General features: G+C 40.1%; 1 protein-coding gene across 8 annotated transcripts; it reads left to right on the forward strand.

The window, feature by feature from the left end:
- Positions 1 to 47,830: 47,830 nt before the first annotated feature.
- MARK3 (microtubule affinity regulating kinase 3) lies at positions 47,831 to 121,606 on the forward strand. Of its 8 annotated transcripts, XM_078383812.1 has the most exons (20): positions 47,831 to 48,853; positions 59,513 to 59,551; positions 65,861 to 66,052; positions 73,151 to 73,204; positions 76,876 to 76,924; positions 81,662 to 81,727; positions 85,361 to 85,431; positions 87,754 to 87,810; positions 89,449 to 89,685; positions 89,806 to 89,925; positions 92,821 to 92,920; positions 93,591 to 93,703; positions 96,534 to 96,687; positions 99,567 to 99,784; positions 102,926 to 103,029; positions 108,454 to 108,618; positions 109,341 to 109,595; positions 112,971 to 112,997; positions 117,494 to 117,538; positions 121,006 to 121,606. In XM_078383812.1, the coding sequence occupies exons 1-20, from the start codon at positions 48,797 to 48,799 to the stop codon at positions 121,349 to 121,351; spliced, it is 2,469 nt and encodes an 822-aa protein (XP_078239938.1). In that variant the 5' UTR covers positions 47,831 to 48,796; the 3' UTR covers positions 121,352 to 121,606. The 8 variants fall into 8 exon arrangements, with proteins under 8 accessions (XP_078239938.1, XP_020664622.1, XP_020664625.1 ...); XM_020808963.3 differs by lacking the exon at positions 108,454 to 108,618; XM_020808966.3 differs by lacking the exons at positions 108,454 to 108,618; positions 117,494 to 117,538.
- Positions 121,607 to 131,422: the final 9,816 nt, after the last annotated feature.

Raw genomic sequence — 131,422 nt, forward strand, 5'->3', positions numbered from 1 at the left:
ACTGGTGGCTACCCTATAAACAAGCCATCTCCAGAATGTCATGTCCTCAACAGCCCTGCTCAGCTCTTATAAACTGAAGCCTGTGGCTTCCTTTAAGGGGTCAAATGATCTTGTATTTATTTGTGGATTTATTTGCATTTCACTTGTGACTCTGTGGAGTCTGATTGTTCAGATTATCTATTGCCTTGACTCTCTCCCTTTGTTTTCTTTATATATCCTTATGAGCCATCAGTTAAAGACTGCCAGCAAGCATCAACAGGGGGACAACATCAAGATCACGGGAAGTGATAGTACCGCTCAATAAAGAGGCCGCACTTGGAGTGCTGTGTCCAGATCTGGTCAACACAAAACAAAAAAAGATGCTGAGATCCTGGAAGGGGTGCAGAGAAGAGCAACAAAGATGATAAGGGGACTGGGGGCTAAATCCTATAAAGCATGACTTAAAGAACTAGGCATGTTTAGCTTAACGAAGAGAAGACTGAGGGGAGACATGATAGCAGTCTTCCAAATCTGAAGGGTCACCACAGGGAAGAGGGCATCAAATTATTCTCCACTGCGCCTGAGGGTAGGACAAGAACCCATGGGTGGAAACTCATCAGAGGGAGATCCAACCTGGAAATGAGGGATTCCCTAAGGACTATTAAGCAGTGGAACAGCGTGCCACCCGATGCTGTTTGGAATTGTCTTGTGCCAGGAGGAGGGGAGCAGCAGGGTGTGGTAACCATAAATACTAATACTGTACAGTGGTGCCTCGCTTAACGATTACGTCATTAAACGATGAAACCGCTTGACGATGCAGTTTTGTCTTGAATGGGCAGTTAAGAGACAGTCACTCTACAAAAGACTTGCTCTTCACTTGTTGATATCCACTGTCCCAGCTGCCTACATGTTTAGGTTTTCTTTATTGGGCAGGATAGGTGGTGCCTATGTATATTGTTATGATGAGCGCCCGCACTTCCCAATTTACCATTACACCACTGATCAAGGGACACAGTAATACCACTCTATTTTGCCTTAGTCTTTATTCACCTGGATTACCATGTCCAGTCTTAGTATCTTAACCACCACCGAGATCATGAAAGCAAGTCCTAACAGGAAAAGCTGAAGATGCTGGGCAGGTTAGTCTGCAGAAGATATTCTGATATGTGTTCAAACATCCATAGGGAGAGAAAACAAGACCAAGCAAGCTTATTTCCTGCTGCTCTAAAAGGTAGGACTTGAATCAGTTGATTCAGAAGATTAGACAAGAGATCCCAAAGTAACATAAGGAAGAACATCCTAGCAATCATCATAATCAAGGGACCCTATGGATCATCAAGTCCAGTTCCTGTCAAGGAGGCACAAGTGGGGAATCAAACTCCCAACCACTGAATTTTCTAGCAGTTCTAAGAGCTGCAACAATGGAATAGATTTTCTTGAAGAGTGGTGGGCTCTCCTTCATCTGTGGGCTTGAATTAAAGATTGGATGGCCATCTATCAGGTACACCTTTCCTGGGGTTTACAAGGATGGGCAATATGACCCTTGAGGACACTTCCAGTTCTATAATTCTACTGTATATGTCATCATACACACGCAGATATAGGTATGGAATGAAATTAACCCTAAAATCAACAAGTATAAATCAGCATGTACAGTTTATGATACCGATTAAATTTACTTACAAAGACTGGCCAGCTCCACTGCTGATTCTCATTGAGAAAATATTGATTTTCCCATCAAAACATAGTAAGCTAATCCAGAACTGCTGGATAGTCAGTGGTTTTAGGTATCTGACTAGGGATCCAAAGGATGAGAGTTTGATCTCCCACTGTGCATCCTTTACAGGGGCTGGACTCAAGTGGTGCAGAATGCGGCGGCCAGACTCCTTACTGGACTGAGAAAATACCAACAGATCTCTCCTACTCTGGCCATGTTGCACTGGCTGCCCATCCGTTTCCGCATTGACTTCAAAGTGTTAATGCTTACATATAAAGCCCTAAACGGTTTAGGACCTCGATACCTGGCGGAACGCTTACTCCCAACTAGTTCTACCTGTGTCACCCACGCGAGCCAGGAGGTGAGGCTGAGGAGCCTGACGCTGAGGGAGGCCCGGAAAGAAAGAACTGGAAACCGGGCTTTCTCGGCGGTGGCTTCTCGTCTCTGGAATAACCTACCTCCGGAGATTCACGCTGTACCCTCGCCTGGGTACTTTTAAGAACCACCTAAAAACACGGATATATAGGCAGGCCTTCCCTTCCAGTTAATTCCTGTCCTCTTTCCTTTTTTCTCTCTTTATTTGATTTATTTTTATTTTTCCCATCTTATAGAATCATTTAATTAATTGTTATAAATTTTTTAAGAACTTGTTATCCTTATGTTGTAAGCCACCTAGAGTGGTCAAAATGATTAGATAGGCGGGGTATAAATACAATAAATAAATAAATAAAATAAAAAATCTGTAGCTTCTCTTCCAGCTCTGCAGCTCTAAGATTTATAATTGTTGTTGTTGTTCAAAAACACCGGGCAGTCAATCAAAATTACAAAAACATTGACTGGTATCATAGAACCGATACAAGTTTTAACTAAAAACCTAAGTATCTGTTAAATATTGGCTCGTATTTTATTCCTAATATTGCCATTTTTGTAGCTATGATGGTGTGATTTCTGAGATCTGAAACTGCTTATAGTACTATGTGAAGTTTCTTGATATTGTTCCCAAAGCCCCAGTGACTATGGGGACCACTGGTCTGTGTTTCTTCCAGAGAGGAGATGTTGAAATTGCCAGGTCTCTGTACTTTGTAGTTTTTCCAATTCTTTATTTTCAACGCTGACATCCCCTGGAATTGCAATGTCAATGATTCAGACATTTCTTTGTTCTATTACTATGGACTATGTCTGGTGTGTTATGTTCAAGATGTCTATCAGTTTGGATCCAGAAATCCAACAAGATCTTGACTTCCTCATTTTCTGACACCTTCTCTACCTGATGTTCGCATGGGTTTTTGGAGGCTGGGAAGTTATATTTTTTGCATAATGACCAGTGCACTAATTTTGCCACTCTATCATGTCTAACTTTGTAATCTGTTTTGTGCAATCTTTGGACATTCGCAGATGATGTGTGACACAGTTTCATCTCTTTCTTGGTAGAGTCAACATTTGCTGTTAGCACTAATTCCTTGGGTCTTAGCTTTTATCACATTGGTTTGGAGTGCTTGTTCTTGTGCATCAAAGATCAAGCCTTCAGTTTCTTCCTTAAGGGTCTCGTTTTAGCCATGCCTATGTTGAATTATGATAATGTTTTCCATCAATATTTATCAGGTGTTGTCCATGGAGTGGTTTATTTTGTCCAACTGTTTAATTTATTTTCAAATTGTTGTTTCTTATACTGAGCCTTTGTTTCTGTTGTTTTCAAAATATTCTCTATTTCCACTGCCTTAAGTGAAATTGTACTGTGCTTGTACTGACATTTAGGCTTCTTTTTTTTTCTCCTCTGCGACCTGCTGTATTTGCAGTAATCCATGGCCTCCGATTTTTCATGGTAAATATAATCTGTCCACACATAATTTTTTGGATATAGTGTGTGATACATGTTCATTAGTTTCCATGTTTTTCTATCTTATTCTTCTAATTTGTTTTGAGTCCAATCTATTATTCCAGCTGGGTATCTAATCATTGGAACTGCCCATGTGTTTATGGCTTTGATTGTATTTCCACAGTTTAATTTTGATTTTAAGATTTTCCGCAGTCTTTTGCTATATTCCCTTTCTGTCAATTCTTCAACTTTTGTGTGCACAATGTCATCTGCTTCCAGTATTCCAAGGTATTTATACTTTTTGTCACTTGAGAGTTATTTCATAATATTGCCATTTTTAAACTCTATTCCATCTTATTTTTGGACCTTGCCACAGTGTATAGACACAGCTGCACATTTGTCAATTCCAAATTTCATTTGGATATCTTCACTGTGTTTAGCAGTGATTCTATCTCTGTGGAACTTTTTGCATATAGTTTTAGGTAGTCCATGTATAGAAGAAGATTGATTTTTTTTTTCCTGCTTGTTCTAAAATATGGTAGCCAACTCGTTTTATTTAAAGTATTGATGTGGGGATTCGTGAGATGTTAAACAGCAGTGGTGACAAAGAATCCCCCTGAAATATTCTTCTTTTGATGCTAACTTCCCCAATTTCTTCACCATGGGCTATTAAGATAGTTTTCCATTTTTCTCTTTTTCTAGGAACTTCTGAATGTTTTTACTAATTCCAAAAAAATTTAGGCAGGTGAATCCCATTTTTTTTAGGCAGTTAGATCCAGTTGATTAGCACTCCTTGAAGTACTGTTACAGGAAAAGGAGCCCTTCTGCCATCTGTTTAGGCTAGCAGCAAATGTTGACTACCACCAAGAAATTGCCCACTACTGAACTGGACTATAATTGCAAAAGTTTAAAAGTATCGTGCATTTCCTATCTAGATGACATTGCAGTTTAGCTCTTGTTATTAATAGAGGTCAGTTCTGCAGTATACAATTGAACAGGAAGCAGAGAAAACTGAAATATGATGCCTTAATAGTGCCAAGGTTCAGCGCTTCCTCTCCAAACCGGCTCAGGGTATTACTCATGTTTGAACTGAATGCATTTTATGTGTCAATAATTCTGGAAGATCTGTGAGTAGTCTGCTTCTTGGAAAGCTTGTCTGTCATTGATCAGAGGTTTTCCTGATTTACCGCTACCTGGAAAAAGTGCAAGTTTTTCTTTCTCTCTCCTTTTCTCTCTTAAATTAACGTGTACATGTCTTCACGTGACCAGGGCTGTCATTTACAAACCAGCCACTTTGTGGCTGTAACAAAAGGGTCTTCTCTCTTGTTCCAGCAGCTTTCTAAACAATTTCAACATGCAACTACGTAGATTGGAATAATGGATGCCCTTCTAGAGCCAGGATTGACACCTGTGGTTGTCTGTACTGTCCCCACACAGGATGCTTTTCACAGCTAGAGTGGCCACTTGCCACCATAAAGGAGGGCACACATCCTCGAACCTGAGAACAAAAGAGCATGAAATTCCATGTGTCACTCTATAAGTGCTGATGCAAATTTAGAAATGATGTTTATCATAACATCTCACTAAAGTGGGGAAGACAGTGACCAAGTGATCCATGTTCCTGATGAGTCTGCTGCCCAGGCATTGGTAAGTCTAGATGAGCAATTTCATGCAGTGCATAGGGTGATGGAAGCTTACTGGAGGTAAAACTACTCAAATACCTTACTTACCTTGAAAGCCCTATTAGTGTCACTCTACGTTGGGTCCAACTTGATGGCACATAACACAAAGTCAACTTGCATATTCAACAGCAGCTAATTGGCACTAGGCAATGAGTCATCGTTTGCAATAGTAGGCATGTGTCTCATACTGCAGCTGGCGCCTCATTTGTGAGCAACCATTCACCGCAGTGAGTGCTGCAATTAAACTAAAACATGTGTGTATTTTTCCTATTCTTTTCTTTCATTTCATTATGTTTTCTTGTGGCTTAGTATTCCGAACCATACCAGGTAGCTGAATCAAACCAGCCTTTTAAATCCCTCCAACCTCACATTATTCTGGGACATGATGGGAAATGTTGCTTTCTGGGACCCTGTGGTTGTTTTGGATGACTCCGGGAACTGTAATTCAGAAAAATAACATTTTCCAGCTTTGATCACCTCCAATATCAAAGGCAGTGTGTCTCTGCATATCGGTTGGTGAAGAACAAGAGAGGAAGGGTGCTGTTGCATTTATGTCCAGCAGACAGGCTCCCCATCAACCACTAATTGGCTATTGCATGATCAGAATAACGGATCAGATAAGCCTCTGGTTTGGGCCAGCAGGGCTTGTTTTATGTCCTTAATAGATGGTTCTTCTATCAGCTTACAAAGAGAGAGAGAGAGGAGGAAATAATAATAATCAAAGTATAAGCATTAAATACTGAGAGCCACTGAGTTTAAAAACAACCCACCAAGGAAAGTGAAAATAAAAATTGATGAAAGTCGCAGATCTAGACACCCAAAGGCTCCCCTTGATTTTCTGTTATTTTCTTTCATATCCTTCTGATTTCTTGTGGCTTAGTATTCTGAGCTGTATCAAGTGGCTGAATCAAACCAGCCACTTGGTACATTTTATTTCAAAATTCCGCCATCATTCTGGGGCATTATGGAAAAATGTTAAAAGGTGGTTCGATTGAGTTGATTGGCACTCTTTCAAGTACTGTTAGAGGAAAAGGTGCCCTTCCTCCATCCCCCCACCGTCACTACAGAGAAAAGGAGTTTTTGCCCCACGGCCATCTGCAACATAGAACCAGCCCTTAGAGGTACTAAGCCTGTTAGCATGAGCCAATCACCGTACCTGTCTGTAAGGCAAGACAGAGAGCCAGGAAAATTTCTACTAACAAGGCCTTTGAAAAAGCCTAAGCGCCGCCATATTCACTCTCATAATGATCCATGTGTACGTGGAGTGCAAAATGGCTCCTATGACTATTAGCAGATAAGATAATCATGAGGGCTATTAGTTATGATGTGGATAAATTATTTATTTACTTAAACCATTTCTTTCTTTTCCCATCACAAGAAAACCAAGGACATCATGGACAATCTCCAAAAGAAGATGCAGCTAAGCATCTTATCTTGGGGGTCTATCCCCAGATGCCACAGCGCCAGTTTTGCTATCCTTATTGGTGCCCTGTGTCCTACCAGGCTTCAGGTCCTCCTAAATTGACAGTCGGCGCTACATACCCCCATCTACAGCTGGCTCTTACACTTCCAAAACTCTCTGCTCTAAGTTTTGTCAGCCCACGATCACGAAGTGACCAGACCAAGAGACCAAGCATCCTTTTTGGCTTTGTCCCACCAAGGTCTCTGCTGAGTCTGTTCGCACTCTCACACCATTTCTATCCCGGTGGCAAGAAATAACATCAGAGAAGTGGGTACTCTCTATCGTGCAGGATCGCTACACCACAGAGTCCCATTCTCCCCCTCCTCTGGGAGTCTTCAGGTACACTCCCTCCTCCCATATCCTCCACCGAGAGTTCCTCGACCTCCTAAAAAAGTCTGCCATAGAACTAGATCCTCCATCCCAAATGAGTCACGGTTTCTTCTTCCGGTACTTTGCAGTTCAGAGGATGGGGTGACCTCCATCACATCGACAGCTACATCATGACCACCAAGTTCTGTATGATCACCCTAGAACTACCCCTCCCCCTTCTGCAACAGGGAAACTGGCTCACCATCACCAACCTGAAGGATGCCTACTTTCATGTCAGTAGCCACCGAGACCATAGACGCTTCCTTTCCTTTGCCTTTAGCTCCCATGCCTTATATCCTACAATCTCAGGGTGGAGTACAACAATAAAACAATGTAAAACAATTCTATATTTTAAAACCATTGCAAAACATTAAAAGCTACACAAACATTTAAACCACCATCAACAAAAAGCCTTCACAACTTGCTAAAGTCATGATCTTTAATCCTCAAAGACCTTGGTGAACAACCACAGACTTGTCCACACAGGTATATAAAACGCTGTTTGGATTGCTGTTGGTGCACTTTGGTGTGAACCAAATTACAGCATCCAGACATGTTTCTACTTAGATTGATCCATTCTGCTCTTTAAAAGTTGTCCCATTCCTTTCTGGCGCAGCAGTGGGGCTTCTGGTTTTTTTATATATATATATGATTCAGCACATTCCTAACTATTCTGTTGTGTAACCCATATGGAGGACTTGTTCTCACCAAATGGAGTTGTGGCCAATGTTGACTGAAGATAGAACCCTGTGATGTATTAGGTGGGTTGTGACATTAAAAGGGAGAACACAGAAATTCCCTCCTCTATTTTTGCCTTTTTTTAAAAAAAATCCCTAACTGACACAGAAAGATTTTAATACCATGCTAGGTTGATTCATTGCTATTTCAATATGGCACTTACTTTATTTAACAACAACAAAAAGAGGAAAGTCATCATGGTGCAATGAATGATGGCTTCTGGAAAAGGCAGGAAAGGGGACTAGTCGACTCCATAGGCTCCCCATCACAAGGCAACACAACCCCCTGACAGAGCCCTGGCTGAGGAGAAAGGCAGGACATGGGGGGGGGGTTACCTCCCTTCCACTTCCCGAACCTCTACCCTGACATTTTCCCTTTGTGCTGCTGCTGCTGCTTCCTTACTTGTGAGTAAACCAGGTAAACGTACACACAACTACCTCTGCTCTTGAGTAAACCAGTGATCCAAAGACCTTTATGGCCTCTTATCATGGGAGAATAAACATCTCTAATGTGAACAGAAGGATCACTCAAGTGAGACATAATACAGATCATACTGAAGGTCAGAACTTCTGAAGCGTGAACCAGACCACTCTAAATCCCCCCCGTCTAAACAGGACCCATGATTTAACATGATGCCAAAGATTAGTGATGGCACCAATTGAGCTTCTAATAGGAGGGCATTCCATATATGAGATGAAACAGTTGAGAAAGCTATCCCAGTTATCTCCACATAGTGGATCCATCTCCATGGCAGGACACAGAGGAGCTACTCACCTCCCAAGTAGATATTAATGATTGAGCAGGACATATATATGGAGAAGCATTCCCTCAACTACAAGCCATCCATCCATCCATCCATCCATCCATCCATCCATCCATCCATCCATCCATCCATCCATCCATCCATTTCACTTGCACACTGCACCAATTAGTGGTAAACACTACTCTGGCCTGTTTACAACCAAAATGAAACAGACATAAAATAAAATAAAATATATATTAAATAATATACAGTACTAAGGCTAGCACTACATAAACAAGACAACCAACCCACAACTAATAAATCAGATAAACTGATTTAGTCATCATTTAGATCTTCCTCAACACATTGTTAGAAAAAATGAACAGAAGGTACTAAAGTATATTGCTTCTTAGCTTCTATCTGTCAGTCAGTCTCTATTGCATAACAGCCAATATGGCCAATGATCAGAGAGAATGGGTTTTGTTGTCCAGTAGAGTTCTGAGATCAAGATTTGCTTTTTCTCATTCATTTTCCCTCGAACATATACTTTGGCAATGGGTAAGAATGACTCACTAGAGTTATTCATAGCAAAGAATTCCTTCACCACGGAAGGACATACTTTCTTACTGCAAAATAGATGGTCATATTTTGCTCAGCCCTGATTCTTTCGCTTTCTCCTCCTTCTCCTCTCCCTCCCAGGAATAAATTCCGTGCTCCTTCAGGTGCAATTAAACTTTCTAGGTCACCCAAACCATGGATCAATGATTTATCTAGTCTGGAAACAGGCCTTAAATCACAGATGGTTTCCAATTTCATTGCAGAAAATGAATTTCTTGGCAGGGGTGGCGACGGAGAATTGAAGTGGATTCTTGGGAAATGGTCTTACTTCAAAAAAGGGAACTTCTGAAGTTCTGAAACAAGTCTGACTAACTTTTTCAATAGCTGCATCTCTTCTCTCAGTGCATGCACTCCCCCTTTTTTTCACCCAAGGGAATAATGACTGTGATTTACTTCTGCATTTGAAAGGAGGGATTTTAACATTTTCTAAGTCCGGAATAATTGCAGCAAACTAATTATTATACCCTTTAACTCTGTTCAGCAGCCTTGCAAACAGACTGAATAAGTGATGCCTGCAGCAAAATGTTACAGTGGAGCCTCATTTTGAGTGCTTCTGTTCAATATTCCAGCCATGGCCTCCTTTGGTGTACAGTACTGGGATTAAACTGTAGGAATCTCACTCAAGGCATTAAACTCACTACAGGTTTGTTTATTTTTTTGTAATTGTTTATTTTTTTAATTGTCCCCTACCTCAATCTCCAATAGCCCTGTTGGCATAGATTGAACTCCGTCCTCATTCACATTTTCATGTGTATTATATGTGTACGCACACATGCGCACACACACACGCACACACACACATTTTTGCAAGCTTTGATGTTTCCTGGAGCCTGCTGATACCTGCCTCTTGTTTTGCCTTGTTTTGGTTCTTCATTTCTAGGCCACTTTTTGCAACTGATGCAATGAGGAAAAGAAGCCTAGCACAAGAAAAGGGAAATGTTCCTATTCCCTTCCTACGAAAACTTTCCTGTATAAATCAAGGTGTTATGGACAATTAACTCTTCATTCATTCATACATATTGTTTAATTGTTTATTTTTGCATATTTTTATTTTTTGTTTTATGTATTTGTGTCTGTATTTTTATCTGTCTGGAAGCCGCCTAGATAGGTGGGGTACAAATAGAATGAATGAATGAATGAATGAATGAATGAATGAATGAATGAATGAATGAATGAATGAATAAATAAATAAATAAATAAATAAATAAATAAATAAATAAATAAATTTTCTCTCCTGTTGACTTTCTCCAAATAATGGGGACACAAAGTGGCTTTCAGTAGAATTCTGTATGTAACATAACAACTATCTTATGCATAATTTAAGCATAATATGAACATAAGCACAAAAGATCTAAAACCTTATATTTTAAATAAATGTGTATGAGAAAATATAACATGTGCCCAGTTCAAAGCCTGGTCTGCAGTATGCATGGGTTTGTTGCCAAAAGCCTTCTGCATAATGTTTCCATCTGCCTTCTCCCTCCCTCCCCTCTGGCTTTTCTTAACTACAGCTTTAACATTGCCTTTGTCTCTTAACTCACAAGTTCTTAGGCTACTTTAGACATTTTAAACTCCTTCCTTCCTTCCTTCCTTCCTTCCTTCCTTCCTTCCTTCCTTCCTTCCTTCCTTCCTTCCTTCCTTCCTTCCTTCCTTCCTTCTATACTTGAAAAGCCCCCTGAGAAAATAAGAAAGGCCATTGAATCTAATCCCCTGTTCAGTGAAGGAACCCAAGTCAAAGCAGATCTGACAGGTAGTTCTCCAATTTGCTCTTGAATACCTCCAGCATAGGAGCAGTCTTCACCTCTCAAGGTCATTGGATCCATTGTCATACTGCTCTGACATTTCAGAAAGTTTGTCTACATAGGGAAGCTGTACCAGGCTGGATAATGATCTTTCCATTCATCCCAGAAACCAACTTTTTTGTTCACATATATTGTGATTGTGGCACAAGGTCCACAATCAAATGAATGGTTATTGTAAATTAAAATGAAACATTCCCACTCACACCAAAAGGGGGGGAAACTGAAAGGAAAAAGAAAAAAAGCAACTCTTGTCAATGTACCAATGGAGTTCAGAAGAGGGCACTTTGGTTCAGGATTAGCTTGGTTGTCACGCGATTGCTTAAAATTAGATCAAACTTTACCATGCTGTCAGCTGAACAAACTGGGGGATTAAATCACGGCGTAACCACCCCCTAATTCAAGCAGGCCCATTTGAATCAATGAGCTCACAGAAGAGTTGACTCATCAACTCCCCATTGATTCAATTACCTTATAGAATAATGTAAAGGGTCTCGTAGGCCATCTAGTCTCATACCAGCCATGGTAAGGAAACAGTGCAAAATATCAAAGATGGTTCCTCTGACTACCTGCTCTCATTGTGAAATATTTCCTAGTACACTCCCACTTTTCTAGTTCCTTTATAAAAAAACCAGCAACTGTCTTGGGCTGCTCCAGGTCGATTCAGAGTACAGAAAGGCCAGAGGAAAGGAGAGAAGCCAGAAAATATAATTCACTAGGGATAATATTTTCTGCTTTTGAACAACACTGGTGGACGTGCTCCTATCCAGCTATCCTTTCTTGCTTCTGTGTGGGTCTTGGGGTATAACACCCCTAATGCTACAGCCAAAAGATTCTCCAGGGTTTTGAGACTTTTCCATCATCACACATGTGTTTTCACACTTCATAAGACCCAGAAATGTGTGGCTTTTCTCTTTAAAAAGGTTTGGAGGACAGAATTACCTCTTCTGGCATCTTTCCGCCATCCACACACTATTCTCATCACCAGTGATAGATAGCTTTTCTGCTGTTTTGTATTAAGGTTGTTCACACAGCACAGAGTCACATCCACCCCTACCATAGTGAAGAAAGACAGATATACTGCAAGTGACAAATATAAACTGCTCTTCTTATTCCTGCAGAGTCATCCTGCAGCTCCATTCCGAGACAGCAAAATATCCTGGTAAACCTGTGGTCCATGCAAATGCTTCGCACATGGGGATCATGAAAGTCTTTTCCAAACATTGGTAACATATCACTATTTCTAACCGTGATTCAGTTGTGTATATCAAACGCCACATACAACCACAACATATTTTGCTGCCTGAGGCCAGATAAAAATGGACCAGCTATCAAATCTTACCTTGAACCTGGCAACTTGGTAGGGTCACCTGCTAAATTTAAGGGCAGTATGATGATTTATAGGGTGCACACTAGAGATGGGATGGTTTTTGGGGAGATGAATACGAATATCATCACCGCAGGTGGCCAAGTCGATTGTATCCTCCTCTCAGAACTGGGCCATGCACTTACTACTTGTAGCATGGCACACACAGACATAGTTGTACATGGCACACCAGTCATGGAAGTAGATTCCCTGGGGCTTCCCTACCTCCGTCCGCTGCTGACCATTCAGCAGCTGAGCAGAGAAACTTGTCATCCCGCCTCCCTTCTGGATTGGTCAGCAGCACAGGGAGGCAGAGAAGCCTCAGCTAGGCTATTTTCATGCTTTGTTCAGTGCAAATATCAACAGCCATGTGGGCAGCGCCACAAGTGATAAGTGGATGGCCTGGTTCTGGGAGGAGGGTTCAATCAGCCCAGCCACCTGTGGTGGTGATATTCTTATTTGTCTCTGCTGGAGAATATGAATACGAATATCCCCGTCCCAAGTGCACCTAATGCAGGTCCAGCCCTCAGAACCAGCCTGTTCACTCATGTGCTGCCACGCCGCCAGCCTCCCGCTCTTCTTGCCCACTGTAGAAATAGCTCCACCATCTCATGGCTCAGATGGTCACTCCAGGCGAGGGGCAGGAGGACAAGTCACCCTGCATGGATGCTGAAGGGCCAGAAGAGCATAGGTAGCGCGTTCCATAAGAAGGTGGCCACCATTGAGAAGACCTCCCTCAGGATGGTTACGCGCAGCATCTCTGCTTGGGAGATGCAGGTGGTATGGGTGGTAAGTCTCATGGAGAGGCACTCCAACAAGGTCCCAAAACATGAAGATGCGCAACTCTTTAGCCTAGAGGTCTCTCGAGGCAGCTTTTACAGTATCTCAGGGTGAGAGAACTGAGCCGCTGAGCTGAGGAGAAAAAACAGCCGTCACTCAGTATGGCTCAATATCAATAGAAATAAATAAATATCTAAAGCTGGTTTGCATAGATATTGGTGCTACCAGAGTTTATTTAAGGATCACTCGTGCTGTAAAGTTCCCTTGTTGGCTCTCTCCCACAGTGACATTTGCGCGCGCGCACACACACACACACACACACACACACACACACACACAAAATGTAATTATACAGTTTTAAGTGAAAGCTTCGGCTCCTGCTGCCAGAAATAGCATTCTCTCCTTTCTGAGGGACAAACTGTTTACAGCTCTGAAGTTGCCCTCATGTGGTTCTAATTAACAGTGTGTCCTGATAGCAGCTGGTGCTGCACAGCTCATGGCAAACTTAGCACCCTCATAGTATTCAATCGTTAAGCGTTGGCCAACATTTGGGGGGGGGGGGAAGGCAAGGAAATTCACCTGCCCCTTGTGGCTCAGTGACAAGGTTGGTTTCAAAGCTGGCCTCGTTTGTGCCTGGCGCATATGAAACCAAATTTAAGAAGGGAAAGGCCTCCTCTCAGGAGCTTCCAACGATGGCTTTTTTAAAAAAGCAGTCCCCCCCCCCCATTGCTTATGTCTAGGAAGGATCGCTTTGCTTTGATTTGTTCCCATGTTTAACAAGCAATTAATTGCATTACTTTCCCATTATATATATATAGATATAAAGAACACCATTACGACTGATAAGAGAGGAGGCTAAAATTCCCAAGCTTCCTGCCAAAATGCTCAAGAGGACACTGGCCTTTATCCTTTTCTACAAGCCAGTAGTGTTTCTCCTCATATAAATTCGTGGGCAACAGGATCACACTCCATTTCTCGTCCTCTGCAGTTACAATGTGTTTTAAAGTGAGTTTAACATGCAGAACTCCAAAGGCCCATATTATTTCCTTTTCACTTGATAGCAAGAGATTTCTTTTTCCATCGCTTGCTCTCTTGTCCTTTTTAGCAAAGGACAGAGATGTGAAAACTGGACAGCGAAGAAAGCTGACGGGGGGGGGGGGACTGATATTGTTTGAAATATGAGGCTGGAGAAGAATCTTGTGGATACCCCGGACGACTAGAAAGATGAACAAGAGAGTCCTCAAACAAATAAAGTCCAAACACTCCCTGGAGGCAAAAAAATGATGAAACTGAGGCTGTCCTAGTTTGGGAACATCACAAGAAGGCAAGACTCTCTGGAAAAGACAATACTGCTGGGAAAAACTGAAGGGAGCAGGGGGAAAAGGAAGACCAAATATGAAATGGGTTCATTCCATAAAAGAGGCCACAGTGAAGAATTGAGCAGGTCTGCTATTTATAGGACATTTTGGAGGTCACACATTCATAGAGTTGCCATAACTCAAAGGTAACTTGATGGCACGTAGCAACAAGAATACATATAGGGAAAATTACTTTTATGGTCTACAGCTTCTAGAATAACCCAATTAACATCTAGCTCACTGATAGATAGATAGGTGCTGGGTGGAAAGCTCCCCCCCTCCCCCAATATCCTGAGGGAAGACTAGGAATGCTTCTTGTCTCATCCTCTGGAGAACCACTCAGTGTCAACACAGATAGTACACTACGTTGATCTGGTCTGATACTTTATATTTCTTCAGAGCTTGAAGGAAAAAAAACCTTTCTAGACTAAATCATCCAGAATCCCTTGGCTACGCCAGCTGATTCTGGGATTCATAGTCTGAAAAGTAAATCCTCTCAGCTTTAAGTTTCCAATAACATCCCAAGACACCTTTGCATCAGGAGCATGATGGAAAAGCAAAATGGCAGCTCCAGTTAAGAATGTTAAACTTATCAAAAGGATTCACCAGAAGCTGTATTGCTGAAGGTGCAAGGGGGTGCTGATAAGTATTGAGCCTTTCCCAGAAAAAATTGAGCTAGGAAGCTATAAATCGCAGGGTTTATTGGCCAATTTGTCTGTATTCAATGGTGCAAAAAATCAACTACCTATGATTTTAACTTATCTTTCACGTTCAGGTCCAAAGTGAACAGGGCAGCACCTCCAGAAAAGTTCAATATGGAAGAGCATAGGACCATAATCAAGTTCCTGTTTCTCCAAGGGAAAGGTGCAAAGCAGATCCATGATGAAATATCACAAACTATGGGTGACATTGGCCCTTCATATGCAACAGTTAAACATTGGGTTGTCAATTTTAAAACAGCCATTTTGGTGTTGAAAGTGAGAAATCCAGTGGAAGGCCTGTTTCTGTCTCTGTGCCTGCAAATGTGAAAGCCATCCATGACATGATCATGGAGGACCGCCGGATATCAGCCAAAAGTATTGCTATATATCTGAAAATATCTCGTGAGAGCGTTGGTGCCATTATCCAGAAAGACTTGGAAATGAGAAAGCTGGCAGCAAAGTGGATCCCCAAACTTTTGACAACCGAACAAAAGAGGAAACGTGTGGAGTCATCGGTAGCTGTTTTGGAACATTTTGCAAGAAATGAGTCAGATTTTCTGGGCAAACTGGTAACTGATGATGAGACATGGATCTACTGTTATGATCCTGAGACAAAGGAATAGTCTAAGGAATGGAGGCACAGTGGTTCCCCCAGGCCAAAGAAATTCCGAGTATAAAGGTCCGTGCAGAAGCAAATGGCAACAGTTTTTGGGGTAAGAAGGGAGTTCTGCTGGTGGACTACCTCCAACAGGGTTCAACCATCAATGCAAAATATTACTGTGCTTTGTTGACAAAGTTGAGGCAAAACATCAAGGAAAAACATAGAGGAAAGCTCTCCAAAGGTGTCATCCTGTTGCATGAAAACACCTTGTTACACACTGCAGGTGAAACAATGACAAAACCGACCTCCTTAGGCTTTCAAGGGATGCCCCATCCACCCTATTCTCCAGACCCGGCTCCTTCTGACTATTATCTGTTCTCCAAACTAAAAAAAACACCTAAAGGGACAACGATTTGGGAGTGCTGTGGAGGCAACTAATGCTGCAATTGAGTGGTTACATCAAGCAGTCAGAAGAATTTTATTTGCAGGGACTTAAGAAGCTGCAGGACAGACGTCACAAGTGCATTGACTTCCTGGGGGAATATGTAGAATAGTCTGGCCGTTACAGCTTCCTAGCTCAATTTTTTCTGGGAAAGGCTCAATATTTATCAGCACCCCCTTCTATTGTGATGTACGGTTATATTTAAAGGTATTGTCAATATTGTTTGGTATGTGATGGTAGGAGGTCAGTGAGGAGCATGGCATATTGTTAAGAAAGATTCAATTGACTGGGAGAGAAACTAGATGAGGAGGGAGAAAGTGTGTGTTACATAAGTCTGGAGTTTGATAGCCTGGGCTAGAGAGATCACCAAGAGGGTGTTTTTTTTTTCAGTGTGGGTTTTGAGAAAGGAGGAGAGAGGAGTCTACAGGTAGACTGAGCAGAAGGGGAGAGAGAGAGAAGGACTGCATTGAATGAATTTAAAGCCTAGGAATAAACAACATTCTTTAAATACTGTTTTTTTTTTTTAAAATAGAACCTTGTTCTGTGATCATGGTATCTCCCCTGCCAGGTAAGTATGGTGGAAAGCAAAAGTCCCATAATAAAGGAAGTAAAAAGAATAGTATGGGATAGGATCTCACCAGAAAAATTATACCAATAAATAAGATTGCTTGTAGGTTAACCTTATACTTTACATTTAGACTTTAAAGATACATGATGTTATATTTATATGTTTTTAAGTTTTATGTCAGAAAATAAATATATTAATTTAAAAAATAAACCTTTTTCTGTTCAATCAGAGTGGTGTTGAGTTCAATATCTGGGGGCTGGCTATGTGAATGGTGCTATAAGGGCCTGAGTAAGGGGACAAATACCCACAGGAAGACAGCTAAAGGTTGGTCGCCATGAAAGAGGAAGAGAGGAAATAAAATTTATTGATTGATTGATTGATTTGATTTCTATACCACCCATCTAGCTACCAAGGCCTCTCTGGGTGGTTCACAACCGGAAGTAGGAGAATAATCAACATCAATAAATTAAAATAAAATAACGTCCAATAATATAGAGGAGGAATAGACATGCACTAAACATTACAAATCAATTATAAGCATTGTGATCTTTAAAATAACCCACAAAAACAACAATTAATAAAAATGGTTAAGATGGTGGGATCACTGACGTAAGGGCTGGTAGATGTTCTGGCCTCTCTTGGTGGTATATTCTCAAAGGTAAAGGTGAAGGTTCCCCTGGACAATTTTTGTCCAGTCGTGTTTGACTCTAGGGGGCGGTGTTCATCCCCGTTTCCAAGCCATAGAGCCAGTGTTTTGTCCAAGACAATCTTCCGTGGTCACATGGCCAGTGCGACTTAGACACGGAACACTGTTACCTTCCCACCGAGGTGGTCCCTATTTATCTACTCGCATTTGCATGCTTTCGAACCGCTAGGTTGGCGGGAGCTGGGACAAATGACGGGAGCTCACTCCGTCGCGTGGATTCGATCTTACGACTGCTGGTCTTCTGACCCTGCAGCACAGGCTTCTGCGGTTTAGCCTACAGCGCCACCACGTCCCTTCTATTCTCAAAGGCCTGTCTAAATAACCAGGTTCTCAATGATCTCTTAAAAATTGCCAGCGAAGGGGCCAAGCGAATATCAGGTAGGAGTTGATTCCACAAACATGGTGCAACTGTCGAGAAGGCCCAGTTTCTGGTCTTTTCCTTCCAAGCCTTTCTTGGGGTCTTGGGGTTAGGTTCCTCAACTGCCCCACCTGGGATGAACATGTAGGGTAGGCAGAACTCATTGGAAGAAGGTGTTTTGCCAGGTATTGAGGCCTCAAACCATTTAGGACCTTGTACTGTATGTTAGTGTCGTCATCACCTTGATGCTGGCACAGAAATGAACATGTAGCCAGTGTAAGGCAGCCAGAGTAGGGGATATATGCTGGTATCTATTTAATCCACTCTTAATTATGGCTCAATAAGAAGCTGACGACACATACCAAGATCCAGGTCTATACAGCCTTGTCCTGAGCACACTCCTGTACTGCAGTGAGTCCTGGACCCTTTGTGCACGGCAGGAGAGGAAGCTGAACACCTTCCATATGCGTTGCCTCCGACGGATATTTGGCATCACCTGGCAGGACAAAGTTCCAAACAGAGTAGTCCTAGAACAAGCTGGAATATCCAGCATGTATACATTACTGAAACAGCGACGTCTACGTTGGCTTGGGCACATTGTGAGAACGGCTGATGGTCGGATTCCAAAAGATCTCCTGTATGGAGAATTAGTGCAGGGAAATCACCCCAGAGCGAGACCACAGCTGCGTTACAAGGATATCTGCAAGTAGGATCTGAAGGCCTTAGGAATAGACCTCAACAGATGGGAAACCCTGACATCTGAGCGTTCAGCCTGGAGGCAGGCAGTGCATCACAGCTTCTCCCAATTTGAAGAGACCCTTGTCCAGCAGGCAAAGAGGAAGTCACAAAAGCAGCAAAACCAGGGAGCTGGACAGGGGACAGATTGTATTTGTCTTCTGTGTGGAAGAGATTGTCACTCCCAAATTGGCCTCTTCAGCCACACTAGATGCTGTTCCAAGTCCTCCATACAGAGCACGTCACCATAGTCTTTTGAGACTGAAGGATGCCTAATTCTAAAAATTATGACAGAATGCATGTTTATTCCTATGGTGATTTAAAGAGACCATTGCCTAATTAGTTAAAGGTTTAGCTGCAGTGCTAGAAAGAAGGGGTGTGATGATAGGCATCCTACAACCCTGAGCTTCTATATAAGCATCTTTCATGAGAAGTCCTCAAAATTCCATTGATTCCTAAATACACTGAGCCAGAAGGAGTCCTGATTGTGGAATGTAATCCACAACCAAAGTCCTTGACAGCACATGGTGACACCTGCCCACCTAACCCCTGAAGTTATTCTGGTGCTGTGAACAGCTGTGTGTGGATACCAAACAATCCCCAGGATCTCATAGAAAACACACACACACACCAAGTGCAGTTGCTTGTTGTTGCAGGCCACCTATTTAAGCTTAAATAGACAGATTAAACTGTTGGTGCTAAACAGATCCAAACCTAAAACGTCAGCACACTCCAACAGAGAAATACAACAAAACTTGCATCTTCTTTTAATGCAGATTAGGATAGCCCAGCCTCATGGAATTTTCACACTCAAACCAGGAAAAAAAATGTTTTGAACTACAACTGGCAATGGTGCGGCTAAAAAAATATTGTAAATAAATAAATATATAAAATAAACTTCCCTGAGGAGTCTCTAAATCCTGTAATTTGAAAAAACAACAACACAACTTTTTCAAATTCTGAGAAGGCAATCACAAAAGATGCAACATTGGCATTTCATATAAAGTGAAGACAGCTTACCTATTACTTTAAATGATCTTGTACACCGTATTTTACTCTGGTCATTAAAAATGTATTTATAGCCCGCTTTTGCGCTTACAGTAACATTCTTTAGGAAATCCTGTGTTATGGATTTTTAAAAAAACAACAGAAGTGAGTGGAGTCCCCAATTGTAGTATATATTAGCAGATATATGAATTACAAGCTGTTGCTTAAAACAAAACAGAAAATTCCGAAGACTAAAAATACTTATGCCAGTTGTACTAATATCCACTCATCCCTCGTTCCTTGTAGGCACCTGTTGAACTAATGCCCTAAATTAAGATTAGCAGCACAGTAGAGAGGTGGTGACACAGTAGGGAGGGGCTGACTCTGAAGGCACTTAAAACTGTCTGCAAGACAATAGCTGAAATTCTGCTGTGCAGTTACATAAATGGCATAACTTTTGGAAGCTAACTGCCCTAAGTTAAGAAATCTCTGTAGACACAAGCTGTTGCATATTGAGTCGTGCAACCTGGTGTAAAAGAGATAAGGGCTACACAGATTTCTTAACTTTCTGTCTGTCTGTCTGACCATCCGTCCGCCCGCCCATCCATCCTGCCCATCTAGTGGCAGGCCACTACTCTGGCTGGCTTACAACTGAATGTATATATAAACTAAAATCATCAAAAAAGAAAAGAAATGCCCTATAACCCACGAATGTCATAAACATACAAAACCCCACATTCCAACAGTCCACCTGTAAAAGTTACACCACGTGTGTAATGGTGCAAGAGAATTTCAGTGAATCTGTGTTGGGCCAAGCATTCAGCAATTCAGAAGACTGACCTGGTCATCTCGAGAAAACAACCTAAGCATACAGGCCAGGATGAGCAACTGCAGAGAAGTTCTTGCAGCTCCATGTGGGCTGGTGGGTAACACAAATCCCACCCTGATATAACCTCTATTGCACTCCAATTCGGTCAGAAAACAGGGTATGCAGTCTGGACAAACTCCTCGGCATCTAAATTGAACATAAATGAAATAGTGGTTGGAACCTTGGAGGGGCCTGAAAACAAGGTCATTTAGGTAGAATGAGGCAGGTGGATTGTGATAAGGAAGCAGCAAACATGGTGAAACATCCCATCCATTTTTCCTGAGCTCCCTGGTTATTTTCCTTTGTTGAAAAACAAAACTGTGAATAATTCACAGCCTTGCTTGCAAGATTTAGTAAAAGAGACATTCTTGCCAACAGTTGAAGTAAGGTTCAAGTAGCGATTGCTGAGAGTCACATTTAAATTTGTTTTTGATTTAAAAAATTTACCAACATGTACACTTCTTCTCTCATTCAGGATTGAAAGAGTTAAAAAAAAAGCTGAATCACAAGAGAAACCAAAACTGACGGATTTATCTATCCAGTACCAGAGCTTTGAGTTCTTAGCTACTGAAAGACTGGAGTTGAGTTCTTTTACATTCATTCATAGTAAGACTAAACTAAATCTTCCGTCTCATTTTTTTAATGACAGGTTCTCCATCTTTAACCCTTTAATCCTGCTCAGTCTTATCTAAGGAGGTAAGGTGTGGTCCTCTCTGCATTGAGAAGAGCTCATTCTGATTGACTTTGGTCATAGTTAGAGGTGGGCCCAAACCAGCAGTTCAAGGTGGCCGATTTATCAGCTGAACCGGTGTTCAGTGCTTTGCAGCCCCACCTCCTCTGATGGGTGCCCACTTGGAGGCAGTGCTTGGAGAATGCAGGGCAGGAAAGCCAGGGCCCTACCTCGGAGTGGGGTGCCCAGCAGAGGAGGTGGGGCTGCAGAGTGCTGAACACTTGCTCAGCTAATAAACTGCCATGAATTACTGAACCACCATGCCCATCTCTAGCCATGGGAGATGGAGGAGAATCTTGTTTTAGGTCATTGTGGAAGAATCTATCAAAATATACAAACTTCATCCTATTCAGGGGTGTTTTTATCAGCTTCTGCACTGTCGCCCATTTGTCTGTGGTTGCAAAATATTTTGTACTATCTGGGCACTGAAAGCAGAGTTGCTGGTTCTCCATATAGCGCTAACCTCTTCAGCTTTAGCCTTGGAGAGGGTGAGCAAAACTGGGCCACAGTACAAGCAGGAATTAATGTGATGTGTTCTGATTGGTGCTTTATCCTGTTAGTTGCTAGGGAAGCTGCCAGGATACAACACTATGATTGATAGAGAGGTTGTGCAATCATTGAGGTTACTGCAATACTTGATGATGTGTAACAGTTCATAACATTCATGCTTTCGGAGCATGCTGAAGCACAACGGTGGCTGTTCAAGCCAGACCGTAGACTCGAGATGCCCATCGTTTTCCATAATTTAAATAAATTGTGCCTCTTAAGAACAAAGAGATTATTCTTGCAGCGAATTTGAATCTATTCATCTTCCTTTCAAATGTGTCCCTGTGAAAGAGATAATGCTGTCTAGGTGGAATTTAGAATACCCTCTTAAATAATTTGCAGTCTGGATAACAATCCTGGCACCTTCAAGTAAACCAAGTATTATTATTTTTTTCAGTACAGCAAGTTGACAAGCAGACTTGCAACCTTCGGCTGTGAATAAACTGGAAAGTTTCCCAGATCTGATTTAAAACAATAGTGTGGAAAAGAAAGCGTAAGTATTATATCCTATGGCAGTGTAAGAGTGCAACTACACTGTCAAATTAAATCAGAAGCTGGTTCAGGTGTTTTAGAAATTGATATAACATCATGTACTGTAGTTTTGTGTTGGTGTGGGCAGCCTCACGGAAGCTGGCCTTGAAAGTCCTCCTGCACACACACACCCCTGCCATGTCTTGCCTCTGTGTTGCTTGTCACTCTTTCCCAACCTTTTTTGAGTTGCAGCCCCCTTTTATAATAGCAAACAACAACAACAACAACAACAACAAACAAACAAACCCTCTCGCGCACCCCCCACCACATTTGTATAAAAAGCCATTTTTATTGAGGTAAATTATTGTGAGAAGACAAACTTTGAGATTGATTGACTCAATGGAGAAACCACAACCTTTATTTTAGAAGAATGGGGCAGGGTTTTTGACTATAAGGAATGAAGTATTTGAGGTTGGGGGAGCCATTAATTCATACCCCCTCCCAAAATGGCAGCAATTTGGCAGCACATAACACTTCCACCAAACATCTACTGCCTCATTTAGAGGTTCTCTTTCCTCTACTTAGCTGGGTTCTGCCTGATACCACTCTGCCCCCAACCTTTTCCTAGCCGTCCCTCCGGCTGAGCTAGGACAGATTCACCAACATCACCCCAGGTGCAGTTGGGAAAGGAATATCCAGATCTCAGAAGGGACAGGAAGCCTTTAGGGAAGGAGAAAATGTGCTTTTCTCTGGAGGAAAAAAAAGAGAGAGCCAAGAAGAGACTTTTTTTGATTGCACACCCCATTCCATCCACCCCCAGCTCCCTTCCTGTCATGAGTGCAGCTGAAGACCTGGAACCAGAAGGGTTAACTGAAGCTGAGGAGAATGCTGAGCAATCAGAAACACCTGAATCGCCTCCAGATTCTCCTTCCCCAGCAGACAAGCTTTGGGTCAGGCTTCGGGGAAGACTTATGGCAAAAAGGTCAGAGGATCACTCGAAGGCTGTCCACAGAAATATCCCTTCAACTAGCCCTGAGTACTGCCAGGTTGGAAAGGTTTCCAGCAGCTCAAGGGGCTGTTTTACTATAAAAACAGCTCCTAGTCAGCTAGAATTTTGTGGAAGCAATAAGTCAAAACCTCTGGCTTGCATCCACGCTCCCACAACCTTGAACCGCGTTTTCCTGAACTCCTGACTCTGGACTCGGACTTTGGACTACGTTCTGTGAGTTGGTTTGGTAATTGGATATCGGCTTTGCATTCCTAGTATTCCTGACTATTGGACTGGCTTATCCGACCTCGACTGTTGTAACCCCCAGGAATGTGACACTTCCCCTCTAGGAACCCAACTCAGTGCCTTTAACCCCTGCTAAGAAAACAAAGCAACCATTTATTTATTTATGTTTTTATTTATTTATTTAGCTAGTTATTAGTAAGTAAGTAAGTAAGTAAGTAAGTAAGTAAGTAAGTAAGTAAGTAAGTAAGTAAGTAAGTAAGTAAGTAAGTAAGTAAGTAAGTAAGTAAGTAAGTAAGTAAGTAAGTAAGTATACTGCCCATCTGGCTGCAAAAGCCACTCTGGGCGGTTCAAAACAAAATAAGACAGTAACAATAGTATTAAATAATAGCAGCATAAGCATCACTATAATATAAAAATAGACAATAGATATATATTAATCATTAAACTTTAAAAAATGCAACATAAAAGACATATAATAAAAGCATTCAAGGTGGCAGGAAAGTAACTTAGGACCTGGAGGAAACCCTGCATTCTGTTGATGGAATATTTTGAAAGGCCTGTCTGAATAACCAGGTTTTTCAAGAGTCTCTTGGAAGTCACCAGTGAAGGGAAGGGGCCAGGTGAATATCGGGTAGGAGTTGATTCCACAGTTGTAGTGCAACTGCTGAGATGGTCAAATTCCTGGTCTTCTCTTTCTGGGCATCTCTCAGTGTCAGTGTCTTTAACCGTCCAGCCTGGGATGAACAAGTAGGGTGGGCAGATCTCACTAGAAGAAAGTGTTCTGCCAGGTATTGAGATCTTAAAGTAACCCATTAGCTTCATTACAGGCAGACCGATACAGTGGGGGCTTGACTTGAGAACTTAATCCGTATTGGAAGGCGGTTCTTAAGTCAAAAAGTTCTCAGGTCAAATCTGCATTTCCCATAGGAATGCATTGAAAACCATTTGATCCGTATCTGCTCTTTTCCGTCCATAGAAACTAATGGGAAGCTGCTATTCGACCACTAGAGGGGATATTTTGTTTCTTTTTTTCTTAGGTCAAGAAAGGTTCAGGGAAGGCAGGGAAAATACAGTCCAGGCAGTCCAGTACCAGGCAGTCCGAAGACTGTCTCCCAATCCACTCTCTAAACGCTGGGAGGAGTGAGGAAGCAGACAGGCACCCTTTTCACTGGCCAACAGTTAACTGAAAGTTCACATTTTGCACTTTCCCTGCCTCCCACATGGGTTTTTTTCAGTTCTTAACTCAAATCTAAGTACTTAAGTCAAGTCAATATTTTCCTATGAGAGCGGTTCTTAAGTCAAAATGTTCTTAACTCGAGCCGTTCTTAAGTCAAGACCCCACTGTACAAACTCATGGTTTGTTTAAGCCTGCAAAGCCCCAGGAAACACTTTGTGATCCCCTTGGGGGTTACAACCCCCAGTTCGGGAACTGTGTCGTATGTAGATGGAGAGGGGGAGTATCTCCCAGTCTTCCATTAGGTGAAGGGTTTTCTTAGGCTGGGCAGAGGGTGGGTAGGTAGTGGCAACTCCTCGTCACTCTGAAGACCAACCATCCCACTTTATCCAACTGCCAGGAGCTTTGAGGAGCTGAGAGGGCGGGTTCAGTCCCACATTCAGGTGAAGGGAAGCTTCCAGGAAGTGGCCATATTGGATTGCTCCAGGGCGGGGAGGAGAGCAGGTTCCTGGCAAGACAAGAAGCCACCCATGCTCCAGGGCTCCCTTTGGCAGTCAGTGCACTGGAGGAGGTCGGGAAGCAAGAATCACAAGTATCATCACAACTGCAGGGGAAGCAATGTCGGCAGCAACAGCTTGTCCCCAGTCTCCTTGCATCTTTAAATATAAGTTTTGAACTGGCACATCCATAGATGGATACAGCTCTAAAATAGAAATGGATAGGGAGAGAAGGAAGAGTTGTCCTTGATACCCCAAACTCAGCAAACCTCACAGACACTATTTACTCCAACATATGCCAAAATGAGTTTTTAAAAAGAGAGACTAGAATCAATTTAAAATAAATAATATTCATGTGGGTATTCTTTTAAAAAAAAACTTACTTCTCAGCTGAAAAAAACGTCCATTTGGTGGTGGCTCCTCGCCTCTGGAACAACCTACCTCCGGAGATTCGCGCAGCTCCCTCGCTGGGTATCTTTAAAAATCTATTTAAAACGTGGATGTTTCAGCAGGCCTTCCCTCCAGTTAATTCCTGATGTTTCCTCTCCTTCTTCCCCCATTGTTTGAATGTGCTCATTATGTAATAATCTTTTTATATTTACTGTGTATTTTTATGTTGTAAGCCGCCTAGAGTGGTCGTAACTGACCAGATAGGCGGGATAATAATAATAATAATAATAATAATAATAATAATAATAATAATAATAATAATAATAATAATAATAATAATAATAATAATAATAATAATAATAATAATAATAATAATAATAATAATACGTTATGTATTTGTAGATTTTTAAATCACTTTTAAGTGTGCTATACAATGTGTAGTCAATCCCTAACATGAAAAAAGGAAAGTTTGATGTGGTAGGATCCTTCTTGGCACTGGTAGAATGCCAAATCTCTCCAGCTCACTAGGGTAGAAACTCATGCTTGCACAAGTAAAGCCAAGGTACCTGCTTAGAAAAGCCACTTTATTATTGTGCTAGATACCTCCTTGTGCAAGGAGTGGCTTTACTCCTCTAGGATCATGGCTATGATGATTTCCGAAAGGCAATCCAAGAATAGGGGCATGCGTGATCCAATAAAATGCAACACAGGTGTAAAGATGGTGGAGTGTGATCTCATGTTCTTGTGGTGCTCTAGATTACTTAAGAGAAATAAGAGCTAAAATAAGATATGTTTGATGTTTATTGGTGACACTGAGACTTCTTGATATGAAGCATATATAACATTGCAGGAGGTTAAGTAATAATGAGAAAGCTGGGCATGTTTAGCCTTGAGAAAAGAAGAATGAGGGGAGATATGATAGCGCTTTTCAAATACTTGAACGATAGTCATGCAGAAGAGGGACAGGATTGATCATCCCAGAGTTCAGGACGAGTAATAATGGGTTCCAGCTACAGGAAGCCAGATTTCAGCTGTACATCAGGAAAGACTTCTTAACTGTCAGAGCAGTATGACAATGGAACCAATTACCTTGGGAAGTGGTGAATGCTCCAATACTGGTGACATTCAAAAGAAAATTGGACGACCATCTAGTCAGTTCTGCTTTGATTTGGGGTTCCTGCATTTGTTCCACCACATTCCCAAGATCGTTTGGTGAGGACACACGACAGGGTCTTCTCAGTGGCTACCCCCAGACTTGGGCATGCACTGCTCTGAGAAGCCAGATGGGCCCCCTCCCTCTTGTTCTTCCATTGTCAGTCAAAAGACTTTCCTCTTCAGCCAGCCTTTTAAGCAGTAAGTTATCTCAGGAATGCTGGTTTTGAACTTCTAACTTTTTAAGTGTTTTTGAAATGTTTTTAAATCTTGGTTTTTAATAATCATTATCTTAGAACTGCAGAGCTAGAAGGGACCCTATGGATCATCAAGTCCAGCGCCTGTCAAGGAGGCCCCGTGGGGAACAGAAAACTCCCAACCTCTGGCTCCCCAGCCAGATGCCTAAACCACTAAACTAATCTTAATATAGGTAAAGGTAAAGGTTCCCCTTGACAATTTTTGTCCAGTCATGTTCGACTCTAGGGGGCGGTGCTCATCCCTTTTTCCAAGCCATAGAGCCAGCGTTTTGTCCGAAGACAATCTTCCGTGGTCACATGGCCAGTGCGACTTAGACACAGAACACTGTTACCTTCCCACCGAGGTGGTCCCTATTTATCTACTTGCATTTGCATGCTTTCGAACCGCTAGGTTGGCGGGAGCTGGGACAAGCGACGAGCACTCACTCCCTCGCGTGGATTCAATCTTAGAGCTGAAGATCTACACACCTTACAGCACAGAGCCTTCTGCAGTTTAACCCGCAGCACCACCACGTCCCTCTAACCTTAATATAGGTTGGATTATTTTTAATATGATATTTATATAGTATTTAAAATTGTGTTTGCTTTATAGTTTTCTGTGTTGTGATTTATATTGGAGATATATCTCTCTATGGAGAGAACGGCAGCAGATAGATAGATAGATAGATAGATAGATAGATAGATAGATAGATAGATAGATAGATAGATAGATAGATAGATAGATAGATAGGTCAGCTTGAAAATTGTTGCCTCTGCTCTGTGCCATCAAGTCAGAATAGCCTTATAGTGACCCTAATAGGGCTTTCAAGGTAAGTGTGAGATTTAAGGCGTGGTTTTACCAGTTTGACTCCCCCAGTGAGTTTTCATGGCTGAACATTTACTCAAGCCCTAGTCTCCAGAGTCCTAGTCCTTCACTTGATTCACGACAACACACTGGGAATCTTCTTCAAGTTTACCTATTTTTACATTTTTAATCAGTTTGGCTGTTGACATTTGCAGCTTCGCCATTTCTATTTCCATTAGAACCTTTTGCCCTTTACTTCACTTCCCTTTTCCTTTGAATATGGTTACTCTGAATTACACACAAAAACATCTATAAAGAAAATGTTTCCATAAGTCCCATTTGAAGTATCCCCTTTGTGTTTTCTTCGCCAATGGGATACACAAAAGATTGCTCTATTTTCAAGGTGGAAAATTAATGAATCACCCAAATCAGCAATCGCATAGCAAGGTTGCATTTATAAACCATTGGGGGACGTTCCCATCCCTGAGGATGCTCTACTAATGACTTTAAGGTGATCATTTTTTAACAAAGGAACTTCAAAGGCAAATTTCAACACAAAATTGCTGAAGTATCAGTTCATCGAGAGATTCAACTCTCCTCTGGAGCTTGAGCAAAGACATTTTTTAAAAAAAATCATGTGCTCCATCTGTTAATCAGTTCACCACTGCAAGGATTTCATGCCCAGCAATTAACTAGAGAAGGAAATAGTTAATAACCAAGTCAATAATCAAGCAATTGTCAATAGCTAGAAGACATGGTTCATGCAGCTGGATGCACAGTAACACGGGTGCCCCAAGGCACTTTAACTGGAACCATCATCCTACTGGACCAGAGCTTTTCCATTTCTTAAACTACAACTGCCAGCATCCTGTAGACATGGCCATAAACTTTTTATTGTCACCAACTTTGCTGTCTCTTGTGCCCCGCCATTTGTCCTAGAGGTATGCCATTCATTGTCAGTGGGGCTTATTTACCTGTATTTGTTTGTTTTAGAGCCTAATGTTCAAGATTTGGATTTTTTCAGGAAAAAAAACCCTCACGAAGCTTTTCTGAATCTCACAAGGCTTCCACAAGGTTGCATGAGACCCAGCCAAACCTGTGCCATACTCCTGGAAGTTGTGGTTAAGCCCCATGTAATTGAATACGTCCATATACTACACAATGACAGCAGGTTGGTGCCACCTTGCCCATCGTAGTAACATCATGCAAAATCCTGGGATATGTAGTTCAGTGGAGAGCTTGGAATTCTGTGCCAGAGATGTCTAGTGCAGGTTGCTGAACTACTGAAAAAAAAATCTAAGCACGTCACCAAACTATAAGCCCCAGGATTGTACAGGGCAGGGTTGTGCAGTTTCAAATGGAATATGCTGTATATTACAATGCGGTAATATATTCGTAAAGATGCCCTGGACAACTTCTTAAGGCAAGATTTAAGCACCTACCCATGTGAGTAGTTATAATCTAAGGGCTAATTCCCCATCTTGTATGCTAACATTTAAAAATAGAATAGATTGTGTCTTTTCCTCTGTCTTGCTGAACCGAGCATGTTGTTGATGGCAACTCCCAATATCCATAGCCATTATAGTCAATTGGGCAGCATGCTGGGAGTTGCAGTCCAGCAAACATCTGGAGGACTACACTGCCCTTCCCTGAAGTATAGGACACAGTGGGCGCTCCACCAGCATGAAAGTGCTGTTCCTCCTCTCTAGTATATTCGGTGTTTAATTGGAATTGTTCTGTAGAACTCTATAAAACTGTATTATTCTGCTTGGCATCATCATCATCATCATGTACCATCAAATCAATTCCTACTTATGGCGACCCTTTTTAGGGTTTTCTAGGTAGAGAATACACAGAAGTGGTTTTCCATTCCCTTCTCCTGGGGATGCCCTGGGGTCGCGCAGCTTGCCCAAGGCTACACAGGTGCAATGGGGAATTGAACCCCTAAACTGTGGCTCCACAGCCAGATACCAAAGCCACTGATCTCCATAGCCAGATACCTAAACCACTGATACCTAAACCACTGCCATAGCCTTTGACACATATGTATGTGTATAAGTAAAAATAAAAAATGTGTATAGCTATAGAATTCTACTGGTACCAATGATGTTTTGCTGCCGTTATTTTTATTGTCTAGTCTGCTCTTTGTTGTTCGGGTGGTAGGTGTTTTATATTTTTAACCTACAAACTCCCTTGAGCTTGCTCTTAGCATAGGAGAGCAGGATTTCAGTGCTCCAGCAAGGAACTCCTCCTTTGACACAAAGATTAAATTCTTATCACTAGAAAGTGGTTTTGCAGAAATGAGATGGTTGGGATTCAAGGCTGAGAGAAGCAGAAATACATTATTTATCCACTTTTTTTTCAATAACTGCTTAACGGAGAGTTGGGAATACATTTTGAGACATGTCCTTCCTGTTTGTTTTAAGAATTTCTGAAGCACCATACATCAATACAAAGAGATGGTGATCCCAAACCCTTCTTTTCCTGTCCAGAATATTTAGTCTGTATCGTGGATGATCTTTGCATTTATCCCATGCACATCTGACTCTGTTACATGAACCAAATTAAGGATAGTTTTCTCATCAGTTTCTTTTTCCTGGCCTCCTCCCCTGTCCTAAGGTTACCTTCTCTCGTCAGGACTTCTGTGCCCTGCCAGCAGAAATATATGCTAAATAATTATATTAATTGCATAAGAACGCTTTACCTTTGTGACTCATCTGCCTTGTCACTGCATGCTGTTCTTGCAGTGATTGTGGAACTTGGTAAAGAAAATACATAAAATTAGAGTTAAGTGAATCAACATAGAGGTATCTATTTTCAACCCAGGGGAAGAAAATAATTTTCTTTTATAGCCAGAGGTCCTGAAACAAAGGAGAAAGAATGAGAAGCACTCCAGAGTATAAGGGAAATATCCAATATTGTGTTTTACGTAATAGTTAAAATATGTGAGTACACAGTTGCCAAAAACAAAGACTGTGTAATATAGTGATTAACTACTATAAACAAGCTTTGGAAGCATAACTAGGAAAGAAGATTTTCAGAGCTTTGAAAAACCTTCCCCAAGAATTAATTCAAAGATTTCAATTTCACCAAGTCATTCCTGTTACTCATTACAGTGTTTGAAATTGTGATTTATTGTCATAGCTCATCGCACCACCTATTCCTTTTTAGTCCCATTTCATTCCTTCTTGTGTCTGAATAAATACTTCAGGATTGATAAAGGAATGGCATGAATCCATTTCTTGGAATATTTATTTAAAATATTTTAAACTCCCCTTTCTCCTTAAAAAGGACTCGAGGCAGCTTACAAGAATTAAAAGACAGTATACGTTAGTAACAATGAATATAAAATACTAAAAGGATCATTGAATACGGTACCAAAAAAATGAGCAACACAAAAACACAGTCAATGCAGCAAAATAAAATTCATTTTTTTAAAAACCCACTCAGCAGCCATTCACTGAGGGAAAGGTTGCCTGAAGAGAAAAGTCTTTGCCTGCTTGCAGAAGGACAGTAAAGAAGGGGCCATCGTTTTTTAAAGAAATAACTAAATATTTTTAAAAATACCTAGAAATAACTAAACATCAGACCAGTAAAGTAACTGCATTCCTTCTAGTTATGTTACACTGAAATGTAAATTCATGATGTTTTCATTAAAAACTCATCCCCCAAGAGCAGCGAGGGGCAGAAACGAAGGAAATAGAAGGAAGAATACGAAAGCTAACTGTTGAAGGGACTCAGGGAAAAACGGCGGGAATAGAACCGAAGAAGAGGGTGGAGATAGAGGCAGGGACAGCAGATCTAAAGAGGGGAGAGGAACAATTGCCGCCATGTTGGGAGTGGGTCTGGATGGAGGATCCCTGGACCAGAGCATGGGAGAGGCTGAGAGTACCTAAGGAGCAGGCAGACTATAGGAAGAAAAAGGGAGAGCCCCCCCCCCCCCGAGACCATCATATTGGGGACAGGCAGAAGCTAAAGAGTGGAGGAGAAAGCCGAGAGAAGAAAAGGAGAGAGTGGAGAGAGAAAGAAGGGAGAGGCTGGAATGGAGGGCGAACAAAACAAGGAGGAAGGAATACAGGGAGAGTCCTGGAAAACCCCCACACCCCTTGGATGTCCCATGTGGGCGGATGGCTGGGGACGACGACACTATGCCCCTGCTGGAAGATGAAGTGGGACAGACAGTGAACCCAAATTTGTCAATGGATTGGCCAGGTCCATGGAACTCTGGTGAAAGGGACCTGTTCCTAGACGAAGAATAGAAGCCCCTGGCTGACCCGTTGTCAGAAGGAGAACAACGTTTGAACTGTGTTGTTGATACTGGTTGTTTGTTGAATACCTCAATAAACATCACGCCTGCTTCTGTGTAGGCATCCTTCAGTCTCGAGAGACTATGGTAACGTGCTCTGTATGAAGGTCTTGGAACAGTGTCTTGTGTGGCTGAGAAGGCCAATTCGAGAGTGACAATCCCTTCCACACTGAAGACAAATACAATCTGTCCCCTGTCCAGCTCCCTGGTTTGGCTGGTTTCTCGACTGCCTCTTTGCCTTGGCCTGCTGTACAAGGGTCTCTTCAAATTGGGAGAGGCCATGATGCACCGCCTGCCTCCAGGCTGAACACTCAGACATCAAGGTTTCCCATCTGTTGAGGTCACCTGCTTCTAAACTACAAAAATCTCCTGATTTCTTTGCACAAAGAGAGGAACCAAAAATTGAACCCTCACACCTACCAACTTCAGATTTAATTTGGACTCTCAGCTACTATGCTTATTTATCACTAGATTTATGTTGTGGTTGTTTAGTCATTTAGTTGTGTCCAACTTTTTGTGACCCCATGGACCAAAGCATGCCAGGCCCTCCTGTCTTCCACTGCCTCCCGGAGTTGGGTCAGATGCATGTTGGTAGCTTCAATGACACTGTCCAACCATCTCATCCTCTGTCGTCCCCTTCTCCTCTTGCCTTCACTCTTTCCCAACATCAGGGTCTTTTTCCAAACAGCAGTACAACCACATGAACAATGGTGTCTTCCAGCCTACTTGTGCAAGATTTTGGGGACGTTTGATCAACAGTAAGCAATTAAGAGCCATTCACTTTACCAAAGACCTACCACGTCTCTGTTGGATATAGACCAGTCTATCTGCCTGCATTTCAGATTGCCCTTGTGGGAAGGAGAGGCTGACATTGCATTTGACAATATTTATAGAAATACACTGTCAAATAATGCATCCATGTGAAACTTAAACATTCTATTCACAATTGTTTACAAATGCCTTTAACGTATGTGGAGTTCATTACTATAAATTTTAATTACTAGTTACCATAGTGATCACCCTAAAGTAATAAGTTACTTGTAGTTTGTTACTTTGAGTAATTACTTTCAAGTTCTGCTTGGAACCATGGGGCAGGCCATATGGTACACACATCTCTTTTAGCTGTGGATTTTCTGTTTTAGCAGAGGGTCAGATTGATGACTGTTTAGGATTCTTCCAGCACTACAGCCTTATGATCCCCCAGCATATCACTGCTACTCCTGAAGCAGTTGCCTCAGTGCATCTGATGACCAGCCTCACAAAACAATAGAGCTCTATTTATTTGCTAATGAAATGCTGCTAGCAGGAATGCCTAAATCTTGCCTATGAACAGGAACTTCATAGTACAGTGGTGCCTCGCTTAACGAGCGCACCGTTTAACAATGAAACTGCATAGCAACACGTTTTTTGGGATCGCTAATCTGTTGTCTTTGTCCTGTATGAATCTAAGCACAGAGCCATGGGGGAGCGTGGTCTGCCAGCACTCGAGGCCAGGCAAGTATTGCACTTCCTCGAGGTGGCAGGAGAGAGGCCTCTGTACTAGCAGAGCCCCCCCTCCGCCCCCTCCACGTGGCCCACCTGCCCATTTTGTTTACAACGGAGCAGGGAGACCAGGCTGCTGTGAGCTGCCTTTCCTCCTCCGGGGTGTCCTCGCCAAGGATGCGGGTCCTCTCCGACTCGCCAAGCCCTGACACCCCTGCCAGGTGCCAAGAGGGGGAAATGGAGCAAACGAAGCAGCCGTAGCTGGAAGAGGGGAGGGAAGTCTCATGCACTTTCTCACCTGCTGTGCGCTCTGCCATGCCCAATGGCTTGGCAGCGGCAGGACTGAAGTTTTGCACACACACCCCAAGGAATTTTGTGTCCAGAGCAACCGCCCCTGTGGCCCTGCCCACACAATATCACTGGCACAGAGTGAGTGCAAAAGGCCAGAATGATTCCTCAGAAAAACCCAAACAAGCCATTCACGTGTTTCTACTTTTAATAAGCGATACAATATGGCACCAGTTGTTACAATTCTTCACTTTGCACGTTTACAGAAATGCACAAAAACCAGCCTTGCAGAGGCCCAGCCCCTCCCCTTAATTTCATCATCTTCTGGTGAAGTTGCATTGATTTTTTTTTGTTTTTCTTTGATTTTGCTTTCTCCAACTGTAAAAAAAGAAAACCAGGCCAGGATGTATATGTTTGGTGTGTGTAAGCATGTCCCATGACAGCTGTGTCCCAGAGCACACACTAACAGAGACCGTTTTCTTTATCAACGGATCCTTGTGTAGTCCGAATAGCACCATCCATGCCAAGAGAAGGTATGAGCAGGTTTTGGGGAGGTTTGCACATGTACAAAATATACATAGGAAAAGAAAATCTGCAGGGGGGAAGCACCATAACAAAACAGCTCCTTAGATTGACTATACAGTGGTGCGTCGCTAGACGATGATAATCCGTTCCACTGAAATCGCTGTTTAGCGAAATCATTGTCTAGCAAAAAGTATTTCCCCACTGGAATGCATTGAAAGCTGTTTAATGCGTTCCAATGGGGAAGAATCGTTGTTGTCTAGCGAAGATCGGCCATAGGAAAGCTGCTTTGCGAACTGCCAATCAGCTGTTTAAATTGCTGTCTTGCGAAGCTTAGGTCCCGAAAACACCTGTTTTGCAAGCGCAGAGGGAGCTGTCAAAACTGTCGTCTAGTGAGAATCGGTTTGCAAAGCAGGAACCAAACATTGTCCAGTGAAATTCCCCCATAGGAATCACTGTTTTGCAAATCACTGTAGCGATCACAAAAAGTCAATGTCTAGGGAAAAAACTGTCACGCAGTGTAACTGTCTAGTGAGGCACCACTGTACGTAGTTAGTACAGAATGTTAACTTCTGAAAGCAAAACTGAATGCCAGTAGTGGTAATGAAAAGCGATATCCTTGAAAACAGTATGGCTGGGTGGATCCTTCAACACTATGACATATTGATTCATACTCTGCTAATTTTCCCATAGAAATCTAAGACAGCCAGTGAAAACTGGTTTAGAGACTATCTATAGAAGCCCACTCGATTTTTATTTTTTACAGCGATGACAAACCTAGACAGCATCTTAAAAAACAGAGCCATCACCTTGCCGACAAAGGTCCGCATAGTCAAAGCTATGGTTTTTCCAGTATCGATGTATGGAAGTGAGAGCTGGACCATAAAGAAGGCTGACCACCAAAGAATGGACACTTTTGAATTGTGGTGCTGGAGGAGGCTCTTGAGGGTCCCCTGGACTGCAAAGAGAAGAAACCTATCAATTTTGAAAGAAAACAACCCTGAGTGCTCACTGGAAGGACAGATCCTGAAGCTGAGGCTCCAATACTTTGGCCATCTCATGAGAAGACTCCCTGGAAAAGACCCTGAGGTTGGGAAAGTGTGAAGGCAAGAGTAGAAGGGGACAACAGAGGATGAGATGGCTGGACAGTGTCATCGAAGTGACCAACATGAATTTGGCCCAGCTCCGGGAGGCAGTGGAAGACAGGAGGGCCTGGCATGCTCTGGTCCATGGGGTCACAAAGAGTCAGACACATCTTAATGACTAAACAACAGTTATCTGTATCTATTGGGCCAAATTCATATTTTTCCTTTCACCTCATTCCTTGAGCAGCAAGAAGATCCTGGGGTGGAGTTCTTCCCACAACTTAGCTTCCACTGGAAAAAGGGATGGCTGGAGGTTGAAGACTATTTGGAAGCATGTGAGTTTTATTTTCCAGTGCACAGACCGAGTATAGGTGGATCACTGCTTAATGCTGTGAAGAATACACACACATCCAAACACAGAATTTCAAACACAGCCCATGATGTCCCATTGGGCTGCTCTTCAAGGAACTGGGAGGGGGTGCATTCAAAAGTCCCACCATGGTAGCTGTCTGTGCTGTGTCCTTGTGGCTTAAATCTGAAACTGTATGATCAAAACAACTAACCTTCAAGATGACAAACCTTGACAGCATCTTAAAAAGCAGGGACATCACCTTGCCAACAAAAGTCCGAATAGTCAAAGCTATGGTTTTTCCTGTTGTGATGTATGGATGTGAGAGCTGGACCATAAAGAAAGCAGACCGCCGAATAATTGATGCCTTTGAATTGTGGTGCTGGAGGAGGCTCTTGAGAGTCCCCTGGACTGCAAGGAGAACAAACCTATCAGTTCTAAAGGAAATCAACCCTGAGTGCTCACTGGAAGGACAGATCCTGAAGCTGAGGCTCCAGTACTTTGGCCATCTGATGAGAAGAGAAGACTCCTTGGAAAAGACCTTGATGTTAGGAAAGTGTGATGGCAAAAGGAGAAGGGGACAACAGAGGATGAGATGGCTGGACAGTGTCTGCGAAGCAACCAACATGAAATTGACAGACCTCCGGGAGGCAGTGGAAGATAGGAGGGCCTGGCGTGCTCTGGTCCATGGGGTCACGAAGAGTCGGACACGACTAAACGACTAAACAACAACAACAACCTTCAAGAGGTCTTCAAGTGATAGTGTTTTGTGTTTTGTATATCTTAGTTCAATTATCAGTCAAAATGGAGACTGCAGCCAAGATATCAGCTATGAAGGAATTAGGGGGGGGGAAATCCTTGAGTGTTTTAGAGCCTATCTATAGATGTATCACTGGAAACGAAAGTGAAGATCATCTAAGCCAGTAGTGTCTTCACCACTAGCTGTACTAGAGGTTTCTGGGAGTTACAGTCCATGGACACCTGGGTTACCCAAGGTTGGGATCCCCCGATTTGTACTATGGTATGCCCAGTTACTATGTACAGATATGAAAGCTGGACTGTGAAGAAAGCCAATGGGAAAATAATTGATTCATTTGAAATGTGGTTGTGGAGTAGAGCTTCATGGCTACCATGGGCTGCCAGAAAGATGCTGGGTTAATTCAGGCCTAGAATTCTTAGCAAAAATGACTAAACTGAGACTCAGTGGAAAAGACAATAATGCCAGGAAAATTTGAAGGCAGGAGAAACGAGGAAGATCTAACTTGAGAGGAGTTGACTCACAAGAAACCACAGCCTTGAGTTTTGCAACAGCTGAGCAGGAGTGCTGACGACAGGATCATTTGGAGGCCACAATTTGATAAGGTTGCCTTAAGTCAGAAGCTACTTGACAACACATCGCAACAACTTTTTATTTTTTTAAAAATCTCAGTAGTATTGGCTAGAATTATTGTCACGTAAGTAGCTACGGTATTCTGCTCTTGCACTGGGGATGCCTGTTCCTCTCCACACCCCACCGCCACAACTTGAAATCCACTGAGGAGACCTGAAGATTGATGCACTGAAAGTCTACAGGGTGGGAGTGAGATTCCATTAGCTCACAATACGTATTCCACAGGTAGAAGGACACAAGTCAATACAAACTTTTTAGCATTTGATAACTGTTCTCCTCCACCACCTACTTAGCTAGTAGACAAGCTTAGCCCGCGTCTCTTTTGTGGCCACAGAATAGGTTCCTTCCTGCTAATGTTCAGGGCCATCAATTATTAATCTGCACTTGAAAACATTACATAGACGAGAGTCATATATTTTGTTTTCCATCTCCGTGAATGGAGCCTTTGATTCAATATCAACTGCACAGGAAGTACAGTGTGGCTGGAACGCTTACATGCCTGACTCAGAAGGCCAAGCATCCGAAAAGGAGATGAATCTCCACAGGAAACATGCTGGGATATGAATAGAAGGTGTCTATAAAAGAAGTTTGCTGGCTTGAAAATGTTGGGCAACATTAATTATTGGCATCGTTTCGTGGGCTTCAAAGGGAGAACTCCAGGAAAGGTTGACCTGCTGCCCTTAAGAAACCACAAGCAATCACACAGATTTATAACATGCTGAAACATTAGGTATGTTAAACTGACACCCCAATCCTAAATACCTTTCATTGGAAGGAGGATCCATTAGCAGCTTTGGTCTTACTATATAGTAAACAAAGTTAGCATTGTCATTCGGAATGATTGTTGGTAAAACATGTTGCAGAGTTTTGAATGTAAAAAAATCCTTCACACTTTGTCTTCAAAGGAAAATCCTTTACTGTGGGTTGCATAGGGCATTTCTTGCACAATCCTAATGTTCTAGGGGATTCAAACAAAAAATGGTGAGTTCCGGAATCCAAAAATGACCTTGGGGGCCATATGCAGCCCACAGGCTGCTTGACTCCAGTCATTCTTTGAACCCAATATAATACAGTGTCTGTACAATGTTCCAGAAGCAGTCTTCTTACTGTTTTCTGCATTAACTGCAGCTTCCATGTTGTCTTCCAGGGCAGCCCCATGTAGAGCATGTTGCGGTTATCTAGATGGAAAGTTTCCAGTGTGTAAACTACGACTGCTTTTTGTGTAGGTAGCAATCTACACTATATATCCAAAAAATCAATATGAAGCTGTTGGGAGAAGTCATACAGAAATTTTGAGTTTGTGTCATGGATATGTGGATGACACACAGCTCCCTCTTCCTCCTTTTCATCATCTGTGGGTGATGCAGTAGATGTTCGGTTCAGACTGGACAAAGGCCAATAAACTGAAACTGAATCCAGTTAAAATGGAGATTCTGCTGTTGGGAGGATAATTGGACCCGTTAGAGGTTGATGGGGTCACACTCCCCCAAAATGATCAGATTTGCAACCTGGGGTTACTCTTGGAAGCAGCTTTTTCAATGGAAATACAAATACAGTATTTGTTTTGGCCAAGAGTGCCATTCATCAGCTTTGGTAGATTGTCCAGCTGTGCCTCTATCTTGAAAAGTAGTTAATGTATTGATGATCTCTAAAATAGACTACTGTACAATGGTGCCTTGACTTACAAACGTCCCGACTTACGACCATTTCGAGTTATGACCAGCTCCAGCCGCAAAATTTGCTTTGACTTGCGGCCAGAGCTTTGAGTTACAACCAATAAAGTGTAGGGAAAAGGCGGAGAATTCAAATTGCTAACCGTTGGTAGATGAAGAGGCTGCTTCTTTGTAGCTCTTTCGCCCCAACGGTTAGAGTGAGTGCGATCGGAGGAGGCTTCGGACTACCTGGTGAGGTAAGGTCAGGGCCGGACTGGCCATCTGGCACTTCTGGCAAATGCCAGAAGGGCCGATGGTCAGAACGGGCCGGTTCCTGCCTCAGGCATACATCCCTCTATGATGCGGGTGGAGAGGACTGGGGGGCAGGGAGGGAGGGAGGGAAGAGGGGAAAAGGGAAGCCCAAGGACTACAGAGCCAACCACCTCAGGACGGCCACCGCCGCCGCCGCCACCGAGCGCTGCCCGCTTCTCTGTTCCCTGGGAAATCCCGCCCCTCCGCTGCCCCGCGGAGACCTCCCGCGCCGCGATTGGGAGCGGCCGACGCCGCTCCAACTCGGGCGCCAATCAGCGGCCGGCACTGGCTGGCCGCCGACACCACGATTGGGTGCCAGCACCCAGGAAGGGGATGCTAAAAAGGAGGGTTGTGGGGGAAAAGAGAGGGAGAAGGAGGGGCAAGGCTGCGAGGAGCCAAAATGTCCATATGAGAAGCGGCACCCCACCCTTGCGGTGCGCTTACTGGCCGGCGGGCTCGAGGAACCGGCTCGCCTTTGGCCCAAGGACTTGCCCGTCTCCCCAAGAGGGGAGGAGAGGGAAAAGCCCCGCCTACCGCCTACCCTTTCCAGGCCCCGCCCCGCACGGTGGCCCAGAGGCCCCGCCCCTTCTCTGGGGAGCCCTTTTGTGGAATGTTTACATCGGCGCTGGCCCCGGGCCGGGATCCGCAGGAAGGGCGGCCGTCCGCGGGGGGGTGGAAATCGGAGGGCGGCAGGGACCTCAGACCCTTGCATGCAACAGGCTGCAGGGGAGCCCAATTGGGGCTCCCTCCTGTTGCAAAGCCAAGGTAGTGGGTGGGGTGGGGAAACAAATTCACTCCCAGACACCCTGCAGTTCCTTAGTTTCTGCAAAGTAACTCATCGTCTCCTCGTTCCCGGAAGAGGGAGGGGGGGAGCGTGAACCAGAAGCGGCATTGCAGTGCAGGAAATAAAGAAAATGCATGCGCGGGGCTGGAGAGGCAACAGGTTTTTAAGGAGGGTGTGCAATCGCCAAGGCAAAATTCGTGCAAAAAAATAAAATAAAAATACATTCTTAGCAAACTAGCAAACAGATCCTTCCAACCCCGGGAGAAATCTCTGCCAAAAGCATCGTACTTTTAATCACCGGAACCGCCACTATATGCAATAGGATTTACTCCTAGGTAAGTACTGCCTGTGGTGGGCGCTGTGGAAAGGTCCAGCCACGTGGCTTCTTTATTTAGGCTCCGATCCCATACATGCACGCTTAAGGAGTAAGCCCTACTATATACAGTAGTATTGACTTTTTAAGGCTAACCCCTGCCAGTCAAGGTTCACAGGACGGTCGTGGAAACGCAAACTTGAGGCGGTGGAGCCTCTGAATTCTTTTTCCATTAAGATCGGTAACAAGAAACACCAGAACACACCGAAATCTTAAATATTCAGGCCACACCAAACACTAGCATTCTGCAGAAAATCACTTAAAACCATGCAACCGCTTTTTTAAACGAAAATGATGCAAAGCGAAGACACCCCCCCCAAGCCCACTTTTAAGCACAGCATGCCTAGACCCTAGGAACTTTTCAAACATAAGAGAACAAGGGCTTCATATATCTACAATGGAAGATTTAAGTAAAGTCTTGATCAAATTTAATGAGAATGCCACAGCTGAAAATTTGCGGTGTGAATTAACTAGTCTAGCTTTGCATTGGGACAAATTGAAGACATCAGCACTAGAAGAATACACTGTAAGGGTGTCAAGAGAAACGCCCATGGAAGATCTAAGTCAACAATTTGATGAAATGGAGCTGTTAAATAAGCCATGTGCAACATGTAAGAACTGTGCCATTTGTTGCTATCAAATTCTACGGCGCTACAATTTATTAACAGATGCCTATAATGTGATAGGTCTAGCCTACAAATTCCTGCTGACTCTATCGTTTACTCAAGTTGCTTGTGAGAGAAGCTTCTCCACCTTGAGATTCATCAAGAATCGACTGAGGAATACTGTATCCCAGGACCATTTGGATTCATTCATGTTAATGGCTACAGAAAAAGAAATCCTCATGAGTCTTGATGTGGATGCCATCATCAACAGAGTTGCAGAGACTAGTGAAGCCCTGCAAAGTCTTCTTATTCCTTGATAACGTATCATTCCTAAGTCTTTCCAGTATTAGTAGGGTTCAAATTTAAAATGTTCAAATCATAAACGAGGTGGAAAGTTCTTGAGCTGAGCCTTTTGTTCCTGGTGGAAGTGTTGATGTAGGAGGATCTGCTACTTATGGCTTGTTCACATTGAACGTTTTGTTGCAGTTATGTTTAATGATCTAATGTTTCAATACATTAAAATAGCTATAAGATCTCACATTGTACTGTTGGTGTTTTTTGTTTAGAGAGCACTAGCATTGACAAATTTAAACATTAAATTTTAATTACACTTTTTGTTAAACGTGATGATTTTATAGGTTTAGATTTCCTGATGCTCCTTGTTATTTATACAACCAGGGCAATGATTGGGATAGGGAGAACTCGTAAGCATGTACCAATACCACTATACCAGCAACGCCCTTTCAGCGCGCCACAATATCGTGAATGGAGCCCACAACAGGTGGACCTGTGTCCCCACAGCCGGCGGGCCTGTGTGCTCTAAATGCCAGGGCCGATTTTTGGTCCCAGTCCGGCCCTGGGTAAGGTGCTGCTTTCTGCATTTTAAAAACTGTTCTGGATGGGTTTTGCAGCGTGGTTTGGGCTGGGCGGTGGGATTATGTTTCTATGCTGTGATGGGTCTTGCAGGTTTGTTTGTTTTGGGGGGTTTCCGATTTCTGATGGATCTTGGGGGGTTTGTTTGCTTTTTGGGTCCCCCCATTTCCAATGGTTCTTGGGGGGATTTGGTTGCTTTTTGGAGTTTTTCCCCCCATTTCTGATGGGTCTTGGAGGGGTTGTTTGTTTTTTTGGGGTTTTCCCCCGTTTCTGATGGGTCTTGGGGGGGTTCTTTGCTTTTTGGGTTTTTCCCCCCATTTCCGATGTGTCTTGCAGGGTTTGGTTGCTTTTTGCTTTGCTTTGCTTGCATTTCCGATGGGTCTTGCACGCTTCACTCGCTTTCTGCTTTACTTTTCTTGCATTTCTGATGGGTCTTGAACGCTTTGCTTTCTTTCTGCTTTGCTTTTTTTGCATTTCTGATGAGTCTTGCATGCTTTGCTTGCTTTCTGCTTTGCTTTTTTGCATTTCCAATGGGTCTTGCACACTTTACTTGCCTTTTGCTTTGCTTCTTTCTGCATTTCCGATGGGTCTTGCATGCTTCCCTTGCTTTTTGCTTTGGTTTTTCTGCATTTCCAATGAGTCTTGCATGCTTTGCTTGCTTTCTGCTTTGCTTTTTTTGCATTTACGATGGGTCTTGCACACTTTGCTTGCTTTTCTCTCTCCCCCACCCCTTTCAGCCGGAATGGATTAATCATGTTTCCGATGGGTCTTGCAGTGCTTTTTTTTGGTGAATTTTTTCTTTGTCCAGAATGGATCAATTGCATTTCAATGCAATTCTACGGGAAATGGTGCTTCGACTTACAACCATTTTGAGTTACGACCGGAGTTCCGGAACCAATTAAGTTTGTAAGTCGAGGCACCACTGTACTACAATGCTCTCTACATAGGGCTGCCCTTGAAGTCAGTATGGAAACCTCCACAGATCTAATCACACTTACCAACAGATATGAACACATATCTCCAGTCTTGGTATGCTTTAATGGCTCCCCATTAGTTTCCATGACAAATTCAAGATACTGGCCATGACCTATAAAGCCCTTGATGGTTTAGAAGCTCAATATTTGTTGGACCATCTCTCCCACCAAACAGCTACCCATGCACCTGCTCCTCACAATCCATGATGTCAAAAATTGTGACAACAAAAGAAGCCAAAACAATTTACACCAAGAACAGTGCTTTTTCAGTCATGGCGCCTTCCCTTTGTAACAAGCTTCTAAAAGAGGCATGTCAGGTGTCTTCTCTCAGTTTTTAAGAAATTAGTAAAAATAGTGTTATATAAAGCCACCTTTTATCAATGCTTTTATTACCTGAGATGATCTAATCTGCTTTAATTTGTTTAATTTTATTTAAAGATAGGTTTCAGCTAGTGGCAGGGTTTTATCCATTTTATGGTATTTTCGTGTTGTATTTTGTACTATTCATTATATGTTATTTTAATAAGTTGTGAAGTGCCCAGAGAGTGCATGCACTATGGACTCGTGTAAAAGTTGAAATAATAAATAAAATGGCACGAGGGAAGTTCAGCTGAATGGTGTTTTTAGTGCCATGTGAAAGCACAGATACTTAGTCGAGAAGATTTTTATGAGAACAAATTGGATAGACATTATTAAGAACTTTGCATAATAAAAGATGCATTTTCGATGTGTAAAAGCAATGTGACTGGTTCTGTATATTTGGGTCTCATTGTCAGGAAAACAAGGCAAATGGAAACAATCCCTCTTAACTTCCATTTGTATTTCATTCCCTACCGTGGTTACCCAGAAGCCAATTAATATCCCAGATTTTGAGTACACCGGAAAACTACAGTAGATGATAATGACATGATGTGCAAGTTTTCCAGGTTTTTCTGGAACAAAAGTCACCTGCCCTACCTGTTGGTTATCTAGACTTCCAGATCCAAATCTTTAAAATAACAAGCAACTGACATATTTAATATTGGAACAAAACCAAGAGAAGTCAGTTGTCTGAGCTGACAGGAGGAACTGTCCAAGATTAGACCAAATGGCCATCTAGTCAAGCATCCTTATCAAGGCCACAAGCAGGAACTAAAGTCAATTGATTCCCTTCCTATCACCAACATCTAATATTAAGAGGTATATGGCACCTGAATTGGTAGACTATATATTTTTTTAAAAGGCAGTGTGCTTCTTATATGCTGCCCCATAGCGCTTAAAGTACTCTTTGGGCAGTTTACAATTTTTTAATTATACAGTACAGGCTACACATTGTGACCCCAGCGAGCTGGGTATTCATTTTAACAACCTCGGAGGGTTGGAAGGCTGTGTCTGCTTCAAGCTGTCTGTCAGAATCCGTTGGTATCAAACACTGACTGTGAGCAGAGTTTTGGCCTCAATACTAGTTTAACCACTGTGCCACAACCCTCAGTAAAGCTAGAGACTGAGCCTTGTCCTCCACATGCTGGGATGAAAATCATGGTTCATCAAGATTTTTATGGGTATAGGTTCCATACTCCTGCCTTGTATGGTTGGCATGAAATCCATGTTAAAAGCCGTCGTGATGCAAGTATTGCTGCACTGTGTGTAGAAATTCTTGCTTTTATCTCTCCTGAATGCACCTCCACTCAGTTTTATTACATAACTCCTAGTTCTAGTGTTGTAAGGAGGGGATCTCTCTCCATTCTCTTCATATTATGTTCCCAACTCTCCAATGTTCAGCTACCTTTTTGAGTCATCTTTCTTTAAAGGAAAAGTGCTACTGCTTTAACTCTTCCTTGGAATGCTTTTCCTAGGGAGGCTCACCTGTCACCCATGTTGATATATTTTTGGCATTACACAAAGAGCATTCTATTTGGCATTAGACAAAGAGCAACCCTATATCCCAATTACATCCAAGTTGGAAAAACAATAAAAAGTCTAGTGATACCGTAGATGACTAAGGCAAAAATCCTCCTAACAAAAACTGCACATGCAAAGGCAACAGTGGTGAAGTTTTCCTCCTCTGGTGCAGTACAATCAGTTGCATGCCTAGTTCACTACCAGTATGTAACTGGCTGCATAAAGGAGAGCCTGTTGAGAAAAATGATGTCATGATTGCCTTTTCACACTCCCTCAAGCAAACTAGACTCTGATCTGCAAGTCTACATGAGTAATACTGTACCCTGTTTCCCAAAAAATAAGACCTACACAGAAAATAAGCCCTAGTATGATTATTCAAGATGCTCGTAATATAAGCCCTACCCCAAAAATAAACTCTAGTTAAGTGAAACCCCGCTCTCCGCCATTGTGCAGCACTGTGCAGCAACCAAACATTGATGACATGACTGTATTTGAATAAATGTAAATATATATATTTGTTATGTTTTTACGTTGTAAGAGTGGTCAAAATGACCAGATACTGTAGGTGGGGTATTAAATAAATAAATAAAATAAAATAAAGATGCTAAAGATGCAAAAACATGGGAAGTACAAAGGTTGCCAAAGTAGAATGGAACATTTCCCTATTCTTTCTTTTCTTTTTTGGTATCAGAGTGTTGCACAATTTAAAATTATGGATGTACGAGAAATATAGGTAAAAATTTAAAACAAATTAAAATGTTAAAATAGAATATTTTTGACCAGATGCCAGCTTCTTCAGTATCTTATCTCAACCATCTACTATATATTCTTTGGTATGTGTGGTGGGGCATACATTGCATGCATATAAATGCTGCATTGGTTGAATTTCTCCACAGTAGCAGAAAATTTATCTTGTATCCAAGTAGCCCCGTTTTACTTGACTATTGTTTGATCTTCCTACTTCACTTTGAAGTCTATTAAGTGACCTCCAAATGGTCCAGACAGAGTCTTGTCCTATGGCAGACATGGTGCTGGAAACATGGATCCCTGCACATCAACCCTAGGAAGCTAGTAAGGCACAAAATTTTAGAGATATTTAAAGTGCCCTTAAAGTGGCCACAAAAGAGACCAATTTCTTCAGCTATACATAGAGTCATAGAATCACAGAGTTGGAGAGGCCTATAAGGCCATCAAGTCCACTCCCTTGCTCAATGCAGGAATCCAGATCAAAGCAGATCTGACAGATGGTTGCCCAGTTTTCTCTTGAATGCCTCTAGCGTCATGCATTAGGACAATCAAGTGCTGAGGGGCACTCATTTATTTCAAAACAACCCATAGTTTCTCATGAGCTACACAGTCAAAGGCTTTGCTCTAATCTATATAGACTGATATTCTTCTGAAATTTCTTGGTGAACTCCAGTAGGCCAGTGGATATTTAGAATATGATACAACAGGTATATACATATACAGCAGGAATGAGCATATACAACAGGAATTGAAATATCATTTATATTCCCCATATCCCCTAGAAGTAAGAAGTTCAGGGAAGGCCTTTTGTTTAGTTTTTATGAGGCAAAAGCACCTGAGAATTACAACTGTAATTGTTTTATTTTTCATTTGGAAAACTACAAACGGAGGCCCAAGGAATAAGCAAGCTTCCAGAGAAACAGTGTTAATCCTTTGAATCACCAAAGCATAGCATTGAAGCTCCATCACTAGGTTGCCGTCTTCTTCATTCATAGGCATCCTTCAGTCTCGAGAGACTATGGTATCATGCTCTGCATGGAGGACTTGGAACAGCGTCTAGTGTGGCTGAGAAGGCCAATTCGAGAGTGACCATCCCTTCCACACTGAGGATAAATACAATCTGTACCCCGTCTAGCTCCCTGATTTTAGGGAGCTGCAAACTGCATTGTATTTCACCTCTGTCTCCAGTCACACATTCAAATGTATATTTCAGCTGCAGCCCCAGCAAGAAAGATGTCTAGTAGGTAGCATCAAAGGATATGGGTACTTATGAAACAAGCATCTTCATCTAGCGAACTACAGTATACAGAAATCTGAGAATCATTCTGAAAACTAGAACAGGCTACTTGCTAACATGGGGGCACATTTACACTGTGCCCATACAAATCGGCACTAAAGTTATCATTGTTGCATGAGGTATGTGTGAAAAGGGGAAGTGAAAGAGTATTCATATTCTCTAAGGTCCAATTCATGTCACACTTTACCAGGAACTTCAAATACTAGAATCACCCACATATTTGCATAGTGCACACTTTGGTCATTAAAAAAAACCCCAGTAAAACAACATTTTAATGTGAAAGGCACTCTGATATCAAAAGGTGCCAAACCTAGTAACAAAGGAAAGCACACAAAATCAGTGGTATCATTGCTTGACTGCACTTTGAAAGCAAAGAACCTTAACAAATATGTGGTGATGAACCGAGTTCTGTGCAAATCCTTGAACTAGAATTTATCGCAAAGTTTTATTCTATTTGTTCAGGACCCAGATAAAGATCTTCTCTTTTCCCCTTCCGATGTCTGATTAAAACAGCTGAGCTAGAACAATTATGTCATTGCCTGTTACTACTTTTTCCAGTGCTTCTCTCTAAAGACAGTTGTGTTTTATGTTGAAATGTCACTGACATTGTATTTAATTGCCATTCTGCTTCTGATGTTTAGATTTTTTTCCCCTCCTTCAGTATACTGTACTAGGGATCATCAGGTCCAGTTTTGATCTGTCAAGGCCACCATCTGGAGATAACACAACACTTTAAAAAGCATCTTCTGTCGTGTCCTAGGAACCCACGAAGGCTTTCTGGGCCTGAAATTGGAACTGAAATTGGAAGAAATTGAAATTACTAATGAAAGTAAAGGGGTGTTGCCCCCCCACCCCGGGAATAATCCTACATTTATTCAGGACTCCTACTGCAAAGGCGTTCATGCGCTGCATGTGTGACCGTGATTAATCGCTAATAGCCCTCGCCAGTTTCCACCCTCTAAGCGAGCATAAGCTATTGACCCTCTCATACTGTACTCGTTTCCCTCACGGCTACCACAACGAATTATAATCAGGAAAAGAAAAAGGGGCCCAAACCGCGACTCCTCCCCTCACCCCTGCCAGAGCACCTTAGCAACAAGGGGAGGGAGGGAGGAGGGGAGGGAGCCGGAGCACGCGCGGCCGCGCCTGCGCGCTCTTCTTTCCCTCCCACCGCAGCCCCCGCAGCAGTTCGCCTCAGTGCAGGAGGTGGTCCCTTCCGGTTCATGTCGGAGCAGAGGAAGCCGGGCGGCCATCTTGGATCATCCGGGAGCGGCGGCAGCGGCGGCGGCGCTCTTCTTGCCGCTGGCTGAGGGAGCCCGCTTGCTGGCGGCGGCCTGTTCCAACACGGACACAGAGCGGGGGGGGGAGGGCTCTGTCCGACCTGTGTGGAAGAAGAGAGGGAGGGCTTTGCCCGGCCTGAGCCTGCCTTTTTGGGGGGGCGGAGGGGGTTAGAAGGGAGGCGGCGGCGGCGGCGGCGGCGGCAGGAATTGGGACTTCTGCTGGAGAAGAAGAGGAAGGAAGGAAGGAAGGAAGAAGAAGAGGAGGGGGGCGCGAGTAAAAACATGAGAGCCGCGGCCCGGTGAAGCTGGACTGGGGTTTGGGGAGAGCGGGGAAGAGAGGCGGAGACGCTTTATAGTTGGCCCATTGTTGCTTCCTCAGCGGAGTGCCCGAAAGAGGACGGTGGAGGCACCGAAATAGGGTGTTGTTTGGAGGGGGGCATTTCCTCCCTCAGTGGCCGCTTGGACTCTGTTGCTGCGCCCCTCCTTGCCTGCAACGCTCTCCGTCTTGGAAACGGCTGCTTAATTACCCCCCCTCCCCAATTTCCCTAATCCTAGCCCTGTTCTCTCTCACATACACACTTCTGTCCGCACCCCCCCAAGGTTTTTTTTTTTTGCACTCCATGAGAATACCTCTCTTCTTTAATCCGTCGCTGCCATCTTCTAAGGATTCTAATCTGTCTGTAGGATGATCCCTCAAGACTCTCAGAGGGATACAATGCTCCTTTATCAGACTGTAATATAGATGAGAAAGAGGGGTGGTGGTGGAGGAAATATCCTACATTTCACTCCCCACCCTCCCTTTTTCTTGATGGTGGCACTCCATAACCACTATCATGCAGTAAAATCACTCTTTTTTTGTAAATATATATATAAGTATTCAGGGGGAGGAGGGTGTTAGGTTTTTTTTTTAATTTTTATATAATATATAGTTGGATTTTGCCATCACAAACTGTGCTTCAGCACAAGTGAATGAAAATGTCCACTAGAACTCCATTGCCCACCGTGAATGAACGCGACACTGAAAATGTGAGTGCACTTCAGAATTGTTCATTGATACAATGTATGATTTTTCAGTAATTGAATGCTTTTTAAAATAACGGGTATTACAGTAAATTGTGGGTCTGCAGTGTAGTGCACTTTGTTTCCATTTACACGGTTTGTGTGCATGATAACACGGATTATTAGAGAGATGGTGGAGGATGTCTTGTGGTCTTTTTTCAGAAAATTTTGCCATTCTGTAAAAATGAACATTTGTATCTTGGGTGAAAGTAATCACATGCGAGCAAAGTTTGACAATTAAAAAATTAAAAATAGCTTGAGAATGCCTAGGATATGCTCAACCCTGATGTTCTTATTGTATGGCACCTGAATATCTCACAGGCTTTGTATGTTGGTAAAGAAGGTTATCAGCACAGAACTTCTTACTTTTGGTCTGCCTATAATATTCTTCTATTCCTATTTGCACTTAAGAAATCTCTCTCTCCCTATAAGCTCCTCACAGTTTGGTGATATATCTGTAGACCACAAGGGATAAGTGAACAACCAGCAGATGTTTTTGAATCTAAAATGTGTAAGTTATTAAGGATAGATCAAGTGTTAACATAGGAAAGAATGCATTTTTTTCTTTGACAAAGAATGAATTGATGACCTAGATAACATATATTTCAAGTTTGATTTGTATGTCTTTAATGCAGGCTCTGTGAAGGCAGGTGATTTGAATGTGCACCTTGGTTTTCTAGAAAGACGGGCCTTATTCCTTTTGAGATAATGTTTGCATGCTGGTTGCATTGATGTAGAGGATTATTGTCTTCTATTTGGGAAAGTGCCTGTTTGCTTTTTAGTACTCCAAAGCAGATTTGTCACATTAATAGGTGGGCATTACTTATTTCTGTGCAACTTGAATAGGAACTACTGAAATTCAAAGAACAGTTGGTTTGTTCTCAACGTCTCTTTGTATGGAACGACTGCTGCAGGACTTTTTCTGTCAAACAAATTGTTTAGAAAAGATATGTTTATTGACATTGAATTTAAGATACACTTCTTTTTGTATTGTTGATTTGACTACAGAGTATACAGTAACAGGCCCAGCAAGGAAGATAGACTTGAAGTCTTTGAATGAAATAAAAATAAACTAAACTGATTATTGTATATTTGTGGTCATTGTGATTCACTAAAGATGCTGGAGACAAGATTACACACAGAGGCATAGGTCACTCTTCTGATAGTATTTTAGCAAAATGCTGTTGGCTTTCTATTTTGGCAATTAGTTTGGCTGTGGCTGCTGTACTGACAATTGAATTTGAGGGCAACAGTCATGCTGATTGCATTTTTTTGCAAAATGTGACCGGAATGTCATTTTGACAGTTAGGATTTGGACTTGTCAGTGATTTGGCAAGTGAAGTACTGTAAAGTGAAGTAAAGAAGTGAGAGTAACCCTGTTCATCTGCCAAAATGTCGTTTTATGAAAGGACTACTTAATGAATTAGAATGCCAGAGGAAGACCTGCAGAAGTGGAAATATGACAGTGGAACAATTGTCTATGCTTTGTATTTATTGAAACGTGATATCAAATTTCTCTATTCTTTTTCTTAGCTCTTGATACAACTTATAAAACTATAGGTTATATATTGTCAGTGTGCAATTCAGTTGTAGGTACTTCAATAATAGAATCTGTGTGGATTCTGGACTTCCAGAATTATGTTTTAGAGAAAATATCCAAACTTGAACACTTCATTGTAAGTCACTGTCAGTTCTGAAGTTAATCAGTACAGTAGTTTAATCATGTGGCCACACATCAGATTTAGTGTCACTTGTATCAGCAAGCTCATAGAAATTAAGTATTTGGAGACTGCCCAGTTACAATTGTCCATGATCATTTGCAGTCTAAAGTGATGGAAGGTTAGTGGTTCTAGTTAAAAATGAAGCAAAATAGATATCTGTCATAGATAGGACACATGCATGTTAAGAAATTTGCCCAGCTTTGTTGTAAAAATATAAAATAAAATTAAAATAGTTTTAGATTAATTTTAGATTAATCATATAGATGGGTTTTTTGTTTGCTTTTATGTGTTGTTTTTTCTGGTTTGGTCATGTATGAATTTTCAAATTAAGCAGTACTAGATTGGTTAGTCACAGATTATGCACCCTGACAATGTTAGTGATAGTGTGAAGTATAATTTGGATTGTCAATTGCTCTTGACCATAAAAGAGCAAGATTGCAGGAGGAACTTTAACACAAAATTTACACATGTAACTAGATCTCTATAGAATTACATAAATACAGTATTTTTATTTTCTCTTTTATACTTCAGTTGAAATGATTCTTCCATTATAACTATGGTTAGTCTTGAAAGAGCAGAAAGAGGCATAAAGTGAAAAGAACCTTCATTGTTTCTGCATGTAGTGGTCATGGGAATACTTTAATTACATTTTAGGCTTAGAATCTTCTGATTTTTGATACCAGAAAAGAGAAACAATTGAGCAAGTGCTGAATTTCCAAGGTAGCATTCAGCACAATCTATTTGCAATAGCAGTGTTTGTCATAGTTTCATATAGGTTTCTTCAGAAATGTTGCATGAGCCTAATTCTTGTCTGTGCTTGAAGCTGAAACACATTAAGTAACTTTAAAGGGGAGGCAAATCCTACAAGTCAGTGCAGAAACCATTTTTTAAAATTGCTAGGCAGTGATAGTTTCCAAAAACAAATTAAGGTTTACAAACTTCAGATGACCAAGGGCAATCTTGGTCCTTTAAGACAGAGCACTGGTTCTCATTTGTGAGTTTTGACTATTTATAGCTGCTTCAGTGTATTTTGTGAGCTTGAACCTCTGCTTATTCTCTAGCCCAGCTTGTGGTCTGATATGCTTTGTACTCCAACTGTAATACTTCATATATTTACACTTCTACTGTTACGTGAGAAGAACTTACAGAACAGCTCTCCTTTTGGGGGTTAATCACACTTCTTCAGTAAGCAGAACTTGTCAAATACAGGAAAAATATGTTGCATGGCCTTTACTGCATACAGAATACAGTACGAGGATATCCATGTCTTGGCAAGTGGCTCTGCATTATGTGCATTGAGTAATGTTCAGTGACTTGATCACACACACTTGTTCTAAATTGCAGGTAGAGTCTCCCACCTCATATCTCATTCTTACGATCAAATAGTCAGCATATTTTTCAAGATTGTTTAGTAGGTGTCTAATGCAATACATTTGCTGTATACAGCTTCAGTGAGTGGTGGGCTTCATAGTGAATGCCACTGATACAGCAATTAATCATTGAGACTACTGCATTGCTTTTGCCAAGAGGCCCATTTGTATGAATAATTTTTTTAGTGACAGGGGGTTGATCATGATGCATAGTGTATGTGCTGCAATACCAGGCACCATGATTCTTTTCACACTGCATTCTTGTGCATTTCTAAAATCAGAAGTAAGGTCAGTTGCATTCAGTGGGCTTTCTTCCAAGTAAGTGTGCACAGGATTGCTCTGTCAGTCATATATTCTGGATTGGAATGAGGATCCAATCAAGGTCAGTAATATCTGGTTAGAAAAAAACTCTCACTTTGCAGAATATCTGCATGTGAATGTGGTTGTTCATATTTCACAGCCCTTGGTTAAGGATGTCCTTGGTTATTTGAAGAAATAAGTAGGGTTGTATCGTATATCCCTTTAGCTTAGAGTTTGACCTTTAAAGTACTCAATTCTTGAAACTCCTATTATAAGAAGATCCTGGGGAGCTAATCTTTTGGGCAATATAGTCACTCAGTTTAAAACTGTGTTTATTTTATTATGGACTAGAAATAAAAATAAATGGTTGCCTAACATTCAAAGAATTTTGACCATTGTGTGTGTCCTTCAGGCTTCATACATAATTAGTAACAATGGCTATATGGGAATTGGACTTAGTTGGCAATTTTATTGATGATTCAGGCTTCACTATATCTTGCTCTTTAGTTGCTATATTTATACTTAAGTGCTGATGTCAGTAAGAACTTGTTTTGATCAGTGAACAAAGTCAGTGTGACTTCCACAATATAGTAAATGTCAGAGGTATTTTTTTAAAAAAATCAGTCAGTGTCTGTGAAATATGATATAATCTTAGTTATAGCTGAATAATTCTTCATACTAAAGATTACATTTCTCCCTTGTCTCTGATGGGATACACCTTTCATTCTTTATTTTGTCATAATTGACACCCCTCTTAGCTAAATATCCATGCATGTAATACAGTTTAGGTTCTTCTATATCACAGCTTAATTTTGGTATCAAAGCTAACATCCATGACTAACAGCAACAATTACAACTTTTCTTTTGCAAAATAATAGTATTACACCATAGGTATGACTCAAATAAATTATTATGATGGTTGATTTAGCAAAGCATAAGCTAAGTACAAATGTGACCATTCATTTGAGTGCTATACTAGTCTTTGGGCCTTAGAGATACTTAATATCCTTTGTCTGCCAGGGTTTAACAGTCTGTTCCCATTGCTGGCTCCTTGGCATGATGGTGGCCAGCTTTGTCACTCTTCCCCAGTCTGCAGGTTGGCTGTAGATTCGATTCTATATTTGGAATACTTGTGCTTGCCTTTGACCTACATGGTTAAACCTGTATGAGACGTATAGTTACACCAACATTATAGGAGGACAAATTCTATTCATCAGATATGTACTGATTCAGTGGACTGTGCACCTTAGTCCAAGGGTAAACGATGTATGGTCCTCCAAGTGATATTGTTGGACTGTAACACCAATCAGCCATGCCTACTGGCTTTGCTGGGTATTGCCCATATGAGTTATTGGCCAGCAGCTCACATGGGTATGTTGGGGGCATGTTCCCACCTTAGTTCTGCGGGTCAGCATTGCTGGCTTTTTTTTAACTCTCTTGGAATCTTGTTCTTTTTGTAGTATTTCAATTTCACCCCAGTTACCTCAAACTTTTAATTTGTTTGGGTGCCGCCGCCTCCTTAATGTGGAGGAAAATTAGGATATGTGTCCAGATGATGAGCTATTTGTGGTAAAGATTATACTTGCTTTGCCATTATCTTTTTAAACTGATTATTGTTTGGCAAGTATGACCTGGTTAAACAGACCAATCAGTTTAACCGTCTTAGGAGCTGCATAATTGGGTGGGAGAAGTATCTAGCCCAGAGAACATTGGGATTGTACAGTAAAATCTTTTTTTAAATTGTAGTGTGCCTTCTGGCTGACTGTTTTGGTTGTTCCATTACCTAGCCCTAATTTTTTTAAAAATTGCATTCCTTTATTTTCACATTAAAATGGACTTCTGTAACCCAAGTTGCATATCTGTCTAGAACAAGTTCCCTGGATTCTATTTTTAGAGACTGTTTTATGTACAAAGGGACACTTGTCCTCATCCCCAAGTTACAACAGCATATGAGAGAGAGCAAATAATGGAGGTTATTAGCAGAAACAGGTGGCTTAATACATATAGAAGGGCAAAGGTGCCAGTGATCTGAACTGATTACTGGCAAAGATGTAATGAGAAGGTACAAAAAGTGGATCACAGTCAAACATTAAGAAGACAAAACTATAGAAACTATATCAGTTTAGCGAGAACAGTGCACATTTTCTAGAATTTTGGTTCAATCATTAATCAAAACGGAGGCTATAACAACATATCAGAACAAAATTGAGACTTGGAAAGACAGCCATGAAAGAACTAGAAAAGATCTTTAGGAGAAAGTATGTATCACTGATGTCCAAGGAAAGATCATTTGGACTGTGGTATTCCTGATTACCATGAATAGATGTTGCAGTTGGAGAGTGAAGAAAGCTGAGAGGGAAAAAATTGATTCATTTGAAAAGAGGTATTGCAGGAGAGATTTTCATGGACCTCTGAAAAGACAAATGAACTAGTTTCAGATCAGAGCAAGTCTGAATTTTCACTAGAAGTTAAAATGATTGAATTGTAGTTATACTTTGGGCATATCATCAGAAGGCTAGACTCATTGGAAAAATTGAAGGCAGTAGGAAAGAGGAAGAGACAAATAACAGTAACATGGTCACATGATACTGGTACACTGATTTATAAAAATGGAGATCTTAGTTCAGAGATCAAAGTGACCTCAGCTTCTATAGATTAAAGAGGTTAAAAGATAGATTGAGGCCTACGTACAGTATACAGTACTTCTTCCTTCAATAACAGTGGAGTTAGGGGTGCCAGACTTCCATGCAGTTCAAAATACATGTATAACTCTTACGCACCCAGAAATGCACCTAAAGCCTCTATCAGAGGGCAGAAATGGAGGCGCGACCTCTCCTCCTCCCCCTCCTAACAGAGCAGCATTCCACTGTGCCAGGAGAAGTAGCCATCTGGACTGCCAGATCTGATGGGCTGCTGCTAACAGTGCCAACAATAGGGGTCTTGGTAAGTCCAAGTTCTGTCTTTCTCAGGACACTTCCTGGAGACAATTAGCACAGTATTTACTGAAATATTTATAAAAGCAAAGCAAAGCGTGCTGCTTATATACCGCCCCACAGCACTTCAAGCACTCTCTGGGTGGTTTACAAGTTAATTATCCAGGCTACACATTAACCCCCCAGAGAACTGGGTACTCATTTTACCGACCTCAGAAGGATAGAAGGCTGAGCCGGCTACCTGGGATTGAACCCTGGGTCGTGAGCACAGTTTTAGCTGTAGTACAGCAGTTTAACCACTGTGCCATTGAAAAAAGTGTATAAGCACGCCATGCTGCTCAAATTAGTGCAATTCAAGGGGAAGTGTGTAGATCAAAGGTCCCCAACCCCCGGTCCGCGACCTGGCAGTGGTCCGTGGCCTATCCAGGACCAGGCTGCAGACATAGATCTCCCCCCCCGGGTGCATTCCCCCCGCATGCGCGCAAGTGTTTGGCCCCTGTGTGCAAGCATCCCCTCCATGAGCGTGATATGCACATGTGTGCAAGCTCTCCCACCCGCCAGTGGACACACCACGCCCCCCCAACCGCTCTGTGGTTGGGAAAAGGTTGGGGACCACTGTGATTTACAGTAATCCATCAGTAGTATCTACTCCCAGTTCTTTAGTACTACAGTACTAACATAAAAAGTGCCTTTTCTTCTTCTTCTGTGAGATGATTAGAATCTTTGAAGTACAAAACTGTAGAAGTTTTGGTGAGAGCAGATCCAACGATAAGTAAAGCATTGAGGGAGAAATACAGTATCTCTCATCCCTTGCCCAGCCTTGGAGGAGAGATGAATACTGGCAACAGCAAGATTCTAACTTGAACTTCCAGCATTATCTTCTTAAAGTGATGCATTTTACTCATCATTAGGTTCTAGTGCTAAAACTACCCATAGCCTTTCCACCTGTTTTGAAAGGGAATCAGTTTTAGAGATTATTCTTGGATTACAGTGGACCCTCTACTTATGGAATTAAACCGTATTGGAACAGTGGCTGCAGGTCGAAAAGTCTGTAGGTCGAGTCTCCATTGACCTACAATGCATTGAAAACCGATTAATCCCGTAACCAGCCGTTTTTGTTCCATTTTTGTTCCATTTTGGTTTTTTTCTGGTCTGTAGGTCAAGTCTCTGGCTGTAATTCGAACCTAAATTTTGCAGCCAGAGAAGTCTGTAATTCGAAAAGTCTGTAAGTCGAGCCGTCTGTAAGTCGAGGGTCCACTGTATTTGTTTTATTTCTTGCCTAATCTAACACCCACCCACCCAAAAAAGGCTGCTTGAAAATACAGTATATAGTCTTGACAGATTCCAATGATCAGAACTGTGGTCACTTGTGCTCTGTCTGTTTGCAAACTCTCACTAGCCATAAGTTAAAGTGTTTCGATGTAATAGAAGCAAGGGGAGAGGTGGTGAATGATAGGAGACAGAATATGAGTCAACATGGCAAAGCTCTGAGGACAAAAGTGGCTAGAAAGAAAGAATATAGATAGTGACAAGAAAAGACAGCTGATAGAGGTTGGAAATACAGTATGTGGGATATTTTTTTATTTGTTCATTACATTTATACCCTGCCTTTCCACTAAAAAACTAACACAGAGGGTGGTTTGCAAATGTCTTAAAATAATAAAAACAGATAAAACTAATTTTAACAAGAAACAGAAATCAAGTAATCTAGCCCTATTGTAAAAACATTAAACTAACTAAATACATTAAAACCATTAAATCATAAAAACACAGCAGGTTAAAATCATGTGCCAGTCTAAAAAGATATCTTTTTATTCAGTTCTCAAAATTGACTAGAGTAAAAAGAGATTGTAACTTTGAAGAGAGTGCATTCCACTGACTACATATATGTAAATTTCCAGACAGGGAACATTAGGCATCAGATTTAAAAGGCCTAGGATTTTACCTGGCTTGATGTGTTTTTTCTAATAACTAGAAACTATTTCTTTATATCACTAGCATACAAGCTTACTGGGATATGAGGTGATGAGTAGACAGCTTGTAGTGACAAGTCTGTGTTGCCTTCTGCATCATGTCTGAAACAGTAAAGTTGGTTTCCTTCAGGATTATGCCTTGCAAGCTTTCTTCTGCAATCTGAAATTCGGAATGATAATAGAAGATGCCTCAAATCTACAAATTTTCACTGGCTATCATTGCACTTGTGATAAGTTTGGACTTCTAAAAGTTTATTCATTTTATAGTCTTTTTCTTTTTATGAAAGCTTAGAGAAGCTGTTTCATTTGCTTACTAACTTATCTATACTGGAGAGGAAAAATAAGCTGTGTAACATTTAGCTATCTTCTTTATTGAAAGTAGATGTTTTATACAGTTGAGCTACTTCCCTGTATCCAAACCATAACCCTGAATGATTAATGACCAAAACATTACTCCCATGCAAGTTGATGATGACATCATCAGAGGGCTTTTGTCACTTCTTAAAATTTTTCTGTACCATCTACCCACCCACCCACCTCACCCCCGATCCTAAAGCTTCCTTGGGATCCTTTTTGATTTAGGAATGCCTTTGGGAGTCTCAGACTATGGAGAAATCTTTAATATCCAAAAATTGGTACTGATGGTTCAGACAACAGGTTCAAGACTGTGGGCAGTGACTTTCAGGCATTAAAGGCTTCCCCCTCATAGAGTCTTGGGATATGGTGTGAATATGGAATAGAGAACTTTTAATGAATGATAAAAACCACTGACTGATGACATCATCAACATGCATGGTGTAAGATCATTTATACAAGAGAATTTTGGCCATTGTTTACTTGTCAGCATTATTGTACCCTGTTTCCCCTGAAATAAGCCGTAACCAGAAAATAAGCCCTAGTATGATTTTTCAGGATGCTCGTAATATAAGCCCTACCCCCAAAATAAGCCCCAGTTAAGTGAAACTCTGCCCTCCACCACTGTGCAGCAACCAGAATAAGATGACATGACTATATTTGAATAAACGTAGTTTGTTGTACATGAAAAAAATAAAACATCCCTTGAAAATAAGCTTTAATGTGTTTTTGGAGAAAGAATTAGTATAAATCCCTTTCTTATTTTCGAGAAAACAGGGTCGGATTGTATAAGAAAATGCTGTAACAGAATTGTAGGCTTTGAAATGAAAATAAATGTATTGTAACAAGGTAAATTAGGAAGATATCTTAAAATTAAATTTTGTTCATTCTCAAATGCTAGTCTGCAAATTGATATCTATATTTGAAAATGTAAAAAAATGCTTAAAGCAGAGTGATTGAATCTGGATAGTAGCTGAAGAAAATGAAAGAGTTAGTCAGCTTTCACACGACTGTCTGTTTTTATTTTGATTTAATGAGCCAACCACCAATTCCAATGTTTGCTCGCTTGGGCACTATTGAGAGGAAATGCTTGGGCTGCTTCCAGAAACTTCCTTTTCAGTGCTTTGTCTCCAAATGAAATGAATTAAAGCATGCTGCTTAATAGAAGTTACCCCAAAACAGAAATAATGTCTGGTGGTATTTCTGGTTAGTTCATTTTTCTGGAGATGCCACCTTTTATTGACCTATGAGGAAAACCAACGTCATGGCAGATTCCTAGTTGAACAATTGTCCTAGATGTACTACAGACATTGCGCTTGTAGTTAGTGAAACAGCGTCATTGTGGCTGTCAAATCACAGTTTAGAAGTGTGGGCTCGTTATGTCTGTCCAGAACGACCAAAGTACCGTTATATATTGCTTTTAAATATAATTATGTAGTGGAGTAAAAATCTGCTTGAGTTTTGGGATCTGGAGATGAAAGTTGTATGTTCCAGTATTGTAGATTCTCACATCTAGAGAAAGTTTAAGATAGTGTGTTGCATGTCCTGCTCAGCTTAAATATATTGGTAGCGTTTGTGAAGTGTTTCATGATACTTACATGCATTATTTTCTTGCAGAATAGAAGACAAGTTCAATAAATGTTTTTCTAAATGTGTACTGAATATCCTAATTAGGTGATTAGGATGGGTTTTTCTTTCTTCAGTGAGTATAAAATATTGTATCAGGTTTTCTGCCTTCCTATACTCCCTATATATGTAGAATAGGCGGTCATGACTCATGAGTCTTGCAAGTTGATAGATACTGTTTTTCTTAATTTGTTGCTAACCTGTTACTGCAATAACCCTGCTTACAGCAACTAAAAGCAAATGCAAGTATTTCTCTTAAGAAAATTCCAGTGCTACTTTGCTCAGGTTTTTATTTTCATTTATCTTTTCTCTTCTTCCTTTGCTCTCACCATGCTTATTAATCAAAAAGGAGGCTGGAACATCAGTAGGGGAAAGCTTTTCTGAAAAGGTGGGTTTTCAAATTCAGTTGAAGAGTAAACTTATTTCTATCTTTTGTCTTTCTGACTTTATTCCTGTTTCTTCTGGATATAAGATCATATTCCATTACTGATTAAAAAAAAAAGCTTGTAGAATCACTAACTCTTTTCATGAGAATTTTGTACATGTCAGTTTTTAAAAACTAAAATACAGTGACTTTATTACAAACTAATCCTTCTTGCTTTCTCAGGATTTCTTCTCACAATCAGAGTTTATCAGCATTTATGTTTGCTATGTTCTTCTTATAAACTGCTGACCTCTCTATGCCTGCATACTCTTGACTGAGATTCTGGATATATTTTCCAAGAGGAAGGTTTTGAGCAGACATAAACAAAAGCTTGACAGCTTCATCTTATTTATAATTTTGGCATGGGATCTTTTTTTGCCCTTTCGCCATCTTGTTCCCTAATTTTTGATCCGAGCACTGCAGAGATGGCCAAGTTATTTTGGTACTTGTAGCATAAACCCATATGGAATGCACACACTGACCTCATGAGTAACTTTCAATGCTAAATAAAACATTTAACTTTTTGGTCTCTTTTAATAGTACTCTGAAATCTCTAGTCTGAGAAGCAAAGGCAAGGCTGTGTCAGCTGCTTGGTGGCTGGAAACAAAGTGCATAAAATAAATGATGCTGGTGATGATAATGTATTTTTAAAATGAAATTGTATCTTAAAATTTTTGAATTGGATTTTTTAAATTGTGAAGATGCTTTGTTTTCTTTAAAAAATCCTCAGTGGTGACAGCTTTCATTAGTGAATGGTGGTTATAAATATTGTATTATTAAAATCTCCTTTAAAAAGGGTTTGTAAATGGGGCTGACCAGTTCCTGGATTGAGACTTTGTGAAATCCCATAGGCTCCTATATAGTGTAATTGAATAGAGCATTAATGGAGGTGGACATTATTGTAGGCCCATAGTTGCTTTGGGCAAGGGTATTGGGGCAAATATATATTGTGAAAAATAGATATTATGGTTATAACAAACAGGAGTGCACTGCTGGTGAGATTAAAAAATCACATTATTAAATCAAATCTTTCTGAGTAGTGATCATTCTAAATTGTGATTTAAATCAAATTTCACCTGGTTGAAGGCCTTGTAGTACTTGGGTAGCAAATGGTGTATTCTCTTTGTGCAATGACATGCCAGTAGTTCTTGCTTCTCTCCAATCTTGTAATCCATTTACTTCAATCTTTTCTGCTGAAAGGTGGAGAACACAGTGGTAAATTTGAACCATTGAATGAAGACTGGGGATTATATTGTCCTTTTTCAGCTGAGACTCAATTTTTGACAATAATGGATTAAAGAACTACCCATCACTAGAGATAGGAATATTTGCATTCGTATACGAATATCCCCACCACAATTGCAGATAACAAGGGTCCAGCCCCCTGGGGCCAGACTGACCACCTGTCTGCCACTGCTGTGGGCTTTGCGATCCCTTCGTATCACTCCAGAGCTTGCGATGGATTAGCCACTCCTGGCAGAAGGTGGGATGATGAGCCTCTCTGCCAGGTCGAAGAGTGGTTAATTCAACCTTTGTAGGGATACACTTGCTATATAAGGGCCCACCAGTTTGTAAAGTGATACAGTGGTGCCTCGCTTAATGAGGATAATGCGTTCCAGCGAAATCACTGTAGAGCGAAATCCTCGTTAAGCGAAAATTAAAAAACCCATTGAAATGCATTGAAAACCAGTTCAGTGCATTCCAGTGGGCTGAAAACTCACCGTCCAGCGAAGATCCTCCATAGGTGTGGCCATTTTCGGTGCCTGTATAGTGAAGGATCCGTCCAAAAACACAGCAAGGAGCCATTTTACACAGTGGGCGGCCATTTTGAAGCCGCTGATCAGCTGTTTTAAAATCATCATAATGCAAAGAATCGGTTCCCGAAGCAGGGAAACGATTGTCGCAAAGTGGATTTTGCCTATTAAAACATTGCTTTGTGACCGCAAAAGCGATTGCAAAACAGTCATCGTGTAGCAGTTTCATCGTTTAACAAAGCAATCGTTAAGCAAGGCACCACTGTATATGAAATTATGCATGAAGGGGAAGGAAACACAGGGCAGATGCAGTAGCATCTGGATACCGTTTGTACAGTAAAATCATGACTGATATCCTGTTGGTTGGTTACCTTGGTGTAAGTGCAGTGGTGTAAACCACAATGGCAAATTGTTACAAGCAATTTGTTTCCCTTATCCAGCACTAATTCATGCAGTTGAGATACAGTGAGGGATATTTTATCTAAGACAGACAGACAGACAGTGACTTGTTAACTAGCAACAGTTTACTGCTTTGTTTTTCAGCATTGCATTTCTGCTATTGTAACCAATAGGATTCTGGCCATAGAGAAGAAAGGAAAATAGAAAGGGTAGAATATGGAGAGAGATTAGAAAATAAGATCATAAAACTAGATAATGAAAGGAGCCTCATGGTGCAGTAGTTAAACTGCTGTATTGGAGCCAAAACTGTGCTCATGACCTGGGGTTCAATCCCAAGTAGCCGGCTCATGGTTGACTCAGACTTTCCCTCCTTCCAAGGTCAGCAAAATGAGCACCCAGCTCACTGGGTGGAGGGTGCAATGGGTAGCATGCATAATTAACTTGTAAACCTCCAAGAGAATGCTTTAAGCACTATGGGGCAGAATATAAGCAGCAGCATGCTTTGCCTTTTTTTTATTTTTGTATATTTTTTTTGCTAATACTGGCTGAAATCCTGTTGTGCATTCTGTAGATGCACCGCAAAACTAAGAAACCAGATCTGAAACTCATAGCATGGCAGAAATGCTGTTCACAAAGTATTTCCACATGAGTGCTATGCAGTGGTGGTGATGGGGATCATTACATATTATGCATTACATAATCCTCATTGCCTGGGTAATGCTTGGCGCCTTTACAGTGATGTAACTTTACATGATGAAGAGGATTTGTCTACAACTCCTTTGTGTGCTACTGTAGCTTAGCAAATTTTGCATTGATCCTGTCACTTCATGTCATTCAAATATGTCAGACTTGAGACAATATCTTTTTATGCACAATATAATTTATGCATGTACTCAGTGTGAAGAGCCAGTATGAGGTACAGTGGTGCCTCGCTTAACAACGATAATCCGTTCCAGGAAAATGGCTGTTAAGAGAAAACATCGTAAAGCAAAATTTAAAAACCCATTGAAACGCATTGAAACCCGTTCAATGCGTTCCAGTGGGCTGAAAACACACCGTCCAGCAAAGATCCTCTATAGGGGTGGCCATTTTCGAGTGCCTGTATAGCAAAAAATGGCTCCTAAAAACAGCGGGGGGGGGGCATTTTGTACACCCAGTGGCCATTTTGAAACCCGAGGATCAGCTGTTTTTAGATCGTCGTAATGCGAAAATCGGTTTCCGAGGCAGGGAACCGATCATCGTGAAGCAGATTTTTCCCATTTAGACCATCGTTTTGTGATCACTTTTGTGATCGCAAAAGCCTAATCATCAAGAGATTTCCTCATAAGCGAGGCAATCGTTAAGCGAGGCACCACTGTAGTAGCTAGAGTGTCAGAATGGGACTTAGGAGACCCAGAGTCAAATTTTTACTTGGCCATAGAAATGCACTGAGCACTGGGCCATTGCAATGATAAGCCCCATGTTGAACATCTCATATACGGCATCTTAGAGAATTCTTTTATAGTCTCTGTGAACCAGCTGGGTGGGGCTATGCTCTGAGGTACCGCAAAGCATTAGAGATATTGTAGTTTTCTGAGGTGCCCTGTAATGGACAGGGAGACTAATGTTTTGCAGTGTCACAGAGTTCAGCGCATTTCTCCTTAGCCCTCAGCCAATTCCTTCTTTCTCAGACAGCCTTGGATTCAGAAATCGAGAGATCTTTTATCATTTATGCAGCAGCTATAAGTTATATCAGACATCTGAGAGGGCTTTTTGTGGAGCGAACACGCTTAGAATTCTGGCCAGTACAGATAAAAATCAGTGTTTAATTTTAAAAATATAATTGCTATAAATCACTATGTAAATATTAAAATGATCAAATCTGATTTTTTTAAAATTTTAAATCATGATTTAAATCAATTTAATATAAATCAAGTCTACCCTGATTCTGGTTGAGGCAGTTCCAGCACACTTCTGGGTGCTGTAGTCCAAATATTTGCAAAATCCCATCTCGAATAAACACAATAAATTGGAACCATGTAATGTATTCTCGAAGACTTTCATGGCTGGGATCTGATGGTTGTTGTGGGTTTTTTGGGCTCTGGCCATGTTCTGAAGGTTGTTCTTCCTGACGTTTTGCCAGTCTCTGTGGCTGGCATCTTCAAAGGACCTCTGAACTTGATGAGATGTGACAATAAATTTACCTAGCAGATGCTGCTAGGTTATTTGAAATGTTACAAGGAAAATTTCAGCTTCAAGAGAAGTCTTTCCTTATCTGTGCAACAGATCTCATGCTTAGAAGAAGATAGATTACATTTCTCTCACACTCAGGGCAGTATTTTTAATAGATCTTAATTACGTTGTATTTCTAGTTGGCAATTTCAGTGGGTATTTGGGACATGATTCCTCAAGCACTCAACAGAAATTGAAACTTTTTGGTTACCTTGATAGCTGTTATTTGTTCATAATTAATACCATCACATAGTAGAAACTACTGCAAAAGATTTGGGTTGTAATCTATTTATTCCAAGCCTTAAAAGTGTCCCAGAAGGTGGCGATTTCATCGTCGCTAGCCCCGCAGGGGGCAGGGGGAGCCTCAGAAGGGTCCTGGAACGCACCCTAGGAACCTTTGGAGGCTACCCCTGCCCCCCCGTGGGGCCAGCAGGGGCAAAATTGCCATCTTGTGGGATCCTTCTGAAGCTTCCCAAGCCTCAGAAGGATCCTGGAAGCTGGTGATTTTGGCCCTGTTGGGGGGGAGCCTCTGAAGGGTCCTGGAACACACTCTTGGACCCCTTGGAGGCTTTCCCCACCCTCACCCCCGCTGGCCCAGTAGGCCAAAATTCCCAGATTAATTTTTTCCTGTTTTCTTCCCCTAAAAATTTGGTGCGTCTTATGGAGAGAAAAATACGGTAGATGTCTTTTTATAAGATAACTGCATTACAGCTGAATTCTCTAGTTACTTGAATCATAACCAATTACTTGACATAACCAATTTTTAAATCTTCCTCTTACTTGCCTTCATTCATATATGCAAAAATACATAATTTGAAAGTTCCAGCCAGTATATGTTTTGCAAAAATATAGTTTATTCTATATATTTACACCTTCCATGTTCAAACAGAGCAAGGGCACCTGATGAGCATTTCCGTTGTCTTGCATTTCTGACTTTTTATTATTACATGCTTAGAGGCATTAAACACTGTTCATCTTTAGATACACAATTTTCTGTATAGAATTTAATAGCGATAAGTGTGAAACAGGAAGAATTAAGCTTTCGTGATCATTGTAGTTTTTATAATTCCATACTTGTTTAAATTTAATCAATTTAACTTTTGATATCACTTGGTTTACAGTCTACATTATTACATTTCAGTATGATTTGGTATATATGTTATTGTATTTATTCTTTTACCTAAAACAATACTTGCAACAGTACAAAGTTATGTAGGGATAGAGAGCTGATCTGTGATTTTCTGTGCATAATACAGGAGCATTGTCATTGCTTTCATTTTATTTAAAACTGATGCCTGCATTTCATTAGTTTTGATACTTGATTTCTATTGATGTTGAAATATTCAGAAATTGTAGGAAACCTTCTCCTTCTCATAAACAGAGCTCATGTAAATGTTAGTTACATTTTAAGAAATATATTTTAAGCAGACTTGGTGAAAGGCTTACCTGAAAGAAAAACAAAGTCTTTGTGCCACTTTATTATTTCGTACACCTCTGTCAACATATGTTTTACATAGTAAAGAAAACAAGAAGGGATAGTCTTTTTCCAAGGAAACTGCAGGCTAAATTTTGGTAATTGGGGTACAGAATGGAAGAAGGAGGCAAGAATAGTATTATAAAAAGAAACAGGAAAAATGGAAATCCAAGGGCAGTGGACTGAATGTGGAGAAATGGAATTACAGATATTTGAATATGTGGAACTTCCAGAGGAATAGACTTACTAAATCTCCATTAATTCAGTGGTCCTCCTATAGGGCAACTTACTATGCTAAATAGCAGGACTTCAGACATTGTTTGAAATAATGTTTTTGCTCTGTCTCCTAATCTGCTCTCCCATTAAATTTAATTTGATACACAAGTTCTAGTTTGCTGAACAATAATCTTAAAATTGTGTGTTTCTTCGTTGCAGCACACCTCTCATGGTGAAGGTCGGCAGGAAGTTACCTCTCGAACTAACCGCTCTGGAGCCCGCTGTAGGAATTCTATAGCTTCCTGTGCAGATGAGCAACCCCATATTGGGAACTACCGACTTCTTAAAACAATTGGAAAGGGGAATTTTGCAAAAGTGAAATTGGCCAGACACATTCTTACTGGCAGAGAGGTAAAGCTGTTATATTTATATAGGAAACATAAAATGTCTTTAAATGTTTATGCATTGAATGAATAGCAGGTTACTTCTATTTTGGCAAGATGCAAACACATAGCAGAATTGGATTCTTCATCATGTAGAAATAGGCAACTTCTGTGGGTTCAGAGACCATTTTTTATTCTTTGGAATGTAAATAAGTCTTTTACTGTCTAAGGTTAGTAGGTAAAATAATGTATAAAAGCAAATTGGCTTCCAGGAGGTCACTTGGGGGCAAAGTATGCAATTTTGATGTACTTTTATCTCTAGGCATTGGTATGTAGGGAGTCCTTAGGGCAGCCCGGGAATGGTTCATGTGACTTGTAGCCATACTTGAAAGTTAATAATTTTAATTAATAGCAAATGGTAGTCTTAGCTTTTGTGAATGTGCCTCATTCCCATTTAAAGCTGAGTTAGTGGATGTCATCACATGTTGTAGTATCTAATTCCTTTATGTGACAAAGTACATGGGAATATACTTTTGTCCTAATTTTCATGTGATATATATATATATAGCCTCTTTGCATGGGCTTGTATTCTAGCAGTAAAAGAGAAAGCAAAAAGCTTCATTTAGCAGACTTTTTATAGATTGTTGTGTCCACCCTTACTTTGTTTTTTCCCTTATCTTCTCTAACAGCCTGAACATGTTGGTTTCCCCTTTCTGCATCTTTTCCAGCTATATAGTATTATATTATAAGATTAAGTAACTAAAACTGTGCAGTATTCCAGGTGGAATCACACTATAGATTTTATTTTTGGACACATTCTTAGGAGCTCTAGCATAGAATTCACCTCTTTCACAGTTGCTGCTCCGCCACACTCCCAAGATTTCATTCCTAATCAATTATTGGTGCTTGAGACTGCATCACTATACAATAGAAATTTGGATTTGTGTGTGCATAATTTTAGTTACTTACATGGAACTAGAATTTCCATTTTAATTTTCATTCTCCCAGTTTGGAGAGAGATTCTTTTGCTTTTAAAAAATTGTTTTTATCACTCTAAATAATTTGGTACCACCAAACCAGCTAACTTAATATACCAGAGGTTACCTTCAGACCTGTTGACTTGTGTGTGCTACTTCTGAGGTGACACACTGTACTGGAGGCAGTTAAGGTAAGCTTTGGTTTGTGCTGTTTAGTTATTTATAGGGAGTTAGTGCTTTTGATGTTAATTTATCTTGCAGTCGGATTGCGCTCAATATTGTATCTGACATTTCAAAAAATGATAGTGTAATAAACCAGTAGACTATTAGATGTTGAACAGGCTTAGAGTATTAAGTTCAGCTGGTAACAATGTATTTTCATGATTTTTGATGATAATATATACTTACAAGCTTCCATGTATATGTAGATAAAGCAAACATTAGCAAATAAATTTGGTGTGCTGCTACTTTTGTGTTTATTTCATTTGTAAATCTTGTTATCTTAATGGCTGACTCATGATCAGGAGCTTGTGAGAGTGCCAGTCTCTTTTGCCTTCAGGGTGTTGTATACTGAAGGAAATACTGATTGATTGATTGATTGATTGATTACATTTTTATACCAACCCATAGTGAACTAGAACTGTCTGGGTGGTGTGCAACAACCAGGATATCAGATTACAAAACAGTAACAATAATAATAAACTATCATAGTAATAAACATTCAAAACATAATATCCTCTGCTGATAATGATAGCTAAGTTAAAATTTAAACTGCCATATAACAACCTAGTCCATGTTCCTACCTGAAATAACATGGTGAATACTATGGCAAGTGCTCAAAGGTTTACAAGTGTAAGACCATTAAAAGATGTCCTAAAAAGTTCCTTTTTTAACATCTTTCTGAATGTCAGAAGAGATGGCACTTCGCAAACTGCCAATGATAACTTCTTCCAGAATAAGCATTCCCAAGGCAGTGGAAGGACAACTAGAATTCAGAATTCTAGTTGTTGATTTGCTGGTCTCCCTGGTGTTGGCATTTTAAGCAACAAATGTTGTGACAAGCAAAGGGGCAGGATAGATTGCTTCAGGGAGAGACATTCTGTTAGATATCGAGTAGAGCTTAAGTCAAAACTAGCACTTTGAATAGAGCTTGAAAGCAAACAGGTAACCAGTGTAAGTGAGCCAGAACTAGGATTAAATCTACTAGTCCCTGGACCGGCTGAAGCTTCAGTACTGTTTTCAAGGGCAACCCAATGTAGAGAGTGTTACAGTAATCTATTTTTGAGATTACCGGAGCATGTACTACTGTTTTTAGGTACTTTCTATCTTATAGGAGTGCAGCTATGCAGTCCAGTGAACTTGATAAAAGGCACTCCTCATCTAGATGACATTTCAGCATCCATTGATAAATCCGGGTCCAGGAGCAATCCTAGCTTGTGTATCTGATCTTTCAGGGAGAATGTAACCCCATCTGAACTAGGCAGAACACCCTCTAGCCAGTCTGTTGAGCCACCAAACAGGAGAACCTCCATGTTGTCAGGATTTACTTTCATTTCGTTGGCCCTTATAATCACTGCTTATAATGACAGATAAGCAGCGATTAGAATTTGAACAACTACACTTGCAGATGAAGAAAAGTTGAGAGAGAGTTGTATGTCATCAGCATACTGATAACAGTGAACTCCAAATTCTGGATGACGTCTTATGGCTTCATATAACTATAAAAGAGTTGGAGATACGATTAATTTCTATTGAAAAGAATAATTATTAAATAGTGACATTGAGTCCCACTCACAGACTTAACAGTTCATGTATTCTTAATTAATGTACGGTATTTGCTTTTCATGTTTGCATACAGGATGTATTATAGTGTTTATAACCACTGTGCAAAAAGTTACTGCAGAAGTACATAGGTGGGCCCATGCTGATGGGGTTAAGGAAGTCTTGAGGCACTTTCCAAAGAGTAGTACAGGAGATGCCATCTTTAAATCCAAGAAAAATTAATAGCCAATAATAAACATAACTTATTGCCATAAAAATTATATTAAAAATAAGTATAATTTATTGTTGGTGCTAGACTTGTGATCTTTGTTTTCGGGGCCAGAGCTATTCAAGGATTCAAAAGACATAAAAACATAATGGAATCCAGTCCAGATCATGGGCAAATGGAGTAACAATGCTTACCAGGCAAAGAAATTTTGCAAACAGGCAGCTGTCTTCTAAACTGATATTTCTGGGTTGCTTTACATTCCACTCCACCCCCAAAGAACACAGTTTTACAGTTAATCCAGTCTGGAAGTGACAAAGCTTCTGTTCATCTGGTGAGCAACAGAAGGAGGTTGCATTTAGCAATATTGTGTTGTCTTTATGAGATGAGTTGGCACTCCTATGTGTGGATACTGTCTGTGTTGTAGAAAGTTGAATCAAGGGGAAGAGGCTTAGTGTTTAAGAAGAGGTGTGTCTACTGTTTTAAAGCGGATTGATTGAGGCATACAAACAACAGTAGAAAGAGGAAATTAGGTGTTATTATAATGTACAAGTACAAAGTCCTCTGTATGCTCTTGGAAATGTTTTTAAATCTTACATTTGTTAAAACCTCCATATCTTGCTAGGATGTACTTAACAGTTGAACAGGGGAAGAACAACATAGAGTATTGTGAAACAATTCATACCATAGAGAAGATGGATAATGGGATTTTTTTTCTTCACCTCACGAAAAAGCTGTGAAGAAACAGAGCAGTCTTGAGACAAGGATGGGCCATCTTATGAATATTATTTTGTAACAAACATGAAGCAGATCAGAATTAAGCTGTGAGTTCTTGCTGTTCAGAGGTTTAAATAATGAGGTTTCAGAAGGATCTGTATCAGGACTTCTGACTTTTTCATAACTCTTCAGAATTCAGGGTGAGCAATGAGGTGGTCACGCATATTGATAGTACCCAATTTATATTGTTAAAAGGTTTTGTGTGTGTGTGTGTGTGTGTGTGTGTGTGTGTGTGTGTGTGAAGAATATGATCATGGATTAATAAAAAATTTAAATGACTTACAAAGTTTAGTGTAGACAAATGCAAAGTGATACACACAAGCAGTAGAAATTCTAAATTTATGCACGTATTGAGGGGTTAAACTTCTGGAAGAGAAATTTGCCTCGTGGTTCATTTTAAGGTGGATTTGACTGAAATCTGATTTAAATCAAATTTCAATCATGATCTAAGAAAAAAATTGATTGTTTTAGTATTTAAATTTAAAACATGAATTTCAATCATGATTTAAACTTTTTTTTAAAAAAAGAAATCAACGATTTTTATCCACTCTGGTTCATAGCCTAATGAAAATATTAACCAAATGAGTATGTGCTATCAAAAAGGTAAGCATGCTAGGGATCATAAGAAAGGAATAAAAGTGAAACTTCCAATATGATAATGCCTTTATATGAATTTATAATTTGACCAGGTTTGGAATACTGTGTACATTTTTAATGCAAAAACTTTTTTTTAAAAGCTGAAAACAAGAAATAGTTAAGGAGTTGGAGTAGCTTGCCGATGAATACCTTGGGGTGGCGGGGAGTATGAAATTGTATGATTAACCCCCATAAAACTATATGCAGTTTGGGAAGACAAAATTTTTAATAGACTGAAGCTTTTATCCCTTTCTGGTAGTACTAGAGTCCTGTACTTGTGTTATCCACTCAACTGTTGTGAGAAGCAGGAGGCTGGATTATAAACCCCTTTGGTCTGATAGAGCGGCCTGTTTTGCATTTTAGAGAGAGCAGCATTTAGTAGTTATTCTTAGATGAGCACAGATATTTGCTGAGTTCAAATGCCCTTGAGACAAATCGAGAGGTTTCAGTGAATTTCCCATTGTTTGTCTGATTTTACTATGACATTTCTTACTTGTTATGTCAATAATTTTTTTAATGTAGTGGTGCCTTCCTTAACGACGATAATCAGTTCCAGGAAAATCGCTGTTAAGCGAAAACATTGTAAAGCGAAAATAAAAACCCCATTGTAACGCATTGAAACCCGTTCAGTGCATTCCAGTGGGGTAAAAACTCACCATCCAGCGAAGATCCTACATACGGCGGCCATTTTTGCTGCCTGTATAGTGAGGAATCTGTCCCTAAGCACAGCGGGGAGCCATTTTAAGCACCTGGTGGCCATTTTGAAAACCTGACGATCAGCTGTTTTTGATCGTCGTAAAGCGAAAATTGGTCCTGAAGCAGGGAACCGATCATCGCAAAGCGAAATTCCCCCATTTAGACCATCATTTTGCAATCGCAAAAAGATCGTCGTAAGGTGGATTTGTCATAATGCAGGGCAATCGTTAAGCGTGGCACCACTGTACCTCTTTTTCTTAGTAGTTTTGGACATCTTTATGGAAAGTTGGGGTCTACGTAGGGATGCTCCAGAATATTTTGCTATCTTTCGCTAAATACAAGATGACACCTTTTTCTATAAATTTCTGAAGCAGGACAGTGTCTAACACAGTGGTTCCCAGTCTTTGGTCCCAATATATATAAATAAATAATTTATATATTTTCAATCCTGGCCAACACGGCTAGTGGTAAAGGCTTCTGGGAGGTTTTGTCCAAGAACATCTGGGGACTCAAGGTTAGAAACCACTGATCTAATACCACATCTGCAAATTCACTTGTGGTTGCTCAGGACAAGGCTTCTGGGCCTATTTTATGTTACCAGTTTCTGTCCTTCAGTGTTTGTACTTTGGCAGAGCTGTCTCAGTCTGCCTAATAAATCTCAGAAATAAATAAGCAGAAATATACCGTATTGTTTGCAAGATTTCCTGAAAATTTGAAGCCACTTTGACTCTGTTTCCCCTGATTCTTTTGTTGTTATTGTTTACTTTGCGGAAAAATTAAAACACGAACTACTTAATTTCAGCATTCCCTCTAAGGTGTGTGCAGAGCTCCATCAGGGCTGCACATGGGTAGCTGGTTTGTTTATTTCCCTTTTGAGATGAAGCCCCACCTCCCTGTACATGGCGAGGCTCCCACACGGTGGGAATGAAAATTAGAGGAAAGGTTGCTTACTTTCATTTCAAATCTAATGTTACTGTTTTGGCAACATTAAAAGCTTTATTCATAATGTGAGTAGCATATGAAATTGTACTATTTGGTGTATATATATAAAACTTTGAAATATAACTACCTTAGTTTTGTACAAATAAAATTGTAGATTAACTTGACGCAAAGGAAGAACTTCAAGTTGCAGCAAGCTGTGTATTGCAGCCAATACAAATTGAAGGCCCCAGTCTTACATGTCTGTTGCTAGGTGCAGAAATGCTTCTTGGGCTTGAAGCTTAAATATATTTACAGTATGCATGGGAATTGGTATTTGCTCATTCTGTAGACTATTGTGTATATAAATCTTCACAGTGTGTAGTTCCTATAAAATCTCATCTTAAACCTTTCACTCATTCTAAAAGTGTTTGACTCATTTAAAAAAAGTTGTCCTTAAGAAGAAAAAACAGAAAATACGTTTTTTCATCCTCTGTTTTGTTATATTTCACATTTGTGGCAGATTACACTTGTGATTAATAATAATATCCAGTGCTGATCTAGAAATGATTTCTGTTCTGACTTGTGAGAACCTAGTGACCTCTGAATTATTTTATTACCCATTTCTACACATGTTTGTGTCTGTTTTGTGTAGGCTAATTCACCTGTTTGCTTATTGATCACCAACTACTGTATTTAGAGTTCGCACTGGTACAATCCTGATGAAGTGGTGCTTGATCCACAAAAGCTCGGTTTATTGTGTGATGGTTTTTTAGTAGTCTATAAAGGTATCACCTGTTTTTGCATTTGTTTAGAGTTCTGGTGACCATCTCCATATTATGCAGTTGTGGGATGCAAGTAGTATTTATTTTGCTCTGGTTTTGAATCATGCACAATGGTTCTCTCATTAGATCCTCACAGGTCCTGATCTGCACATTTGACAAGTGAATGTTCAGTTTGTAAAAGCAATGTGAGAGATGCTTGTAGCTATGAGAGTAAAATCCATATCCTATATTTTTGTGGTTTATTTTCTCTGCAGTGCCTTTAAAATTAGGATTCTGTTAGGATTAACACTGGTATCTCTGCATTGTGACTTCGCTGTCAGCAGTGGTAACTGCTTTTTGTTTTCTTCTAGGTTGCAATAAAAATAATTGATAAAACCCAGTTGAATCCAACTAGTTTACAAAAGGTAAGTCTCCTTTGTTGTTCAACTCCAAATTGTGCTAGTTCAGTTTTCTTTATAATCTTCTCTTCTGTCAGTTCTACAGACATTACATACTCCTGACTCGGAGAACTGCACACTCAGTACTGGTTTCACTTTAATGCTGACTTTCCCTGTTGTAGGCACATTGGAAATAATTGTGCAGTCTCATCAGACGAATCCCATTTTGAACTAGAATTTGTGCAAAAGAGGCTGAAATATCAACTGTCAATCTTATTTTTGTATTCTGATACTTCCAAAATGCTGCATAAACTGAATAAGATCCCCTGCATTTTCAGCTACTTTGTGTCATTGGCAGATTTTTTTTAAAAAAAGGATAATTACAGAAAAACACCTTCTTAGGCTGGCGTAAAACATCGAATGACATCAAAATCTGGAAGCTCAGGCTGCTACTAAATAAATGAAAAGCAACAGGGTCCATAGACTTAACCCATCTTCTGCCCAGTGCATTTCTCCTTCTCAGCTGTTTTTTCTTGGAGGAAAGGGAGCTTTATGTGTAGGAGGGAATCAGTTCCAAGTAGAAATCTGAAGGAGGATTAGCACTCCATTCTGCCGGTCAGTTCTCAGCAGAAAATCGCTTGCTGCCAATTAGCTGTTTGGTGATGACCTTGGTTTGTTGCCAGACATGTATTTCCAGCTGATGAAAATATGCAACTTTAGAGCAGTGAATATTACAGTTGTCTGAATACTGACTCCCTTCAAATATTACAGTTCTCTGAATACTGACTCCCTTTTTTTGCCCTATCTTGCTGACCTAGAAATCTAGTGATAGTTTGCTATTGTAACTCTAGGGATAGTCATTGGTTTAAAATGAAACTACTTGATTGCTCTTCCTCCTTTTGCATTAGAGCAGCTTTTAGAAAACAATCAAGAAAATGCTTGGGAGAGCCAGCCATCTGTAGTCCTAAGTTACTTGAAAGGGTATAAGAGCCAAACACCGCTTTGAAGAGGATTACAAAATGCTGTTCTTCCTAGGAGAGAGACTTGGTATTCTTGGGAAGGCAGCAAAGACTGTCCCCCTCTCCCTTTATTAGCTGTGCAAAAAGTTTAATAAAAGTTCATTAATTTGTGATAGCAGAACTTAAAAAAAAGAAGGTGTAAGATGTTGTTTGGTTTTGCCACTCACTTACAATTGCCTGTGCATTTAATATTGGGGAAAATAATCTAGCAGCCTAGTAAAGTACCTGTTCCATATGTTTCAGATATATTGAGTGCTAGGTAGCTAAAGACCTCCTCATATATTTGAACTTAATGTAGAGGCATCCTTGATTTATATGATAGGGAGAGGAAATAGAAAAGCTGGCTGTAATTTGGAACAGATTTACTCCTAGGTGGGAAGACACACTGCATTTTTGTTGCATGTCTTTCTTGTTCTTTTATATAGACAGCCTGGGAATGCAGTGTACTGTGGTGCCCCGCATAGCGACAACAATCTGTTCCGGAAAAATCGTCGCTATAAGGATTCGTCGCTATGCGGAACAAAGAAGCCCATAGGAATGCATTAAAACACGTTTAATGTGTTCCTATGGGCAAAAAACTCACCGTTCTGTGAAAATCCTCCATGTGGCCGCCATTTTCGCTGCCCGGTAAGCGAGGAATCTGGGCAAAAACACAGCGGGCGGCCATTTTATTTACCCGGCAGCCATTTTGGAACCGCCGATCAGCTGTTAGAAAAAACATCGCTATGCGAAAATCGGTAAGCAAAACGCTTACCGATCATCGCAAAACGATGTTTTACCATTTGAAACATCGCAATGCGATCGCAAAAACGATTGCAAAAAACACATTGCTATGCGGATTCGTCGTTAAACGAAGCGCTCGTTATACGGGGTACCACTGTATATATGTATGCCACCTTGAACAATGTGATGGCGGAAGAGAGGCAAGATCTAAATGAAATCATCTCAAAAGTTACCAGGATTATAGTATAATTTAAAACCATAAATCAATTTAGGAGCCATTTACTGGGGATTTTTTGTTACTCTCTCAGGTTAGTATCCTACTGAGCTTCTGCTGAGTAAAAGTTCCCACCTACATAGTAATAGTGGGTTGTGTCACTTATATAAATGTAGCCATTGTGCAAGTGGAGGATGGGTTTTCTTGGAGATCACTGCTTGCACAGTAGCATCCCGCGTTCCTGTGCTGGTGAGTCTCTGTGCTCATCAGAAACTCAATAGTATTCTGATCAGAATGACTGGCTACTAGACATGGGCTATTCGTATTTGTATGCCTGTGAATACATATATGAATAGCAGCACCACAGGTGCCACGGAGGCCCATTCTCTCCCCTCAGAAATGGCTGGCCACTCACTGGTCACTACACAGTGCCAGGGTCCTTTGTCATTGTTGTTGTTTCTTTCATGGAAGGAGCACTCAGCAGACCACTCATCATCTGAGTGGGGAGACTCCCCATCCCATCTCCTTGCAGGAATGGTTGGCTGCACAGGGAGGTGGGAAAGTGCTGGTCGGGCTCCTCCCCAGTTTGGCACGACAATGATGATGAAGGAGCCCAATGCTGGGCAGTGACGGGTGAATGGACCAGCCAGTTCTGCGGGGAGAGAATGAGCCTCCATGGCACCTGTGGAGCACTGTTTGTATTCCTATCCCCGGGAATAGGAATGCAAATGCCCCATGTCTATTGGCTACTCTCTGGCAGGAGATGAGAATGTTTACTAAACATATAAGGGATTTTCCTTAAAACCAGGAATGATCAAGCTCAGAGTTCACCTGTCCCTGGGCCTTATTCTCTCTGACTCCCGTCTCTCAGTTTTCAGTACTAAAAGGTGATGTAGCAAGAAATTGTAACATCTTAAAACTTCCCAGAGAGCTGCCATGTGTTCCAAGATGCAGTACTTTCTAGGTGTCCAAGTATTGAATTCTTGCTGCTCTCCCTTAGGTTTGCTTTTTGTTTTCATTTTGATATGTATAAGTATTTTTCCGTATTTGATACACATATTTTTAAATTCATGTTTTCCTTTGAACCTGTATTACACCATCTAAACAGCAATATTGAATGAGGGAATTCTGCAATCCTAGTAGAGAATGAAAGCATATTGCTACACTTTTTTCATCTATCTTTCTAAAGTTATGCAAACATTCATTTAAATTAAAAGTGTATGGCATGGTTGCAGCCTCTGAGAATGCAGTAGACTCCCATCTTTCTCTCAATCTGCCTCAGCTTACAGCACAAAGAAATAATGCAGCAAGAAGACACCTCACTTCCTTCCTTCCTGCCATTTTTCCCCTAAATATTTCTGCTAGCTTCCTGGCAGAATTATCAATATCATTGCATAACCTTTTGAGATATACACTTGATTTTGACTCAGAACTGGACAGATTCCAGACACCTATCAGACTGTGAAATTATTATTGGAATGTTGAACTCTTGGCACTTAGAGCATTTAAGTATTTCTCAAATTCTGATTAAGAAAACCTGCAAGCTGTTTGAATGCCGTTCTGAAATCTCTTTAGCATTAACTTGTTAATGCCTTGACTACAGTGTGAGTTTATCTTACTTACATTTTTTGGGATGCACATTAATTTTCCAGGCTCCTAAAATTGTAATTATTGCTTTTAAAAATAAAAATACACTTTCTGGTCATTTTTGTCTTTAACCTTTGTGTTATCTTCTGTTCTAGTTATTCAGGGAAGTAAGGATAATGAAGATTTTAAATCATCCAAATATAGGTAAAGCAGGTCTTTATATTTCAGTGAATGCTTCTGATGTTTTTACAGAATACATTGAAGTATCTTTGGTTAGCTCCTTGTATTGTTTTGCTTCAGATAAACTTAATATTTTGCAATTGATTCGATAACCTGTGTGCATAAAATCAATGAGCATGTTTATTACTCTTTGTTCTAGTGAGTTACTGTGTGCTGCAACCCTATGAAATACTTACCTGCAATAAGTCCTGTCAGGTCTTACAAACTGAAGGCTGTGGCTTCCTTTATTAAGTCAATCTATTTCATGTTCAGTCTTCCCTTTTTGTCCTACTGCCTTCCAATTGTCGTAGCATCATTGTCTTTTCCTGTGATTTTTGTCTTCCTGTGATATGTCCAAAGCCCCAATTTAATCATTTCAGTTTCTAGTAAGACTTGAGACTTGGTAGCCTGAACTTCTTTAGTAAGACGTAAGGCTTGGTCCCCTGTAAGTACCTTTTAATCACTGAGATGTTGGTCTAAATATTTACAGAATGTGCTACTCACACACGTAGTTCCATGTATATCTGTCTGTCTGTCTATTTTGGATTCATAGTCTATGTCTGGAGATTGGCTGATATGACTGTGAATCCAATATAAGTTTCTGTGGACTTTTATATTCAAAACATGAGTGCAGCCACAGCAGGTATCTCAGTGCTCCTTTCCTTATTTTAAGAGTCATGTAGCCTGCTGGGTACTTGCTCCATCACAAGATGATCTGTCTTTTCTTGTAATTCTGCCGTCAGTAAGTGCCACTCTGTTCCACTCAATCTTGCTGTAAGACAGAATAATACATAAGCCCTAGTTAAGTGAAACCACACCCTCCACCATTGTACAGCAACCAGAAGATGACATGACTGTATTTGAAAAATGTAGATTGTTGTACATGAAAAAAATAAAACATTCCCTGAAAATAAGCCCTACTGTTTTTTTTGGAGCAAAAATTAATATAAGACCCTGTCTTATTTTCGGGGAAACAGGGTACCAACCCTCAGGTTACCATAAGTATATAAAAGCGGATGAATACGAACTTTGCTCCTAATAATTGAAATAATTGAAGCAAGTCACATTCTGCAGGAGAAGACAGTTGTTCAAGAGGTTAGAAACCAGCTTAATGTATATGAATAGATGTTATTGCTCATAAGTATATGTGAAAAACCTTTTACCAGCTCACTCCCAGATTCTGTTATGTTCTGGAGTATGATGAAGAGCATTAAATTACTGTACATTTGTGTTAAGAATAGAGGCAGGCAGCAGCATTAAGGAATCATTGGGCCAGCCAGTCAGAGGGCACACTTTATTGTTGCTCTGTAATGATAAGCTTTTATATACTTCACATTTTATATTCATTTTTACTTTCCTGGAGGAAAAGTAGGATGGAGATGATGAAAGGTTATTGTAAAGTTCTTTGTCTCCCAAAGACTTCTCCTTGCTTGTTTTTTTTAATAAAATATTTTTCACCTCTGGTGTTCTTCCCTTTGTACAGTTGGTTATACAGATGGTATACAGCTAATTTCACAATCTGTTTTTGCTTGTTGAAGTGGTGGAAATCCTGCCAGAGGGAGAAAGAGTTTACATGGGTCTGCTTACAAGGTCATGGAAGAAAACAGGATTCTAGCTTGTGCTTTGTAATTAAGAGATTTGATTGATTTCCTGACTCAGAACTTCCTAATCTCCAGACTCAATTTTAGTTTCTGTAGATAGCCTCTACATTATTCCCAATCCTTCTTTTACATTTATAAGTCAATCTAAAATAATACTTAGTGTGAAACTTAAACTTCAGTAAGAAAGCCACAGCCTTGTATTTATAAGACCTGACTGTCATTCATTCATTCATAGGTTCACCATAAGTCTGAAGCAATTTGAGGAACACAACAGCAAAAATAAGCTACAATTGGTACTATAAACCACTTTAAAGTAATTATTTCTCAAGACATTCCTATGTCTAGATTTCAGGATTCTTGATGCAAAATGTATGCCTAATGCACAGTGTAGAGAACAATGCACTTTTAAAATACGTTAGTAAAAGTGGATGCTGTTTCCCGATGGTGCACTATGCATGCTAAATTACCACTGGTAATGGTGTGGCTAAAAATACTGTAAATAAATAAATAAAATAAATAAAACACGTGCTTTTGCATTTGCAGTTGGGTTGTGCCACCTGTAACTGGCATCCAAATGTAAGCCACATCCATTCCTAATTAAAAGGGGTAGGATTCTGCGGCAAATATTTCATTGGATAGGCTTTATAGGAACTCTTGATTTTTATTCATTGGAAAGGGCAAAATACTGCAAGTTGTAACTAGACTTCAATTGCCAGAAATTAAATCTGAGCTCTAACAGTTATTGCATTCAGCTTATCATGGACTATTTAGGAGTTTAAAACAGTTTGAAAGACTTCTAGTTCTTCAAAAGCTTTCTTTGTAACAGCAGTATTTTCTTTACTCAAGATATATAATTATGGTACACATAGATACTGTCTGACAATTAGCAGTTTTAGTTGAAATAACTAATTAAGAAATCTAATTAAAAATAAAAGTAGTAGCTATTTTTGTAGTGAAACCATATTTTGCTGTTTTCAGGAATAGTGGCAAACTTATGGTTGATGAAAACTGGAAGTAATTCATTACATGGGGTTGGACTAAATGGTCCATAAATCCTTTTTGACCCTATGATGAAGCCATGGTTATTGGTGTAACTGTAACTATATCTAAGGGAAGTGACTGTAGATGCAGGACTTAAATCAACGAAAAAAATGGCTCTGTAGGTCTCTTTCAGCAGCCACATATGTCCAGCTGACTCTATAAATATCCATCACTTCAGTATCTTAAGTGCAAATCACATTATAGCATGGATAATTGAATGACGATGTGTCCATGTATTAACAAGGCAAGCAATAATTTTCTTTCTAATTTTTTTTAATATAAATTTTTGACTTGGAATATGTTTTTGGCTGGCAGCACTAAGAATCAGTACCCTAGGAAAGGGTTGAGAAAAATCAGTTACAGCTAGAAATAAATAGCACGGTTGTTCTAGATTTTTCTTTTTCCCTCTTTAAAAAATGTAGGTTTGCATGCATCTGTAGCCCTTATGGGGAAACTCTAGTTCATTTTCCTTCGCTGATGGGAGGTGCTGTCAATAGAAAAAGGAGGAACAATTTTCTTCCCTTCAGTTTGTTCTTAAAAACTCCCAGCGAGGGAGCCAGGTAGATCTCAGGGGGGAGGATGTTCTAAAGGCGAGGGACCACTGCTGAGAAGGCCTGTTTTTATCCTTCTGGACCTCTCTTGGAGTTAAGCCCCTCAGCTGCCCAGCATGGCTAGAATGAGTGACACGGGTAGAACTAGGTGGAAAAAGGCTATTTATCCCTTTTGTGTTTCTTACTAAATGAGTAACAATTGTAACTAACTTTTTTTAAAAATATAAAATTGCTCTTCACTACAATGCAGTCTTACGCTGTTTTAACTAAAAACCCAAGCACAGGGAAGAACACATTTTCCATTTGTATTGGTTTTTATTTAATTAAGCAAAGTAGGATTATGGCTAAATTGCAGCACTGTTTAAATATACCCAGTATAGTACCTCAGAAATTACACATTAACAAACAGACAACTGCTTGTTAATGTTTAATTTCTGAGGTACTATTCTTGGTATATTTAAATAGTTTTATTATTCAGGTAATAAATACTATGAACTGTACAATGGTTTGACTTATCCAGTGCATTAAAGCTCTTGTTGATGCCTGTATAATGGTGGAATGGTCTCATATGGATGTTTCTGCATTAGTCTTTGATTTGTGTTCCTAACCAATAGGGGGTGGAGCGGGGGGGGGTTGTCCATTTCCTAAAACATAATCAATTGATGCTTCCTGAAACCACTTAGAAGACCTGCCACATTTATTCTGTAAGTGGTTCAGTTGTTGCAACATTAGTCTGCATCACCAAATACATAATAAATTGTTACAGCTATGGTCGACAGAGCTCACTGTAGGTTGGGGTTCAGTCGAGTTTAGGATGCTGTTCTTTGATCATTCATTCCATGTTATAAACTGCTTTTCAGACTCCCCCAGGCTTCTAATGTGGCTTATTGAATTGTTCAGGGCTCAGAGGCAATCAGATGCTTTGTTACACTTTGGATAGCTGGCAAATGTGGCTTTGGCTTGATGGGAATCTGTAGCTTATAGCAGAGAACATTCTCAGCAATTTCAATAAAATATATTGGATAGATCAGAGGTGAGCACCTTCTGGATGTTGAGGGGTGGGCACGTTGTATATACCTTGTTTTCCAAGTGACTTGTGCTTCCAGGAGATAATGGAAAGCAAGTCTAGAAAGCAAGCCACATTGTCTCTCATCCCCCCTTTTTTTCTTTTTCCAGTAGTAATGCACTGCCAAGATGGAGAGACAAATCAGCTCAATTTTTGCCCTGACACCCATGTGTAGAGACACACAAGTAGCTTGCTAGACAATTGGCCTGATTTTGCATAATTTGCTAGCTTGTAAAGTTGATGGGCAGAGGGCATCTTGCAGTGCTTACGCATTGCTAGTGAGCACTTGTGTGCAAATATGTACTTTCTAAACATTGCCCTGCCTCCTTACAAGCTTTGAAGTAACCATTTGGAGTATCAAGTAGGAAAACATAGTCTAGTGACAGATATTACAAATATTGTGTGTGTAGATAAGACATATTGATTCTGAATTCCTAAATCAGAACTTCTCTTTTTCTTCCAGTTAAACTATTTGAAGTAATTGAAACTGAAAAAACACTCTACTTAATCATGGAGTATGCAAGTGGAGGTAAGTAGAAAAATGTTTTCAGCAGAACAGAGTTCTTTGTTAAGTGACTTTCAGAATAAAGTTATATATTAGAAATACTGAGGTTTCAAAATTACTCTGTTTTATAAATGCAAAGGTATTTAATTGATATCAGAAATCACTGACAGTTTCTGACCTTTTATGTTTTCGGGCAATAAGATAGACATTACAGGAGGTCTTTCCAAATTTTTGCTGCTTCTGCTTTCAGTGGGCTTCTCTCATTCCAGGTTTCTTTAGCATTATTTGTATTAATAGACATTGGCCAAAATCCTGTTGTGTAGATTATGGCAGTATTATGTAAGGCATATATCGCCACCACCAGCAAGATTGATGCTAATTAAAAAGTCTCTCCTTCAATCCTGGAGCTCAGAAAACATACATACATTGTGCATAGGAGATGATAGCCTGGCATTGAAACGAGAACTCTTTAATTACTGGCAAATTGTCCCTGATGGTGATACCACCTCCCTTACACTAGAATAATTTATATAACAGAATTTTGACCTGCTTATTAAAAGAGACATCTTAAATATGACCGTCATGTGGCATAATTACCACAAAAGAAGTTTAATCTTCCTGTTGTGGAGTGAAATGCAAGACTGAAAGGTGAATTGTCAGAGGACTTGTATGAGTATGATGGTATCTGCTGAGTATTTCCCTTTCTTTGGTTATCTCTCTTGGAATGAATTACGTAGTTCTTTCTGTACTCTGATTGTAGTCTGTAGCTTTTATTTTTAATTGGCCTCTTGTGACTTTCTTCATTAATTGATACAAGAGTTTTAAAGTTTGTTTGAGACTAATATATTTTTTCTGCTGTGTTCTGGTGAATTTTCTGATGGTGGAGAGGTGTTTTTTTTTTGTCAAAAAATGTTTTCAGTAAAAATATAGTTCTGCTTATCCATCATTGCCCCACACATAGAAACTGACAGACAGACACACATCTCCTTCCCATTTTATTCCTTATGTGGCCAAATAGCAGAGAAACAAACCCAGTGTGCTGAGGACAGGCAGCATAACCTGTTGAATGCACGATAGAATGCTGGCTTAACCAGCAGTTAGAAACTGAGGGCAGAAATTGGGTGGAATGTCTTTAAATGTCTTTAAAGTAAGTATGGCTGGCTGGCTGGCATCTTTAATGCAAACACACCCACACTCCATTGACAACATTTTACTGCGTAAGCCAAACTTAAGAGCTGGTAGCAGAGTTGTGGCTTGCTTTGGTTCTGACCAAGAGGCTCCAAACAGCTTTTTTTGCACTTTAAGAAACATATCTAGTTGCACCCTTTCCTTATATCAGGAAAAGGGAGATTGCTCAATCTTTCTCTCTTCCCTTTTGCAGCCACTTGTACTTTCCGAAAGTGAGGTTTAGGTTGTATGACATTATAATACGAGAGGATAATTTACTGCTAGTGAGACTGTACACCAGTGGAATGGGGCTTTTAAAGGTAAATGTGGAAGATTCTCCTCCTCCCTACATCACATTTCACATGAGTTGATTTTGTCCCCATCTTTCCTTAGACAAGGGTCTGGGGCAGACTGAACTTTTGACACTGTCAATTAGGACCCAAGTAGCTGACTGTCAAGAGGAGAACCTTATAACTCCTTCCTGCCAAGATGGGAATGTGTGCAGGGAAAGGGATTCAGTGTCTGGTTGTAAAAATATTGTAAAATAATAGAGGAAAAGTCTTTAGAAGTTCATTTGTTTATTGTTTATTATGAAATTACTGTTTGTTTTTGTTTTACGGCTGGTGATGGTCTTTCTAATGTTAGGAGAGCTTTGGTATCTTGTTACAGTTTTGAACTTTCTACCCATCTTCTCCTTTAATTAAGAAAAAAATCCAAAAATGTTATGTGCCATCAGGTAACTTCTGATGTGTAGAGACTACAGTATATGAGTTTGTGACCTCCAAAGTATTATATCATGAGCTTCTCTGCTCAGCTCTTGCAAACCAACAGCATGTTAGGTTCTTCTCTTTCTATTGCCTCTGCTTCCTAGCAATATTGTATTTTCCAGTAAGCATCTCTCAGGACTTGCAAACTAACAGCTGTGACTTCCTTTATTGAGACAATCTGTCTCATATTAGGTCTTCCTCTCTTCCTATTGCCCTTCCTTTTCCTATCAATATTGTTTTTTCTGCTCAGCTCTTTATTTTCTTTATATTTGTTTTATTTATTCATTTATTTATTATGTTTGTATCCCACCCATCTAGTGGCAAACCACTACTCTTATATATGCATGATAGAATAACTTCAGTTTATTCCTTTCTCCTCTAATGAGAGATCAGGTGGACTTGATTGAACACCCACTTTTCTGCCTTTCTGGTTGCATGTGATATCTGTAAGATTCTCCTCCCTACATCACATTTCACATGAGTTGATTTTGTCCCCATCTTTCCTTACTGTATTTCTTTCATACATTATGAATGGTTTTGAGCTTGGTTTCCCATGGTGTTGCTAACTCCCAGCTCTCCCTTTTTTATAATTTCAAAAGGCAAGGAGACGTCTTTTGGAAAACATGTGCACAACATGTCTATAGAGCTTTTGGTTCAATATAGCTTTTCTTCCTCAGGTTTCTTACCCTGAGGAAAAGGTTTGGATATTGGAACATAGCTTTATAGTCTGCATTCTGCAGAGTGGACATGGCAACATTAGTTTACCTGAGAGGTCAAAGGGTATGTTTCTCCTTTGTATGTGTTGCACCTACTCACACTGTTACTTCACCATTTCCTTAAGTCCAAAACAGTGCTTCAAAATATTTTGACACGGAGGGACTACAGCCACACCCCAGCTGTTCTTGCTTCTGTTCAGTCCCAGCAAACATAATACAGATCATGTGCTCATCTTCTGGGATGCACTAACACTGGGTAATTCTACATAGGGAAGTTTCTGTTGGAGTATGTGTGTAGTGTATATATACATACGCTTCCATTTTAAAAAGCCAGGAAATTCAGTTCTTAAAAAAAAAAGCCTCCAGTTTGTGAATGTGGGATATTGTGCTTCCTGTACCCACAATTCAGAATGCCAGGGAATGGCCCGATATTGCTGCACAATATTGTGTCTGCATTTCCAGCAGGAAAAAGGATGCCAAGCTGTACATAACAAACGGCAGTCTGAATGCTAACATCACCAATGGCAGCACTTAAGATGGTTTACAGAATACTCTCTTGTGTTCGCTACCATTCATGCTTGCCAAAAAAAAAAACCCAAAACAAAACAAAACAGCCTTGACAATTGCTTTATGTTTGGATGAGAAGTGATTAATTGATGGCAAAAAAGAGTCAGCATCAGGGATTTTCTCAAACTTGGTGTCACTTTGTGAATGGTCTATCTTGTAGACCATCTTGACTACTGCCATTGGTGTTGTCAACGTTCTTGCTGCCAATTGCTGTGTAAAACTGCTTCTTTTTGTGCAGCAATATCTGGCTATTTCCTGGCATTTCAAATCTTGGATGCAGAAGCACAATATCCCATATATTCATAAACTGGATAATTTTTAAAAAAGAATTAAATATGCCTTCTAAATTTTTCTTGTCATAAATTGTTCATGATGTTAAAATGCCATAATACAATAGACAATAACTGGTATAGTGAAAGATCCTCTTTTATTTTTTCCAGGGGAAGTATTTGACTATCTAGTTGCACATGGAAGAATGAAGGAAAAGGAGGCGAGAGCTAAATTTAGGCAGGTATGTATAGTAGACTTCCAGTTACTAAGCTGAACCAGATTTTCCTCAAAGTATTTCAGCTCTCTCTATCAGAGGGGGTGTTGATGATGGAAATTGCTGAGAGAATTGGTGTAGCCAGCATGGTTGCAGTGCAGTAATGCTTCACCTACACGTGAAAACACTGCAGCGAGTGGCTCTTGTATAATTCAGTATATACATGAGGAAAAAGCACACTTCCTGGAAGGTTCCTCCAAGTAAAAGTGGACTGAGGAACTAAACTTTATATCCCATGTTCTTTTGGAGGGTGGGAACCAATCATGTCAATCCTAATTGACCAGGATATAATGGCAAACTTTCGGTTTGCATAAAAAAGAGGCTGCTGCTGCTGCTGTAATCAGATTATGTGAGAGGGGGCATGAGCCTAATGCTAGTTCATGTAATATCAGTTGTAATTTGGGAACATCTGAGCTGAGCCATTTTTCAGAAAGGCTACATTGAGATACAGTAGTTACCAGTTGGAAATTGCTCAGAGAAAACAAGTAGAATAACTTGTCCTTGATTTAACTTACTTCTATCTCAGAATGCAAGTTTAACTTTCTGGTTCTTGTTTTTTCCCTCTTCCTGTTCTGTATTATAATTTTTGCTGTTCAGCCTGGAAACCAGTCTCTAACAAAGTGCTATTGAGGTATATAAGTAACTTCACTTTGGAATTATTTCCCAGAACATGGGAAGCAGAAATGTTTCTAGCTCTAGCTTGAAGCTGAAATCTTTTCATGGAAGAGATTTGAGACTTTTGTGAGATAGATAGTTGAGCAGCTGTCTATAAGTGTATATATATATTTGTCACTAAGTGTATTCCGAGACCTTTTTTGTATATGATTAGAGGCACTCTTATATTTGAGTTCTATAGAAGAGTCTTCATATTGAATAAAAAATGAGCAATTTTAGGCGCTGATTACAAACTGCTTATGTAACCCATGTTTTTAAAGGATTTACTGAAATTTGCTTGTAATCCATACAGTGGATTATGTGAGTGTAATTGTCAGCAATGTAATCCATACTTAATTTAATTCATAAATTCGTGGAAGGGACTACAAAATTATCCTCTGAAACAGAACATGCGTTTAGCTAGTAGTAGAGTAGAAAAGTGATATATGGGCAAAGGTATCTACTGTAGTTTGCTACTGCTGGCAGTTATAACTAGAGATGGAGGTATTCATATATGAATATCCATGCAGAGGTGGCATTGACGTTCAGCCCCATGGAGCCAGATGGCCCACTCATCGATCCGACGCGGACAGGGTGATTCTACCAATGACTCCGCAGCGCGCAATCCGCTTACCACTCTTCGACCTTACAACGAGGCTTGAATTCCCGCCTCCTGCCAGGGGGTATACGAATACCCCCATTTCTAGTTATAACCCATCTTAAGTTATGTTAAAAACTTTAATGATTATGTCACTGTCAATACTAACCATAGACTGTACTAAGATTCACCCCTAATCCAGGATTGAACCTCTTTAGAAATATGATCTCCTGAGTTAAGCGCAATGGTTAATCAGATAATATCAAGAACTTTTCAGGCATTCTCTGCTTTGAAAGGGAAAAGTACTAAACCTGCCAGCCAGTATTATTGCTTCTGTTACTCTCCATACTTGAAGAACCACACCATGAAGAATCCTGGTCTGTCTGAGGGCACAAACCTGCATAGCCAACAGGGTAGATAGTGTTGATTGTGTGACAGCTTCCATGAGTATAAGGAAATCCTTTTCAGTCCCTTGCTCTTCTTATGAATAGAGTTACAAAAGCTGTCAGAATGGAATTGGGACTAGAATGCCCCCCACATGTTTTATTATCTGTACTGAGGGCATATCTCAATAAAACTGCACATCAGAAATACACCCACCAAATTAGAGTAGGAAAATAGTTCAGTCCATTGGAGCACTGTTTGTGCTTTGACCTCACTACTACTGAAAGCTAGAGAAATTGTAAAGACACTCATAAGCATAAGTGACAATAAGGTATCTTTCTTGCAACGTACTGTCTGACTATTAAATCTTGTTTACCATACAGAGAAACCCTAACAATCGCTGTTTGAAGGCTAACAGTAGCCTAAGTAAGTAATAGGCTTGCCTTCAGTTATCACTTTGACTCTTACCTGAAATGCACTTATTTGTATCATTCTTACTGATTTCAATGAGACTTGTCCACAATTAAGTGTATTTAGATTTGCAGTTTACTTGTAATGGGAACTATATTGCTTCCTACTATTAAAATTTATAACTGCGACACACTTTATTTGATCTGTATCACTTTCTATAATTCAGCATGTTTTCTATCTAGATCGTATCTGCAGTGCAGTATTGCCACCAAAAGCATATTGTTCACAGAGATCTCAAGGTAAGAAAAGTCCCAAGAATTTCTACATGAACATTTATTAACACATCCTAGATTGCTATATTTCCCCGCTTTTAGTGGAAAAATAAATAATGTGTTTCCTTAAATATAAACTGTTGGTCAACATGTTAAGGATGAAATAATCTGCCTTATTCATTGTTATAAGTTGGCATGTTACTAAAATTCAGGATATTTGAGAAACAGATCTGAGAATAACTTGGGGAAAGTGGTTTTCAGTTATAAATGACTTATGAAATAAAGGTAGATTATACATCATCGTGAAATTTCAAAGCTGTTTGGAAACCTCTGTGGTTTAGCAATCTGGCTGCAGAGGCAGAGACTGAGAGTTAGATTTTCCAGTGTGTCTCCTCAGAGTATAGTCGGTCTGTGTGGCCTTGGGCAAGCTGCACAGTCCCAAAGGAATGGAAAACCACTTCTGAGTATTTTCTATCTTGAAAATCCTGAAAAAAAGTCAGAATGGACTTTGACTGCACATAGTTGTTACTATCACAGCACCGTTGCTGAGGCAAAATCAAGAGTAAAGTTTCTGCTCGTTTCTCACTTCTAGCTTTATAGAACTCCTTTCTGCTTCTTCCTTTTGGTATCGCTTGCTGCCTCGGGGAAGAGCTGCTCTTGTGCCCAGTGGTATCAGCAATGTCATTGATGAAACCCACTATCTGTATTAGTGGCAGCATTCCCATGGTTGCCGATCTCCTGATTACAACTCCATATTTTCTTCAATATTCAATGTCCTTTACTGGTTTTGCTGTGTTGCCACTTTTGTTTGGCCTGTCCTTCCTTTCCTCAAATATTCTTTCAAAACCTTCCTTCCTTCTTCATTTACAATTTGTTGCTGTGTCCATTATATGCTACCTTCTCCGTTTTTATCCCGTAATCCAAAACTCGCTCATTTTAGAAACAGAAAACCTACTTCTCATGATGACTAATGCAGACTGAGCTGTCTGGGCAGTGCTGCATTATTTTATTTAAGATACTTCTGCTTTCAAAGAGGAAACAAAATAGAGCTCTGTTTGCTCTTTATTGTGAGAAACTGGGTTCCTTTTTTGGCAGTAGAATTTGATATGTGCCAAACATTTGAGTCACAGAGGGAGAAAAGTATCAAAAGCTGTTTGTATATTGTCTATATAGTGATACTGCCCTATTGAGGCATTTGTTTTAAAGCAAGCAGGGTTAAATATTTGGTGGAGATAATGAACATGCATTTGAATCCTCCTTCCAGATGTCCCCGTGTATCCAGCAGTGTCACAGACCTTCATGTGGAAAGATTTGCAGAAGGTTTTTTTAACTACATTTGACTGAACTGGACTCTGCATTATGAAGCTGCCAGATTACAGGGGTGCTTCTTGGCATACCTGTGGTGCTACCACACATTTAATGCTGTGTGCAAGCAGATAAACAGTTGCATAGGGTTTTTACATTATGTGCTTAGGTTATGTCAATGGCTTTACATGTTTAGGTTAAGCAGCTATATAGTCTTGTGAGGTAAATATTAAGTCTAATTTTTTTTTCTATTGCTGTAGTTGACAGTGTAAGCTGGATCTTGGAAATTCGTCAAAACGCAGGAAGCTTCTTATTTTGGAGGACAAAATCTCATGTCTTGATACATATTTTTCTCTCTAGGCTGAAAATCTGTTGCTTGATGCGGACATGAACATTAAAATTGCCGATTTTGGTTTTAGCAACGAGTTTACAGTTGGAAATAAACTGGACACATTTTGTGGCAGCCCTCCATACGCTGCTCCAGAACTCTTCCAAGGCAAGAAGTATGATGGACCGGAAGTAGATGTTTGGAGTTTAGGTGTCATTCTTTACACACTTGTGAGTGGGTCGCTGCCTTTTGATGGGCAGAATCTAAAGGTATGTGCCTAATTTACAGTTGGAGGGCTGGGTAGGATCGAGATAATCTTGTAAACATATTTTTAATTGCTGTGCTTTTGACAACTGTTTGTTGTTTCCTATTGTTTGATTTGATTGAAGGAACTGAGAGAAAGGGTGCTGAGAGGAAAATACAGAATTCCTTTCTACATGTCAACAGACTGTGAAAACCTGCTAAAACGTTTCCTGGTGCTAAATCCAACTAAAAGGGGCACTCTTGAGGTAACTAGCTGATCTTTTCGTTTAAAAAATAATAATTTGTGAATGTTTGTGAAGTTACTTGTGCATGATCATTTTACCTTAACATAAAAGAATAATACATTTGGGCACTCACAGAAAAACCATGCCATTCTGTAATGGAACATTTTCCTACAGACATAATGAATCTCCCCTACCAGGGTCATATTACTTTCTCTGACATCACACAGAGGCACCATCCAAATTGCTAGCCTTACAGAAGAATCCACACAAATATTGACTTGTATTGTGCTACGTAAGCACACCATGCTACTAAGCAATTGAATATACCTTAGTGTAGTGTCTCCACTGGTGACCTTGATGGTTAAGGCTGTTAAGAATTTTACAGAGATTATGTGCTCCACCTAGAGGGTGTCCTTTGTCTTTATCAATTCGGAACTAAACAAGATGTCTTCATTGTGTCAATCTGGTACTGATTCACGAAGCTCCTTTTGGTGTCAGTGCAACCTAAATTAACTGCAACTTGAGTTGCACATTTAAAGACTTGTGCATGCTGCATTAGTATATTTTTAATCCTATTTAAAAACTATCTCTCTATCAAATGGCTTATTTGAAACAATGTCTCATAAACCCAGGGTCCTGTAAAGATACAACTATTTCATTTTAAGTCATGACTTATTACTGTTAGAGTACTGTATATGGCAATGTGCGATGTGTGGTTTATATTAAATGAGCCACCTTGTTACTTGTTTACTTGTTTGATTTCCCACTACTGCTTCTTTGTTAAACAATTTACATGCCAAACAGCGTCAGTGGAACATTCTTCAGTCAGCTTGGGTCCTCTACATCAGTGGTCCCTAACCTTGGGCCTCCAGATGTTCTTGGACTTCAACTCCCAGAAATCCTGGCCAGCAGAGGTGGTGGTGAAGTCTTCTGGGAGTTGTAGTCCAAGAACATCTGGAGGCCGAAGGTTGGGAACCAATGCTCTACATCATTCTTGGTCTCCATTGTCATATATTACACACAGCTGTTGTTTTTGCTTGGAGAGAAGGAAGTGGTCAGGCTAAGTCTCACTGGTTTTTACAGATAGAGGTGTTACTGTTGCTGAAACATCCAGGGCCTTGTATCATTCAAGTTAAACTTTAGTTTCTTTTCTTTTCTGAGGGGGAATGAGAAGAAAAAGTAGTTAATTTGACTGGGATTTTTTTTTCTCCATAGAGATCCTTAATTATCTCCCTCTACCGGCTTAGGTAAATAGCCCTCTTCGTAAGATCAGCATCTTGTTTCCACAGTGGCCGAACTAATGCTGTTGGAACCCCACAAGCAGTGTGTGATTGTAATAGCACCTTCATGCTCATCTCCCCCCTGCAGCTGATGTACAGAGGTGCAATGCCTGTTGGGACTGGAGATAATACACAGTTACTGGGAATAGTAGCACATAGGTAGCCTTATCCGCCATGTTAATTATATATTGCTTAAGAGTATTAAATATTGTAGTACATCAGTATAATAGGAACAGCATAGGACACCATGTTTAGAGTTTTCAGACTGCTGCACAAATTAACACTCTGGTGTGGCACTGCTTATATACCGCCCCATAGTGCTCCCTCACCCCCTCCAGCAAGCTGGGCACTCAGTTTATTGACCTCAGAAGGATGGAAGACTGAGCGGACCTTGAGGCAGCTGCCAGAATCTTCTGGGGTAGAATGCTTACTATGCAATGTTGTAAGAATTAATATCTGATAAAACATGCTTTTACATAGTTCTTCTGTCACTTCAAGACATCAATTTCTACAGCTATATTACTGTAGATATTGATGTCCCACTTGTAGACATAACTCAGTGTTTGACCTCTTCAGCTGTCATCAGCTTTCCTGTTTCTAAAACCTAATGTCTATCTCTTCTTGATGCATCATGCTGGGTGGGACACACAAAAAAAATAGCATTGGCATAGGTTTCAAAAATGCATGATATTTTTGCTTTTCTCTATAAGATGAAAGGACTTTGAGGATGAAGACACTGTAAATAAAGGAGGAAAAGGCAAGCACCAGTGCCTTGACCTTAGAATAAGGCAGATTACTTGTTTGCAGTTACTCAGATTAAAATACAGTGGTGCCTCGCTTACCGATTGCTCCGTTGAGCGATGAAATCGCTTAGCGGCTAACTTTTTGCGATCGCAAAAGCGATTGCTTTGCGATGGTCCCTATGGGTTTTTTCGCTGTGCGATGATCGCGGGGAAGCGATCATGGCCAAGCGACCCTTTTTTAACAGCTGATCAGCGGTTTCAAAATGGCCGCCAGGAAAACATAATGGCTGCCCACTGTTTTTCCTTGCTTAAGAGGCAGCGAAAATGGCGGCGCTATGGAGGATTTTCACTTTAAGGTGAGTTTTTAAGCCCATAGGAACGCATTAATCGACGTGGTGGTGCTGCGGGCTAAACCACAGAAGCCTGTGCTGCAGGGTCAGAAGACCAAGCAGTCGTAAGATCGAATCCACGCGACGGAGTGAGCGCCTGTCGCTTGTCCCAGCTCCTGCCAACCTAGTGGTTCGAAAGCATGCAAATGCAAGTAGATAAATAGGGACCACCTCGGTGGGAAGGTAACAGCGTTCCGTGTCTAAGTCGCACTGGCCATGTGACCACGGAAGATTGTCTTTGGACAAACGCTGGCTCTATGGCTTGGAAACGGGGATGAGCACCGCCCCCTAGAGTCGAACACGACTGGACAAAAATTGTTAAGGGGAACCTTTTTAAGGGGAACCTTTACCTATGGGCTTTAAAATTTTGCTTAGTGATGTTATCGCTTAGCAACTTTTTTCCGGAACGTATTAACGTCGCTAAGCGAGGCACCACTGTATGTAATAATAATCTTTACCAGCTTTTTTGTTACTGTCATGCTAATACAAAATCTCTCTCTGCAGCAAATCATGAAGGACAGGTGGATAAACGCAGGGCACGAAGATGACGAACTTAAACCTTTTGTTGAACCAGAGTTAGATATCTCAGACCAGAAGAGAATAGGTAAGCACCAAACAGGGATCACTGGCATGTATATACTTATAGTAGAAATGGTGTAGCTTATGATACAAGAATTTATTGTTTGCTAAAATGTGCATATTAAGATAGAGGAAATATCTTGGCCATGATACTGTTGCATGACAAGAAGCTAAGTTTTGTAGGGGATGTTTTAATTATCAGCCTTATTTTAATTATCAGCCTTATTTATTTATTTATTTATTTATTTATTTATTTATTTATTTATTTATTTATTTATTTATTTATTTATTTATTTATTTATTTATTTACTGGACTTATATACCGCCCCATAGCGCTACAAGCACTCTCCGGGCGGTTTACAATTTTAATTATACAGGCTACACATTGCCCCCCCAGCAAGCTGGGTACTCATTATATACCGCCCCATAGCGTTTCAAGCACTCTCCGGGCGGTTTACAATTTTAATTATACAGGCTACACATTGCCCCCCCAGCAAGCTGGGTACTCATTTTACCGACCTCGGAAGGATAGAAGGCTGAGTCAGCCTTGAGCCGGCTACCTGGGATTTGAACCCCAGGTCGTGAGCACAGTTTTAGCTGCAGTACAGCATTTTAACCACTGCGCCACGAGGCTCTTATCTGCTATACTAACAAAGTGGTGTTATTTTTTTAAAAAAACTTTCAACTTATTTTAGATATTATGGTTGGCATGGGATATTCTCAAGAAGAAATACAGGAATCTCTTAGTAAAATGAAATATGATGAAATAACTGCTACCTATTTGCTACTGGGACGGAAGTCATCAGAGGTGAGTAAAATGTTTAAATGGACTACTATAATGTTTCCTCGTATAAGATCAATCCAGGTGTCATGCCAATAAGGTTTAGAGAATACAAGAGGGTAGATCAGCAATGTTTTGGAACAGTTGATGTAAGTATAGTATGTTTATTTGGATAGAACAGCAGATCAGGGTTAAGATAAATCACAGTTTGGAAGCTTCTGATAAACAGGAGCTAATATAGAGCTGGTATATGTCGGGATAAGCCATGGGTTCTTGTGACAAAAACAAGCTGCAAACCTTAGGCTTATGTGTTTTCCCTAGCCCTCTTCTTCCATTGGTTGAAATCTTGCTCCATAAATTACACAGTGTAAGCCTGATGGGATCATCAGCTGTGGCAGTTATTCAGAAATAACAAATTTCCAATTCCTACACTCCTGGAAGATCCCAAGATTAACCTAGAATCCCATTTGTTGTGGTGAAGAGCCACTGGGGGACCATGGAATGGAGGAGAGAAATTTGCTGCAGCTTAAAATCATTCTGGCATTGGCAGTTTTCAGAAATTAAAGACTTCCCTGCCCTTCCAGTGGCCTCAGCAGCTTCCCCATGATGAATAGGATTCCATAGGAATCTTGGGATCTTCAGAGAGGGAGAACTGGAAAAACTTTATGTCCCAAAAAACATTGCAGCCTTATGATGTCATCAGCCTTGTGGCATGTCTGTATGAACAGGACTTCAGCTTTCATGTCCTGAGGAAATCAGATGTTTGTGCTTGTGTTTGTGATTAGATGCAGTTTAGCACTGCATCAGGACACTAAGATTTGTTTAGTGTTAACTGCAGTTTGTTTGAAACAAGCTAACTTTATAACTCATTATTTGGCTTTTTCCAAATGAAGTTAAGATTAATCACTGTTCTTCAAGTTCATTCAGACAACAAATTTCTGTTAATCAAAATGGAGCGACAAATTTCTGCAATCTTAGCGTGGGGGGTGGATAGTGAGGGGAGCGTATAAGCCCAATTCTTACACTTCACTGCTGCTATGATGAACCGTGGTTTATTGTGGTGTCCAAAGGGCCATAGACTGGATCTCAGAACAAGTGATGCTTTGTTTTTCATACATGTCAGTGTGTTTAAGGGGGTATGGGGGCATCCCTGCAGTCTTTCATTGTGCAACAACATGTGTATTATTTTCTCATTTCTGTTATCTTCGTTTCTGTTCTTCACTGTGAATAGAAGAACTCCCAAAGTAGAAGTTAATTTTTTTCATGTAAAGGGAGAAGGAAATGCAAGAGCCACCCACAAAATCCATGCTAAGTGGCAGACTGAAAACAGCGGTGATGGCTGTCAGAAGGAACTGTCAGGCTTCAGACATTTTCTTTTCTCACTTTCCCAACATTATGCTCTTAAGTGGTGATTCCTATGGTTTCCCAGCCAAAGAACTGACCAGATTCATCCACTTAGTTTCATTATTGCTGCAATGCCAGATGATTTGGCTATTCATTGATGTTTTGAAATATTGGAGTCCTTTAAAAAACAAAGCAGGGGGCCTGCGCTTCCATACTTTCTGATTGCCCTTCCTGTTCTCTGCTCTGAAATTACTGTTGCTGTGGCCACTAGACTTTGATGGCTTAATCAGTGACTAAGCAGCAAATACCAAGAAGGTTTGTTCCTAAAGTAAAGTTTTCTAGAGTTTTTCTCCCTGCCACCTTCTAATTGTTGTGCCTATTAGGCCCCATCTTGCAACAGTAGAGTACAGTATTTATTTATTTATCTTATTTATTTATTTAATATATTTTTAGTATACCTTTTATTCCTATTTGCAACTTTTAAAGATTTTGTTACGGGAACACAGAATGTCCGAAACTGCTCAAGTGTTCCTTAGGTCAATTGTTTTGAAATTATAAGGGAAACCCTTCTATTATTGTAGGCTTTTGCAGCTTAGATTCCCTTTAGATTCAGGCAAAGATGAGGTTGAATTAAGTTGGTTGCCTCACTTTATAATATTTCCTTGCTTGTATTTCTTGTAGACATATAGAAGAGTAGGCAAATGCATGATGCATGCTCAGAATTTGATATTTAAGTTGCTATACCTAGTTGTAGGCTGCCACACATTATTTAAGTGGATAATTTATGGACCTGGCAGTTTTTCATATTATGGCGAAGAGACTGCAGGGCAGATTGTTGCAGCTGTTTAGAAACATCTGTTATGAATTTAATTTCTTTGGGAGCAATGCAGTGCATCATCCTTTTATTGCTTTCATGCTGAAGCAACACCACAGATTTGTCTTCTTAAATGCAAGAAAAAATGTTATATTTAAGTTCAGAAAACTCTGTTTTTCTACTCCTTTGTTTTGTTTCAGTGAGTCAGCAAACTGAATAATGTCAGACAGGCTAGGTACAGAAGGCCTTCCTACTGCCTGTTCTTTCTGCAACATCTCTCCCAAGGTTTCAAAGAGAGAGATTTCCCATCCACACTTCTAAGATTGCATAACTGCAGATGGTACATTATCTTGGTGTAATTAATGCTTAGGGATCACATATCTCCTAGCAAGGTGCTGCCATTTTGTACTTTCTAACTTATTTCAGGTTTCATAAGTAAAGAATGGTCTGTTTCTTTTGAGCAGGCCTGATAAAATGTATCCAATAGCTTTATATTCTCATTGTTGCTTATCCTTTGCTGAGATCCCCTGCTCTTCCTATGGCAGGACATAATTTCCTCAGAATACTAATGCAGAGGATGAAATGTGTGCTGTCACTGAGATGCTCAATTAGATTTCTACATACTTTTAAAAATAACCTGCTATGTCTAGTACTATAATGTTAAGATGGGAACATCTATTCTGTCTGTTTCTACTATAGTTGGATGCTAGTGACTCAAGCTCCAGCAGTAATCTTTCACTTGCTAAGGCCAGGCCAAGCAGTGATCTAAACAACAGCACTGGACAATCTCCCCACCATAAAGTGCAACGAAGTATATCTTCTAGTCAGAAGCAGCGACGGTACAGTGACCATGGTGAGTGACATTATCCTTTTGTTGGAATTTTAGTTGCAGAAAAATGATTGATAATAGAGGTATTGTTAAAGTCTTGGTCACAAATGGTAGAGAATGTATTGGGTGTGACAAATTTAGGATGTACTAATCAGTGGGGGGAATGGAATTTGACAGTAAACGATAGCTAGTTGAGATAATCCTCTGGAGAAAATCAGTTTTCAAATCTTTGGTAAATCTGCGTCTTCAATTGAAACAAAAGATCCACAATGTCATATTTCATGTGTGTATGCTTTTAGAGAAATATTTGGACTAGAATTTGTTAGTTTAATTAGTATGTCCACTCATGCCCAGTCCAAATAATTATGTTACAAGTTGGAGCCAGGCCAGTTGTTACAGAGGCTTGACTTTTCATTAACACAGAAGTTAGAATTTCAGCCCTCTTCCAGCTGCTCATCTTAATCCTTCTCAACTGACTGATATGCTCTGTCTTTATAGAATTATTGATAAAGACTGAAAAAACATAAATTTATTTATTTATTTTATTTAACTTATATGACACCCACACTACCCAAAGGTCTCTGGGTGGCTTACAACAATTTGAATACAGTAAAAAGATAAAACAATTAAAATACAATTTAAAATACAGTGATCTAAAAATTGCCACCAGGACCCACAGTTGATATTATTTCAATTAAAAACCTTCTGAAACAGGAAGATTTTGACCTGGCGCCGAAGCATCATCAGCATCGGCGCCAGACGAATCTCCTTTGGGATGGTGTTCCATAGTCTGGGGGCAGCTGCCAAAAAGGCCCTTTGTCTACAAGCCATCCCTCTTACCTCCTTGAAGGATGACTCTTTCAGGAAAGCCTCCCCGGCTAGATCTTAATTGCCAGGTAGGTTCATATGGAAGGAGGTATCAACATTTTATGTGAGATTATTGCTTGTGTAGAATTTTTTGAGCTGTCCAATCTGCTGTTTCTAAAACAATTAAATATAAAAACACAGTGCACAACATAGGGGTGTTCCTGGATTTGTCTCTGTGCCGGAATCCCCAGGTTTCGGCATGGCCAGGAGTCCATTTGCACAATTAAAACTATTGTGCCAGCTGCACCCATTCCTGGAGAAGTCTGATCTGGCCATGGTGACAGATGCCTTAGTTCCCAGCTGGATTACCATAACACACTCTCTGTGTGGGACTACCGCTGTACAGTGTTCAGAAACTTCAGCAGGTCCAAAGCACAGCAGCCAGATTGCTAACTGGAGCTGGCCACAGGGATCACATAACTCCCCTGTTACAGCAGCACCATTGGCTGCTGATATGTTTCTGAGCACAATTCAGAGTGCTGATCCTAACCTATAAAGCTCTAAATGGCTTGGTTCAAAGCTATCTCAAAGATCACATCTCCCTGCATAAGCTTCCCCAGGTTTTAAGTTCATCAGGGGAGGTCTTTCTCTTGGTCCCACCATGATCATGGACTGTGGAACCCCCTCCCACTAGAGGCCAGGCTGGCCCCGTCTTTGCTGTCTTTCTGCAAGCAGACAAAGACTTTTCTTTTCAGGCAGGCTTTCCCTTAATGACTAGCTGCTCTAGTGGAATTTTTTTAAATGAGCTGTTGTGCCTTGAATGTGGTTTTGGTGTTGCTTTTGTTTACCGTTTTTTACTGTGATATTTTTTTGATCTTCTTTAGTATTTGTATACTTACTGTTGTTAGCTTTAAATATTATCTTTTAATTATGTATACTGCCTTTGCTCTTTCTTAAGGAGAAAGGTGGGTTAAAATATTTTTATTAAATAAATAAAATATATTTAAATTTGAAGGTATCCATGTAGATGATGACAGTTTTTTTTGACCAGGTATTATTCTTTCTCTGCAGTGAAATAAAAAGCTAAAGCCCTCATTTTTTGTTTGCCCACTTCAGACTTGTCAAAATGATTTTAAGAAACTGCATAAGAAAAAGCTGGCCTTCAGGTTGGGATTAAACACCACCTAATTTTTGTAGGTCATATGAGGCAAACAGCCTACTTGTTGCTGCTTTGCATAACTAGTAGATTTTGTGGAAGAGATGCTGTCCTCTTAGGAACAGAGGAAGTAAAAAAGAAATACTTGTGGACATTCAGTTCTCCAAGTTCTAATAAACACAGGTTGACCTAATAGTGTCAGAAGAAAAAAGACACACACAAACACACACATGGATTAAGAGAAGGAACTTTTGTTCTTTTTTCAAAGAAGTCTTACAAGATACTTGGTAAGCCTTCTTAAGCACAATTATGAATACCAACAAACTCCTTAGCAAAGCAAGGACACATGATTTAACTAATAAGGTAAGGTGATTCACTAATAATTAAACATGTTGCTGTACAACATATTCATTTCTGCTTAACAAGCTTTGAGCAATATGCACTGGACACCACATATCTGGGGATACTTGAATACAGTAATTTAGTTTTGGAAATCCTACCATTTCCAGTATTTTTACCTCTCAAGTTTACAAAATGCCCTTTAAATAAACTTATAAATAATTTCTGTATAAGCACAAACTGTAGGTATTTTGGTACAGAAAATGCTTTTTCCCATAGCAAGGGAGACATGCTTCTTTCTGGCCCCAATCTTGTGGCTGTCAGCGTTAAGGACAGGCTTTTAGAGGAGACTGCCATAAAATCACTTCTTGCAGGGGAATGCCTTTAGTGTGCGATTTTCTAGTGTTTACACTGTGTGTTTCTTACACATGTTGTGTTAAAGAGGTCTTCAGTTCAATTAAAAGTATTGGCTGCTATTGCAATATGTCTTCAGCAGTAAATACTGACTGAGCTTACCTTTTTAAAAAGCAAGATAATCAGATTGTCCTGAATCTTTAAGATTGTCTTGGAATGGTAATGCATACTTTGTTCTGTGTTTTAGCTGGCCCATCTATTCCTTCAGCAGTGGCATATCCGAAAAGAAGTCAGACTAGCACTACTGACAGTGACCTCAAAGAAGAAGGGATTCAGTCACGGAAATCCAGCAGCAGTGCTGCTGGTGGGCGAGGGATTGCTCCTGCGAGTCCTATGCTTGGGAATGCCAGCAATCCAAATAAGGCTGATATCCCTGAGCGTAAGAGAAGTTCTGCTACACCCAATGTAAGTATAAGGAGTTTGCATTCACACCTTTCTCTTCAGCTGACTTAAAAGGAATAACTGGGAAGAGAACACTTGTCTAATCAGAAAGAAATGTGGATCGTTCATTTGTTTCATTGTTGTAACTATTTGGTAATGTAGTTCTCTCACCTATGAATCCTGAAATTGTTTCATATTAAACTCTTATGATGTTTACCCAGAAAGATTAAGGTATAAGCAAGAATGTAAGAGCCTGTTGTTGTTGTTGTTTAATTCTGCCTTTTGTTTTACTTCAGTAATCATTATATTGTGTCATCTATCGCAACTAATTATTTGGGCTCCTTTTTATTACATTGAGTAGGAAAAAGATAGATGTATTTTGTTTGGTATGATGCCAGATTTTTTTATGCATTTCATGTGGGAAAACATGGCCAGTGGGGCTGTATGTGCCCTGTAATACCATTTTGCAGCCCACAACACTCATCCTGCTGCCCTGCAGCCACCCTTATTTTTGACCATGTTAGCAACATTCCTTCCTTCAAAACACTCTCTGTTCCCCCGCCTCATTTTCCTCTCCTAGCAGAACCTTGTTTGTTCTGCATAGTGCTCTTCCTGCTTCCCATAAAGGCATTTTTCTTACTGCTTTTATGGTAGAGAGGGATGCTCTGACACCTTCCTGCCACTGTAGAGAGTTGCAGTTGCTGTCATATTTCAGTGATATATCCCAACTCTTGGAACTGCTCTACAGCATTATTTTTGGTGATCACATCTAGACTTGCTACCATTCTTTGCATGATTTCCCAGTTCCTTTATTAGCATAAAAGTTTTTCCTTGGTGTGTCTGCCTTCTCATGTCATTGTTTATTCATTCTTGACTTGTCTTCAAAAGGAATTGTCTCAAACACAGGCTATATATGATGAAAGCAACATTGTGTTTTCAGATTTAGTTTGAATCTCCTTTTTACTTCTGTCTTTGACATTTTAGCTTTTTGAAATGTATAGAGGCTGAAATAGCGTATCTGTTTCTTGATTTCATGTGATGCTGACTCTTAGAACACCACCCAAACATGCATCTCTCTGTCTGTGTTGAATTCTGGGTCATTTCAGTAAAGAGCACTGCTTGAATAATGCTGGATGCCTAGCATGAACATACATGGAACAGCTTTATTTTGAGTCATGTTAGCGGTGCCTCTAGCCCAGTGCTAATCACTTGGACAATGGCTTTCCAGATAGTCATGTGCTGTAGACTAAATTTTCCAGATGCTGTAGACTAAATTTTGGGATCGTCTTTATGCAATATATTCCTGTCCCTGAGCTGTCCCACTCCCTACGGTCCTTTCCAAAAGAAAATACTAAGCCAGACCAGGTTTGAACTAGAGTCCCAAGCTAAATACCTGGTTGAATCTGGCCATAAGTCAAGAGCAACATCAGGATCACCTAGAGTAGTGGTCCCCAACTGTGGACCTCCAGATGTTCTTGGACTTCAACTCCCAGAAATCCTGGCCAACAGAGGTGGTGGTGAAAGCATCTGGGAGTTGTAGTTCAAGAACATCTGGAGGCCCAAGGTTGGGGACCACTGACCTAGAGGATGAATAATGACTAGAGGGAGGATTTCTGTGACATGTCACACTTTCTCTTCAACCTGACTCGAACCCACAAGCAAGTTTAAACATGTTTATGAGTAATCTGACCTTTCTCACCAGATTGCTCATAAACATGTCCAAACCCACTTATAAGTTCAAATATAGACTGCATGAAAAATACATGACATAGAAATCCTTTTCCTAATAGTAACAATTCCGACAAGGAGCCTTTTGTTCTGAATGGAGTCATTGGTCTTTGTAGCTCAACATTGTCTTCTTTGATGGACAGTATCTTTCCAAAATTTTCCAGCAGAGTTTGATTTTAGCTAGAAGTGCTAAGGACTGGATATGGGACTTCCTGCATGGAGGCGGTTCTTCTGTTGACTTTTGCCTTAAATGTACTTTGTGCAGATAAAGACATTGCCTTGTTAGTAGTTTTATCCAGTATCCCTTTTTATGCATATAACTATGTCCGTCCTTTTAAATATGTCAGATATTTGCTGTCTTTCCTATATTTGTGGTAGTAGAAAAATCTTCACTGAATTCCCACTCACTTAGATCAGTTGAAAATTATGTCCTCTCTCAATGTTCATATTCACAGTCTTTAATCAACATGTTCTTACCAACATATTTGCAAAACAAATGCTACCACATCAGTAAAATGCTTGACTGAGTACCCATTTGATTCTTCGTAGCCCAAATACCTGATTTGGTGGGTGGAGTAAGAGAAAGATTGGTTGCTTTTTTAGCTCTTAGTGAGGTTTATACTTTTCTTGACTTGCTGCACTATTCAGTAGAAGGACAGATCTTAAGGCTCTCAGTCTCTCCTTTCCAGAGACCTCAATGGGTGCATGTTTGTCCTGATCGTATGCTTTATCTACTTTCAATGCATCTAACACTTTAAAAAACTATTCTGTTATCTGTTAGCTCTTCTATCATTCCTGGAAAATTGATCCACGGCTTGGGCACATCTCCACACTCTTTCTCTGTAAAGACAGAGGCAAAGTAACTATTTAACTTTTTTTGTGCTCCTGCCCCCCCCAAACAAAATGTCATTTTTGAGTGGGCCTGTGGTTATCTTCTCCTCTGTGTGTCTCTGTGTGTGTGCCTAGTACTTGAAACAATACTGTCTCACTCTTCTGCATACACCCTTTCCTATATTTTTACTTGTTTAATTATTGTTTTCCTCATAGCTGTTATTATTTAGTGTTAAAAAGGATTTTTTAAACTTCTTAATATTTTTAGTATTATTTGTTACAGTTTTAAACCCCCCCCCCAAAAAAAACTTGGCATATAATTTCATGGGGGGGAAACGTAATTTGTGTGGTAAACTATTTCTTGTAATACATTTTCAATAGTGTTTTCAGTCCCACATGACTGTGGATTTATTCTAGTAGAAAAGATAATTTTCTTCCTGATTCAGTGGCCTCAGTACAGTTCATAATAAAGAGTAACATTGTGAATATAATCAGGCAGTTGTAAAACATGTGTTGCAAACTAAGTTGCAACCAAAATGTAAGCAAATAGAAGAACAAAGAAGAAAATATAATAAAATCTTACAAACATGGTATTTTTCTTTGCAGAACAACACTGCACCTGGAGCCATGACACGGCGAAATACGTATGTTTGTAGTGAAAGAACAACTGCGGACAGACATTCAGTCATTCAAAATGGCAAAGAAAGCAGGTAAGAGGTTTATAAAAGGACAGTTTCCCCATACTTTAAATAGTTGTCTTCTTTAGGATGCCATTGTAACATAGAAACATTTATATGTAATCCTTTTCCTGTGAAAATATTGCACTTGAAAATAAATCTGTGGCAGATAAGCTGCAATACTTTAATCTTGGAATTAATAACCTAGGTAACTCCTTACTTGTCCTCTCTGAAAATAAAAAAGCAGGGGATACCATCCCATCATCTACTGATTTCAGTGAGAAATGTAGAATTCAGTGTCTTGTCTGCTCAAGTTTGAGCTCAATGTGACTTACTCGGGATCTGTATATTTAGAATTTTGGCCCTAATTGTATGCTCAGCTGCTTTTCCATTGAAATAGATTGGGTTTCAAAGTGCTTAACTGGCTAGGTCAAGCATCAAAACATGTTACAAGATGCAAAGCCTAAAACTGAGATTGAGAGAATTGAAATTTACTACATTGTGTAATATGACAGAACACCAATTTTATAATAAAGTTCAGGACAATGATTCTGTTACTAACTCCACTTGCGAGTCCTTACATGTTTCAAGCATATCCCACTCCTTATCACAAACCTTTATTCCTTCTTTGTCTCCAGACTAAGGCGTTACTTTGTCTTTCAGGTGAGCGACAAGCATATGGGCTAAAATCCTGTTGTGCAGCTGATGACACCACCAGCAGCAAATTGCTACTGATTAAAGGCAATTTTGGGTGCACATGATTCATACCCAATGTGAGAAGGTTTCATGCACCTTGAAATTACTTAAGAATCAGCAGTAATTTGTGGGGCTGTCTAACAGGATTTTAGCCACTGCATCTCAAATAGAGATATGAAGAAAAAATTGATGTGAAAACGCGTTATTCTCTTTTTTCCTCAGGGACAGATTTTCATGTTTTGTAGCAGAGAAATCGAACACTTTGGGGAAAGTAGAAAATACTATGATAAAACAGTTCATCCTTGGATAAGTGTTGATTTGTTTGAAGATATGCATGTACAGAATTTACAGTGTTACTCAGTTTGCACAATGTGACATAACACAGCACTCAAACCAGGATACATTTCCACAACTAGGAGGGCTGCTGTTTTCATGAGAGGCGCCTCCAGGGCAGAAGGTTTTGCTGCTTCCCTCCTACTTTGAGGGAAGACAATGACATTTGAAGCAAGAAGTAGCCATGTTACTCTTTGCAACGCTTGCTGCTTATATACTGCCCCATAGTGCTGGGCAGTTTACAGTTCAGTTATGCAGCCTCCAATACTTTGGCCACCTCATGAGAAGAGAAGGCTCCCTGGAAAAGACCTTGATGTTAGGAAAGTGTAAAGGCAAGAGGAGAAGGGGACGACAGAGGATGAGATGGTTGGACAGTGTCATTGAAGCGACCAACATGAATTTGGCCCAACTCCAGGAGGCAGTGGAGGACAGGGGGGCCTGGCATGCTCTGGTCCATGGGGCCACGAAGAGTCGGACACATGACTAAATGACTAAACAACAGCAACATATTGCCCACCCCACATTGCAAAGTGGGCACTCAATTTACCAACTTCAGAGCAATGGAAGTCTGACTCAACCTTGAGATGGCTATCTGGATCCACTGGAATTGAACATCATGAGCAATACTGCTGTTTAACCACTGCACCACAAGTTTCCTCAAGCATATCCAAACAAACACAAAATACCTTAAAAATTGTACCATTTCCCTGAAAATAAGACCTAACCTGAAAATAAGCCCCAGTTAAGTGAAACCCCGCCCTCCACCATTGTGCAGCAACCAGGAGAAGACATCACTGTATTTGAATAAATGTACATTGTTGTACATGGAAAAATAAAACATCCCCTGAAAATAAGCTGTAATGCATTTTTGATCAAAAATTAATATAAGACTGTATTATTTGGGGGAAAACACAGTACAAAAGCTTATATTGAAATATGTTTATTTGTTTATTTATTTTATTAGATTTTTACCCTGCCCCCCTAGACAGCGTCTACTCGGGGCAGCTTACAAATATAAAAAATCATAAAATATAACAAAACATCACAATCATTCATTAAAACAATTAAATCAGTAATATGGTATGGTGTGTCCGAGATGGGAAATGAAAACAAAGAAATAGAATTCAAGAATTGACAGAAGGAAAGGCCTGCCTAAAGAGCCAAGTCTTTAGATGGCTCTTAAATATAAAAGCCTTTATGATTGGAGTATATTTTTGTTTTGGTTTTTGGCCTCTTTTTTTATCTGAATAGCTTAGTAGCAAGACTGTTTCTTCCAAAATAATACACTTAATTTTGTCCACTATAAAAAATATTTTGTTTCTTGGAAAAAAATGATAAAACATGCTAACAAAAAAATGAAAAGAGAAACTACAGGTCTGTGATTTATTTTCATTTTTCTCTTACTTCTCACATGGCAGAAATTAAGAAGCATATGTTTAATTAGCAGCAGCACTTGGCTTTAGACACATGCAACTGTTGCTTCATTGTAGGATATTTTTATTTTCTTTGCAAACTTCAGACGTTTCCATTTTTAAATTCCATAAATAGTTCTGATCACATAATTGTGTATGCTAAATTATTTGTGCCATTTTATTTAGTGAAAGCAGTAAAATAAATTTTAAAATGACCTGAAATTTTATGTAACATATATTTTATCACCCTCAGTTTTCTCCCTCCTTCCAAAAAGAGAACTTCCCCCCATCTTCAAATTTTCTGGAAAATTTACATTTCTAATGTGAATTTTCCATGAATTTGTGGAAATTTTTCATCTGTAATGTGAATTTCCATGAATTCACACTCCCTCCAAGTGAATTCCCATGATAATTGTTAAGACACCTCCTACAACAAGTATGTTGGATATAATACGCATTATAAGCTCTTCTTTCTCTTGAGACACACCCTAAACCTCAAGAAAACGTAGACACTTGTGTGTAAATGGATAAAAATTGTGTTGTGTACTTCATTTCTTAATAGCAGTGCAATCCAAGCTCAAATATAAGCTCACTGTAATGGCTTTAGGATGGGCAGAAACCTTTTGTGCTATCACAACTACCTCTATGCTTGCTGATTTCCACCTATTGGCACAACTGTTTTTCTGTCTTGGCACAAGAGCCAAAAAGGGTGAGTTGGGGAAGAGTTGAGTTACCCCAAATCCAGACCCATCTCATCCCAGTCACTATGCTTGCATAGATTAAGGCTGTGATCAGGATAGCTTGAAGTAATTTCCAAAATCATTTGGATGGGAGCAGTTTTGACACAGTGCAGCTTCAGCTGGTCTCATAGAAACTCAGGCAGCCCTCAGCCATCTAGGCTAGTTAAGATTGCACCCTAATTCAGAAGGCTGTCTTCATTCGTTCATTTATCCATACATTCATTCATTTGCTTGCTTTCATTCTTCCACTTTTTCCAGAGAAGGTTGCCATTTTTGCTTTTGTTAATAGCAAAACCCTCAGCTTGCGTTAGTTAATAAATTGCATGCCGTCAAGTCAATTGTGACTTATGGTGACTATTTTCAGGGTTTTCTAGGTAGAGAATATACAGAGTTTGCCGTTCCCTTCTTCTGGGGGTGCCCTGGGACTGTACTGCTTGTGCATGGCTACATGGGCTGGCTCTTCCCCTAGGAGGCACAGTGAGGATTCAAACTCCCAGGCTGTGGCTCTATAGCCAGGTACCTAAAACAATGAACTGTCCAGCCATCTCATGTGTATACTGGAAAGGAACAACTGCATGCCTCCTCCTTACAGAGTCAGGAAAGGAAGTGAGACTAATATGTGGACCTGAATCTATCAATAGATCCAGGAGAAAATAGAGGACAGAGAGTCAAAAGTCAGTGTTGATAGTTTTTATTGAAACGGATAATCCTGGCTTGTTAACCTGATTAGCACAAACTATAATCCTTGTCTAAAATGGAAACAAACCATTTCCTCTTCACCCCCCCCCCAATAAACAGTATCTTATGTTAAAAACTATCCAGTAATGATCTTATATGAAGGGAAGGCACAACCTGTGGCACCCAGTCGATGTTTTGGACTGGACCTATACACAGGTCCACTTAGTGCAGCTAGTGACTGAGGCTTATTGGCATTATCCAAAACAACAGGTAAGTTACAGGTTGTTATGTCCCTGTTCCAGTGAATAGTAAAACAGTGTACTGTCCACATATTTTGTTTTAATCTACTACCATTTTACTATTAAGTAGAACAGAAATCTGCAAACAGGTGCCTGCTGCATGTTTTGAGCAAATCCAAGAATGGTTAGACATTTGCTTCCATTTCTCTAGGGCAGTAATGGTGCCTTTATAACCTCTTGTCATGTGCTGGGGCGGCGGAAATGCAGTCTACAGAGACCTTTCACGCATCCTAAAGTGTGTGAGCAAATCATCACTGTGATCAAATCCTTACTCTCTGTACAAAGCACAGTTGTTGTTGTTGGGGAAGAAGGTACATATCCCAGTCCTACTGCCAGTATAGGCTCATTTGATGGGAAGACGAGAGAGGGCCTTCTGTGTGTGGCTGCTCGCAGGTTATGCAATGCTTTCCCTCAGGAGACTAGGTTGGCCTCCTTCCTCTTATCCCTCCACTGACAATTGAAGATCCACCTCTTCAGGCAGGCTATTAACAAGCATAACTGAGACCCTGGACACTGTTTTTTAAGTTAAATTTGTTTTTAAAGTTTTAAATGTTTTTAATCATCCAATGTGTTTGAATTGCTATTATAATTTAATTGTTTTTAATGTATAATTTATTGTGTTTTTAATTTTTTTACACTGTGGGCCACCTTGAATCCCTTATTGCAAGAAAGGTGGCCTATAAATGAGATAAATAAATAAATAAAATGTGTGGGCATGATATTCTTGTACACCTCAGTCTCCATTAGAATCTTGCTTCACCCACTCTGCCAGATACCTGTTTGGTAGGTTCTGTTGAACATAGTGTAACGGGGTGATCCATAGATACTGTTAAGTCACCACTTCTGTAAGGTCATTTGTGCAACATCATAAAACCCTGATATAATAATAGACAACCAGAGAATTATAGGACAGTAGGTCAGAGACGAAGCACATGCTTGCATACACAAGGTTCCAATTTCAATCACTGGCATCTCTTGTAAGATTCTTATATAATAAGGCTAGGGTAGATCTCTACTTGAGATCTTGGATAGCTTCTGCCCATGACAATCATGGTACCACACTGCTAGACCAACACTGTACTTCATTGTAGGGCAGCATGATATGATCATGATGGAGCAAAGAATATCTGTCCTCTGTTGTGTTTCTTGATCTCTGGGTTTGCTTCTGAAAAACGTTTTGGCCCAAATGAAAGACATTTGTGGGAGAAAAGGTCTTTACTACTTACAAATAAGTGCAAGTTTGTCACTCGTCCATCATACTATTCTTTCTGCCTCTGCCTGAACCCAACCCTCTCACAGCCTGGCTGAAGCATTCGCTAATGCAGCTAGCCCTGATACAGTTTATGCCACATCCTCAACCAGTGTTCGGCTGCGACATCAGAAGTCGATGTCCATGTCGGTCTCTATGCATGCGAAGATGATGTTACCACCAGTAAACTATGGCACAGATAACCTCAGGTCTATGTAAGAAACGCTGGCGTTGTTGTGAAACTAACTGGTACTCACTGCTGCTAAACTCTGTGCTCTGGAATTTTAGTCATAGAGAATGCTAGAAGACTGTATTACGTATGAGACGTGCATTCCCCAGTTCTTGTTCACATGTGGGTTGCAGCCGAAACTGTCTGTGATTGGATCCCACCTGACTGTTCCTTATTCCTTTAGTACTGTCAGAAATCCTTTTTCTCCCCTGCCAAATATACTATGATCTATGTTGCAATATTGTACTGCTTCATAAAATACTTGAATTGATATTTCAAATTCAAGTGCCTTTATGGAAGCTTTTTCTTCTGTAAAGATGCTTGTGTTATCAGTATGGGTAGAAGGGAAAAGAAGATGCTTATGTGCACAAGAACGATGTAAGAAGCTGTCTTTGATCTTGCTTTTCCCTTCTTGTATTGGTATTTTCATTTTTAAAAAATCCATATACAGTCTGCTTAGGCTAAGCTTTTTGCCTCCATACACAGATTTTTGAATTATCTTTTTGCTTTTAGTGCAATTGTGTTGTAAAAATGTTGAATAATTTATGTGCTGAAATGTTCCCTCTAAAATTATAATCTATAAAAGCTTTTTAGTACAGTACTCTGTTGTAGAGATATTCCATGCTCTCTGTTAATGTGTATTGTGTTCGTCCTGAAGAGAGTTGTGTTTCTGCAGAGAATTTTAACTCACCTCCAACTTTATTCTAGTGCTATTCCTGATCAAAGGACGCCAGTTGCTTCAACTCACAGCATCAGCAGTGCAACAACACCTGACCGCATCCGCTTCCCCAGAGGAACTGCCAGTCGTAGCACTTTCCATGGCCAGCTCAGAGAACGGCGCACTGCCACATACAACGGACCTCCTGCATCACCCAGTTTGTCTCATGAAGCAACGCCACTTTCACAGACACGTAGAGGCTCCACTAACTTGTTCAGTAAATTGACATCTAAGCTAACAAGAAGGTATGTATTTTTTAAAAAAAAAACACACAATACTTTGTTTAGTGCAGTCATTCTCAGTATCAAAGAACATAACCATGTTGCAGATCAATATCCATGTCTTTTTTCAGTAGGTTGAAATAATACATGACAACATAACACACACTTGTAATGTGTATCTGCTACGTCCCGTATGTGTGAAATTTTCCTTTCAGTGGGTAATAAGACAATTAATGTTAGAATAGTTCATTACAAGACTGTTCCAATAGCTGTAAAAGCGAGTAAAAACTAATTTTTAAAGGCCCCAAAATGAGGTGAAATGAGTAGCTCAGTCAGCCAGAAATTTAATATAACAACTAATAATTTGACGAATGTCATCAACAGAAGCTTTTTTCAGTGTCAGGTGAGAAGCAAACCTTTTTTCTCCCCATCTCTCTCTCACATACCTGTTGGCAGTATAAGGCCAACTGAACATATCAGGTGTCTTCGCAATTTGAAGACTAATCTAGATAGAAGCTTCTCATACTTCTGGCTCTGCAGTGTTGAAGAATAAGGTGTCAGTTCATTCTATTTTATGAAGGACAGGCTGCTATTTAAAGAATCATGATCCAAGTCGTGTTCAAAGATAAATGTTAGAATCCAGTTGGTGACTGATACTTGTGTAAGAGAAATGGCATAACTCATAATAAATTGCCACTAATTAATGAAGTGCTAGTTATTTCATTGCAAGGAATTGTCTACTCCAAAGACCCATATTACCAAAATTCATTATCTGAAGCTAATGAACAGAAGGAGCTATAGGACTGAAAGCTGAAAGACACTTGCCCAGAAACACAACTAGCAATTCATTAAGTAGTGGAAATTGCTGCTGCAACGTGTGCCATTTCAGGTGTGTAGGCATACATCACTGGTTGGATTCTGGCCTTGAATCCTAAAATGGAGTGTGATGGGACAGAGAAGCCTTAAAGTTGTTCATCTGCTGTTAGTTACTCCTAGACAAACAGACTGAGCAGCAGCCATGCCACTCAACAGTTTTGTACATTTTGGTCAGACATATTGAAGTTCTATTTAAATTACAATATTTTCTTCTAAACTCCAGTCTGTACATGTAATCTAACACATGCAAATCTGCCCTCTTACATCCCCTTTTCTGATAGTGTACTTCCTCTTCTTTGGGGCTCAGAGTCCACCCTGCTCAAGAATCACCCTGGCTAGGAGAATAGAAACTCCATAGAAAACTAGTTAATCCTTTTTTTGGGGGGGGACACCTTCTGTGATGAGCAGATCTATATTTACACACACCTTGTTAGTGTAAAGTTAAAGTTGCACTTTTTCCACAATACATCCCAAACCAGGAATCATCTCATAAGCATCCTTCTCTGCTTAGAACAGTGTTCATGACAAGGAACTGTCCACTCCAAAGGACCATATTATAGAAATTCATATGTGCAGCTAGAGAAGTGAATGAGCCCTCTAGGACTGAACTTGGCATGCAGAAAGTCCCACTTTCATTCCTAGGCATTTCTAATTAAAAGGAATCTCAAGGAGCAGGACTTGAAAACATCTCAGACTAAGTGTTTGAGTGATTACTGCATATCAACAGTGACAGAACTGGCTGTGTGAAATTCTTGAAAGTTTCCTGTTACATAGTTTTGACATGGGAGTGGAACGAGCAGGCTGCCTCTGAAACACTGAGCTCTATTTCTGTAAGCCATTTTTGGTGGACCGTTAAGATGTATTTTGCTCAGTTTGTTTCACTTCTGTCATCTTAATGTTAATATAGACATTATCTACAGTCCAAAGACTTTTTAGCTCATGCAGATCTACTGTCTGTGTTTGTGTCTGGTGAAGGAGAGTTGGAGCCTGTTTGGCACATGCCTTGCATCAGGATGGCTGAAAAGGAATTTGAGCACAGCACACATTCATGAAATTAGGGACCTGTGATTAATTTCCCTAACTATCTGGCTTCTTTAGAGGAATCTTTAGAAGGATCACCTCATTCCAAGAAATGTTATATATTTATAATGTAAGTTTCCATAATACTTTACTTACATTTGTAGTTCCCATACGTACATTTGCTTTTGCATTTTGGCGAAAATTCTAATTGATATTCCAGCTGCTGTAATTTATTGGTATTCTCTTCACAAGCTGTCCCTTTCCTTTTGAGCAGGTGGCCATATTTATAGACATTTGTTTATTATGCAATTAAAGACTGTTCCAAGTTTGAGTCATTAAATAGATGTGTAATCCAGTAGTTCTTGTGTAGGGCTTAAGAAGTAGCAAATAGCGGCTTTCCTCTTTTCTCACCAGAAGCCTTACAGTCTTGATTTGCCTGTGCATATTATTATAGTGACCGATTAATAATATCAGCAGCCATCCAAAATTCCAACTTTTTGATGGCAGAATGCTGGAATTTTGTGTATTGAATAAGCTGCACTTGTTTTAAATTATGTATTTACACTGTTTGTGTACCACCCATTAACAATGTTTTCTGAATTATTAACAGTACATATTTTAAAACATAATAATAAGATTAATGTTTGGCATGAAAGAGTGATATTTTTATCTCAGGGAGATAGAAAGTGAGAGAAGCAGTTTTAGGGTATAGACTGAATATAGATGGTCAGCATAAAGCTGTACTGTTTCTGGAAGATATGTATGTTTGACTTTGCTTTCTAGCCTTCAGACATCGGATCAGGTCCCAAAACCTACCCACAGAGGGAGGTGGATAGAACATGATCCCCCCGCCACCCCTCGTTTCCCCATCAGCCTCCAGAATTGACTGTCATGGAAAGAAGGATTTTCAGAGGACTTTGTGTGATGGGGGCTGAGAGGAGTGGGATAGTTTGCACAGAAAATCAGGCAGAAACATCATCTGTCCCACTCACAAAAGGGTTGGTTTTTGTAAGATTCCCCTTCCATTTTCACTCCTCTTTCAACATCACCCAGCTCAAAGGATGCTTGGACACTTGGAGAACCTCAAAGAGAGGTTGATGGCAAGGCAAAAATCATCTTGTGCTCACTTTCCTTTGTAGCTAGAAATGGGCTAATCGCTGTTTGTACGCACAATCTTAATAAGTTTTAATTACCAGTGTTTGAAAAGCAGAGTGATTGGAGGGGGTCCCTGTGAAGCTGGGAAGGATCAGGGTCTACTTTGAAGAGTACAGTACTAGGAATACTCTGGTGAGGAAGACATGCTGATTTTCTTTTCACATTGAAGACGTATTGAACACAGTCATTCATATAATCATTCCTTATTTCCAGAATGAACTCAAAGCGGTTGTTCTCTCATTTCACTGAGCTAGTGTTTTCATTTCTCTGTCTTGTGTTGAATGGATTTTCAATTTATTTCATACAAACACATTTTGTTAATTATTATTTTGGCTTAATTTCTTTTAGAAATATGTCATTCAGATTTATCAAAAGGTAGGATTTTACTTATATTATCAGAACCAGCTCTTGCAATTAACATTGAATTTGGCTTCATGGCCTTGGTTTTTCTTTTAAAATAAAAATTGAAACAGGACTAAACTTTCTGCTGAGAACTAAATACTTATCATGTACCAAAGATAAGGAAAAACAAATCATTCACTAATGATAATCCCTCTGGATCTCTGGCACCTGAATAATGAGATGCAAAGCATGCCTGTTCGCTCTATTTATTTTCGTAGTGCCAAAAATAATTTCGTTCTTCATACTAATACATTTAGCATGCTTATGGAGAAGAATGATATGTTTAGATATACTGATTAAAAGTGTAATATTGCTTGCTTTATTGGCCGTAATTTTAGCTTAAGAGCTTTGTCACTTTATTTACCATTGGTAATAATATATTCGAAACATAGCTCTTGGTTTTTTTATTTTCAAAATGTACAAATAATTATACATGAAATGTTGATAGTAAAAAGCTTCTTAAATTGTGCTTGAACGCATGTGGAGGCCACACATGTTGGGGGAACATGCAAGCTCATGTGGAGAGGCTACATGGATATATCAGGCTTCCCCTTTTTAGACAGTCATATTTCCACAAATGGCTGGGCTAGCATGCTCCCCAAAAAGCATGTGCATTCCATATGTTTCAAAATATGACTCAGTAACACTATAATCCATCATGGAATCTTTCTTGATACCAGCCTGTTTGAATAGGCTTTATCTAGCTCTGAAATCAAAATAAAGTGTTTCTGAACTGTTTGAAAAGGGACAGAGTGTTTTAAAAGACAGCATTGTCCGCTGTTTATTTAATGTGTGTGCATTTATATGTGCCCGTGCACACACACACACACACACACAGAGTTTGTTGAGAACTAGTTACAGTACTGAATTTCAGACTGGGTCAGATGTTTCTATGTCAGGATAATAGTAAACAATCAATTGATAGGAAATAATTGCAAGCTGTCCTTGAAGGTATATAAAGTTCTAGCTGCTAACAACATAAGAAAAATGAGATTTTCCCAGTTTCTACATAATCTTCAAGTTCTAAAATATGAATGCATACCTCAATGTGTGTATAATTTCAGTTAGTGTTGGTATGTTTGGAGTCTCTTTTGTCATTCATACAATTACTCACATTAGGGTTAAGGTGTGAGGTTTTTTTTTTTTTTTTAATCTGTTTATTAAGTGGCTGTGCTCAGTTTCCTCCAGCCAATTATGTCTGCTGTGGTTTAGGGGTGGTTTCCTGAATGGGTACTAAGACATTCTTCAGTCATTTTCATAAAGGCTTAGCTCTGCGTGATTTTTCCTTGTAATGTATATGGAGATGCCTCAACTGGATTGTGCTTTGTAACCATTTGGAGCTCTGAGCCAGAGTAATTGAGTTTAGTAGTGGTGCCTTTGCCCTAAAATCACATTGTCTTGTTACTGATCTGATATAAAAATATGATTTTCGAGAACATGGCTCAGAATGACTGCAGAATGATGAAATCTGTTGCCTTTGTTGCAAATTCCAAGTCACAATAGTTTAAAAAACTTCACTATAAGACTAACAAGCACATAGCAAGTCGGAGTCCGAAACATATCTCCTAGTAAAACTGTTATTTATATCAACTGGTGTTATATTTTGTACTATAGCAGCCAGAATCCCTGGCCATTTGCCATGATAGCTAGGATTTCTGGGAGTTATAACCCAACAATATCAGTTACACACAAAAACAAAGTATACAAAAATATATTCAAAGATTAATTCAACCATTCTATGTTAATTAATTAAAGGAACCACTGATACAGAAGCAGTTGACTGCAACAATTTCTATAATGTGAGAGTTGTCATTCACAGGTATAAAAATGTAATGAAGTAATACTGAACAAATGACATCTTCACACTATCAGTTCAACTGTGATTGCTTATAGAACTTGCATTGGGTTGGATTGTCTCATTTCCAATGCAGTTTCCCCTTCTAATGCTTTTTTGTAATGGGTATATACCGTTCACAAAAGTCTTGTGTTATGGTTTAGTGAACATTTTATCCAAACATCTTAAAAATATTAATATACATTTGACTTGTGCTATTTGACACTTTGCATTTGAAAAGTGTAACTTTAGCTGGCCAAAGCATATCACTCTTTTACAAAATATTTCTGACAGTAGTATGCTTGTCATGGACTTAAACTAATGTGTGCTTCTTTTACATGGCTAACAGATTTTGAAAACAGATAACTTGTTTCTGTCTGTTTATAATGTTTATATCCCACCTCTGTAAGCAACAGAGGAAAACTATGAACAGAGCATAAAACTTCCAATAGGAATAATGAAAGACAATCGAGATTTAGCTAAAACGTCTCACAGCCAAAAACACACATTAAAAAGAGCTCTCCCCTCCACAGAATTCCAAAACAATTAAATGGAATGCCTAACTTAAATATATAGGGCAAAATCCAAAGAAACAAAACAAACAAAACCCAAAAAAGACAAAAGCATGTAGCCCGTTAAAGACACTATTATAAATTTTGATGGATGCATCCACTTCATTATATGGAAGCAAAATGAAATGTTGGATGAAATATCAACATTTTGTTCTGTTTCCATATGTCTGATGAGGTGGACATGTCCACAAAAGCTTACTTTTAAATATAATAGTCTTTAAGGTGCCACATATTTTTGTCTTTTTTTGTTTTCGGTTCTTTGAATTTTGCCTGATATGCTTGCACAGACAAACATGGCTTCTGAAACTGAATTAAATATATTACTATAGTAGATTCCTGCATTGATGAGGATTGGGTTTGTTGATTCTTTGAGTCCCTTCCAACTCTTGTCATTCCGTGGTACTCTTCTGGAGCCATAGTTTTTTTACTCCAAAACTGCATTATATATTGCCAGCTTCAGCCATCTTCTCATACCCCCCCCACACACACACTGCTGAATTTATTGTATCTCGTTAAGCTCAAATAAAATTCAAATATATGCTTTAGACCTCATGTGTTAAGTCCATGCTATCTATAGAACTGAATACCATCTGCTCTTCTGGAGCGTCTGTGTCGATTTTTTCATTCTAACATGTAGATAGACCTTGTTGAACCACTCAGCTGATTGATCTCCTATCTTGCTGTTACTGTTCTTACTCTTTCTGAAAGGTCTAGAGCTGTCAGTTATAGATTCTCTTACAATATTCAGAAGACAGCAGTGGGCTATAGGGTAAAGGAGTTTAGTCATCTTTTCTTACTTTACTCTTGATTGTTTTACCACTATGTTTTCAGTTTCTAGAAGACAGTGCAAACACATGTAGGAAGGTCAGCCTGTACCATTGTGCTCCACTAGAGTGCAGTAGTTATAGCAGTTGTCAGTATTCTGCAGAGCTTCTACTCATTGAGAAATCCTATTAGCATAGTAACATGGGTTACTTGCACAAGTGGAGGGCAGAATCTTTTCATGGATCTGACAGGTTGCATAGGAACAACACTTACATAAACATGTTACTGCACTAACAGGTCATCCCAGTCAATACAGTTTCAGTATGATATTGGTCAGTGTTAAATGCCCATTGAATTGGCCTGTAATGTGCTATTGACATATTTCTTCTTCAGCAACATTGGACTTTAAATTCCCTTGAAGATCTGCATCACATACAAGCAGTGTTCCTGTGCAGGTTTGATACATGTGGCTGCGTAGGCAGTTTGCAAAGAAGTGCAGTACTTTCAAGTTTACTTTCTCTGTAATAGCTGAAACACATTATTCTGTGTCGTTTCTCTTTATTTTAAAAGGCATATTCTTGACAGGTAAGACACAGGGATGCTAAGTGGCTGGAATGATATAGTAATAAATTGTGTAAATATGTGGGAGATTGGGTAACATTATTACTTGATCATGGGATTAGGCCATTTATGTGTCAAAGGAAAGCCTTAAAAATCCTGAAAATAATAATGAAACTACTTATAAAAGCTAGTGTAAATTGAGTTAAACTGAATTTTGAGCACTCTGATTTATTTTTCCATCCTGCCTGACAGCTTCATCATATGAACAGCCAAATCTCTTAGTGAGCACTATTGTTGCAAAATCCTTCCTAGATTTGTGAGAATCCTCTTGAGAACCATACTTTGCTCTCTTCTTCTTAGGTATCAGTACATTCTCTTATCATGAATTAACATTTGAGGTTTCCAAATATACTTTATTTCAGAGTAGATTTGATTTAAATCAGGTTGATTTAAATCACAATTTGAATTTTTGAAAATCAATTTTTATTTAAATTGTGATTTGAATAAATTTAATTTTTAAAAAATCATTGGTTTTTATCCACCCTGCTTTATTTGGACAAAGGCATATTTGGTATCTTGCACTAATTAATCATTTCATGTTTGAAGCCCAGCACTTACTTGCAATTCAGATTGAATGCGATGTCACTGTGCTGTGTTCTGCCAACCTTATTTATACTAGTGTAAGATTTGTCTTCTCTTTCCTGCTTTCTTTGTGCTTCGGCATTGTTTTCATTGAGGCTTCCAACTGAATATGAGAGGAACGGGAGATATGAGGGCTCAAGGTGAGGGTAACTGTTTTTTGTTTCAAATGTTAACTTTAGATTGAGTTTAATTCCTTCTCTTCCTCTTCAGATAGTATAGGCAGTAGGATGTTGCTGGTGGTGGTGGTGATATCCTTAGCTTAACCGTTACTTAAAACCAAGAATGCCTCCTATCTGCAAAGCTGTGATTAAATCATTTAGATGATTCTGACTTCTCATGCACATTCAAAGATTCTCTTACATGCCTCGCAAAAGCCTAATAAAGTTTCAGTGGTTGTTCCATTGCAGACCAGGGAACCAGTAGATTTCTTGACTGCCAGAAAATGAGGCTTCCATTTAGTCCAAAACAGTTATTGAAAGAAACTTCCTTTTCTTTCAAATAGTGGAAGACATATGTATTAAATCTCAAAACTTTGGGATTTGTGGAGATAACATCTTTACTTGTGGTTAAGTACCATGCTGCAGCACAGAAGCCAGTTTCATATGACCAAGAATTAATCACAGAAATGTCTATAAGATGGCTTTGGTTTTTAATGGTAAGCTCATCTACCTACAGAGGTTCTAGGATTTCATTGACATAGATATTCAACTGGGATTATTTACTCTGTGACCTCTTAAAAGATATCAAATTTTGAGTTACTGAATTCAGTATAGCTTCTCTCTCAGATATCACTTGGAAAATATTATCTCTGAAAAAGTTCTTAAGTAGTGCAATTTGGATTTCATAGAGAAAATTTGTTTGTTTGTTTGTTTGTTTGTTTGTTTGTTTGTTTGTTTGTTTATTTATTTATTTATTTATTTATTTATTTATTTATTTATTTATTTATTTATTTATTTAACTTATATGCCGCCCACTCTACCCAAAGGTTTCTGGGCGGTTTACAACAATTTAAATTCAATTAAAATACAGTGGTGCCTCACTTAGCAATGTTAATCCGTGCAGCAAAAATCACTGTTAAGCGATAACATCGCTAAGCGATTTTTAAAAGCCCATAGAAACGCATTGAAACTTGTTTAATGTGTTCCTATGGGCTAAAAACTAACCTTAAAGTGAAGATCCTCTGTTGTGGCGGCCATTTTCGGTGCCTCTAAAGCGAGGCAACAGTGGGTGGCCATTTTGTTTTCCAGTGGCCATTTTGGAACCACCGATCAGCTGGCCGAAAATGGGGGCTTTGTGACGATCGCTTCCCCGCGATCATCGCAAAGCAAATTTTCCCCATAGGAAACATCGCAAAGCGATCGCTTTTGTGATCGCAAAAGCATCATCGCTAAGCGATTTCTTCGTTAAACGGAGCAATCGCTAAGTGAGGCACCACTGTACAATAAAAGATAAAATAATTAAAATCCAATTAAAATTGCCATCAGGACCCACAGTTGATGTTATTTCAATTAAAAGCCTTCTGGAACAGGAAGGTTTTGACCTGGTGCCAAAATGTTATCAACGTCGGCACCAGATGAATTTCATTTAGGAGGGCATTCCATAGTCTGAGGGCAGCTGCCGAAAAGGCCCTTTGTCTACAAAGCCATCCCTCTTACCTCCTTGAGGGACAGCTCTTTCGAAAGGGCCCCCTGGCTAGATCTTAACTGCCGGGCAGGCTCATATGGAATTTAATGCTTCCAGGTAATTTTTGTCCTACAGAGAGAGTACTTGGGAACTATCTATATTCAGTGAACCAACACCACTAATTCCTAGCTTGAAGTAGAAGACCATTATGAAATTCTAGAAGTTTCTGTGCCTTCTCATTTTCTCTTGGCCCTTCCAAAAAGTGAAGGAAAAATTGGAATGAGGATCTGTCTCTTTGGTGTCCTGTATTTAATATAATGTGTTTTCACCCGAGAAGGTTGAGTTCCAGAGAACTGCAAGCAGAATCCATGTGATTGTGTTTGCCCTACTCACTGGAATGCAGCCATAATGTTCAGTTGTATGTCTGTTCCAATAACTGTAGTTGAAAGTAATAGATCTTTTTGCCACTAACATCATTGAATTTTGCCATTACAAATAATTCATCAGTTTTTTAATAAATGCAGTTGTTAACAAACAGTTCTCCTGAAATTAAACGTAACTGCCAGATTTTAGCATGCACATTTGATACTTTTTTGTGTTAGACTGTTTTTAAAATCTTTCAGTTTCTGTGGAATTGAGAATCCATTCTATAGCTATGAGCAATCTTCAACAATCTCTTAACAATGGAAAAGGGGGTCCAAAGCAACCTTTCTGAAAGTGTGTTGTAGGTAGCAAGTTAGTGATGAAGTTAGTGCACTTGATGTTGGGAAGACTGAATATATGGTGGAGACATGCAGAATTCTACATTAAGAATCCCTACTAAGATAAGCCTCGTTGGGCCATTGTATATTCAGATACACTGACCATGCATCATCATTTCTAGCATCCTTTTATGCATGGAGGACAGCTCTGAAGAGGTCTTCCTCTTTAGACCATGCTTTCCATGTGTTGGGGGGCAGAACAAGAATGCTCCTATCTTCTTACCATGAATATACCTAAATGTTTGAATAGAGCAGAGTTAGGGGGACACTGCATTAGGAATTCAATGAGGGCTTGATATACTTGATTGCATTCATTTGCAATGTTTGGATAGTCAAGCATATATATTTGACACCCTGTGAGCAATAATGCACGTAGCTAATTTCAGACCTGGTTGGGCACAGTGGAGCCCTTGATGTCAAACTCAACTCCCTTCTGCACTAACCAGCATAGGCAATGGGTAGGAATGGTACAAAGTGAAGTCCAGCCTTTTGGGGTACATACCCTCCCCTCTCCAGTTTAGACCCTGGGCTTGATGGAATTGTGATGGGAGGAGTGCTTTAGACAGCCATAAGATCATTCCTGTTAAATATTGCTTCTGAATGTGTGCAATTTTGCATTTTAAGTTCCCTTAAGTCATAGCACCATAATGTCTGCCCTCTAAACGCATTTGCTTGGAAATAAGCACCATTTGTAAATAAGCATCTGCATCTAAATACATCTGCAGTGGCAAATAGAGTCACCACTGTGGGCCCAACCATACACGTGCCAGTCCATGTTTGTTGTGTGTTCCCAAGAATTCTGCTGGGGGAACTTCTGTGCTATCGAGTCTTTGGCAACCAGCCTCCGGTGCACCACTGCCTATGAGGGTCAGAAGGGACTTGCACGGGAAGATGGCAGAGAAGCATTGGTGGACTGGGGAAAAGATAGGCTCTTCTTTGCCCCCTCTTCACATTGTATCTTCTTCCAAAGCTGCTTTAGGGGAGCACGAACCTTGGAAATGAGTGATATGTATGTACTTAGAACTATTAGGTTTAGTAAGACTTTCTGTAATTCAGGTGTTGTTAGGCACTGACAGGAGCTTTTAATGACCTTGGGGATCAGTAACAGTCCTTGAGGGGACATGCTTAACAATGCATGGTGCAAAGGACTCTGGCTTTTACTAACAGTAGCTCCCAAGGACATTGTTTCACCTGATGAATACTAAAGCTTGGTTTCCTTTCAGTCGCAACGTGTCAGTTGATCAGAAGGATGACAACAAGGAAGCTAAGCCCCGTTCACTGCGATTTACTTGGAGCATGAAAACCACCAGCTCTATGGATCCTAATGATATGATGAGGGAAATTCGCAAAGTCCTGGATGCCAATAACTGTGACTATGAGCAGAGAGAGCGGTTCTTGCTGTTCTGCGTCCACGGGGATGGCCACGCAGAAAACCTCGTGCAGTGGGAGATGGAGGTGTGTAAGCTGCCAAGACTGTCACTGAACGGAGTCCGCTTTAAACGGATATCGGGAACATCCATAGCTTTCAAAAACATTGCTTCCAAAATTGCCAATGAATTAAAGCTGTAATGAGAAGAGCAATCAAGTTTGTACATTTAAAGTAGCAATTTCAAGTGTTGTTGTTTTTTTGTTTTGTTTTGTTTTTCTTCTCCTTTTTTGAGAACACCAATGGAAATGTATAGAATAATATTTAGGGCAATAACTTCTGCATCTTCTGAATCATGATATTAAAGAAACAGTTGAGAGAAGCTGCTGAGTTGGGAGGGAGAGTTGGACTTTTTTTTATAAGTGCACTACAGCATTAAAGTTGCCTACTATGTAAAATATTACTCCCTTCTGCTTTATTTCCATTGCTCTGGGTCTTGGCGAACAATCTGAAACACACAATATATACATTTGAATATTCCTCCTGTTTGTGTGGATGTGTGAATGTACAGTATGTGTGTATAATTATAATATAAAAGTATTAAATGTAAGCACTTCACTTATTGCATCAGAGCTGTACCAGTACCTCTTTGGAGGATAATTTTGGTGCTAAAACTGAAATGGCCAAGGTGGAAACACTTGAAAACAATTGACTATTTAACCAGTAAATGTAGGTTTTACAATTCATTGCTGTGTTTAAGATTTAGTAGAAGGGATTTGAGGTTATGGTTGTGAACCTTTTTCCTGTGGCTTTTTATTTGATTTCATGAGATAATTTAAAACTCATGTTTTTTTCCAGGTCTTGCATTATTTCTCCCACTTATTTATTATTATTTAAGTCTGAAATCAAATTAAAACTACACTTTTGTGATAATTAAAATGATGGGGAAAATGCTTCAAGTTTTTCTTTTTCCTTATAATCAGAGACTGAGCATTTTGTCTTCCTGAGTTTTCACTTTAGGGTTTTTCCTAGTACAAATTTCTTTTCTTTTTTAACAGCCTTGTCCTAGCCTCATCTGCTGTGCATTTCAGTGGGGCTGGGAAACTGTCTGATGGTTTTCAGCTTTTGCCGATAGCCTACAGAACTAAAGTGATTCACAGAGTTTACCGTTACCCTTTTAATACTTCATGTGAAGCCATAAATATATATTTAACATCAGATTTGCTGGGACTTGCCTCTTGTTAATAACATTGTGTGGTAGAAGCTCCTGTGCTAGAACAGCTGGCCTATATTAGCCAAGAAGGAACAAGTATGAAATAACTCTTGAATTCCATTTAATTATAACTTTTGTGAAGAATTGTCCCAAGACTAAAAAGAGTGACTACCTTGACCATGAAATATTGTCTGACTATTAAATAACAAGGAACAGAATCCACAGATACCCCATGGGTAAAGTTACTTTACAGTATCCCAGGCTTTGGCAGTGGTGATCAGTGGTCTCAACTTAAATTTTCCTCTGATGCAGTATTTGCCAGCTCTTAGCTAGTACAATCCATAAGTAGATTCTGTCCTTAAAGGCAAAATGTTATCTGGGATATTAGTCTATGCATATCTAAGCTGTAAAAGTTCTCCATCTCTTCACGTGGATGCACGTACACACATTTTTGTGCACATATTCAAAATATTCCTATACTAGGAAGCTCTTCACGTACAACAACAAGCAGTTCTGAAATTGTGTTTTGTTCTCTTATAGATACATGGATTTTGCAGGACTTTGCACTTAAATGTATTTTAGTCACATTGAATCAGGGTTGAGGATATGGATTGTAAGGATTTCAGTATTAGCGGTCATGCTAATTACCAAGTCCAATCTCTGGGCCTTTATTTAGACCTCTGTTGAGCAGGGAGAAAGAGAATGTGTAAATTAAGTGCATGTAAGCAAAGCAAAGACAACACTGTTTTCTGAGCCTGTTCTCTGACAATACTCAACCAAAGACTTCCAGATTTCTGTACAACCACAGTTGCTAGAAACCATCTCCTTTAATTTAAAAAAAAGTCCGCTGGAATCAACAGTGTGCTTTCTTCGCAGACCCTAATTCAGTTATTTCCAATGTATTTGTAACTGTATGATGATACAGTTTCTCTATATCCACTTGCATTTTTAAGTACCTAGAAGTAATCCTAAAAACTGCCTAGTTATCCCTAGTAAACTCAGTGGTTTTTACTTGAATCAAGTGATAGGTCATATTTTTCTACCCCTGTTATTTGTTAATGTGATATGGGCTTTATTATTTTGCCTTATTTTTTGCAATATTTCATTTGATTTAACAATTATAAATCAAAAGCCATCAAAGAACAGTTTCATATTAAAAATTGTTTAAAATAAAATGCGGTGAAATACATCACAATACATAATTTTTCTTAATGCTTCCAGCATGTATTTGGCCTATGATGCTAAAATAGAATACTTCAGACCAGCTTTCACTTACAAGTATTGCTTTGTCAGTCTGTTATGTTAGTTAAAGGATCATCTTAAATATAGGAGAGTATAAAATGTCTGATTTTTAATATGCACATTCTGTATGGAAATTTGATGGTGGGAGTTGTTTAACAATGGCTGTAATGAGTACTGGTTTTCTATTTTGTTAAAGCAATAAACAACATTTCAGGGTCATTATTTAAACTACCAGGTGAGTATCCAACTGTCCAATGTATTCGCGAAGGCTTTCACGGCCAGGATCTAATGGTTGTTGTGGGTTTTTCGGGCTCTTTGGCCGTGTTCTGAAGGTTGTTCTTCCTTAGCCCCAAAAACCCACAACAACCATCCAACTGCCCTTTATCTCTGTTTTAAACTATTTTAGAAGGCTTTTAACCTCTTATAGGCACATTAAAAGACTTACCAAATTCTTGTAGAGCAGGGTGTGGTAAATTTTATCGATCTGAGGCCAGTTTTCTGCCTCTGTGATCCTCCAAGGGAACGTGCCTGGCATTCCAAAATGTAGAGAAACAAACACAGAAGTAACTAGGAGACCAGTTCCAGTTGTGATAATGGCTATAATTTTGTGAGAGACCCTGCAGGGAGGTTGCTCTCTGTTTAAAGGACAAATTATTGTTCTGGGCACCTTCCGGAAACAGTGATCAACATTTATTTGGTTGGGTTTTGTTTGTTTGTTCATGGAGAAAGCAACTTTTTGGTAGGGGCACAAAAATAACTTTGGGTACAAGGCCACAGTCTGCCCACTGCTGTTGTCGAGGGACATAAGATTGGCTCTTGCATTAAATGATGTCCTGAAGTGATGTAGACAAAAAAAAAAAGAATATGGAAAAGAACGTCCTTAGGATTTAAAAGAAATTTGGTCATATTCCTCATCATGGTGATATAGTTGTTCAGAAATAAGAAACTGACATGATACTATATTCTGAGTATGGTACAGTAGGTTTCCTAACTAAGATTTCAGCAGTTGCAGTTCACTTCTGTCTGCCAGAAACATGTGCTACTAGACTTGAGCTATTCATATTCACATCCCTGGGGATACAAATACAAATTAGCAGCACCACAGGTGCCATGGAGGCCCCTTCCCTCCTTCCAGAACCAGCTGGTCTACCCACTGTTCACGGTAGAACGCTCAACTCTGTCATCATCGTGCCAATTGCAGAAGGAGCCCTGTTGGCTCTTCCCCACCTTGCGCAGTGGAGAGGAGGCAGGATGGAGAGTCTCCCTGCTCAGCTGATGAATGGTCAGCTGCCTAGGGTGGCAGGGAAGCGTGGGCTGGGCTCCTCCCATAATTGGCACAAGGACAACAATGGAGCCGAGCAACACACTAGCACAGTTCTTGGGGGGGGGGGGGGGAATAGGCCTCTTGTGATTCCGCTATTTGTATTCATAGCTCCAGGGATTTGAATACAAATAGCTCATGTCCATGTGCTACTCTTTCTTCAATGTAAACTTTTTTATAATCTTAGTTTTATTTCATTACTAATTAATCTGTTAATATGCCAAACTAATTTTATAGATTTCCATCAGAGGGTTAATATTAACAAATTGATTTTAGCATAGCATTCACCAGAGGATCATCTGTAGTATCCAGGACCTAGACACTAGGTCAGTGGTCCCCAACCTTGGGCCTCCAGATGTTCTTGGACTTCAGCTCCCAGAAATCCTGGCCAGCAGAGGTGGTGGTGAAGGCTTCTGGGAGTCGTAGTCCAAGAACATCTGGTGGCCCAAGGTTGGGGACCACTGCACTAGGTGATTACTTATCTGCATTGGGCATGATTTCTTGGCAGAAACTATCTTCATATGCAATTGGTCAGTAACAGTGCAATTCTGTACATTATACAGTGGTGCCCTGCTTGTACCTCATATATAAGCCCCAGTTAGTTCAATGGAACTTGCTCCCAGGTTATATGCTTGCTCCTAAGCATATAAAAATGCAGCCTATTTTATCCACAACAGACGTTTACATGCTACATTGCTAATGCCAGGATTCTTTAAAGTTGTTAGTGAAAATAGCAGTCAGAAAATAATGAGAAAATACATTGCTCCCACCCACCCCCAATTAACAAATATTAATTCTAATAGCATTCTGCAACCTGCTGCCACTGGCTGTGCTGGGAAGGGATGATGGATGTTGCAGTCAGCACCACTGAAAGGCACTAGGGTTGGAAAAGCTACTATACTTCATGACGCTGTAGTGTAGTAACTTTATGAAGGACAGGAAGGGAGTGCACAGAGATGGCATCGTCCCCTTCCCCCCCCCCCAAAAAAAAACACCATATATCCATTGCTAGAAAAATCAAGACAGATTGAGTTCCTTAATCTTGGGAGATTTTTTAAAAGCATTACATTTCTTTTAAAGTGAGATATATACAAAGTGTCCATGTTAACAGTTGCTATGGAAATGAAATTTTATCACCCACAGTTGAGCAGTTTAGTGTCACAACAGCATAGCAGTTTATCCACTCAATGCCACCACCAAAAAAGTGCACAGAAACAACTGTGCATTAGCATTTTGATGGATATGGCCACACACTTTTTTGAAGCCTTTGGGGTGATGTAGGGTTTCCCCACGTCAGATGAACCGCATTTTGTTCCTAGTGATTTCCCATGGTGTATATATATCTTTAAAAAGGAAGAATTCCCCCCAAAAAAAGCATTCAAAAAGTGTTGGGCATTGGCTATAATCCTAACACAGGTTCTGCATTCTTCAAAATGATGGATGGAAAAGAGGACAAAGAACTGGTATCTCGTCGTGATCCTTGCTCAGATCCCAGCTGCTGGAGCCCTCTCTAGAATACTCCCCACCAGCTTCCAGCCTACACATTCTGCCGCCACTGAGCCTATTCAATTCTTGTATATTTGATTTTTCTTACCCCAGCCTCCTTTTCAGCTGATAATATTTGTAGGTACTTCTGCAAAGTATGAGGCTTCCACAAGCATGTTGATAATTCCCATTCGTGTCGATTCCTCTCCCTAAGATTTCTCGTTTCCTTCGTTTCCTCTCCCTAAGATCTGATCCTTGGCAATTTACTGTAATATAGAGTTTTTAATGTTGGGTCTATCAGAGAAAGATAGCAATTGAGTTTGCTCTGCAAGGATGTAACCCTGAAGAGGCCTTTGTTCATTCAGGGGTTGGGGGAGAAACACCCAGTAAGCTTCTTGCTCTCAGGATATGATGCTATTAGAAGGAGAAAACGGCAAAAGGCAGAATTGGTACAGAGCTGGAAAAACTGCTGGAAGGTCATAGGCCAAATAAGCAATGGGCAGCTGTAGCCCTCGGTCTCCCATCAGCTCTAAGCCAGCATGCCCAATGGTGAGTGATTATGAGAGCTGTCAAGGAAGAAAGTCAATCAAGGGACAGAGAAGACAATGCTAGTTAGGTTTGAGAGAGAACTGTCAGTTTTCCCTGGAACTTCATGATGAGGCTGTACATCTTGTGCCATTCCGATTTCTTCAGAGAAGCAGAAAGTGGCTTTATGCCCTCATGTGCAAAGAGCCGGTCCCTTATTTGAAGAACTGGGACAATGTAGTCCTCTTTTTTTAAAAAAGATAAAAAATTGTAAAACCCGCTGTAAGAGGAATATCCAGCCCACATCTGATTTAAAGTACTAAAAAGAAGGAGGTAAGGGACCTCAAACTTTCTCTTTCATGACTAGTCCCCAGAGAACCGATTCTATTAGGTGCACACATCAGCATCTTCTCCACCCAGGTGAGATAGGTCTAAATTTTAAAATAATTGTCCTACATATAAAGCTGGGTTGTGGATTTTGGGGGGGGTGTGTGTGTGTTTTTCCTTTTGGGGTTTTTTTGTAAAGAGTTGTGGGTTTTTTGCTTCTGTTTTACAGGGAGAAAAATCGTCATTCTTTATTAGTGGCTACAAAATATGGGATATTTGTATTCGTCTTCCAGGGGAGACAAACAAAAATATTTGCACCACAGGTGCCTGGGATGTTTGGACCCTCCCCCCGAATGGGCCAGCCCACTTATTGGTTGTTGCGTGGTATGCCAATCACGGAAGTAGCCCAGCTGACGCTTCCCTGTGTCCCTGCCCAGCCAACCACTTCAATGAGAAGGCAGGATGATGAATCTTCTTGCTCAGCTGCTGAGCGGTCGGTTGCAGAGGGAGGCAGAGAAGCAACAGCCAGGCTGCTTCCAGGATTGGCACAATGAAAATGACAATGGCCATGCACGCCATGCAGTGACCACTACGTGGACCAGCTGGTTCTGGGGGGAGGGCCCAAACGTCCCAGGCACCTGTCATACTGATACTCATATTTGTCTCCCCTGGGAGACGAATATGAAGATCCCACGTCTAGTGGCCACCATAGAAGACTATTTTTTAAGATTCCTAGAAATGGGGAAAAAACAAGGAAAAGTAATGTGGCTAGACTATGGAGCTTGAAACGGGCTTATATAGCAACCTTAATTCTACGAAGAATGTAATGATAGGAGTGACCACATGGTGGCTGTATGCAGAAACGCAAAAGATGCTGCAGTTTTGTTTTTAATGACATGGAGCTCCTTAAAAAGTTGTGATAAACTGCTAAGAAGAGCAGGAGGATGCTTGTTAATTTGGTTCATGGACATGTAATATTGGCTTGCCATGAGGACCCTCATGGACAGACCAGAGAGAACAGGATTAAAGTCCTGCTACGTTTACGCACACTCTGAAACAAGATGAAGAGCTTATTTGCCCCACCTTGTTATGTGCTGTCGAGTCGGAACCAACTTATAGTGACCCTGATGGGGCTTTCAAGGTAAGTACGATATTTGAGGAGTGGGTTTACCAGTTCCACACCCCCAGTGAGTTTCCATGGCAAAGTGGGATTCAAACCAGGCCTCCTGAGTCCTAGTCACTCAGTCCACTATACCATCCTGGCCTGTCCCCCCCCTTCCCCCCCCCCAACAAAATGGCATACAGGTAAATTAAGAGTAAAAAGAAACTGGAAACACCTGATGGATCCAAATCTGAAGGCGACATTATGGAGGAACCAAGCTTCAGTACCTTACCAGAGATAATTATTTATTGTTAAATGCTCCTGAAGAGCATTACAGACTGATTTGGTTATCCTGTGTTGGTCAGTTTTTAATATAATACTGTAAACCCATTTCTTCAGCATCCAGAGACTTAATCTCTTCTTCATATTTAGGTAAATTAAGAAGCAGTGACCAAAATCCTAATATGGTTTTATGCTGGCATAGCACAATTAACATAATTGTTTTAGGAACAGATTGCCACAACAGAAGAAGTGCATATAGGTATTTGTAGTCGGACACTGAGTCACACAATGGCTAATGCTTACACTGACCTTCATGGTGAACTATTAGGGCCTCCTGTTTCTCCTGTGATCAGTGGATCCATAGCTCCTATGCCAGGGGTCCTGAGATAGGCTTGCATGTGGTAAAGGCAAAACCAGAGCATTGGAATAACCAATTATAAATAATAATATAATTTAATTTATTGTCATTGTAAGTATATACACAGTATACCATACAACGAATAGATCGCCACTTGGAATAAAATTTTGGTTTTCAGCAACAAAGACATAATGATGCTTGTAACATAAGGAGAGAGCGCTTTGGTCCTTCTCCAGAGCAACTCTGACAGTTGATTCATATCTTTAAATAAAGGGGCGAGGCCTCAGTTAATGGTAAATGTGTGTTACGTGCTGTCAAGTCACATCTGAATTGTAACTTTCTCAATAGAGTTCCCAAGATATTTAAGAAATGTTTTTACCAGTCCCACCTTCGCTACACATTTTAGTTTCCATGTCCAAGTGGAGATTAAAACCTAGGTCTCCAGAGTTCTAGTCTGTCACTATCCTCTTCACCATGCTGGGTACCTCAATAGATGTAAAGGCGTTGTATTGCATGGTTCATGAGCTGCCTCGCATTGTGCTGAGGGAACAAGGAAGTGGCCAGAAGGAATGTGCATTGTTTGCAAGCATCACCTCTCCGAGATCCATTAACTGGCCTGTTATCCTCAAGGGTGGTAGAAGAGCTTACTCTATCAGCAGGTTTCCAGTGACAGTCCAGGCATCTTCTGTAGAAACAGTAGAAGGAGTGGTGTCACCATGTCCTTTAACTTGGGCTGCAAAATGTTTTGGGCAGGCCCAACCGAAGCCAAGGAAGATTTTATAATTCTGGCATATTAAGTTTTAAACATTGTTTTCATCCATTTCCTTTTTTTAATGTCTACGCTTCACTTGGAGGATGTTCCCCGTAGGTGAGAAGAAAGGGGGTTTATTAGGAGTATGGGAAGCTATGCTCCATCTGCTGAATCAGACTTTGATCTATCTAGCCCAGCAGAGTCAACTCTGACTGGCAGGGGCCATTCAGGATTTCTGGCAGCGTACTTTCCTCTCCATACCCAGAGATCCTTGGTGCCACCCAAGTACTAGTTAGATCTGACCCCGCGTAGCTTCCAAAAGCAGGTGAGATCAGATGTTTGCGGGCACTGTTTCCAAGACACAAATGCTTTTAATAAGGAAATTGTTATTATATGCTGTCAAGTCAAAACCAACTTATACAGACCCTAACAGGGGTTTCAAAGTAAGTGAGATATTTAAGGAGTGTCTTTACCAGTTCCAGTGAGTAAAGAAACCAGTGAGTTTCTATGGCTGAGTAGGAATTCAAATCCAGGCCTCTTGAGTCTTAGTCTGTCGTTCTGTCCACTACACCACACTGGGTATCTCAGTAAGGAAATAATAGAATATTTCTTTTAAAAATAGCCACCCTCCCCCCAGCAATATGCATACCTACCCTCATTTCTGAGGCGATGGGGTATAATACCAGTGGTGCAGAACCAGCGTTTGCTTAGCAGTAAGAGAAGCAAGTGTTGCCCTCATGCAAACAAAGCATTGTGTGAAATGACTGATTTGCCTGGTTCCCATGGAAACAAAAGCAGGGCCTTCTTGGTTTGCTCTTTCTTGCAATTGATTTGGGGATGGGTTGGGTTTGAAGTCTAGCTGCTGTTTACATGTACCTCGCAGCAGTGAAATCCCCGCGGGAGTGTCGTTCTGAAATCCCCATCTGTCGGTTCCATATAATTCATTCTGCTAAATTGAAGAGAGAGAGAAGGCTAAGGAGCAGCTGGTGCTTGGCAGCTAGGAAATCGTGCTTTAACTTTAATCAGAGAGCAGAGAGATGCGGGTATTCATACAGGAATATCCCCCCACAGGTGGAAATACGACGATCATCCCGCCTCCTGCCAGGAGTGGCTAATCTATTGCAGACAACAGCGAAATAGGAAGGCTCCACTGAGCTGGCGTCAGCAGCAGAATGGCGAGTAGACAGTCCGGCCCCATGGGGCCAGACCCTCGTTATTTCCACCTGTGGGGGGATATTCATATACAAATACAAATACACCCATCTCTAGACATGGAACAGAGCCAAGTCTTAAGCAGCCCACTGAGAAATGAGTTGTGACCACAAGAAGCCTGTAACTTCTGTTGTTGTTTAGTCGTTAGTCATGTCCGACTCTTCGTGACCCCATGGACCAGAGCACACCAGGCCTTCGTGTTTTCCACTGCCTCCTGGAGTTGGGTCAAATTCATGTTGGTTACCTTGATGACACTGTCCAACCATCCCGTCCTCTGTCGTCCCCTTCTCCTCTTGCCTTCACACTTTCCCAACCTCAGGGTCTTTTCCAGGGTGTCTTCCCTTCTCATGGAGATGGCCAAAGTACTGGAGACTCAGCTTCAGGATCTGTCCTTACAGTGAGCACTCAGGGTTGATTTCCTTCAAAATGGTTAGGTTTGTTCTCTTTGCAGTCCAG

This window comes from Pogona vitticeps, chromosome 1 (assembly GCF_051106095.1).
Source record: "Pogona vitticeps strain Pit_001003342236 chromosome 1, PviZW2.1, whole genome shotgun sequence".
Classification (NCBI taxonomy): domain Eukaryota; kingdom Metazoa; phylum Chordata; class Lepidosauria; order Squamata; family Agamidae; genus Pogona; species Pogona vitticeps.

Excerpts from the sequence above, each read along its gene's own strand:
- MARK3 (XM_078383812.1), top strand. The coding sequence starts at position 48,797 with ATGAAAATGTCCACTAGAACTCCATTGCCCACCGTGAATGAACGCGAC. Across the intron at positions 59,552-65,860 it reads GGGAAAGCTTTTCTGAAAAG|CACACCTCTCATGGTGAAGG; the intron begins GTGGGTTTTCAA and ends TCTTCGTTGCAG. Across the intron at positions 99,785-102,925 it reads GAAGTTCTGCTACACCCAAT|AACAACACTGCACCTGGAGC; the intron begins GTAAGTATAAGG and ends TTTTCTTTGCAG.